This window comes from Excalfactoria chinensis, chromosome 8 (genome assembly GCF_039878825.1).
Source record: "Excalfactoria chinensis isolate bCotChi1 chromosome 8, bCotChi1.hap2, whole genome shotgun sequence".
NCBI lineage: Eukaryota > Metazoa > Chordata > Aves > Galliformes > Phasianidae > Excalfactoria > Excalfactoria chinensis.
In genome coordinates, this window is record NC_092832.1 from 690,334 (window position 1) to 834,512 (window position 144,179).

Sequence of the window (144,179 nt, forward strand, 5' to 3'; positions counted from 1 at the left end):
AGTCATGTCCTACTGGTGGAAGGCTTCTTGTGTAATAGGAAAGATTGGAATAAGCTTCCCAGGATTTGTAATTATAGTCACTATTGTATGTTGGAGGGCTGTCAATCAAATGTGATCTTGCTGGAAGAAAAAAAAACAAAACATATATGTATATGTATTTGGCATATATTAAAATGGAAACTACTAAGTACAAGAAGTCCATCAAGAATTACTAGATGGTTTCCCTGTACAGCCAATGCAGCCATTGCATTCACAAACTCCACACGCATAATCCCATTTAACTTCAGTAACTTATGGCTACTAAATAATAGGAACAAGTCCCAGTTATCAGATGGATCCAGCTACTGAATTTATAACAAATGGGGCAGGTTGCATTAGCAAAATTTGAGTCAGTATCTGAGATGAGGAAAAAAATGCATTTGTCTGAAAGCCTATTTCATACCAAGCATGAATATGCTTAGATCCTAAGTTTCCTTTAGAGTGCTTTTCCCATAACATATTTTAGCTTGCTGTTTTATCAATAAACTAACCAAATAGAGTATTTAAAATCCTACGCGTCGCTCCTGTCAGTTAGAAGTACTGGAAGAGTGAATGTATACTTACACGTCAACACGTATCTCATAATAGCATCTCGTAAGAAGGAAATGTTGTTGATGATGTTCCAGACTCCTTTGAAGTGGGTGAGAATGTAGTGGACAGTATTTGGTGTAGGTTTCAGTGTTAGTTTCAGCCATGTGAAGAATTCCGCTGTGAGCAAAGACAGAAAGTCGCTATTCAGAATAACCTGCAATTCTGTAACTGAGTTCTCAGACTCCATTTCCATGCAGAGCGATCAGAGGTACTTACGTGTCGTACAGTTTTCCCCATAATAGCCTGTCCTTGTGCAGTCACATTCATACTGATCAAATCCTGTTGTCATGCACACACCTCTGTTCTGACACGGGAGGGAGCAGCAAGGGTTGGCTGGAATAAAATCAAAGTCCCAATTAAAAGAGTGCCCTCTCTACTGGATCAGCACTGCCACAGTATTGCATTAGCATCTTAGGTGCATCAGCGCTCACAGAGCGGGCAGCAGAACGAGTTCCACACGCAAGAGGCGCCGGACAGCTCTGGGCAACACCAGTGACACAAGCTGGAAAGAGCACCGTGCGCGGGCTGCAACGAACCGGCTCCGAACGCAGCGGAGGTCCGTCAGCCCTCCTGCTGCACTGACTTCGGAGTCATACGGTGCGTCAAACAGACCTGCGCTCCTGCTGCGAGCATCGCGGCGGGCACAGCCCGCTGTCTTCTGTCTGGGAGCTCCCCGCGCCGCGGCCGTGCGGCACCGCGCGCCTCCGGGACGCAGAGACAGAGCTAACGCCAAAGCTAAAGCCAAAGCATGAGACCCCCGCACCCATCGCGTCCCCCACTCACCTGCGTGGCCGGCAGCCAGAAGAGCGGCCAGCAGTGCACAGGGCAGGAGCATATCCCGGCGAACTTCTCTACGCTTTCCTCGCAGCTACTGAAATCCCAAGGACGCTCGAAATGGCAGAAATCCTACAGCAGGCAGGTACTCACCCTCATTTATACATCCCGCCGTGACTCACCCCTCTCGCCCCCCCCGGCCCGGAAACTAACGAAAGAGGTGGGGGATTTCGCACGCCTTGCCCCGCCCCGGCCCGGCCCGGCCTCCGCTCCCACCTGCTGTGTGCCGCGCTCCGCTCCTCGCCGTTCGGTCTGGACGCGAGGGGGCGCTGGGGAAGAGCGCCGGGCTTGGGGCGGTGCGGTGCGGTGCGGTGCGGTGCGGTGCGCTGAGCGCCGCGCAGCGTGGCGGGGCTGCTGCGGGCTGCCCCTGAGCGCCGTGAGCGAGCGAAGCGGAGTGGGCGGCCTGGACACCGTGTGCGCCGGGCTCCCCCCGCCGCACGCTGCTGACCTGACCCCCCGCTGACCCGGCCTTGGATCGTGGCTCGTTCGCTTTTAATGAGGTCATCCCGGCAGTTTCGTTTGGTGAAGCTCGTTTCCTCACGGGAAGCAGCGTCTGTCGCTGAACGTGGTGCTGCAGATGGATGCTGCGAGATGAGGCGGGTGTTTGGGCGTACTTCGTTCACTTTTTTGCACGTTCGCCATTCCCGTTATTAGATATCTTACCTCGAAACGAGCAGTGCCGTTTTTTTCCCCTTTGCCTTAAAATGCCCCTGCTGCTGAGCATGGCCACACTGTAAACAAATCTTAGCTCATTTCCTCCCAGAAGCACGCAGACGTGATGCTTCTTGTCACAGATTTCTAACCCGCACACGCTACCCCTATTTTTACTCTTTGTTGCGCATGGAAGGTTACGAAACAGCAGGACGGACGCTGCGGAGTTGTGTAAGGGCTGCGCGGTGCTGGGCCCGCTGCTGCCTCCCCCGCCGCCTGCGCGCTCCATGAGCTGAAAGCCATCATCGGGTCTGTAACAACACTGCTCGAGTTCTGAGGTGATGGTGTTTACATTGCAAATCGTTGCCTTGAGAAGGGATTTAGTCCGATTTAAACAAAATCTTATTTTTGACTCTGAAGAAACAGGCTGTGGTTGAGTGAATGATTTGTGCACACCAATAATAGGTCATCCAAGATGTTTTAGAGAGCGGCGCACAAAGGTCTGTCATTGCGTGATTCTTCTGCAATAGCAAAAGGCACATCTGATTTCATGCTCACACACATGGAGATATGTGTAGGTGTCAGTGTCCCTACAAAGCACTGCTTAGCCTCGGCCACACATCTGGAGAACAGTGTGGCTGCTGGGAGCCTGTCCCTGCGTGCACTGCTGCATAGTGTGCCTTTGTGCAGGCTGCTCAGCATGAAACAGGAAGCCTGTCTCCAGTGTTACGAGCCCAACTGACCAGTCGTGAAACACAAGTGGTGTTCAGTGGGACAGGGCATTCCCTAAGCATGGCACCGTGGATCGAGGTCTGGCCTTGCAGGTTTTGCGTTTCCATGTCACACCATTCCTATTCTGTCGCACAGAGTGGTGTTGGATGTTGTTGGGCAGTTCAGACCTCACTGAAAACATCAGACAAGTGAGGTGTTACTTTTTAATAAGATGTGTGGGAATTGGTAAATGCAGAAGGTATTTCTGAAGTGTAGAACCAAAAATGCTAAAGGGAAAACTGAATGAGTTGCACAGTAGGGAATTATCTTTGAAATGATTGAACCTTGCTTGGGTACCTTGTAGATATTGGTAACATACTGAGCAACAGAGCAGAACTTGTCTGCTGAGAGTGAGGGGATGCTGCTTCTGGCACCGTGCTGTACCTGCTCCAGGCAGGGCATGTGGTGAAACACGGACTCTCTTCAGGCTGCTTTATGCTGGGAAAAGGCATTAATGCAGTGAATGGCTGTGCTGGAAACGGAGGCATCCAGCACCTGTTTTGGCAGGTTGAAGCAGGATGATGGAAAATAAGGGAATGGAGTATGGTTGTTTTTCCAAAGGGTGTCCTTCACCCTCATGTGTTGTTTTGGGATTGCTTGTAACCAAGATCTGATCACATTATTGAATGAGATTTTTTCTTATAAATAAACTTCTCTTTTGCTGTGGCAGCATTCAGCACCAGGTTTGTACCCCTGAAGTTAAATTTGCCTCTGCCACTCTGAGAAGTTTCTTAACGACACATGGAAATTAAGGTATTGTTTTATATACAGTGGAATATAAAGTAGAATCATAGAATAGAATCATAGAGTCACCAAGGTTGGAAAAGATCTAAAAGATCATCCAGTCCAACCGTTCACCTATTACCTATAGCTCCCACTAAAACAAGTCCCTCAACACAACATCCAGTCTTTCCTTGAACACCCCCAGGGTCGGTGACTCCACCACATCCTTGGGCAGTCCATTCCAGTGCCTGACCACCCTTTCTGAGAAGTAATACTTCCTAATGTCCAGAAGTAACACAGACTTCCCCCATATTAGTAGTCAGAACCCCACCTGGCCTGTTCATGATGACTCTGCTTATAGAAGCAGAAAGCATCTGAATCACATAATATCCTAGCTTGGAAGGGACCCATAGACATCACTGAGTCCAGCTCTCAGCTCCACACAAGACCACCCAAAATCTGAACCCCATGTCTGAGAATGTTGTCCTAATGCCCCCTGAACTCCAGCAGCTCGGGGCTGTGCCCATTGCCCTGGGCACAGTTGGCTTTCCTGGCTGTCTGGGCGCAATGTTGACTTATGTTCAACTTGCTATTGACCTAGTCCCTTTCAGTGGGGCTGCCGTTCAGTGTCTCACTCCACGGTTTGTATAGCCAGGAAATGCAGGATTCACTGAATGTTACTGCCCCCTTCTGCTGGATGGGTTTTTTCTATTGTATGGCATGATAAATGTCAAGATGTTTTGTGTACTTTTGCCATTTAGACGGCACTTTATTTTCAAGGTGAGTTCTAATAAGTCAGTCATTTACAATGCAGTATTAACATGATAAGCTGTCCGGATGCCAGATGATTTAGACCTCTGCCATGTTCACTTGTGTGGTGGGTTTTCTTGTTGCTTCCAAGATATAATGGGTAGCAGAAAGACTCTTTTCTGTTGGGAATGTTCTGGAGAACTTGTGTTCCCCAGTGAGGTGCTGATGCCGTGTGCTGTTCAGCTCTTTTAATAAACTGCATTTTTGTAAATGAATAACTACACAATGCATGGTGTCAAGTGAAGGCATGTTTCCTTTTGTAATTACAAAGATCCATGTCTGAACATGTAACAGTTTTGTGTCCATCGTGAGCTTCAAGTCTAACATCTGCCACAACTGTTCCAAATTAAGTGTGGTATTCGTGGCACAATCATGGAAACATGAATCAAATATTTTTAGACACTCTAGAGAATGGAATGAAACAAAGTGCATTTTTTTTCCTATCCAGTGTTTGCCTTTATGGGTTTCTAATAAAATAGAAAAACAGTCCGATCAATGAGTTGTGTGGGATGCGTGCATTGCATGGTAAAAACGGTAAAGCCAAAGATTTGTTGCATCAGCTGGTATTGAAATTAGAGGGGCTGCTTGCACTGAAGCTGGCAGTGAATTTATTTTCACTTCTTTTTAAATATGTTTCAGATGTTTTCCTTTGTGATTGTGGGAGTCTCATCATCATGTTTATTAACACAGTTATTTCCTGGCAAATGGACTTGTTTTATTTCTTCAGCCTGTACTTTTCTGCTCTTTTATTGCAAAATGTGCTTGATCTGAAGCTCCCTATCACCATCATGTTTAATATGTTGCAGCAAAAACACTCTGCAGAATTGATGGGTACAAAGATATGATAACAAATCTGCATGTTCTGAAAACATTCTTGAAAAGTGAAAGACATGAGGAGGTCTTTATGCTTCTTTTCCTGCCTTCTGCTCATCAGAGATGTGTTAACAGAAATGCGTGGCTGTGTACTTGCTTTAAACCCTCATGAAAGAGCCAGTTTGTCTGGCCAGGGTTGCCATTTCTCTGTGTCCTCCTGGAGAATTCTGGTCCTTCGGGTCTCTGTTTCACAGGGACCCCTACGTTCTGCAGGCGTTACCTGGTTTCAATCAAAGGAGATTTACTTTTTTTCCAGGTTAAAAATAATAATAATAATGGTAAAAACAATTACTGGAGCTCCTAGACTGCTTCAGGTTTGCTTTTTTTTTTTCATCTGGAATGCACAAGAAATGTGTTCCAGTGAAAGCTGAGTATGAATGGGAAATTTGTGAGCTCCAGGATATGGGCATCTGTGCTCTGAAGCACAGCGCCATGGACAGCACGTGGGCCCTGCCTGCCAGCATAGGTCTGCTTCAGGGAGTGAAGTGGGTTGAGATGAGAGGCCAGTCAGGTGTGGACATTACTTAGGAAAATAGAGCTGTAACTTAAACACAAATCAGTTCTTTTTTTCCAGAATTACCCCAGAAATAAATTGGCAGAACTAGTGGGTAGGTGGGAGAAAAAGCTACTGCTAATTTAGGGAAGAGCTGAGTGATTGTGGTCTCTAATTAATTTTTGTTTTCTGTTTAAGGAAACTTACCTGTGCACTACTGAAAAAGAAACAAATCCACTGCTTGTTTTTCATTTGGAAGCCAGGAGGAGTTTTGGATGATGCTTTCCAATACGGGAAGATTCTGTAGGCAGTTTCTATCATTAATGTCTTCTCAAGTAACTCTTTCCTTGCTTCTGTTTTATTAACGTCTGATTTCTTGTCTTAATCCTCTGAATCATTCTGGACGGATGCAAGAAAGAGTGAAAGGCCAGACTGAAACTAAGTTGAAAAGAATGACTTAATGTCAGATTTAACCAGTGAGATGAGGTCTGAAATGGGACACCTCATTGTGTGGCATCCTGGCCAGGTATTTCCCACTGCTGTTTGCTTGCTTTGTAAATTATTTGCATGTGTTATAACACAGCTGTAGGGAGACTGTGCATTTCTTGGTGCTTGATGAACAGCAGTTTGTCACACAACCAAACAGAAAATAAGAATTCCCAGCTAAAAATTGAGTAATTGCTTTATTCAAAGCGCAAGGGTGAGCTGTCTACTTTGGGAAGAGACTAGATGTGGGATTCACGTTATTTTAAATGAAAGTTAATCCATGATTCTTCTTCAAAAATGGCTTCTGGAACCACATCTCCTGTTTTCCAGATGGAGTGTATTAGCCAGCATTGCTCTTTTCCTCATTTGCAAACTTGGTAGTCACAAATTTAGTCCTGCCCAACTAGTTCCTGAAAAACAAACCCTAAATGACTTAAACTCAGCTGGAAGCACTCTAGGATTAATTTTTTCCAAGGAGTGTAGGCAATGGTGTATGAAACAGAACATTTTTATCCTATGGAGTAGTTTGAGTTTGTGGCAAAGGCTGCCCTGGATATTTCAACCTCACTGCTATCTGTCATGTTTTGTTTAGGTCGCAAGACTCTTATTTTCTTTTTTGGGTGAACTTAAAGAAAAAGGCCATAATTGAAAGCCAGCAGGTTTATTGTCAGCCTAAATGCACCAAATCTTTGCTTTTTATTTATTTATTTATTTATTTACATTGTTGTTAATTTTTCAGGAAGCTTTGTTTGGATGCCCTTGCCTTTGAGATTTTCTTCCTATTTTAACATTGCCTGTGGGAATGAAAAACATTTTTCATTGTTACTTGGACGAAAAGAAATAGATTTTTGTTATTGGCAATCAGCACCCAACTTCTCTGCTGGTGTGATTTTATTTGCGTGTGATTTTGTTTTTTATTTAGTAGTTTCCATTTTTCCTCCATGCAGCCTCAATGTGTTTTCTATTTCCTATGCAGGCACTTGATCTATTGGCCGTGACAGACATGTCATGAGATTTTATAACTTTCTTACACAAAGGAGCATCAGCTGACATTTTGTCTGCTTTGTCATCTCACAAAGCTGTAAATTGTATTAGGGCAATTGATCGTGTTACGCCATTTATAATAAGCATTTTAGATCAAAACAATCAAAAGGTTACCTTTCTGTGGAAAATCCATACATAGAGAGAACGTTTGCAAATGCTGCTCCCTTCCTCATTGCAGATGCTGGAATTTTCTCTTAGCTACTTCCTGCTTAACTTGAGTGAATTCTTGCACGCAATCTCACCCTCTTTTGTTGTGCAGCTGGAAGCTTCTCTGCAGTTGCACAGTGAGTTCTGTATTTTCTAATTTTCCACACACACTGACATTAAACTGCACAAGGGAAGCTATTGTAGGTTTTATTGAGTAGAAAATCACTTCATCATAATGATTTCTTATATAAAACAAGCTTTCGGTAATAAAGTTTGTTTAGTTTTATTCATGAATGCCTTTTCTCATTCCTTTTTGAGGAAGTAAACATTTTGACAAAGATATATTTTTTCCTACAGGAGCATTTAGCAGATCAGTTTGTAGCAATGCAGAAATTCCTTTTCCACCTACTAACTTCTACTGTGCAAAGTTTTGTAAGGGCTTTGGAGACTGAATAAGGTTTTGTAAGGTGAGCTGCCTTGACTCATTCAAAGGAGCTAATGGGTCCTATTGGTACAAAATCTACAGGTGTGTTCATCAAATGCTTCAAAATCAAAGCTAAACACAGAATATGGTACACGTGCTCTTTTTGTCGTGCAGCTGAAAACCAGTCATGTGTTACAGCAGTGAATGTTTTATCTTGGAATTTTCCATCACTAACAAGGGGAAGAAAAGGAGCACTTTGGCATAAACTATGTATAATGGACTGTGATAGGGTTACCTGAATAAAAGATTAAATCTAATTCAGTGTAAAGCATTTATCCATACGCGTATGCTATATAAATACTCCCCATATATAACTAGGAAAAGTAGGAATAATCTGAAATTAACAGAATGGCATAGCAGAGCATTCAAACTCCAATTGTAGCTCAACAAATTTGAGGCTGGCTGGTATGCAGAGCAGCTATGCAGGACTGCAGCACCAGCATCCTAAATGCTCAGTGTATGTGCAGGGATGGACTCACCAACCTAGTGGTTCGCTGCAAGCCTCTGTTCCCGAAAGCAGTGCTTAGTGGATATACTGGGATATTTTATTTTTGCTACCTTAAATGCACAAGTGTAATGTAACTTGCCATTCTCTAATGCATTATAGAATTGCCATTCTCTAATCTAATGCATTATAGAATCATAGAATATCCTGACTTGGAAAGGACCCATGAGGATCATCAGGTTACCACAACAGGCTGTCTGTATGTGAATCTCCAGGGTGAGTAATAACTGGGACACTTGAGGTTTGCAGTGCAGTAAAGTAGGCTTTTGGTTAGGGCTGCAGCATGTTTAATATGGGGCAGGAGCAAAATCTCAGGCGAGTGGTACACTTCCAGTCTGTATAATGACATTCCCACTGTAAGCATTCACACAGAGCCCATGTGAGCAGGTGCCGTCATGGTGCCTTCTCGTTAGATGTGGATTAAGGTGTTGGTGTTAAGATGTAAAGTTCATTACAACTGACTCTTCCCATTGCAGAGGCTGGAGGAGTCACTAGGTGTCAGGCAAAAATGTTCCATGACACAGATCTGGTGGCAGTGCTTTGTGATGGGCAGGGACCATGCAGGCACAAATTGCAGCAGTGTCTCATGAGGTGTCCGGGGAGGTTGTGCTCCAGGCTGGGCTCCCAGCATGGGCTGCCCAAACTCCGTGTATTCTTGCTGGTTATCCCTGCTCCCAGGTTTAAGTCAGCAGAGTTTTCCAGTGTCCCAGTGTCCTTGTAATTGCTTGTTGTTTTGCCTCAGCTCCAACATGTTCTTATGACACACACACACACACAAACATACAAACCAGCAACAACAAAAAACCAACAAACCAAAACAACAAAAAAAGTTAGGAATGAAAAAGGCTGAAAAAGACTCAGACACCAGAGAAAAACTGTTCCATGTGATTGTTTTCCTTTAAGACCTTTGGAAACTCTAGCTAGCTGGGTATCCTGCTATAATTCCTTGCAGTTAGCAATGTGATCTGAAGGCACTGGGGAATATCAAGAGTTACATTGCTTAGGTCAGAACAGGAATTGTAATGCAGGATGATTCTGCCAGCAAAATATGAGGCTCAGGAGAGAAAATCTGGAGAAAGTCCTGCTTTTTTCAAAGTGAGATTAGATGATTGTGCAGGAGACGTCACATCATGTTATGTCTTGCCAGACATATGATCCTAACCAAAGAAAAAGAATTTAGAAATTGTTCAAATGCTTTTATGCTTTAAAAGACGGCCAATTATGTAATGGCACTAGCAACGGACTTGTTCTCTGGGCTGAAAACCAAGACCCTAAGGAAATAAAGTCTCACTGTTTACTCTCTGAAGGTCTTTAATTTCTTTTCCCTAGAATTTTCAATTAAGGGAAGTGTGTAACAATCAAAATTATGTTAAAATGCAAAATAATTAAGGAGATATAAACGTTGCAGGGGCTGTACTAGATCAGACTCACAGCCTGTCTAGTCTAGTATCTGCCAGGGAAAATATCTGTTGTTGCTTGAACTGTGTTAGAGGTTTTAGCCTGCTTACTGCAAAAGGAATGTCGTCTACTTATAATCTCTATTTTAGTTCATTAGTGTACCAAAACATAGCAAATTCCACTGCTGAAACTTTTGCCAGTAGAAACATCCTTTTGCAAAGCAGAAGAAGGCCTGCTTCCTGAGAGGGTATTTTTTCAGGAAAGGGAATGTGCTTCTTTCGTTCGGGTGTAGCAGGATTCCAGGTGCTGAATTATCAGCACACAGTCTGAGGGACTAACTGGGATCTAGCTGATAATTATCATTACCATTAGTAAGTGAAACGCATGTGATCTTGTGATTAGTTCTGATTATTTCACTCCACACCTTATGTCACAAATGTCTATGGTGTTTTCTTGGTGTACCTGAAGCAATTTGTTTGTTTGTCAGTTTGATACTGCTGTGACTCTCACTATTTCTTTGTTTATACAGTGGATACCATTCAAATATTTGTTGGTTTATTTCTCATCCTATGCCTTGAGGAGGAGAAGTGGGCTGAGTGCTATCATTGCTTCTTCTTACAGGCCACTGTAAGATTAAGTAACTGAGGGCTTTCCAGCGTGCTATGGCAATGTGTATTATTTTGGGTCATTGCTTTGTGTGGCAGTTTTCCCAAGGTTGTTTGGAGAGAGCTGCCAGAGACCTCAGGGCTGCCAGCCCTCGGCTTCTCTGGAGGCCAGGTCTGGAAGGAAATGGCAGAGCACCTCATCAGCACGGGGCTTGTCTTGGGAGCTGGCTCTGTGCCGGAGCTGTTGCTTCTCTGGGCCACCACCAGTTCCTCTGAAAGGACTGGTTTCCAGCTATTGCAGAGGCTGTCAGCATCTTGTGATGCAGCTGATGAGTTCCTGGGTCAATGGCTGGTACCAGGGCCACTGCTCCTTTGACTGGGAGAGGGGCAGACTGTATTTAAGGCTTTTAGCTCCTGCTAGGACAGGAAGGGCTGGCTCTTTGCAGCACTTGTCTTTCCTCTGGACTTGATTGTGTGGGGCTGTGGCTGCTGTGCGAACAGCTCTCCCAACACCCTGACTGCAGGACACCCCACAGAGCATGCCAACCTACTCTCTGCCCTTGCTGCCCTCGGGTGGCTCTGGGTGAGGCACACAGGCACCTGAGGGCACTGTGAATGGAGCATGGAGGGGGCAAGCATGGCCTTGTGAACTTCCTTTCAATGTACTCATTAGAGCACTCTTGCCTGTGTCAATTAAGCATCCAAAGTAGTTCTTGAGTGTTATATATTTTAGCTCTTGGGGATTTGAAATGTTTATACACTTTCCAGTGGGAAGGAAAAGGAGAAATATTTATGTGTAGAACACTTTGTCATTTCCCTTGGCTGGTGAGAATGATTCATGCTCTTACTTGAGGCTCCTTGTCCCCTGCTCTAACACAAATTAATGTAAATGACACGGCGGTACTGTACTGTGAGAAGTCATATATTATTGTCACGCTGTGAGCAATACTGAATGGGAAAAAAATCCCCAGCAAATGCAAAGCACTTTGCAGAGCAGGAATTTCTAGGTAGTGTGGGTAACATTCTTTGCTGCACCACGCTGTGCAGCAGTACTGTGGTGTTGGCTGATGGTTATCCGCTCCCCAACAAGTCTGTGCAGCTCCATGGGGATTTACATAGCAATGCTTTGGATACTCTACCAGCACTGTCCTGGGGATGGAATATTTCAGTGTCCCCCTGATTCCTTGAAGCCTTTCTCAATACAAATCAGTGTAAGATTGATGTGAAACAAAGAACTTACGCACATCATCAACATTTGGACAGCTGAACTGTTGTGGCACACAGGAGAAAAAGAAGCTCACATGCAGAAATCTGACTTGAGATCAAATCCGGAAGGTTTCTTGCTGTGTACCCAATAGGTGCATAGAACTTGTGTAACTGTTCAGCTGAGGAACCAGTTCCTATACAAAATCTGTTTCTGTAGGTTTGCTGTCATGAAAAGTAACATTGATTGAGATAGACAGGTTTCATTTTATACCCTGAGCCTGTTTGTATTTTATCCAGATGAAAATCTCAAAATCTCCCCTTCCTGGGGTGTTCTGATTCTAGCTTAACTAGGAAGTCAATTTCAGTTTCTTTTTGCTAAACTATTCTTTGTTGCTCAGATACTCAAATGAGCTTTTAACCTACTTTGGATTAAAACCAGTCCTTGTCACCTGGCATAGCCATGCCCTTGTCTTAAGCAGAATCTCCTCTTTCTCTGGCTTTAAATACAAGGACTGCAAGTGTAACGCCTCCTATTTTAATGATGTTGGCTCATGATGTAGGAGGCAGATGTTGGCGGTTTGGCAGTAGAGGTTGAACCTTCCCACCAAAGTCCCATTGTTGCCATACGACAGATGGCAGTAGAGGGGCACTCTGACAGAATGGTGTCTGACATGGAAGCGTGTATGAAGTAAAGGAGTGTCATTAAATTCCTCAATGGGGAAAAAATGGCACCCACTGACATTCACTGACACCTGCTAAGCATGTATGGGGACCAAACAGTGCATGTGAGCACAGTGAGATGGTCAGTGGTGCATTTAAACAGTGGTGACAGTGATGTGAAATGCAAGCCACATTCTGGAGAGCCATACACAGCTGTCATGCCACAAAATGAAGGGCATCTCGATCAACTCATCTGGACGAATTGGCTAGTAGTGGTGACTGTATTGTGTGTGTTGCTGAGAACTTGCTCTATCAAATAGTGTTATTGCTCTCTGTATCTTTTGTAATTTCCATGGAAATAAATAGGTGGCATTACTTTCAGAGCAACTTATGTGTAGTGATGCTTACTGTATCCATATTCATACCCAGAACTGAAAGGCCACCTTCAGGCTTGCCTCAAACCATGTGTTCCACAGATGCATAATTTTGGCTTAAAATACAGCACCACGTTCTTCACTGGGCGTACACAAAGCATATCCTTATGACAAGAGTAGACTGTTTCAGCCCCATCTGTCCTATGGATGTGTTCCTCTGCTCATCCACTGTGTCTGTCATACATCAGGCTGTGGCTCTCTGGAGTTTTTTGGTTTTTTTTTATTTTATTGGTTTTGGAAGACAGCAGACCACTAGGAAAATGTGACAAGCAGAATTTGGGCAGACAGTTCTGGAAGAAAACTTAACGTTTTTTTTCCCAAAGCATATCTAGAGCAGAATTATCATGGTATAGTTGTACTGCACGGTTTCTTGATATGAGATCAGCCACTGCAGAAGAGCTTCCAAATTGGCTTGCATAGGTTTGTGTAAGTACTCACATAAATAGTATTTCATTGTTTTGCACTGCATGGAGTATTTGAAGCTTTTCTTGGCTGACAAAAGTCATGAAAGAAGAAACTGACAATGTATTTAATGTTCATTTGTGCCCAGTTAATTTTCTGGGTTTCACTGGACAATGACTGACTTATTTCCTGAATTAAATACCACTTCAAAAGAGTATTCGTTCTATGCCTGATAATTTGGGAACATTAGGCATAGTTTTGTTGACTTCTGTACAGAAAGGAATGAATAACCAAAATCTCCTTTTCTCCCTCTTTTTAATTACTGCCCTCATCTTTTTCTAGTGAGAAGACAAAACAAAAACTTTGAGAGCTACTGAATCTTCGGGCTATGGTAGCTAAGCGGAAGACCTGAAAACCCACAGAATTTGCTAACCTCAGAAATAAAATATAATAATTTACAAAAAGGCAAACAACCCTACCAGCAGTAAATGCTCCATTTAGTTCCTATTCTATTCAGTTACTGAATAAAGTACCACTATGCAAATCAGATTGCAAATTTGACTTAAAGTATGAATTATATAGGAAATGCATCTTGAGATATAAATCTAGTGGCAGTGATAGCCACGTTTTTGTTCTCTGAACTCACTCCTCTTTTTGTCCGTATGGCAGGGCATGGCCACGGGGATCTGTTTGCCTTTTCCGGTTATAAGAACTTTCCAGCTCACAGAGGCTGTCAGAAATCCCACTTCTTGAAGAGCTTGGGGTCTGAGATGAGCTGCAAGCTGCACATCACCAGGTTATTCCTGTGTAGCTGGGGAAATGCCTTCAGTTTGGAAACTGGACTTAAAAAATGATGGGAACAGCCAGTTTATTGATTTTTCACCCAGAGAATATGGGAAAAAACTTATTAAGACTGAAAACGATTGTCCATTTGCAGGTTCTCCTCCTCTTTCTGTCTCCCCACTTCCTTTTCAAAAAGGAAAAACCTTGGTTTTCCAACTGAAAATGCACAGCGAGTTGCTCTTGGTTGAATATGTACATGGACAGGATTCAGAGCCCTTTGGGATGAAATTTGTGAGAACATACAGATAACAACAGTAAGCACGAACAGCAACACTAGCATAATGCTCGTTTTTTTTATCTCCTCTCAGGTTCTATGCCCAACATTTTCCTTGCTAGATTTCTAGTTTGTTTGTTTGTTTTATTATTATTATTATTATTGTATGAATTCAGTGAGATAAATATGCTGAAAGGTGATTTTAGTATATCTAAGCATAGCCTATAATTGCAAAAGAAAGAAATAATCACAGAAATAATCTTAAGAAAGTTAATACTTTTGGGAGCAGACTCAAAGTTTATCCTCATAGCTGATAGCCCCCCGAGTCAAATCCCCAAAGGAGTTTGCTTGCTAGGGAACAGAGTTACAGAGAGCTACTTTGAGTAGGATCAAGTTACATGCAGGTCAGGGTTTTGTGAAATAGTTGTTCTTTTTGCGATGTCTCACTACATTTTGAAAACAGGAAATCTGTGTTCCAAATGAGGCCGATCTTGTGGATCCATCTGTATTTCCATACACCAGCTGTAGACATTTAAGTCCTGTCTTTAGCAGTAGAGACAGTTCTTCAGAAGATGTGTGTTCTTAGGAGCAAAAGTATTTCTATCCTCACTGATAGCATAAGAATGAATGTGTGAATCATAGTCACTTTCTCAGGTCTTGGCTTAATCACAGGCTCAGAGCTTCTATCATTTGTGGTCCAGAATCTCATTTATTCCTATAGAACATGGAAAAAAAAGCAATGGGGTTTTATTTCAAAGAAAGCAAAACAATAGGAAGTGAGTATTTTTTGTGTGATCCTGGTTTATTGCACGTTTCTATGCATGCCTTTTTTTGGCAAGGCACTGTCTTATCACATATGAGAAGGAAATCCTGAATAAATGTGACCTGGATAAATGAACCAGTTTGAAATTAAAATAAGGTCATAGGCTTCACATGTAATGTGCTGCTGAGACTTGTTCAGACTCTTGTGCCAGCTCCTAACTGGAGCAGCAGCAGAACTTGTCACCTTTGTCTTGCCTTCTGGGCAGGGACACCCTTCTTTGCTCCTACAAAATGTGATGTCTGGATTGCAGTGCCAGTGGCAGAAATTGCAAATAATCCCCAAAACAAGGAGGACTGAAGGTTTGGGATTTGGGCTTGCAAAGGCTGAATGTAAACATGATTTATGCTCATTAAATTGGACCTCTTTGTGCATTTTAAGTTTTCAGGTTCTTACGCATAGTGAAAAGGGATCTGCAAACATAGTTGTCTCTGGAGAAAAATATTCATGATGTGCTCAAATAGTTTACATTAAAATGTAGCTGAATTTGATGACTTACATGCATTTAACCCTCTGACTGGTACAGGGGTGATTCCATGACTCAGCTTTCTGCCTAACACGAGTATTTTTTTTTCTACCAGCAGCACTGGGTAACACACAAGGCCAGGTCACATTCTTATCTGCTTCCTTGGATCTCCAGTAATAGTGACTGCTCTGAGCCTCTGTGGCTCGTGTGCCATTGCCTGTTTCTGTCGGTTGTGACACCCAAGAGGCTGAAGCTGCTCCTGATGAGAAGTGTGCTACTACAGTGAAATCCTGGTGGTGAACAACACCAGTGGGGACCACAGCTTACCTCCACCACTGAGATGGAAGCTGTTTTCTGGTTCTTTTTATGTGTCCTTAGCTTTAGCTACAGGTTAGCTTAGTACTGTGGCGTACCTGAGAGGAATTGGACTTCAGCATTTCTGTCAAGTCCAGGTTTAGCAAAGACTTTTTTGGCCTTCTTAGCTTTGTGCAGGTGTGTATTTTTGTCTTACACTAGCTAGTCCTGAGAAACTCACAGAGAAACTCTGTAAAATCCCGTCCTCACCCTACCTCAGCACAGAAGAGTGGTGGGCATGCATGCAGCTACCAGAGAGCTCCATGCTTCAGTACTCATGAATAAGGGGAGTGACCTGGTAGTGAAGATCTGCAGGTATTTTGATTACTCAGGTCTGCTGGATCAAAAGCTGCATGTGAAGTTGTAAAGAATTTTTCATTATTTGGAAAAAAGTAGTGTGTAAAATTCAAAGTAAAGCATCCAAGGAGAAACACTCTTGACTGAGCATAATCAGTTGTTCAATGCTAAAGCAGGTCCATGAGGCAGACAATGTGGAGCTCCCATGTTTTGTTTAAATCTTCATAGCCACAGGAAGAATTGAAAATGTTTTTCAGACTGAAGTGAGTTCCTGACACATGAATGTACACTAATTCATATGTCTATGAATGGTTATTTAGGTGTATCGGTGCTTAGGCCCAGCCTGATGATTTTCCAGACACCAATCCATGTGACATCCCTTCTTCTAGGATGCCTCTGCTTATTTGCTCTCCACTGCTTTACATCTTGCTGGCTAACTATGATCTCTGTTACACAGTTCTGGGACATGGCCAGCATATTTCTAACCAAAGTTTGGATAATAATGATATCTATCCATCTGCCTATCAAGCTGTCTCCCTTCCAGCAAATGTTTTAGCTGTGCTTTTTATCCTTTCTAGCTACAGCCAGCACAGTGACATTTATGGCTCGTGTGTTGTGATTTAACCTGTTGAGCAGCTCAACACCATAAAGGGGATTGCAGAGAGAATGGAAAATAAACAACAAAGTAGAACGTGTGGGCTGAGATACGAAGTAAGTTTTACTGAGGCAGAAAAGGAAGAAGAAATATGATAATAGTAATGATAGTAATATTTACAGCTTGCATCCACTGTTTGGTCTTCATAAACATAAGCAAGTGTTGATGAATGTCAAGGGGTGCCATTTATATTTATATATTTATTTAAGACAAGCGATGCAGAAGCAATTGCTCACCACGTGCCAACTGATGCCCACTCAGTCCCCAGGCAGCAGCTGCCTGCCTGGCCAACTCCCCACCCTTTTTGAATTTATTCATTTATTTATTTTGCATGATGCCATATGGGATGGAATATCCCTGTCACCGGTTGAGAGCAGCTGTCCTGGTTCTGTCCCCTTCCAGCTCCTTATGTGTTCCCAGCCCTTCGCTGGCAGGACAGCGAGGTAAGCTGAGATCCAAAACATCCTTGGCTCCGTGCAGCCCTGCTCAGCAACAACTGAAATGTTGGTGTTTTATTGACATCGTTTTTCTCCTAAAGCCTAAACACAGCATCATACCATGCACTATGTAGAAACTCAACTCTTTCCCAGCTGAAACCAGCGCAATGTGCCTGTTGTCATCAGAAAAATCAGATCTTCCCTATCCTTCAGACTACCAAAGAAAGGGGCAGCTTAGCAGGGCCATAGCTAGGAAGTAGTGGTATGGATCATCTGAGAGAAAAGCTAAGAATTAAACCTGATAATATAGTTAAGCCATTTTTCCACATGGTGGGGAACTAGACAGGCTTGCATCCTGTGAAAATACCCAAGATGTGCGCTATTTGGTGAGAATCTGGAATCAGTAGGAGGCACAAAATGATGAGTCAGCTGAAGACAGGGGTTGCTGTTGATGCAGATCAGTATTTGGCTGCCAGAGAAGGATGAGTGGCATTCTTAGAGCATTTTTCTAAACAGCAGTGGATTCACTTCTATGGAGAAAACCCAGCTGGTAAGGATTTCTCTTTTGATTTCTTATAATGCTGCTTGGTTGTTTTTCTCTTTGCTGTTGGTATTACATGCAATGATGCAGATTGCTCACCATACTGATTATACCGTACTGATATATCAATACAAAGGGTATTTCTGTGTGTATGCATGTAGCACGTCTGGCTATGTAGATGTATACTTACAGGGTTTCCTGAGAGCCCAGGGTGAAGCACAATTTGCTGTGCTTAAAACTCTAGACCTAATTTTAATCTGTATCAGAAATCTAAAGTATGTAATTTCTGAGGGGTCTGGCTGAAGATAAAATGTCTTTACATTACTGGTTTGTGGAACTTGGGACCATCTCAGCCTATATGTGCGCTATATATTGTATTATAGGCAAATACTACAGGTGATTGATGTGGATGAAGAGGCTCTGTGGTGCCTGCTGATGTCTTGTGCACCCGGGACTTGTTGCACTCATAAAGGGGAAGAACAGTGTTGGCAGATCAGTTTCCTGGCCTCCCTTCTCATCCTTTCCCCTTGCATTTCTGTGCAATTGCTTTAATCTGTGGCTGAGAAAATGGCACAGGTATTTCTCTAATTTAAGAAGGAAGCTCAATACTATATGTGTGCGCACTATGTGCAGCATAATCTGAGGCATTACATAACTCCAAGAACAGCACACAGAGCTGCTCCAGTGTTGTTAAAGTTGGCATCAAAGAGGAACAGAGTGCTTGGACGAACAAACACTTCCCTATTAAGTAAGATATATTGCAAACACAGAGGTGTGCATGGCATCCTTGTAATTTTGTACAGCTTTTACCACTGTGCTAAATTTAAACTGGAAATGTTGTTTCCATTTAATTATTAGGAAAGGAACAGTTAGGATTTTCATCCTAATCTTTCCTTGCAAATGACCTTCCATGTTCCAAGCAGCTAAGGGTGCTTTTTCTCCGATTAATTACACCCATCTGAAAGATGATTAAAACGTACTTTGTGCGTTATATCTTATAAATCTTCTGATAACAGTTATCCCCAGTGAGAAATAAGGGTGCTGTGTGGACGGTAGGAGCTGCTTACTTCCACTCCAGCTTTTCCTCAGTTTCAGTGAGCATATCAGCAGGAATGAGTTCACTTTTGGCAGCTGGTGTTTTCTGAGAAGAAAAGCAAAGATTGTTAACCTGAGTTTCAAATGTGATAATTTGGAGTGTCGAAGATCTTTGAATCATTGCTTAGTTCTTAGCTACAGTTAAACATCTGGATGTTGTATGCTGAAGGAAGCAAGTGTTAAAAAATTAAGTTTAAGGAAAAAAGAGTCTTAGTCCAAGTTGTCTGTCTTTATTTCTCTGTCTCTATCTCTATAGTGAACCAAATTTTAAACAATTCAGGTGTTGTTTATGCCACTTTAGTCCCAGAAAAAGGAATCCACGTGTGACTGCAGGCCTCCCCCCACCCTTTCCTTCTCTGCCCCTCCAAAATTCCAACATTCCTCCTTAAGGGAGTTTTTCAGTGGCTGAAGAGACAGCAGCTGAGAATGCTTATAGAATGTTGAATGCTGACAAAAGGAATAAAATTGAAGTCCTGCTATCTCAAGTTCAAAATGACTTGGAGTTGCTATAGACTGACAATGGGCTATGCACAGTAGTAAATAAAAGATGATCAATGGCAAAGATTTACTTACAAAAGCAAGCATCCAGTCAGTTTTAATTAAAGAGTTAGTTGATTATCTGTAAGTGAATGCTAATGAAATCTGGGACATTTGCAAAATAAAAGAAGTCATGCTTCAAGGAGGATTACGATTATTTTTAAATGAAGAAACTAATTATTAGTGGTGGCTTCTTTTGGAGAGTGTGTTCTTTTAAATTTGTGGCAATATGGAGAAGTCATAGACTTTAAAGATGTAGTAATACTTCATTGTGTTTTAATTCTTTGCTGTTTTTAAGCTTCAGATAGATGGAGTGTTACAAACGTCTGTGAAATGACATGAAGTGGTAGGAAGTTGTTAGGACAAGAAGGCACTGAAGTAAACATACAGTGAGTAAACAGCTGAAGAAATTGGGGAAAAAAAATACAACAAAATGAAATTCATGGTGGGAACTGCAGGAATGTGCAGCCAAAAGGAAATCATCTGAAAAAAAAAAACCAACAACAAACAAATGAAAAAACAACAAAAAACCCAACCAGAATGAAAGATAGGAATAGGGAAAGAATTATACCGTTGAAATTCTGGTATAACAATTCACAGCAAGTTGGTCAGAATTACCTAGAACAGCCCAGTATGATTTTGTGGTTGGTCCCATCAAGTACCAGAGTGGAACGTAGTGTTGTTAGTGCAGTTATATCCAGATCGTGGCATTCCCTTCTAAGCAGAAGGCACTTGGGTGAAGTTGAGAGGGAACCCAGAAATAAAAAAGATAAGTGGCTGGAAGGTTTGGATTATGAGAGGATGTAAAAAAAGGTAAATATACTGCATAACTTGGCTATGTGACAACTCACTGGACAGCTAACTGTCTGCAGACACTGGAAGGACATATACAGGAGGATGACAGAAAAGTTTCAAGTGTCTTTAAAAATAACAGGCAAAGTAACAGAGGAAACATTTCATCTGGATGAAAGGAGAGGCTCTCTTTAACAGTGATCTCTGGCAGGCCACCATGTCCTCTCTCTGGGAAGCAGTGGAAACAATCTTGAGGATGTTGAACAAGGGATGAGGAGGTGGCAGCAAGAAGTAAAGCAGGCACAAATGAGGGGCAGAAGAGGGGGAAGAAGAGCAATGTCTTGTTCTCTTCTCTGCATAACCATGGCCAGCTGGTCCTCCCACTGCTGTGCTGGAATGGATTTCAGGAGGACAGCTTCCCCCAGCTCTGGCTCCTTGTACAAGAGCCATTCCAGGCCCAGCATGTTTGAAGGATTGATCTCAGTGACCAAGAATTCACTCAGTCCTGCTGAGAACATACATTCCATATGAATGACAGTGGGCTTTTAGTTAGCAGCACACACCTTAATTGACTTTTCTCGAATGACTGGTAGCAAGGATCCAGTAAGATGTGAATAGACCAGAGGGGATGCATGCCCATCCAGAGAAGTCAGAGCAAGAGATGTCTGCAGTGGCACCAACTAATCAAGGAGTAATTTCAGAAATGATAATATTTCATGTCTGCAGCAATGTATTTTATTCCTGATGGGCCAACAGAAGAGAAAACAGAAAGTTCGAGAACAAAACTGGGAAGATGGAGAATGGAGAGATGGCTAATGGCCAGCAGATTTGTTCAGTGACCTTGACCTGACGGTGGTATTAAAATACACTCTAAGGAAATACACCAAGGAAATTGGTTGTTTTAAACAATCAATGGCCTGAAAGAGCAGCTTGCAGCCTAAGGGAAAACTTAAAACCAAAGACGTAGCAAGCTAATCATTAATAGCATTAATGTTTTGTTTTCAACAGTTTATTATAGGAAAAACAGTGTTTTAATGTCATGTCTGAGAATTATTATTCAAGCTTTAGAAATTCCTTCTGGTTAGGCTTAGGATGGTTTGCACATATGGAATACAGAATAAACTTATGCATGAATACAAGAAATAATTCCCCTGAGGGAGAAGCACGACCCCGTAAGATTTTTAATGAAAGCAGAAGTTGGCCATCTATGACCCATTTCAGAGCAGCCTTTATGCATACAATTAAAGTGAAGCGTATGCTTACGTTTCCTTGACGTCAGTGTGCCTTCAGCAGGGCTTAAGAGGTGTCCTGATAAGCAAAGCTTCCATCACCTCCTGCTTCTGCTTATTTTAAAACTGGGCCTTAACAGGAGTCCTTAAAGCCTTGGTGGCATTTCAGGTGGTGGTACTGTTCCACTCTTTCAGCTATACACTCAGTGGAATAAGTATACATTGAGAAGTCATATTCAGAACCAGAGCTATCTGGAGTATTTACTGCAAGTTTTTGTACAGGTTTTGCACCATCTTCTACACAGGGAGTTTGGTTTGTGGGTGTACAGAACACTATTTCTGCATGGGGAGAGGCAGCAGGGAATAATTTTCCATTCATTGAATTAGATGTAGTCCTGCCATGTGAGTAGGGAAAGAAGAGGTAGCCAGCAAGGAAGCACAGTTGAGAGATGAGCATAATGCTGCAACAAGTTCTTTGCTCTTGGCTTCAAATTAGAGGTGGCACTGATGGAAGTGCCCAAGTTGCTGTCAAGTCCAGTTTGCTGTTTAGCAGGAAAAATTCTGCTAGCTAAGATTTGTGCACTGACTGCTTGTTGAAATCTGCCAGTTCATGTCAGAACAAAAGAAGAAAGGTCAGGGTTTGTAAGCGCCAAAGTGAAGTGTGCAACAGTAGTTGAGAGACCTGGTTTCTACCCAGTGGGGTTTTCTCTTGTGCTGCCTTTGCAAGAGCTGCTGTGCAGGGCTCAGCCAGAGACAAGACAAGCTCCACAGGCACCTCATGCATATGTACTGTTCTGCTCTATTTTAATTTCCTCTTCTTTACTATTTCTGATAACTTGCACACTTGTTTTTCTTGTTACCAAAACCACTCTTCATTCCTCATAATAAAGTAGAAATACTGTCTCTCTGTTGTTCTTCACATGCCTTTCATTCAACTGACTCCCTTTCCAAGCACCCTCATACAAGACCATGTCCTTCTGCCAGTAATGGGCTGGTTTGTCTTGAAACATCCCAGTGTCCCATATTAACAAAAATATTGTTTATACATCCATCTTTAATTGTTTATTCTTTAGCTGCTTTACTTGGCAGCTTTGCAAGAGTAAGCCCTGCTTTGCTGATGGTAAATGTGGGGTTATGTCCCTTAAGAGAATTTAATTTGGGAATATGAAGGACTATAAGGAAGCATATTCACTGGAGACTGAGGTGTTTCACCCACTTGGTCGTTAATGAAAGGGATTCTGCCTTGTCTGATAACAATAGTAACATGCTCTACTAATTCCTGTATAAAGTTTGTTATATTTGGCAAATTATGTTAATTCTTTTCCAATAGATAGCAATACTCTGAGGGGCAGGGAGAATAACCACCAAGCTGAAGGGTGTTCCAAAAATTGCATCACTATCCTCTGCTGCATTTAGGCAGTATTTACTAAAACGGGGGTTTACATCCTGTTCTTTTCCAGGCAATCACAGTATCACAGTATCGTGTGAGTTGGAAGGGACCTTAGAGATCATTGAGTCCAACTCCCGGGATTCGAGCCTTCTGTGTAGCAGAGCAGCACTTCTACCACTTGTGCCAAAATAAAGCAGTTATTCTGGTCTTGCTCAAGTTGAGATAATGTCCATAACATTGCATTTAATGGCTAAAAGTGGACATATCCTTCATGCATTTCTCTGATCTCCGGGTCTGTACAGGGTAATAAGATAGCCAATAATCGTAACAACAGAAACAAAGGCTCTTTGGAAGAATAAATATGATCCTATGCAATTTTCAGCTTTATGGCAGTCTGATGTAGCTCCTACTCCATAGGTTCCTTCTTTTGGGATTCTCTATAATCAAAACAAACAACCTGACAGCGTAAAGAATGAGATAAGGGACAGGAAAATTACCTGGAGTGTGTTTGTAGCTGTCTGACAGAGAAAGCAAGTCAGAAGATATTCTTGCTATATTATGATGCCCAGATTTGTCTGCAGAAGCAAAAAAAAAGAAAAAAAAAAAAAAAAAAAAAAGAGAGAGAGAAAAAAAAAAGAGTTTCTGCTGCATTACGTGTTTATTTATCAGCTGCAGCTGTCTGTGTTGATCGCTTCAGATGTATCTGGGTTTTGCTGCCATGTCTCAGCTCCTCCTCGCAAAGCAGACCATCCGCTCATCATTGCTGCTGTGTGTGGTGGTGTTGGTAGCGTTTGTTTGGTCTTAATGTGTTCCAGTCATTTCTGGGAACAGATGTTTTTCATCATTAGAGTGCTTTACTTTGGAAATAAATTAATAAGGGAAGCATTCATAGCAATACATCAAATCAACCCCCTGGATAAATTTCGTAAGTATCAACTGAAGAACTCAGCTTACAAATGCTGAGAGGTCTTCAGGTTTACTCTTACTCTTGAGTGCCTTTATTCCTTTGTAACGTAAAGGATGGCATGGTTTCTCCATGTAAGGTGTGTAAGTCAGTACAATCTCTGTGGCTATCCCCTTCTCTTTTTCTCCTATATTATGGTAAACATTTGAGAACAGAGGGTGACATACTTAACTTCGAGATGATCCATTCCTTAAAGCAAAACAAACAACCCAGAACAAAAATGCAGTTTTCTCATTCTGCAAATCATAGAATCGTAGAATTGCTCAGGTTGGAAAAGACCTGAGTCCAGCCACAGTCTAACCATATTATGTAAATGTAATGTAAAAATGGTTCATTACTTTGTGTATTTGGGAGATGTGACCTTCATTCTTCTGAAGCTTCAGAAACTGTTGGCTGAGAGATTATTCAGTAGGCAACTTATTTTTGACTGCTGGATGTTTGGTACATGGTAGCATTTTTACACACAGGTTCAGCTACTCTGGAATTGTTCTTCAGTTTCAAATTCAGAATACTGAACTGTCTTAGTTTCCTTGTAATGGCTAAAGGACTGAGCCCTTAGCTCTTCTTGGTAGGATGAATCCCCATCGAATTTAGCTTGTTTTACAGGGTGTTTTTTTGTGGTTAGGGGATATTTTATGCGCTTTACTTTTGTCACAGTAATATAGATTCAGGACCCTGGGGGACAAGGTTCCTTGTTACGTAATGGTAGCCGGGAACAATGCTGAATCTCAGACATACAAAACATGCAGTCATTTCTCTTCCTCGAGTAGTTTCTCCTGTGTCCCTTGATGCAGGTATTTTAAGTTTAGCTTAGTTCGTGGACATGAGGCCAAAGAATAAACATTCAGGAGAAGGATGTCGAAGTAACCCAAGGAGACTGAAGTAGACTTTTTCTGTGTGTGCTGTTCTGTCTAAATTCCTGGTTAAAGAGCATTCCCTGGAGAGCTCCCTGCTCAGTGGAAGCAGGAGGAAGTCTTTGGAAATGGCACCTGAGATTTTCACTACATCTGGTTTTCCTGTATAATTCTGATTTGGGCACTGAAACGTTTCTTGTGGTCACAGCAAAGGTCAGATTGATTGTAGTCAAAAGAGAAGCAGAATCAAGATGGTCATTGTGAAAATAATAATAATTATTATTAATAATAAAACAATGCAGAGTAAACTGAAAATCTGATTTATTTTTCAATTATTTAAAAAAAAATCATTTAAAAAAATTTCTAAATTTCCTTTTTTAAAAATTTCCAAAATCTATTTAGAATAACAGAGAGAGCAGGGAAAGCTGAAGGCAGAATGTTCGTTGAAGTTGGGGCAACTGGGAAAATGCTTAACCTTTTTATCACCGTGCATTGCCGCTTTCTTTGCTGCCTGAGCAACGAGTTGCTGTAGGGCAATAGCAGCACTAAACAGAACTGTGGTAATTTGCGTAACAAAGACATTTCTGGTGTATTTTAAATATTTAAATAGACCTCATAGCCACAAAAGATGAAAGATTCTTTTCAATATTTTAAAAGGAAAGCGAATGCAAAAAGTGAGAGGTTGCAGATTTGCTTGTGGTGCTGTGGTACAGAAGTGGAAATGAAACACTGAAAATACATTGCAAAAAATAAAATAAAAAAGTCATTGTAGCAGAAAGGCACTGGTTGAGGAGAGGAAATGGGCAAGTTACTCTTTAACTAAGTGAAGAACTTGAATGAAGTGTGCAGGAAACCAATGACCTACGATGGAAGTAATAGGAGAGGATGGTTATTATGTGGTAATTTTCAAAAGGGCAAACAAGGTTGTTCAAACACTACACTGACCTTCTTAATAGAAGTATTTATCTCTTGAAAAGTGTCTCTCAAATATAAACCATACTTATTATTACTAGATTATGTATATTGTGATATGTGTGTTCATTTCATTTTTCTTGTGATACTCATGTGGGCTCTTCCTAGAAAACTCTGTTTTGTCATCAAACCCTCTCCTGGCATACTAACTTCAGCACAGTGAGTATCTGAGCTGCTCTATACTGTCAAAGTTTGAAAACTATTAACAAAAATACCTTTTTATTTTGCATCGTGCAAAGGTTTTCCATAAGTCTCATTGCACAGAAAACACTTACAAAAACAGAATAACTACCGAGTCCTGCAAATACTTCCACAAGTAGTGCCATTTGATTTATTTGAACAACTTCCATGAATGAAGGAGTGCTGGAGAGAAAATGACTGGTAAGGATGGGACATGATCAAGTCCCCAAATGCCTTACACACATGTTCAGGTTCTTGCTGTGATGAATAGAGCACAGCCCCACTACATGCTCCTCTGCTTTTCACTGATGAGGCCTTCCAAGCTCTTAGATATTTTGCTTTGAGTATTGTGAACCACTTTAATGTAAATTAGTGAGGCTGACTTCTTGTGAATGCCCTTAATTCTTTTTTTTTTTTTTTTTTTTTTTTTTTTTTTCAGATCAGAGTTTTCCTTAGTTGCTGATTCTTAGGTTACATTTCAAACAGAAGTGTATTTCATATGGCTTCCTGCTTACACTGTCCTTTTCTATTTCTGTCAATAAGATGTGACAGGAACACTCAAGAAGGATAGCAAATTGTAGGAAACCTACATAAGTTAATTGCTTCCATCTTTTGTACAGCAAAAGTCAGTGAGATTACCACACTGGTGGTAATCAAGGGGCAGAGTTAGAGGGAAAGCCTCAATAAAAGAATCTCAGGACAGGTTGATAACATAAATATAAGAGCAGCTCAAGCAGAAAAATATTCAGCTGCTGGTTTTGTTGTGTGCAGCCTATCACTTGATTCGATGTCACTGTGAGCCCAGCAGCTGATATACAACTGATTTTTTTTTCAGAGGTGGTTGCAGAGCAGACCCAAGACTTCCAGAGCGATGTTTAACCCTTACCAGGCAATATTAAATTAGAGCTGTAAGTATGCTGTGGTAACATTTCTTTTTCAAGAGGAATTGTGCCTCATAAATCTGCTTAAAAGATGTCTACCTTCATTTAGGTGAGGGTGATCCCATCTGATAAACTGGAATGTTAGAAAAAGAAGGTAAAATATCTCCAGTCCTCTCATGAATTAACAAATGGTAAAAAGAGACTGGGAAGGAAGGGTTGGAATATGTGCTCGGTTTTCATAACTGAGAGCAATAACCAGTGGAATCTCTTGCTGGAAGCAGTGCTATCTTTTATGTGCAGAAATGAACAGGAAAATAGAAGGTTGAATAGTGGAGGAGCCAACTTTATAGCTAGCAGAATTATTCCATCTAGCTGCAACTGCAGAGCATAGGCATAGCCACAGATCCTAAGCTGGCATTACTTTTTAGGAAGGAGAGCTGGTCATCTTGTGGATATCTCAGCAGCACACAAAAGGCAACTAAGTAAAAAACAGGAGAGAAACAGAACGCAAGCAAACCCATTGTTACTTTGTGAACTCACAGCCCATGTTTTGAACAATCTGTGTCATTCTACTCACCCATCTTATGAAGAACATAGAAAACAGAAAATGTAAATGAGAGAAATGGCATGCCTCAAGGAAAAAAAGCTAAATCAACAGAGGTTGGAAAAGAGATGAGTAATAGATATCTGTAAGTAATCGACAGTTTGGGAAGTGTATACAGGAAACTGCAGTTACTTGGAGCACAAAGGTCCAGCTGCAGCCAGTATGATGGGTAGCCTGTGGACAAACAAACAAAAGAATGTAAGTTTTCTGTTGGCTCAAAGTGTGGAATTTGTAGTCACAGGAAGGTGCAGAGATTGAGGGTATTCCTTCAAAATGATTAAGCAGAGACGACAAGTCATGTCCAAAAGCAGTTATTGAAAAGTCATGGTCCTGGTGCTACCCAAAGGAAGGAAGTCCCTGCGTGTTGCTGGTGCCAGAGAGAGGAGCATATTACATGATTGCTGGTTCCAGTGCTTTTTTCATTAGGTTTCTGCTGGTCATTACTGATGGAGACAAGCTATAGGGAGGAGGGAAAGTGAGCAATTACAGCCAGAACAGCAGATCTTTAGAATAATGAACTCCACACCGCTCAGATGTAAACTGCTGATCAAATGATTTTCCTTTTTGCGTTTGGTCTGCTGCTTCTTTTTTATGATTGATTTTTGTTTAGACTTAGGCAGCTTTGTTGACTTCAACAGTATAAATAGTACTTTGGGGCATACTTTAATCCCAACTTCAGTCCAGTATTAATCTCTTTTAAAAACGAATGTTCTTAAGTAGTCCTAGTATAAATATGATCAACTTTAGTTGTATAATTATTGTACTTTGCTGGCGAGTCGTGTGATTTTCCTGTTTTGTTGCAGAGAAACTGCTAATACCACAAAGGATTTTTCATTGATGTAAAACTACCTTGAAGTGTCAGTTGCTGTGAGATTACTTCAGCTGGTCTGGCAGTTCACAAGCCAGCTATCAGAGGTATTGTTTTGGCCCTTCATCTGGCACTAATTTGGAAGAAATCCAAGTGCCACCTTACTTCGTGGCAGATGTGACTGTTTGGCGTCTCAGGGTAGAATGTGAAGCACAGCAGTTGTGCATGCAGGGAGGGGATCAAGGAGACAGAGCCAGTCCCTCCACAGGGCTGGTGCACGGCATGAAAGCCTCAGGTAATGGGCCTGAGCCTATCAGGAAAGGTATGGAGCGGGTATCTGGAGAAGCTAGTTCCCCTGGAGGGCAGGCTGGCAGCAGCAGGGGTGGCCCTGAGATGCTGTGCTCCTTCCATCCTTGGAGGTTTCCAAGTCCTGACTTGATCAAGCCCTGGGAAACCTGCCCCGAACACAGAGCTTCCCCAGCTTTGAGCTGGAGGTTGGACCAAAATCCTCCTGAGATCTCATTCCAGCCTGAGTTATCCTACAATTCTACCATTTTATGAGGTCAGACGTTACAGATATAATAGCAGACAATTACAGAGACTAACTTTGTCCTAAATATGAAGGTTTCACTCGACATGCTGTACTTCAAGTTCTCAGAAGATATTTTGGGATTGCAGCATTGTGTCTCAGACCTGCTGTTATTTCAGCCCTTCATGTTTGTTTCCCTAACTGCCATGGGTGACAGCCACAGCTTGAGCAAACCACCATGTAGGTGGAAGGAGGGACAGAAAGCAGGGCTCTGCCAAAGCACTGGGCACCTGAGCAGAATTCACTCTGAGTGCAAATTTTCCTCATTTGTAGTGGAAAGTACGCCAGAGTTATTATCTTTTAAGTGTAGAGGAGGAATGCTTGCGTGTGGATACGGGGGAGTGAGTGCAGAGCAATGAAGAAATTTCAGTTTTCCACCACAACGATGTGTCTGATAAACTGCCTCAGAGGACCCAACTGGAAACATGGAGTTTCCAGTTTCGTATTCTGCAGAACGTCTGTGATAAGAGGCACTGGGATGGGGGAGGTGGAGCAGGAGGTAGTCCTTCAATTGCTGGAGTTTGGAGACCTAACCAAAGAGTGACTTTTTATTTTCTTTTTTCTTTTTGTTTCTGATGCATTGTGAGGTGTTTGTGACTAAAAGAAAATTCCAGGTTTGTGTTAAGCATCTGACAAAATATCCCTTTTTGTTTCCTTAGATGATTGTCCTGATATGACCAGTCTTGCTTTTCAGTGGTTTTGCCTACAGTTTTGTCTGGGCCTTGACGCTCAAGAGCAGCACACTTAAAATGCCCTCTGTAATTTGTCATAGCTTCAGAAAAGACCTTTGTCTGCTTGGTGCTTCACAATGCCATTCCCACACCCTCTAATTGCCTCACTGCAGCTTATGGCTTGTTTCCACTGCGGGCCACAATAAGAGCTGATTTGCCACCGTCATAGGGAGAAGCTGAGGAGGTGGCTCTGGGTCTGAAGGCTTTGAGCAAACACAGAGACAAGTCAGGCCGGGGAGGGCAGGACCTTGTAGGGCATCCTAGAATGAACGGCAGCATCAGCAGGTAGTTGTTAGTGGGCTGGAGTAGTCTGAAACAACAAAATAAAAACCAACAATACCCTTCACATGAAAGAGAGTGGAAAGAGGTTTCTTAAAGCAGATCGTTCAGACATTGTTTGGCCAGGAACCCACAAAAGATTACAAAGATGTAGTGGGGTGAGTAATGGGCTACCATGTAGGGGGTAGAGCAAAGGAGCAGGGAGGGCATCTGTTCGGCTGGTTTGGCCACAGGAAAAAAAAAAAAAAAAAAAAAAAAAAAAAAAAAAGGGCAAACTCTACCCGTAATTTTCTTGAAGGAATGGGATGAAGACCAAAAATAACTTTCATAATTATAATGAGCAATAACAGGAACAGTCAAAATGTAAATGAAAGCTTTTCATTTCTTCTGTCTGTCAGAAGCAGCAGAGGAATGTTTTCTTCCCTCATTAGTCAGCTCCTTATCAAGAGTCTGTGTTGCTTCCTTGGGCAGGGAAAAATCATTGTTGCTACTGAGAACTAAATGGGGGATTTTCAATGGAAATGCTGGAGTTCCCCCGTTTGTTGTTGATATCCAGAACCATACCCTGGCAGTAACATTTTGCATATGTTTAAAATGTGAGATTGGAGATGAAACGTGGGCTTGGCACAGCTGTGGGACAGCTAATGAAGCCTGTGGGCAGCATGTGACTTCAGAAGCTTGTGCATAAGCAGAGCGGGACCATGCCAGGGTGGAGATGTCGGGGAGCAAGCTGGGGAACAAGACCTTTGAGTCATACCCAACATGGTGGCCACTGATGGTGACCTCTGAGATGAACACAGCTTCTGGGAACGTGGCCTCTCCAGCGCTCTGCAGGATGCAGTACGTTTCTTCAGCAGTTCAAAATAAGAATTTGGGCAAGTAGTTAAGAGGAAAGCTGGTCATACCCTCAGCTTTGCCAGCAGGGAAAAGGGAAGAAAGTAGCGTTTCCTAGGAGCAATCACATTCATGCCATCTGTAATGTCTGTGTGTCTTAAAACTGTTACAGAGATCTAATGACACATTTTGAAGCATCCTTTCCTATCAAAAATGAGTGGAGGGTGATCTTCAGAGAGCAGTTGACTCGGAAGTCAAAAGTACCCAAATAATGACATCATGGTGGTTTTGCTGCCTTTTTCTGGCTAATGTTCCCTCAAATATGCACAATGAAGAAATGGGTGAAGAGACTGTCCACATCAAATAAGTGTTTTCTGAGCTGGCAGTCCTAGGGTTGCTTTCCAAACACAACCTTGCCCACTTTTGTAACAGTGCCCACAGGACAGTACTTTCATGCCATGCCTTTTTTCCTTACAAGATGAGACAGAAAACGAAGTTAAAAGTAATGGTCAGAGTTGCTCACCTCTTGCAGTGCATCATAGAAGACTACTAAGATTATGGAGAAAATGAGGTTCTGGCCAGCAATGCTTTGCAGGGAGGAGCTGCTCATTTTCCCCTAATTGTGGCTACCAGCTTACCACACTACTAGGAACCCTGTTAATGGGATCTGAATGCTGCTCACATACCTCTCACTTGTGGAAGCCTATACCCTTTGGTTTTCTGTGCTTTGAACCATTCAAGGCATTTTTCTCCTTAGTCCAATTTTGTCTTTTGGTACCTAAGGAAGAACCAGCTTTGTGGGGCATGCTGAGGTCGGTGCTGGGTGAGCTGCAGCTGAAGCCCGGCAGGTTCTCCTGCTGACCCACAACAAAGTCCGGAAACCCAAGTAGGACTTTTGTTTTTAATCTCATGATAATGATGCAGTAAATACTTGTTTACAAATGTATGTTAACATGCTTCAAGATATGTCATTTAAAAATCCTTTAAAGAAAAACGACAAATGTGGAAGGGCAATTTAAACACATTTGACATCTTTGCAAAAGTGACTGAATTAATGAAAACCAGTGCATTGCCATTAAAACCAGCCCAAAGCAGCCAGCTGCTTCCATGAGACTCTTCCTTTCTGCACATTCTTCCTCCAGAAAAGACCATTGCACACACCTGAAATGTAGAGATTCGAGCTCGATCTGCACCAGAGGAGGTGTAGTGTGGCTAAAGCATAACTGGGGTGTATTTCAGACTCAAGTCTTTTAATAGTACTTAAGTGTGAGGCGCACCGGTCTGAGGTGCAATAGCATGAGAGACATGTGCGTGAGCTGCTTCGTCCTTGTGAGCTTCGGGCTGTGTGCAGTGAAACTCGGGCTCCACGTCCCGAGCTGGAGCCCGGGGATTTCAGGGCGCTCCGCCACGCAGGGCCTCGCAGCCAGCAGGCCCGGACGCAGCCCGGCACGGAGCCGCGCGGCACGGACCGCAGCCCGGCGTGGCCGCCCCGACTTCTGGTGGCGGTCCGCGCGGCCACACCGCACCGGAATCGCCGCGGTCCCCGGCCCCGCGCGGCGCGCTGCCCCGGCGCTCGGCTCGCCTCCTTAAGAGCGGCGGTCAGCTGACGGCAGGCGCCTCCCCCGCCGCTCGGCTGCGAAGTGCCGAATGCCCGCAACGCGGAGCGCGACGGCAGCGGGACCGGCGGCGACGACCGAGCGCGCGGGACCTCGCGCAGCCGTAAGCGCCTCGGGCCGGGCGGGGGGGAGAGCGGGGCTCGGGCTGCCGTGAATCGCCGGTGAGGAGACCCCCCTCCCGGGGCGGCGTCCAACGCTTTCGCCGCTCGCCTCGGGGGGCGGCGCGGAGCCGAGCGGGGCGAGCTGTGCCCGGCGCGGGGAGAGCGGCGGCACGACGGAGCGCAGGCGGGGGACCCCGCGCTGTGCACGCGCACGTGGGAGGAGGGAGCCGCGTCAGGCGCGTTGCTCACGCGGCCCCGGGGCGCTGGGTGGGCGCGCAGAGATCCCGGCGCTGCCCGCGGCGGAGGCTGCAGCGGGCGCTGACGGCGAGTAGCGGCTCCCGCCGCACCGAGGCGTCGCCGCCGGCCTGCCGAGCCGCCACACCCCCTGTGGCCGGCCCGGGGCCGTGCGCTGGGCTCGGCCCCCCGTTATGGGACGGGGCTGTATGTGTGTGTGTGTGTGCGCGGCGTGGGGCGCTCGTCTGCCATGTCCGTGTACGGCCGTCTTGGCGCGGTCGTGTTTGAAGACACGTAGCAGGAGGGACGTGGAAACGCTCACTCACACCTGAATCACGCAACTCCATCTCCTGGCGGCGGTGCTGCCCGTGGCCTGTTGAAACAGACATAAGGGGAAAGAATGCCGATGTTATTGCTTCACTGAGACGGCATACTTCGTTTCTAATGAACTTGAATGGTTTTGTTTTTTTTCTATTTTTTTTCTGCTTTTTCCTTAACACAGTTATCCTGAGATACCCCTCCTGTATTTTCTTAGTCCCGTAGGCAGCTCTGCCCTCTGCCCTGAAACTGCCACACTGAGGTTCTTTGGCCCAGCTGTTTGCCTTAGGACACGTCAGTCTGGAGCACTGTGCCGGTCCTGAGCTCTGCCTGCAGCCTGGGGCTGTGAGCCCTGCCGGCTCCCTTTGGGGCCTTCTCAGTCAGCCCTGCACGGCCATGCCTGCCAGGCACGTGCTTCTCGGGGATCATGGAGATGGCTTTGTGTGAAGGCAGGGGTTGTTGTATGGGCCAGCTGGATACAGTCTTTGCCGTGGGGCTGGAGCTGCTCTTGGTGATCAGGGACTGAGTCCACACTGAGAGCAGGTTGCTGCCTGGCGCAGGCTGGAAAGCATCAGGGGCAGGCTTGTGTAGCAGCCAGAGAAGGATGCGCATCCTGTCCTTCACATGTCCAGGCAGGCATAGGAAATCTGTCCACGCATACAGAAGGTACTCAGCTTGCTCCTAGCCCACAGATCTGGAGCCCAGCTGCTGCTTCATGGCTGTGGTGATTTGCTGCCAGGCTGCTGACCCTTAGCATGGGTTGGGGCTGAGCCCACAGCCAGCACTCATGCGCAGACCTGAGAGATGGGAGAGTGTGTTTGTGTTTTACTTCTTACCTGCTACAAAACATGGTGGATCAGTCTCTTCATCCTTCAGGACGGTGTCTGAAGAACAGAGGTGACCTTGGGGGGAACAGAAACGAAGTTGTGTCTAAGCACTCGCTTCGTACTGATGGGAAAGCCACATTTCAGTGGTTATTCTGAAGACCGATAAACGTCAAAAAACACAGGCGCGTTTTCCTACAGTTCTGGTTACACTGGCAGAGAGCCAGGGAGGGGACTGATCACTAGACATGCTTTTAGACTGGGTTTTTGTTATTTTATTCTCCTCTTTCTAACTAAGAGCTCCTTGTCATCTTTGGAAGGAATTCTGTCAACTTTCCTCGTCCATGGCAGCATTGCTGCAAGGCAATGAACTCTGTCCGTGTGCTTCCTATCACTTGGTGATACAACTCCATCTCTCCAGGCTGAAAAACAAGTTTTAGAACATGCTTTAGTAATGGAAATGAGCTCATCTGGGTTATGATAATGTGATGTAATAACAGAATGCTTTGAAAATAACTCTTTATTTTATATTTTTTTCCTTAAAACAGTTATTCAGACTTTCCTGAGGGCTTTCCTTTGCTTCTTACCTCAGAGAAAGGATAGGAATTTCCTGTCTGTGTGGACTTCCAGTAGCCTGTGTGTCAATGTCTGGAGCAGAATTACTCAGCCCATGGTGCAGGGGTGGGAGGTGGGCTCGAAGTCATGGACAGTGCTCTGCAAGGCAGGGGCAAACAGCAGCAAGGAGCTGTATGTCACACATGGCCAACCCACTGCTCTTATGTTTTTGTTGCCCTTTCTTTAATGTTTCAATAAAAATACGAAAAACAAAAAACAAGTTTTATTACATATTTAGCTATATTGTGTATTTTATACATGGCCCAAAACAATTCATCCTTACTCAGCTGTGGGGAAAGTTGAAGTAATTAAGCGACATTTAAGCTTCAGCTTGAGTTGTATGAATGAAAAGGATTGTGGTGATGCTGCAGAAGTGCTGCTTGACTTTGCTTAGAAAGATAGTGAGTCATTCATCTTATGGGTACTGCATTCCATGAGATGTTTTCTATAAAAATAAGGCTCTGGTGTTGGTAAGAGGAAAGCACTGGTAATGATGGAGCTGTCCTGTATGGGCTGTGTGCACATGCCATACGTTTCCTGCTGGACCCCAGCAGCTGTCAGCAGTGGGAGCCCGTCTGCCCATGCTGGCATGCATTGCTATGAAGGCAAACAGATGTGGGAGCTGATGTTTGAGTGAGATGTCTGGGCTCTCCAGGTAATCCCTGGGGGAAGTAAATGCAATCCCAGGGTAAAATTAGTGTAATCCTAAAGCAGTTATCCACACAAGTTATGTGCCATGAGTACCTGCTTCTCCCTGTGGGCCGAAGACATGAACACCTGTGCATGGCAGGTGTTTGGAGTTAGGCGAGGGGAGTCCCGTGCAGTCTGCACAGTGCTGCAGGAAAGCCCTTGTTTCTCAGTTTTGATGTACTAGCTCCTTGGAATGGATGGTAGTGTTGCCACTGCTGCATGCTGTGACTGAGAGCAAAGGAGCAAAGAATGTCATGCTTCTTTGTCTCTTGGGTAACAAAACTAGTTGGGCAGACATTTTTAGGCTTAATTACTAAATTAAATGCTGCTTATTGTTATTTTTCACCATCTTGTGATGGTGAAAGCACATTTTTTCCCTCTCTTCTATAACTGCTGTAGCTTCCATTCCTAAAAGTACAGATTAATGAAGGAGAAACTCAGCTTCCACGTATGGAAGTTCAGAGCTGTACCGACTCTGAACGACTGTCGTATTTGTGTGTTTCCATGGTTAACTGATAAGGGACCCATCAAATTCAAGCTGATATTTATCTCATATTCTCGTTAAATGATCTCAGCATAAATGCTGAAACTTTTGTTTTCTTATGAGTGATATCTAACTGTGCTTGTATCCTCAGCTACAATTTGAGTAGACTATCCTTATATATAAACACGATTTATTAACTTTTAAATGTGTTTGCATATATATAAATTAATCCTTGCATACACAACTTTCCGATCGTTGTGTGTGTACATATTTATATGCAAGTTAAGGCTTTGGCCTTAACTTTGGTGGGAAAGCAAACAACACTCCTGTGTGATTTCTGCCAGACATGGAGAAACTCTTGCCATGGCCTGAGCCATTGCTTTGCATGCTCTGTGAGAGACATTGTGCTGCTGGCCTCGACATGCAAAAGTGTATGCAGAATCAGCAGCTGCTGTGTAATGCTGCCATCCTGCTGGAGAAAACACATGGAACCTAAGGTAATTCTGGGGGAAGGTGTCTCTATGGACCCTTGGGATGCTACTAATTAGAACGCATCTGGTTGGTACTCCTGTGTGCCATCCCTTAACAACAGACCACAATGGAGAATTTGTGAAGTGATGGCTTTTGGCACACTTCTGTTCTTAAAAGACTCATGGGTATGGATGCCTGTATAAGTGAACATCTGGAATAACGATGGTATCTTGACCTAGAAAATTGCCCTATAATATGAAGCCAGTCATTCTCATTCTGTTTTGTTTGGATCCTTTCTCCTCGTAATCAAAGCAAATTGATGAGTGTCTAACCATTAGGCTACAAGCACTGCCCCTTTGTCTTTTGATAAAGGCCATCTTGATATGTGAAGAAATGTTTCTTCCTCACATAAGCAAACACCTGTGGATCAAGTGGTGGAAAACTTGGAGATAAATGAGAATAGCTTGTACAGCATCTAAAAAGAGGATTCAAGAAAGCAAACCCTCACTTGACTCACACCTGGTTTATTTCTATGGGTTTGTGCAGTGTGTTCACTGAGGATACTTGCAGTCTTGTGTTGTTTTTGCCAGGCAGTGCAGGGTTCCTGTGGGCTGGTGTGGTGTGTGTGCTGGCAGGACTGAAAGGAGAGCTGGGAAGTTATTTTCTAATGGCAGACATCTGCCCATCCCTTGCATTTCTGGCATTTTCCACTTTGAAATGCACATGCTCATACAAACCTTGGTAACTGACCAATTGGACTCGGCTGGGACATACTGCCAGTAATTTTGTTTTTCATACTTGGATTCCTTTTGGTCCAAGGATTCTAGATTTATGAGCTTAATGAGATCTTCAACTCTCCTGTGGCCGAGTGAGCATAGATTTCACTTTTATAAGGAAATTTTTCTAATACAAAAACAGTAACTTCATCCTGGTTAAAGTCAAGTTTGGGTCCGTACTGTTATACCGATGTGTGGCTTTCTCTTTTTGTTGTTTTTTGTTCTGAGTGTTACTGAGATTCTCTTGTGACTTAGAAACTGAAATATTGGAAAGCATGAAAATGATGTTTGATATGACTGAAGGAAAGGAAAGCAGGTTTTGTTGCTTGCAAAACTTAGTTCACATTTACTAGTGTGGGAAAAAAAGGAGGCTGAGCTGAACCAAGTTTGGCTTTTCCCTATGGTGCGCAGGTGTGTCTGTGGTCAGCTGTGGCACAGAGAGGTGCTTCTGAAGGAAGCTGAGGAGAACTGTTGGCTGCCAGCTTGGTGTGGGGGGATGAGGGCAGCACCCAGGCTCTTTGCCAAAAGGTTCTGCTGAAAAACTTGTCCCAGGAGTTCCTGTATGTGGTTTGGTTGGCTGTGCCACCATCAATTCTTGGCACTGTTCCATGTCCATAACTGATGGCTTCAGGGAGACTTACATGTGGTGCTCTCTTGCCAAAAAGAGTGTTGCCAAAAAGAGCGTTACCAAAACCGATCTGGTAATGATAGCTTTTTGCTTTGGCAAGTTGACATTTTTTAACCAAAAACTGCTTTGCTGACCAAAGTGCTTGAACATCTTTGCTGTGTTCATGCCCCTGTTGTGTACTTTGTAGCAATCATCTCAGTACAATGTAGGCACAACAGACAGCTTTGATATGCGGAGAGTTGAGTTAGTGAGGGAGGTTCTAAGTCTCTGGTGTCTTAAGAAAACAGTGAATGAGTCCTTTAGGCAAATTTGTAAGAGCGTAGTCATAGTTCATGCAAAACTGTTCTGAACTTTCTCTGACTGACCGATCTTGATGCATCAGAGGAAAAACAAGAAAGTCCCTCTCATGTCCCTGATTTTGCAAAACAGTTTTAACAAGAGGATATGTAACTTTGCTGTTCTTCTTAAGTTTGATTGCCCGTGATTATTTTTTTTTTAGTCATCATCTGTGGCTCCTCAGTGAATTAGGCTACTCTGCATTGCTGTAGGCCAGCCCCATTTAAGATCTGGGTACCTATCAGTTAGTGCTCCTTTGGTAGTTCCATATTTCTGTTTTGAAACCACTGGCATTGCTAACCTCTTAGTAGTGGTAGAATCAAATTGCAATAAGGCCTGGAATATCTCATGACGGCTTGTGATAAATAGGAAACTTTCCAGTATCTGTATGAAATCAAAATGCTATTTTTAGTTCTGACCTGTATGCAGAGCCCTGTTTGATGATGGTGTGCACACGTTCAGTATGGTTTACAACCTCCTCAGGAAGATTTGGCTGCATTGTTAGTGACAGTATTTGTGATGGTTGTCTAAAAGTGAAGCAAACATAGTCCAGTACAAAACTTTCTTCTTAAATCAGCATTCTTAGTGTTGTTCCTCTGAGCTTGGTGGAAGTGGTGGAGCAAAAAATGCAAGCAGTTCTGCAGCTGCTAGAGCCCTGGGAGAGAGATGGAAGAGAAGGTGGTAAATGACTAGGGAACGGAAGGAGCCTCAGAGCCCTGAGAGACATGGAGCAGAAAGAGGAAGCTGAGGAAGGGTGGAAGGACGTACCGCTTCTTTGCACAGCTGCCCAGGAGGAAGATGTGTGTGCAGCTTCTCAGCTGAGCAGTCAAGCGGGGCTGCGGGGCAGGCTCCTTTCAGTGTGCATGGAAAAGCAAAACCTTGGGGTAAATAGTTTCTTTGGTTAAGAGGAGTGTCAGGGAAGACCTTATCACTCTCTACTGCTCCCTGAAAGGAGGTTGTCTTGAGGTGTGGGTCAGCCTCTTCTCACACATAACAGCATTAGGATGAGAGGTAATGGCTTTAAGTTCTTCCAGGGGATGTTCACTTGGATACTGGGAAAAGCTTATTCTGAAGAGAAGTGGCAATTCACTGGAACAGGCTGCCTGGAGAGGTGACAGTGCTGCCATTCTTGGAAGTGTTAGAGAAATGTGGAGATGTAGCATGTAAGGACAGGGTTTAGTGGGCATGGTGGTGGTGGGTTGATGGTTGGACTAGATGATCTTTGCGGTCTTTTCCAGGATGAGAGATTTCATGATTTTGCATTGCTGATGTAACTCTGGCTTCAGACCAGCTGGTAAGTCGGGTGTTCCTTTGGTAACTGCCCACATTTTGAGCTGCATGGGGTCAGGCATGCTTTGACTTGTGTTGTTTGGTTTTGTGTGACAGCCATGTGCCAGATGCAGATCAGTAACATGGATGTTGGTACATTTTCTGTTTCAGTTGTTTACTGGTAAAACTACTGAAAAGAGCCAGAAATCTTTCACAGTACAAATTCACCTACCACCTTGCCTGTTTCTTTAAGACTACAGCTTATGCAGCGGGGATGCCTCAGTCTATTTGTTCATGTGCAAGACCTGCAATATTCAGACTCCAGCTTGGCAAAAATCATAAGACATTTCCATATAGATTTTACTCACGTAGTTTAAAAACCACTGAGAAATCTCGTCATCAGAAGTTTATTCATAAGTACTTTTACTAGAAAGTCCTGACCAATTTCCGTGAGGGCACACCCATTGGGCCCCAGCTACTTTTAACGTGATGACCATGCAGACCAGAGGAAATGCCACACAGTTGTCCCCTTTATTGCAGACTGTGGCCAGAGCTCGTGTTTTTAATAAATGGTCCAAAGCCATGACAGAGTTACAACATGACAGTTGTAACTTTGAGTCATGTACAGCCGTGCTGAGTGGTGCTGACGAAGTGCACCTTGCCTCTGCTCCAGCCACGCCGTGCCAGTGGGGCACCAGCCTGCCTTGTGAGCTGCACTGCAGTTTGTTACACACTCCAGTGCCAGGAAATCGATGGGGAAAAAAAGCCAGCAGTTTGGAAGACTTCTCTGGATGCAAAAAGGAGTTTAAAAGGAAGTGTTTGCCTGACTTTCAGCTGTATTTGTTTTGTTGCTGACGTTTGACCATGACAGAAGCCAGCTGTTAATTTCACTAGCAATTTGCATTTTTAGCTATTATTGCAGTTGTTCTTTTGTGTGTAACTGATGCATATCTGTAGTGCAGAGGCACTTTCCTTTGCAATTGAAACCTGAGAGGATTGGAGTGCTTGGCCTGCAGTGCAGCAGACAACCTCTTCCCCAATTTAAACTGTAAAAACTTACGGAGAACATGAGAATAGTGTTTTAAAATTGAACTTGAACCATCTCTGTTTTACAGCAGGGGAGGGAAATGAAGGTGTAGAGAGATTAAAGATATTACAGAATCACAGGTGTGCCCCCAGTGGCGCAGTGGTTTAAGCTGCTGCCTGCGGCACCGGAGGGCCCGGGTTCGAATCCCCCCTGTGGCGCAGGGGTAGAAGTGCCACTTCGCTACACAGAGGGCTCGAAACCCGGGAGTTGGACTCGATGATCTCTAAGGTCCCTTCCAACTCGCACGATACTATGATACTATGATACTATGATGATACAGAATGACAGAATTGTAGGGGTTGGAAGGGACCTCTAGAGATCATCGAGTCCAACCCCCCTGCCAAAGCAGGTTCTCTACACCAGGTCGCACAGGTAGGCATCCAAGCAGGTCTTGAATATCTCCAGAGAAGGAGACTACACAACCCCCCTGGGCAGCCTGTTTCAGTGCTCCATCACCCTCACTGTAAAGAAGTTCTTGTGCATGCTTGTGTGGAACTTCCTATGTTCCAGCTTATGTCCATTTCCCCTTGTCCTGTCTCCACATACCACTGAAAAGAATGTAAGAACCAAACTGTAATTCATCATTGTAGTTCATTATTCTAATGAATTTTTTAAGAGGCATTTAGATGTAGAATGACATCACTGTCGTCACCAAGGCTGAGTGAAGGACTTGGGTTGATATACCTGGAGTCTAAATCTAGTGCTCCACCTGTAAAATGTTCAGAAGTAGTAATTGCTGCAGCACTTCTTACAGACAGGTCCTGGGCATTCTGGCAAACGACAGCTCCTCTCAGCAAGGGAAAATAGGGAGAAATAGAAAATTTTCTTGAATCGTGTTTTGTTGTTTTTTCTTTTCTTCCCATGTGAGTTTTAATAGGATATAGTCAACGAAACTACTCAGTCCAGGTTTTCCAGTATTGCAATTGAGTTATATAACAGTTAATTTTAAATCTTACTTCCTTACTTCCAACTGAAATGCACACATAACAAATAGTCTGCATAGATGATCCCCTTGAAATGGGTTAAGCAATTTGTGACTTGGCTATCTGCAGGAAAAGACAGGGATTTCTCTTTCCTTGGCTTCCATCAGCTGAAATTAGTTATATTCAGGGCTGAGTTCTGTTTTTTGTTCGTTATTTGTAGTACAGTTTCACTGGAACTAAAATATTTAGCACTGGAGAAAAGTTGTGTAAAGGTATTAAGATGGTCTTTCATTCTCAGATCTGAATTCATTCTGAAAGTTCTTCTAGGAAGATCCAGTTCTGTTCCATTTTCTGACTTCTCAGTGAGTTGGATGTATAGTAAAATCACATATGACGACATGGCTCTTTTTGTAACCTCTTGTGAACCGTTGCAGTGTGTGTTTCTTGTTAACCCTTCCTTGCGTAAGTGGTATAATTGTAGGATAAATCAGAATGCACTGAATCAGTCACCTCTTCCTCTCAGGCCTGTAGTTAGTGACCATGGTGAAAATGCAATATTTGGCTAGAGAGGAAATGTACTGGGAACTCCTACGACTACTGTGTAATGTGTGTCAGGTATTTAGGCAGAAGTGTTTCCAGCCTAGTGAGTATTTGTTCGTTAGGTATTTATTTGCTGAACATAGCGAGTTTTTCAGCTGGGTTAAGCCCAGCCCAATTAAGTTGGTTACGGGAGCGTGTCTACTTCCCCCTGACTCACTGTTCCTGTCTCCTGTTACAGGAGGTTGCTGTAGCTTGGAGACCTCCGGGAGATGTTGGGCAGCTTGTACCTAGAGAACTGGCCTGACAGTGGTTCAGCCATCCTCACTCAAGTCTTCTCAAGTAGCCTCCAGCACTAGATAAGGTGTAGATTTACCTCACTGAAGTCTGTGGAGATGTTTCTGGAGTTTCAGCCCTTCTGGTGTGCTTGGTATCTCTCTTCCACTGAGAGGAACTCTTGCTCTCGGTGCTACCTGTAGCGTCAGTAATTGCTTGCAGGCCACCAGGTCATCTTTCAAAAAGAGATTCACAGTTCTTTCATCTCTGTCCTCTCTAGCAGGAAGTCAGATGTGTTTCCCAATCTTAAAATCTCCTCTTCAGTCAACTTCCTTTCCAAACTTCGCCCCACGGCATTCTCCAAAAATGTGGCACAGAGGTCAAGCTTTTCGCTTTTCTGCTCAGGATCTTTCCTTCCACCCATGTTCTCAGCAAGGCATGGGAAGAATGCTCGTTAAATGTTGAAGCATATAATTTTTTACTTGTGATGAAAACTGAGTGATGAGTGCCCTGCAGAGAGTAAATGGTAATCCTTTCTTGTGTGGGAAGGCCTAAATTAAGAAATAACGTTTCAGTGATTTTCCAGGATGCTTGACTAAATCATGTAGAAACAGATTATTTATTTCTACTGTACAATCACAAGATCAATCTGTAACCAAATAAAATTCTGCCGTCTGATCTGATAAAAGTGGATGGTGACATTCATACCAAAACCCTGAGACAGTACTGAGGTTTTTCTGGTACCTTTATCATATCATTAATGAGCATTAATGACTGTATTAGCGAGTCACACTTATTCACTGTTTTATACTTGTGTTTTTGATTTTTAAAGAGAATTGGTCAACTTGATATAAATAGCGTCCCTTTGTGATTGTCTTTGAATCTTGAAGACTTACTGTGGTGGTGGTATTTATACTGTGTTACACTTTACTCGTTTATGGTGGTTTTTTCTTCTCAGCGGGTCTGTCTGTGCAGTAACGCAACACTCAGCATGGAGTAAGAAAACCTCATTATTCTTTGTGTGTTTCATCCTGCACAACTGTGAGGTAGCGGTAAGCAGTGTTACTGGATCAACACTGAGAAGTAAAGCACTTCCAGTAATAATCTATGTGTGTGCCAACGTCTTTTGGGGGAAGGGCTCTGTTTATTGTTGATCTTCATTGTTGCTTCCCTTTATCCTTTTCACTTTGTTACCTCATGTGAAAATGGGCTAGGTTCAAGAAAGTCTTGTTTTAAACAGGACAGCACCTGTCCTGTAGTAGTACCTTGTTACCGTCAATGTCGGAAACTGTGCTGAACAATTGCTCTTGGGCCGACAAGATAGTTAATTTTTGAGTGCAAGTGAGACTTGGGAGCTGAACAGAAGGCCGTCTCTTTTATATGGTCATGCTAAGCGGTGGTCTGTTCAAGATGCTGTGTTTGTTTTTCCACTTGTGTATTGCGTCAGACTCTGCTTGCTCACGGCTGTTTTTTCTCATTTTTTAAAGATCAATTTATTTTTTTTTCCTGAGCTCAAGTCTTGTGTGTCTGTGTTTTTGATAGAGCTGCTAATTACGTGATTGCATATTTGTCTGTTTGCATGATCCTTGCCTCATTCAACATGGAGGACAGATGACACTTGGGGAGTCATTGTTGCGCGGTACTCAAAGAGGCTGTTGTTTGTAGGATCCCAAACATGTTTCCTGCAGATGTTGAAATAAATGAGGCAGGGGGTTGTAGGAGCAGCAAGGATGATCTCATGTCTAAGGCAGATGAACAGCAGAGTAATGATCTAGGGAGCTGGATCCCTGCCTTCAGGACAAGCCTTTCAACTTGCTGGCAGCAGCCACCTCCAGTGCCTGGTGGATCCTCCCAAAATGAGAGTGGTAACCTGCTGGAGGTTTCACTGTGCGCTTGGGGAAAAGGCACGTGTTCTGTTTTATTGACTTACAGATTCTTTCAGCATCACGGCGACTGGGTATTCCTCACTGTTCCTTTTTCCTGATTCCTGTGCAACTGATACAGCATGGCTTGTTTATCAAGATCCTTCTTTAACTAGGATGTCAGCCAGAGTAAACTCAACTGTGGCAAATCAACTGCATGATATGTTTGCAAACACTTTTCTCCCATCTGCCTGCTTTTAGCATTGCTGAACTTGGCTGAAATAATTTTAATAAAAAACAGTCCTTGCAGTTGTGATCACAGTAGGGCAAAACTGTGTTGCAGAAGAGTATTTTTGTGTTAGGGAGCTTCCTTTAAGTCTGAGGTGCTGTTTTGCTCCATGTAACGAAGGTGACTTGTTCCTCGTACCCTGACACCGAGCTGCTTTGGATGAAAACTGTGAGTTAGAGGCACAGTGAAGTTTTTATTCAGACTCAGACTGCGATTAGTAAGTTAAGTTAATAAAGTTGGGGCTATTTCTTCCTGTTGGAGCTGGAAGGATCAAAGAATGGATGCCATATATTCTAATTACTACAGGTTTTATGGAAAATCATGCACACAGTTGCTTGAGAGTGACTTTTCTGGGAATTACGTCAGTCATTGTTCTTCAGGGCTTATCCTGTCCTTTAGAAGTGGAAGTGGCAACTTTTCCTTGAGACATGTCCTCCCAGGTAGTGCTTTGTTCCTTCTCATTCCCATTGCCCACCTGTGTATCTTTTCAGGCTGCTGGCTGCTCAGGGCTGAGCCACTGCTCTGCTGGAACCGCCTCTGTAGCTGTACAGAGGGCACTGCTGCTGCTGCTTTATCACTTAGTGAAAGCAGCTTGATAAGCCGTCCTGGGCTGGTAGCACCCAGAGCTGTGTGAGGCAGGATGCTGCCTGCCATGCCTGAGCCTTTCGGTCCAAGTTTCACAGCTTGGTGAGTGCAGGTCATAGCCTTGTGCATCATGGTGTGAGAGGAGGGAACACAAAGAGGAGCTGCTTCATCTTTGTGTGCCCTGACTGTGTGAGCGCATTTGTGTGCAGGTAAACTACAGGAACCCAGAAAGGATCATTACAATAAAAAGGCAATTAACGAAACAGCGATTTTTGTTACTTCCTTGCATTGTAGTGCATGAAGCTTAAACTGTTGTTTTATTCTTTTGTTTATCTGTAGATCTGACAGAAGCACTTGGATGTCTGGAATTCAAGATACTTTTTTTGTGCTCTTACGCTGAAGTAGAACAAATAAGTGCAAGAAATTTCTCTAGTTCAGGCAAGTAGGTACACCTCTATGGCATGTATGCAGTTAAGATTTTGCTTAACTAATGAACTGTGGGAACCTTTTTTAAAATGAAGGAACTCATTTGTTCTGTTGCAACACACAATTTAAAAGGAACATAAGGAGTCTGATATTTGACTTTCATTTTCTATTGTTTAATAATTAAAGGTCATACTGAATCCTGCTTTGGATGACTGAAAAGCCTCTTTGGTGTGGAATTGCATGAGACGTTTGGCAGTTGTCTTGAATAAAAGTTGAGACAGAAATGTCCTTCATAGATCCTTATCAACACATTGTGGTAAGTAGTTCTGAATCTTCTATATATGATTTCTTGTGTACTGTCTTGTATTCTGTAATAAGTTATTCTGAAGATGCACATTGTATTATAAGTACCTTAAATTTGTTTAAGTAATGTTAAGTGTGACTAGAGCAAATTTGTGAAGAAACTTGTTTGAATGAAATATGAAAGACGGTCAGCTTCTCTAAAGCAGGCAGTGCCTTGGAGAGTGATTTCAGTATAAGTTGCAGCAGAGTACAGGGTCCTACCTTAACTAATGGGTGTGGTGTCATGGTGGTGTTGTTCTGACGGAACTGCCTGTTTGATGTGTTTCATCAAAATGCTTGTATTTGGCTGGTTTCTCATAACTGATGGTCAGTCAGAACTGTATCCTATAGAAGTAACACCCTGCGTTACTATCTTTTTCCTTTCCAATACAGTTTTTCTGTACTATTCTATATACCGACTAACATTTTCCCCTTCCCATGAAAGTGAGTAGAGAGGTGAATTGGCAATTTTGGATGCACAGGTCCTAAAAAAGTATCTGTCAGTGATGATTGTTCAGAGACTAAGTATACAGCCTGTAGGCTCCAGGTAAAGATCGGTGAGATGACCTGTGCCACTCAACAACACATTGATAATTGATAATGTTGTTGCTGTGCTCCATTCTCCCCATAGCCTCCCAGTGTTCTCCCTGCACCCTCCATTGCAGCTCAGAAGCACAGCTAGTCCTGACCTTGATGAACTGGGAGGAGACTAGTTCAGTGCGAAAGCTCAGTTGTGTGTTGTCAGAGCTGGCCCAAGGGAAGTGCAGAACCATGTGAGCACAGGCTGTGTCAGTGGAGAAGTAGGGGCTAGGGGGTGAAATGAGAAATGGGAGCAGCACTGCCTGCTGTGTGGTGAAAGGCAGCAGAATGGCTCAGCAGATGACTGGACATGGGCTTCTGGCTGTTGTGCGTGCTCTCATGTGTCTCTGTTAGAACGACTTTCCAGATTAAATATCACCATTCCTGTCCCAGCCAAAATCTTGGAACAGGCAAGTCTATTCTTATCAGTCCTTTTTTGTAACAATCTCGTGGCAGGAAACGAGATACATACTCAAAGATACATACTCATACCATACACTTGTCATAAAGTCGAACTTTTTACATTACTAAAAATGTAATGTGTGCTTCCTTGAAATGATCTCTTATCAGTTTTGTGGTTTCCACCCTACACAGTTACATTCTTTATATGAGTTAGCAGCCTACAGATGTGAAACTCATGTTGTACTTGATCTGTAGCTCTGTGAAGACCACTGTACAGACAAGCTTCAGGGTCATTGATGCCTGTATTTAACAAAGTTCAAAACAATACCTGAACTTATTCCTTTCCGTCTCAGTGCCCTCTCCTGGGTGGAATGTTTGCTCTGCTCTGCACCTCTATGGAAGCACTTAAAAGATCTGTTATGACGCCGTAGTGAGGAGGACACAGCTTTAGAAGCATAAGTAATTTTAATCCTCTATCCTTAGTGCTGAATTCTAATTATGGAATGTTGTTACAGGAACACTGTTAATGCAAGAGGCTTTCTTCTTTTGTCTTTTCGTATGAATTTAAATTGCAAGGAAAGTTGCACTAAAATTGGAACGCTCAGGGCAGCAGGCAAAAACAATGTGTTTTTAATAACATAAAAAGACTCAGAAGTCATCATTTTCCAAAGTCCTGCTAAATACTGTGTGTTTTCTCCTCTCTTTATCTTTTCCCTTCTCTGCTTTATGAAAGCTGAGAGAATGAAAGCAGGCATTCACAAAGTCACTGCAGGTATGGGTAGATCTGACTGCACCAAAGATACCGTCAGATGAATAAATAGCTGTGACTTAATGCACCTTGTTAAATTGTTCTTGGGGTTAAATGTTAAGATAATGAATAAAGTTATTTCAAGATTTGCGCGCAGAACTGTCTGCTTTAATTTGTGACATCTGTGTAAAAGCAGAGTGTGATCTTCATGGAAATCCGTTATTTAAGAAAATAGGCCAACATTTTCCTTTGTCCGACCCAGCTGTCAGCATTGAAGTCGAGGAAGTTAGCGAGCAGTAAGCCCTTATTACACAATGTATAACAGACCTTCCTGGTTTGTGTTTTGTGTGTTTCTCCAGATTGAGTTACATTTTGTGACTCAGCATTCTGGAGGATGAAAAATGCTGTATTCAGTGCATGCAAATTCCTTGCTTTCTTTGTAAGTGTGGGAAGTTCATAGGCAAAACCCATCTGTCTTACAGCAGATTTTTAGAGCATCGTCTGTGATGGGAAAGTAATGGCTTTATGCAAATATGAGTGCAACAATAGGTGAAAAATAAAGGGACTTAGATAACAAGGGAAATTTTATGGGGAGGATAGAACAGCTAAAGGTGGAAGAGGAAGGAAGAAGGCAGAAGTGGGTTTTAACCAAACAGATTGAGAGTTGTGTGAGGGCAGGAGATACTGAACAGTGGATGTTCAGCATAGCTGGAAAACCTTGTGCTTGTATCTCAGAGGGGGAGATCAAACAAGGAAATGAGGAGAGAGCAAGTACTGACCACGGGAGTGTCCTTCATTCAGAAAACCCGTCTTTGGAGGAGGCAAATTGAAGGTCATTTGTATTTTAATTTCTTCCTTCTCCCTATTTATAGAGAAGGAGTAAATAAAGTGAAACAAATACTTATAGCCAGGCCTCAACAGGAGAGGGTATTTAGGCTTTTGAGTTTTGGGAGCTTCTGAAATTTTAACCCAACCTGTGTTTCTAAAGGTACACAGATGTTGCTCCACTCGGTGTTGCAATGTTTAAGTGATTCATATGCAGTCTTGTTTTTTTCAGACGTAATTGAGAAGTTGACAATGTACAGATTTTTATCAAGACTTAAGATGAACATAAATCACTTGAAAATGAAGCTTTGTCATCTGAATTATTAAGGGCTGGATTTACAAAGGTATTCAGAGTCAATATGCTGTATTTTCAGGGCTTCTCACTCCTAGAGGTTAGCCTTTCCAAAAGCCAACAAAGGAATGATCCCCAAAGATGTGCTATCTGTTGAAGTGGATATTTATTACTCTTAGAAACAGGATCCGAAGTGGAAAAATGTCTTAATTTCCGATTGCACTGAGTTGCATCGAAAACATTTATTTTGAGATAAGAAAAGAACTGGACTTTCGAGCTTCCTGTGTTTCCCTGTGTACATTTTTTCTAGGAGGGAGATAGTTTATTTTAGTACTGTGCTGTTGCAAAATTCTCCTAAGCATGTGATTATAGCCAGGTATTAATAACTCTATAATTATAAACCTCACTGTGTTATTTTGGGTGAGGTGTGGGGAATGAAGATTATGTTTTTATGTTGTTTTGCCATTGTTATGTGTACATTCATTTTGGAGGGTACCAAACGTTATGCTTCAGTTAACAGTTTGCAGCCTGATCTGGTGGAGGCAGCCAGCCCATGGCAAGGGCTGGGGCTGAAAGGCCCTTTCCAACCCGGTCATTCTGTGATTTAACAGTGGGCAATTTATTGATGTATACAAGTTTGATGAGTAGGACCAAGGTGCAGGCGGGCTGCCTTCCAGAGGTGCTGTCTCTAAGGGAGAACCTTTACAGCACTGTGGGGCACCAGGACTGCACTTGAGTTGCACACAGCAGCCGAGAACTAAATCCAGCACTCAGATGTCCTGTACTTGTAATTTAATGACAGTTTGATCCTCCTCTTTGTTGCTAAATGCTCAGTGCTTAATGCTGGTTCAGAGTCTCAAGTGAGGACAGGATCTTACCTAACAGAACAAGGGGAAGGGCAATGTGTTTGCACTTGGACATTTCTTTTTAATCATAAGGTTGTGTACAACAAAGCAACGACACCAGTTTGTGTGAGCAAACACTGGGCCAACACTGTGTTGTGAAACCTTCAGCAGTCTGACATGCATGTGGACGTGGCACACACCAATAAAACAGTCCTGAGCACTCGTAAAGTGAACGGGAAATGGGATGATGAGGGAAGCTGTTTTCTGGAGATTGAGAGCATCTGAAAATTCACAAAACCACATAAATGACAGAGCTGGGGAAGCTCCACATAGCTCACAGCAGTCCCAACTACCCACCAACCCCCTTCTCTGCTCTTGTGGAAAGTGTGTTCAGGGAGGGGTTCCATCCTCTTTACCATTCATGCAGCTTATGCAAGTTGCAGTGCATCATGTGGATGTTATGAAGTTACTGGGCTGTCTGCATGTAAGTATGTAAGTTTTCTGTGGTACTTTTTTTTTTTTTTTTTTTTTTTTTGACTCCTTGGCTTATTCCTTTAAAAAAGATGTGTTATTTATTTATTTTAATGTGTCCAGAAGAAAACATAGCAGGAAAGCACCAGACACAGCCTGAATGGGCACGTCAGACCCTTGTCAGAGGTACTGTCTGTCGTTTTAAACAAGCTTCAAGGAATTTCCTGATATCCATAGTTCCTCTTTTAATTCTGATTGGAAACCCTTGCAAGATAATCTGGTTAGCTGCTCTGGTTTTAATGATTCATAAGCAGTGTTTATCTGAATATATTTCATAAAGCTGGTGGATGCTGAAAGCAAGAATACCCCAGGTAGAGACCTGGGGCACAGGTGTGTCAGTGTGGATGGCAGGGGAGCACCTGGGACCCCGGGAGTTGTGCAGGCCCATGTGCAGTCTTCGTGCCTGGGGCTGCAGAGCCCAGCAGCTGGGACATGGTGCTCTCTGCATGGAAGAGCTCAGGGCTGAGGAGGTGCCTGGATTTCTTGCCAGGAGATCGAGTTTGTACTGGGTGTGTAGGCAGCCAGACAGCCCAGGTAAGGCTAGGCACCAAGCAGGCAGTGTAGGTGTAGTGCTGGGAACAGTTGGTATGCCCTGCTCCTGGCTGCAGGCTGCTTGTAGCTTGCCTGCATGCCCTTGAGCCCTTCGCGTGGAAGGAAAGCCATGGCACCTGGTGGCACTGGGATGGTGCTCAGTGGCATTCAGTGGGTTGGTCAAACTTGTGACTACATAGATAAAGTAGATGGAAGCTCTTCCCATCCACGTTTTTACTTTTGTTTCTTAATTTTACATCCCCTTCTACTTCCCTATTTCATTTGGGACATATGTTCAGGCTGCTCTTACAAAGGCAGCTCCTGCTGTTGCTTGATCTTTGCAGGAAACAGGAAGCTCCAAAAACTGTGCAGTTTGCTTATGGGCATTGTAACAGCTTGCTTTCCACGTTTACTCCACTGTGCTGGGGACACTTGTACTTTGAGTGTTGTTGTGTAGTAAAAGGTATACTATGTTTTACTGATTTAATTACTTTGTTTTTTAATCCTTTTTGTTTTTCTTTTTTTTTTTTCCACTGGTTTTTACTGGAGGGAAGTAATTATAAACGTGAGCACATGGTAAAATAGTACCCCCCACTGTTTTTTTTCTTATCAAACCGGGTTGTCCTTGACTGACTAAATGCCTTAAAGCAGATTCTGTAGAGGAGGAGTATTATTCACTGAGATCAGTAGGTGTGGCTGCAGGAAAATCTAGCAACCCCAGTATAAGGTCTGACCTTTCAGTAAAGCTACGGGGTGCAGTTCAGCTTTATAATGCTCTATCCAGTATGTATTCTTCTTTTTCTTTTACATTTTGATGTAGGAATTTCTTTCTTTCAGTTCTCAGATGAAGTGAAAGGCAATTTTAATAGCTGCTTTTTGGTTCTGGAGTTTAATCATGTTTAACTCTCTGACTTCTAGGTGGAACACCAGTACTCACACATATTCACTGTGACAGTAAGGAAAGCCACAAATGTCACAAAAGGAGCCATTGGTGACATGCGTGAGTATCTCTTTCTGTTTTGCTTCTTTTTTCTAGGAGACTATTCTGTAGGCAGAGGGGCGGGGGATGCCACAACATGTTTGTCATGCAATAAAAGATTGGTTGAGTTTTGTCTTTTCTGTCTGTCTTGTTAAAGTGAGAGCAATGTACCCATTATGCTGCTTGCTCATTTCAAATTAGAATTCAGATTTGCCGCTCCTTCTTTCCACTGATCCAGAGAAGATGAGTGTGTTGTAAACAATTTGCCCATGAGCAAACACACCTACGTTTAGTTTTTGGCTTAATCAGAAGTGCTGTTCTGAGGATAGTGAATGTGGCTCTTGTATCTTCAAAAAGTGAAAAGAAATAGGCCTAGAGCTCTGCTGAGTCAACACAATAGAAAAAGAAAGCGGGGGGGGGGGGGGGGGGGGAAGAGTAAGCAGATCTCACGATGGAGTGCTACATAAGACACCACTGCTTCTTCCCCTTTTGGTTAGACTTCTGAGTCTCCAGACTTAGCAGCTGAACAGGAAGCCACTGGGAAGGACTCATGAAAACTCTTGCCTGTTCTTAAGGAGGAAAGGAGATAATAATATACTGGCTCAGTCTGTGAGAAGACTATTCCTGCTTCCTTTATTATGAGTGTTTGGCTCTCAGGTTGTCATCATTTTTCTCTGGCACTTCTTCCCTTACTTAGCCTGGAATGGCATCTGAGGAGGAGGAGCATGGTGGTACCTTGCTTTTGCTCTATGGTCGGGCTTGTTTGAGAGGCAGTCATTTCTCTCCCAGTGCATTCTTGGAAGCTGGTTTCAGGTCAGACTACAGCAGCTGCTCTCATACACAGATTTGCTTGGGCAAGTGAATGGTTCTTCTATACTTAGTTGCCAGCATTGATACTAAACATGGCAGGTAGGTGGGGAGAGATGTCAGGGAGCCCTGGCAGGGGAGGACTTGGGAATCTGTTTGCTATCTGCTGTGGAGTGAAGGAAAGGAGCATATACAGAAGATGCTGTAAGAGGTTATCCTGGTGATCTCTGAAAGGGTCTTCACTCAAAACAAAAAACTTGGGAGAAGTGCTGTAAAAACTAGAACAAGGGCCTCATAAATTTATGTGTAGGAGAAGATGGGTTCAGTGGAAGGACACAGGATCCTGGCACAGGAGAGTGGGGAGATGGGAAGGTAAGAAAGGATGGGGAGCTTGAAGTATAGGTAGTATAAAAGAGAGGTATATAAACATCGGAGGCTCAGGTTCGAATCCCCCCTGTGGCACAAGTGGTAGAAGTGCTGCTCTGCTACATAGAAGGCTCAAATCCCGGCAGTTGGACTTGATGATCTCTAAGGTCCTTTCCAACTCGCACGATACTGTGATACTGTGATACAGTTGGTTGTGGCAGCCAGTATTTTTTGTTTTTTTTTCATTGAATTTGTCAAAAATAACTCGTTAAAAGAATTTCTGAATCTGAATTAGGTTTCTGACCTCAAATGTAGGATTTGATACCAGAGAGAATGTCTGTGATTTGTAACATGAGGTAAGTCTGTATAAATTAAGAGAGTTAACTTGTAATGGTGAATGGAGGTTCTGGGGAAGATCAAGTGGTATACTTTTGTTCCTTTTTCCATGTCCCAAGTGAATGTCTCAGATGCTTAGAGTCTCCTGCTAGAAAATTCTCAATTCAATTATATTTCTGTTTCTCGGGGTGTAATCTGGAACTCTCTCTTCTTCAGAAAGAGCTTCTCAAATGCTGGTAACTTCAGGATGCCAAGTGCTGGGTTCTGAAGGGTTCTAATCCCCTGGCTTAGAGGGCATGGGTGGCCAACAGCTTTTCATCACTCTGTATTTTGAAACACTGCTGTTCTTTGCAGCCACGTGATTAATTTTACATCTTTGCCATCTTTTATGAGACTGATAGCTTTCGGGAACAGTGATGAAGGATCTGGGTAGATCTAAGTTCATTGTGGAAGAACTTATTATTTTGCTGTACTCCCACTATAAGGATCTGAGGTCAGCCTCTACCCAGGAAACCTTGTGTCTGGTGTATATGGGGTTCTGACTGTCCTTGGGCATTAAGAGCATATGGCATATTATCCACTCCTCTATCCTCCCATGCCTAGGATGGAGAGATATGCGGACTTTTGAGCAGACTTTTCAAGATGTCCTGTACACTTCATTAATGAAGACGACAAATGGATGTGTCATCCTTAAAACTCAATAATGGATATATACTGCAACTTCCACAGACTATGTTTTCTTATGTGAACAGTTCATACACAGCACTGCTGACTCAAGATGTATGCTTTGTTTCCTGGCTGACTGGAGCAACAGAGAAAATTGGAGCTAGGATTGCTTCAGGCCCTCTATTTTTTCTCACTGAGATTTCCCGTTGTATCTGTAAGCTTTAAAATCTCTGTAGAGTGATCTGACAAATATTGGCAGCCAGATCTGAATCTGGGTCACACCAGCATCTGACTAGCTAAGGTACAGTAACTCGTTTTTTGGCTGCTCTTTCAGCCTGGAGGTGTTCCATCCCATGGATCGTTTTTGTGGCCCTTCTCTGGATGCTCTCCAATAGCTCCATGTCTCTCCTGTACTGAGGACTCCTCATGTGGATACAGTGTTCCAGGTGAGGTCTCACAGCAGAGAGGCAGATCCCATCCTTCTACTTGCTGGTCACTCTGCTTTTGATGCAGTCCAGGGTACAGTTGCCTTTCTGTGAGGGCATTTTGCTGGCTCACATTCAGCTGCCATCCAGCAGTATCCCCAGGACCTTTTTGTCAGGGCTGTGCTCAATCATTATATCCCCTAACTTGTGCTGGTAGTGGGGTTTGCCACCACTAACCTGCTGTACCTTGCACTTGACTTCTTTGAATCTCATGAGGTTCTCCTGCACTCACTGCTTGGGCCGTCTCTTTGGATGGCATCCTGTCCCTTGGGTATGTATCATCTTGCACCCCATGGCTTGGTGTCATCTTGCTGAGAGTGCACTCAATCCCACTGTTCATGTCACCAATGAAGATTTTGAAGGACATTGATCCCAGTATTGATTCCAAACATGTTGCCTGGTGAAACATTGTAGTAGCTCTTGGGATGCACCCACAGAGCTGAAGACACCACTCTTTCTACATTTTGAGTCTTTCTTTTTTAGGAATGGGTCTCTCTCCTTTTCTTGTTTGTCCTCTGTAGAAAGTTTGATTTCTTCCTTATTTCTTCTCCCTCTCATCCTCCTTACCCCACAAGGCTTTGAAATTTTGCCTGGTCTGTCATGGTTTTATGACATGGTCCCAAGAGAGAACCAGAAGGAACATCATAGCTGGATTCTGTGTGAAAACAAGAACAAGTTAAGCATGTGATACTTAGCTCTGATCCTCTCCAAGGACTCTGCTGTTTCCAGTAAGGACCTCCCTGTTCTGGATGTGCTTTTAGTGAAATTAGTAGCCTTCACAAAGTTTCTCTTGCAGAAACATCACTGGTTTTCCTTAAAGTCTTCTCATCCTCAGCTCCTCTGAAAAGGATTTCTGCAGGATACCATCTACTGTGAAAAATCACTTCTCTGATTTGTTCTGCAACTGTGTTTTGGAAGGGAAATGTGAAGTTTCCCCTGATTACTCTCTTGCATGTGTTGTTTGTTAACTTTCCCACATACCAGTCTGAACTGAAGAAGTGCTAATTTGTTGAAGTACTAGGAAGGAACGCCTGTTTAGTCAGTGCTAGGTTGTGCCATGCTTAGCTGGACAGACAAACTCATATGTCTGTGAACCTGTGATGTTAGTGTATCTGTGATGTTGCTGTTCTGACTCAGCACATCCACTCATCGGTACCATAAGTGAATTGCCTGTGATCTGCAGAATCTGTTCACAGGTGTCACTTGATTTTAAAATTTCCTGCAACTGCTTGCAGTTGCAATGATTGAGGTTTTACTGAAGCATGAAGTTTGTGTAACCAAACAACCTCAGCCTGCACTCGTCTGTGGTCCTGTCAGGTCTGGGCAGCTCCAGGCTTTTGAAGTCCCACTGACGGCAGTTGTCAGAATCAGAAAGCCAGAGGAAGAGCATCTCCCACTCAGAGGTTCTGAGGCTGTGCTTTGGTATCACAGTGTGTAGAGCTCTGTAGCCACTGGTAAAAGACAAAGCCTCTAAAACCCCACGATACCTAGCACAGATCCAGTATAAACTTGTTCTGCGGATTCATAAATTGCTGACAGTTTCAGTTAGCATTAGCAGACTTTATGCCAGGCTAGAACTAAGCTATACTCATCAACACGTAGAATTTACACAGTGCGCTTTGAGTAATTTACCAGGAATGTAATGATATATCTAAGCCTACACCAGCCCCAGTTATCGCTGCCCAGGCCTGGCATCAGCACGGACCCACAGCTGCATGGGGCATCTGCCAGTGACAGAGGGAAAGGGTCTATAGATGTGCCACTAACAGTACTCATGAGAGCTAAGCATTTCAATTGAAGAAGGAAAAAACAACACCTTGGATTCTACTGTACCACCAGAAAAATAATTTTTTATCCAGACCATTATAAGCTGATGTTTTAGTTGCTTTTTGCTGCTGTCTCTCTACAAAAGCAGCTGGAGAGAGAACCTAGAGAAGGGAATTTTTTCTCTTGACGGTTTGATGAATCTGTTGTGAACCTATTAAAGGGTTCAGGTGGAAGTTTTTATTTTACTTTTTTTGTCAAGGCTGCATCAGGAAAACTGGTGGTGGTGTCCCTTCTGCCAGTGAAGTAGTTAGTAATGCCTCCCTGAGCTGGAAGCACGGTCCTTTCCTTCACCTGAAGTGTGCCGGAGCCGAAAAGAATTGTAATGCAAGGCATTAATAATCTCTAATGAATCAGTTACTCAATGACAGGATTTCTCAGAGCACAGCTGCTGTTTTGGGAGCAGCCTTACCTCACTTGCAGTCACCTTCCACAAATGGAATCCAGTCCTGCATCATCTTCTTTGCAACATCTCTGTCTGATTAGGCCAGAAACCTTGGCAGTCCTTATTGTACCTGGAATACATGCAGCAAATGACTTCATGCCTCCTGTTTGTGGCCCCTTGCTGACAGACCGTTAATTTGTTTAAAGGCTCTCAAAAGCAACTGCTCCAAATTAATGGGAAGACTGAATTTAAATGTAGTAACCAAATAGCATTAGTACCTATTGTGAATACTCTTTGAGGATTAGCATCACTGAAGTTAAATTGATTTATGAGAGGGCCTACATAGGGATTTAATTAAACTTAGCTAATATGCTTCGCAGGTTAATTGTATTTATTTTGTTAGTTCAAATCAGCCAATTTAAAAAAGCTAAAATAGTGGAAATAGTCTCATCTAAAGTATGAGTGACACAGGGGGTTGTAGGCCACCACTGTTAGCCTGGGAGGAGTGCACTGAGCCACAGTCCTCTTGAAAAATGGGGAATTCAGAACAATCTTGAGAAGACAGATCATGTCCTTGTTGCTTTTCAGATTCTGCTATTGGCTGCTGGAGATTTTAATGTAAGATTACTCAGTAGAGTCATAAGATGCTTTTTGGTGTTGCAGCCTGATATAGCCAGTTCTGCTACATTGTGTGCCTGGCACCACTTCCCCAAGTGGGAGAAGAACTGTTTGGTTTCCAGAGTTGCACCTCCAGTCCATGTGAATCCAATGGGGTTCCACAAGGCCAAGTGCAAGGTGTTGAGTTGGGACAATTCCAGAGTACAGAGTGGGGGAAGAACTCATGGAATGGCCCTGCTGAGAAGGACTTGGTGGTCCTGCAGAACAGAATGCTGGACACAAGCCAGCAGTGTGTGCTTGCAGCCCAGAAGGCCAGTGGTACCCTGGGCTGCATTAAAAAAGGGGTGGCAGCAGGGAGAGGGAAGTCATTGCCTCCTCTCTCTGCTAAGGCTCCAGCTGGAGTACTGCATCCAGGCCCGGGGCTCCCTGCACAAGAAGGATGTGGAGTTGTTGGAGTTCGTCTGGTGGAGCGCCACAAAGATGTTCTCCAGCCTTTCAATCCTTTTTTATGAAGAAAGGTTGAAAGAGTTAGGCTTGTTTGCCTTGGGGAAGCGAAGGCTCCTAGGAGCCACACTGCAGCCTACCAATACTTGATGGTAGTTTATAAACAGTAGACTGACTTTCTACATTGTCTGATAGTGATAGGACAAGGGGGAGTGGCTTTAAACTAAAAGAGAAGAGATGTAGGTTAGATGTTAGGAAGAAATTCTTCACTCAGAGGGTGGTGATGCACTGGCACAGGCTGCCCAGAGATGCTATGGGTGCCCCATCCCTGGAGGCACTGAATGGCAGGTTGGATGGGGCCCTGGGCAGCCTGATCTAGTGGGTGGCACCCAGCCCATGGCAGGGGATTGGATCTAGCTGATCTTTGAGGTCCCTTCTAACCCAAGCCATTCTATGATTCTGTGTTTCTATGATTTTGTGAATGACAGTGCATGCTTAATTGTTGCCTGCTGCAGGCATCCAAGTGATGTTGTATCCATAGCATCAGGCAACCCAGTCATGCTGCTCACTGCCCCTGCTCACGTGCCCAGTTAGCACTGCTGGAACTCTGTGTGGGACCTGGCAGCTCTGACATTTCCATTCCTTCCTGTCTACTTGCAAGTAAGTAGTTAGTGGTGCCTCTGTTCTCCTGGACACATACTGTCAGGCCTTGTGTTAACCTATTCTCTCATTAATTTCAGCAGAGCGAGGGCATGACAAATCTAGTGACAGAAATACTTGTTAGTACTTTGTTTGGGGGACATTCGTTATTTGTCAGTTACTCATGATGGACAGTTGTTAATAAACACCCTTTTTACTCATGAAAATGGCAAAAGGCATTTTCACTTGACTGCGATAGGGATAACAAATCATATTTCCATGCCACTATGAAACATGTTGTGAAGTGAACCCAATAAAATTCACCGCTGAAATAAAAATGTGGCGATCATTTTTAAACATACATCAAAACTATGCTTCTGGCCTGCAAAGAGATTCACACAGCTTGCATGATGCATGCTCTGCTCCCTTCCACAGGCAGAGCTGCTCTCTCCTAAGGCATAGCTGCTATTTCCTTCCACTGGGAGGAGAGGGGAGACAGCAGACTAGGTGTCAGGGGGATATTTTTTAACTGGTTGTATTGAGGTGCTGGAACAGGCTGCCGAAGATGTTGTGGTTGCCTTGTCTGTGGAGGTGTTCAAGGACAGATTGGATGAGGCCTTGGGAAAGCTCATCTAGTATTTGATCCAGTGTTTGGCAACCCTGCCAGTGACAGGGAGGTTGGAACTTAATGATCCTTGAGGTCCTTTCCAGCTCATGACATTCTGTGATCCTACCAATGGCCACGCTTAGGTTTCCCTTAAATTTGTGCCATTACTCCACCACCTCTCTGAGCAGCCTGTTCTGGTGTTCTGGCACCCGTACTGTAAAGTTCTTCCTCCTGTTAGTACAGAACTTCCTGTGTTCAAGGTTTAGGCCATTAGTCCTTGTCCTATCAATGTGCACCACCAAGAAGAGCCTGGCCTCATCCATTTGCCTCCCACCTCCCTGTAGATGTTTATTAATGTCCACCTGATCCACCCCCAATCATCTTTCCCCCATGCTGGTCCCCTGGTCTCTCAGAGTTTTTTCACACAGGGGATGTTCCAGGCCCTTCATCATCTTTGGGGTCCTCCACTGGATTCCTTCTAGGAGATCCCTGTCTATTTTGAACATGGGATCCCAGAACTGGATGCTGTAGTCTAAATGTGGCCTCACCAGTTTTATTTAATAATCTATTAATAGTTTGTATAATAATCTAAGATTAGTATCCAATGATAACAAATGTTTATAAGCTTATGATAAGTGGGATAAAGAAGACAGATTCTTTTGTAACAAACTGGATTTTTTAATGCTTCAAAGGCTTTGCATTTCCTTCAAGCTTTGATGGACCAATTAGATAAATTTTAATGTATAACAGAGATGGCTTTATCCATTCTGATTTAGTTTTAACAAGTTTTCTATATATTCTGAGTTTCTTATAGTATTGAAATAATTGAAATTGGAATGATTGAAATATATCTTGTTAGTTATATTAATATCCTGCCAAATGGATAGTGCAATATAAAATGGTTTCCAGTCATTGTAGAGAATTATACAGTTTTCTGTAATGTATTGCTTTAAGCATTATTCATTTTTCATGTGAGAGCGATTGGCTGTAATTAGTGCCCATTGCGTGTCTTGCTTTATGATTCCTGGTGCTGTTTAGCGGTAGTATTCTATAGGATTTATATGTTTGAAGATAGAAGAGAATTTGTTAAAACCTTACTTCCTACCTCTTGGCCATTTGTTTAAAACAAAATAAGATCAACAGCACCTTCACATGCTGACTGTGCTTTTGATACTGGATCTCTCCACAACCCTCAGGAAACTGGCAGATGCTATAACTCTGTAAATGTTGTTAACTATCTTTGTAATTCATCCCACTCTAAGTTAATAAATGTAGGACTCATTGAAATCAGTGCTGAAACTAATTTTAGTACTTCATGTGAAGGTGGATTATTTTGGCTACATTTGTATGTCAGTTCATATTCGTTTATTCTCTGATTGATACTCCTGGTGTCTGGTGCCTCTGTTCTGTAGCACATCTGTGCCACTGTGTGTGCAGCTCTTAGTCGCTGCCTTGTGTTAGCTGCCTGCAGATACTGAGGCTCTTACTGTAGAGTCACAGTGCCAGGAAGGGAGGGATATGAAGTCATATACTGCAGTCACTGTCTGACAATAGTTCATGTGTCCATAGGTCTGTCATTTGCAACCCTTGCAAGCATTTAAGCTGCATGAAAAAATAGAGATGCGGAGCAGATTGCTAGCCAACAAATAACAAAGGAGAGATGCAGGAAGCTGTGTCTGGGAACAGCCTGGAGTCAGTTGGAGCTGCATAAAACTGCTGCTTTCTGCAGAAGAGCCCTGAGAAAGTAGTATGAATACTTAGACAGCCTCTCCTGGGAAGTCTTCAAAGTTGGCTGTGTTTCTTTCCAGCTTTGCCTCACTTCAGTCAAGGAAAAAATTCTCTAACAGTGTTGCCCCTGTGTATGCAAACTTAGTTCTTTTACAATGATTACAGTTTTAAAGCAACAGCTTTTGCCCCACAAACCATTTCATTAAGGTGCTTTTTTTTGAACATCAAAATACAGATAACAGCAGTGATCAAGCTGTTTTTCATTGGTGTTTTGAGATTCATTTTTTTCTTAAAACATACCTGGGAAATCAACTGTCAAAAACATGTACAGAAATAAACAGATCTGTGCAAGAGGATGCACACACCATCTATTTTACCTGCACATTAAATACGTTAAGCAACTTTGTGTTACTTGCTGGTAGCTATTTTGTGAGTGCCATCCCCAAGTGATAAAAAGGAGTACAGTTTTTATTTATATAGGATGGCTTGTAGCAATATCTTAGTCAGAGCATGCAGTCTTCCAGTATTTTTCCTCTTCAGCTGGAGAAGAAAGTTTGAAAAGAATAGATTTTCATTTTCTTAATTGAAAATAGCACAAAATAAACTTTCAAACATGAAAGGGCGAAAGATTAACTCCTAGCCTCGGGTTAAGAAACATAATAAAGGCAGGGATTGAGGGGGAGGCTTGGCATTGCTCAGTTACCAAGGTATTTCTTTTATTTATTTTAGTTGCTAATTTTCTAAGTTTAGCTGCTCCCTGCCTTGGTTGAGTTTCTGTTTCAGCGCTCACTTGGATTCTCTCTGGTGGGGAGTCAGTAATGGGAGCTGGCTTCCAGCTGTGCTGAGGCCTGAGTTTCCCACATGCTTTGGGGTTTGGAATGCAGATGGGGAGCCACTGGCTTTTTGTGTTTAATACAAAAGTCAAAGTTTTGTAACTTCCAATTAGAGCCAACCCCATAGTCACGTAAAAATTGAACAGAAGGAGATGCATCAAAGTTGTGTTCAGAATGTTGCTTACTGTTGGTATTTTTATTAAAAACCAAACTTCTGGGGGTATGTTCAGTCTCCTTGCATTGTGCATCTCTAGGACTTGTTGCCTAAGTATTGCTTGATGTTCAGACTTACAGATGAGATCTTGTCACTGCTCACTGCAGTAGGTGTTTTGCTATGCAGACTCATGGGGCTTTGAATTCCCTGCCTTCAGGCACAGATTTGGGTTGTAATTCAAGAGAGGTAATGCAGCCAGTAGAAGCTGACAATTAGTTACATGCATCAGTGGAAAATGAAAGAAGATGTAAAAGACACCTGGGGTTTGATCCCATCTCTTCCCCTGACTTCAGCTAAGAGACAAGTTAGGACAAAAATTATCAGGAGCTAATGAAGAATGCTATTTAAAGGCTTGCCACACCATTCCCCAGCTTTAAATAGCTGCTCATTAATTAACGGGTAACAGTGTGACCTGCCAAGTTGTAGCAATTAGCTGAGACCTACAGGTACAGAGCACGACATGCAAATCTGTCTGAGTCATGCATGTTGTTCTGCTCCTTCACAGAGGTTTTAAGTACTTCTTTGTGCGGGTTTGGTGCTTTCTCTGTTGGTAGTGACAGAAAGCACATTGGCTCCAGCTGATGTTCCTAAGTAGCAGTGGCAGGAGGCCAGAACGTTTTGACTCCATTCTGCCTTGGTACACAAAACCGCCTTTGTGTTTTCCAAAAGAAGATTGACTCCTGGAAGTACTGATATATACTTTCTTGTTTACTCTCTCCCCTGGCTGTAGTGACCCTGTGGCTCTTGGCTTCAGCACTCTCTGATAATGTTTCATTGAAATCAGGAACCTCTGAACACATTTGGCTTTGTTGAAAAAAGTATCTTTAGACTAGAAGTTTATACAAGGAGGAATGTTCAGACCTGTTTGACCTAGTGATGGATTTTAATCTCTTTTCCTAAAGACATCTTTAATAAAAGGATTCTTGTTTATAGTGAGCAGAGCATTTCATTGAAAGCATTTGGAACAACCTTTGCAGTGAGGCTGGGAAGATGTATGTGTTTTACCATGTTACAGCTGGTGGCTTTGTATGGTAAGGTCAACATCAGCATGTTTCTTGTATTTGTAGGACAAGAAATTGTAAAAAATACTTTTTCTAAAACCTTGATTGACAATGGTGAGATGAAGGGAAATCCATACTACCACTGGATATATGTTTGAAGCAAACAAACTGATATGGAGTTAGAAAAAAATAAGTCAGAAGGAGGGAGTGCAGCTCTGATGCTGACAGTGTGTGTACTTGTAATCTTACCTGTGCTTTCTGTAACAGCTTGGCTGAATTTCTTCTGTTGATACAACACACTGATGATGTTCTGTTTCCACAGTGCTCTTTTTTAAGAGCTGGACTTAAATGTGAAAACATGATAGAATCTTTTCTGCAGATACGATGCAACACTATTCAAGGATCATGCCAGCTGAAATTTCTCATTTTGGAATGAACTGTCATTCATAATAGAGATGCTGACACTGGTGATGGTGAATGTCAGACAGAAAATAATCTCCTTTGCAAGAAAAATCTTATTTGTCAGAAGAAAATTACTGGCTTTAATGGATTGGAAATGTGGGATTTGTTGGGCTGCCAGCAGTTCATTCTTTGCTTTCAGGAGGGAATGGCTTTTATCGAACGTCAGGTGAATTTTTTCAAGGTGTACTTTTTCTCCCACTAGCAATTCTGATTAGATAAAGTTGTCATATGTTACTGTATTTTCTGTCAGGGTTCTGCAGTTGTTTTTCAAATATAACATGCTAGTAAGGTCTTGGTTCTGTGCTGACCTCTGTGAAGTCGAACAGAGGATCCAAAGCTAGATGCCCCATTGCTTGTTTTCATTTCTAATTGAAGACCATTTTTGTGGAATGTTCTTATGTCACTGCTGTAACACTTGGACAAGGAAGGGGTAAGAGCTTTTAAAAATAAATACACTGCTAGGTAGAAGTAGACATATTTCCAATAAACAGGAATCTTTCCCAGTGCCCTTCTGTTTGTTCAAGGCTCTCTCCACCTAACAGGATAACTTCTGTTTCCTTCTGAAATACTGGTAATATTGTTTTATCACTTTTTTCATTATATTCATAGAACTTGTGTAGTTAAATTTAAACATATTTCCGCCGTAGATCATGAGATAATCAGTGGTTTTACGTAACTGTTACAACTCAGATTTGATTTACATGGAATCCTGCATTGTTTTGCTCTTTAGTTGACACTCCAGACCCCTATGTGGAGCTGTTCATCCCCTCTGCTCCCGACTGCAGGAAGAGAACTAAACATTTCAATAATGATGTGAATCCTGTGTGGAATGAGACCTTTGAGTTCATTCTGGACCCCAACCAGGAGAATGTTCTTGAGGTAAATAAAGTGACTGAGCTGCCTGTGTGGAAATGGAAGTCAAAAAAATGTCTGGAAGTTACTTTGTTCTTCTGTTGTGGTAAGATTTTGGAGGGTTGTTTTTGTTGTTTTGTTTTGATTTTTTTTTTTAACATTAAAGGCTGGATTTTGCCTTTAGTTATGGTGCTAGGCTAGAGGTGAATAAATGAATAAATAGCCTTGAGAGTCATTGTAAGATATGCCTCTGTGTTATCCTTCAGACTGCTCATGGAGGCTAGTACCTTACTGTTCTTCACATCAGCCATTTTCTCGTTGCTTCCTTCACTGATTCTACTATTACAGACAGTGAATACGTGGGAATATAAAGTCAGGTCTCTGCCCATTCCCTGCTTGTCCCTCAGCAGTCCAAAAGCAGAAGTGTGGTTTTGCTTTATCCTCAGAGCACACGCAGTGATGATTTGAAACTCTTAGTCTATGTCCAGGCTTGCTGTCTGAGCCATTGTCTTATATCACTATGTTAAGCCTTCCTGGGTTGTATACAGAAGGTAAGTATTATGTATAATTATTTTACCAATCCATATAGTAAGAATGTAAGTTCTTCTGCGGTGCTTGGTTCTTCAAAGGACATGGCCCTAACATGTAAACTGCTCTGACGCAAGCATACAGGTTTTCAGTCTAAATTAAATGGACAGCAAGGGCAGAAGCTAAAGCCTGGGAAGCTATTTGTTGAGCTAGTAACCATAACCTCTTGAGTCTAAGATCCTAAAATTGCATTGTGCTTCCAACAATGCTCTCTGTGCTACTGGTGTGAGGACCAGATTTGCCGTTCAAGGAATAAGAATGGTGTGGTCAGCCCACCGGATCATAAAGAACCTTCGTGTCCATCCTGCCCGTGTGACAACAACATAGGGAAGTCAGAGTAACTTCACAATTGTTTTGCAGAAAAGAGATTATGCAAAACAGCTTCCGATATTTTATCTTGTGCAGCACTCACCTGAGTTGATTCTCAGTAATGTTTTGGTATTAGGCACACAGCCTGGCCAAGTGGCACCTGTGAAAAGGTTGGAATATCTAACAGTAGTTATTTTTTTCATGAAAACATAGGTAATTAGTAATCGGGACTTAGAATGGGGAATGGAATGATCATTTGTGGAAACAGGAAGAAGAAAATAAGAATTTGGGTTCATCGACCTGCCTTTGTTGCTGTGTATATTTTATGAGGGCTGCTCAAAATGTAACACCTCAGATTTTATTATTTTGGCCTACAACTTTAGAGGTGAGTGTGGCTGGGTTAGCAGTAGAGGCTGAACTTTCCTGCCTACATTCCGTAACGTGCTGTTGCAGTGGGACAGATGGAAGCAGTGGGGCACTCTGACAGAATGATGCAGAAATGCATGTGAAGCAGAGGTGTGGAACTGAGTACCGCCATGCAGAAAAAAATTACTCCCATTGACATTCATCAGTGTATGCTGAATGTTCATGGAGACCAAACAGTGGATGTGAGCACAGTGAGGGGTAGGTGGGTGGTGCATTTCTGCAGTGGTGGCAGTGACAATGGATGACCTTTACTGGTGCAGATTTTTACCAGCATGGTATGCAGGCTCTTGTTCATTGCTGGTGAAAGTGCATAACTAATAATGGTGACTTTAATGAGAATTAGGATTTTGTAGCTGAGAATCTGTTTTATCAAATAGTGGTTTTGCACTTTTTGTATGTGTTGTGGTTTCCATGGAAATAAATAGGAGGCATTACTTTTGGAGAGACTTATGCCCAAGACATCTCATTTTCATGCAGTGTGGCTCAGGCAAGCCAAAAGGACACTCCTGTTGTGAGAGAGAATGCAGCAGATTTCATTAGAAGTAGAATTTGGAAATGTATCTTTACAGTAACTAAAGATCACTGCTGTTTTACGAGGCAAGTTCAATAATATGTCATGGAAATGGCCTGCAAAGAGACAGAAATGCCATGTAATAATGGTGAATTTTTGACCTGTTTGATTTATATCTGCATAAACATATTTATGCTGTTTGTGGTAAACCTTCTGTTCCCCGTGAAAAACATGTTCTTTAGATTAAGGCTGGTATTTTTGTTCTGCCATTGTGGTACACGCAGTGTCCATAGCAGAGCCTTTGGATTTTGTGTGGAGGATGGCATCAGAATTCAAATCAAAACCCACCTAAAGCTTATTTTGTGAATTCCCAGGCTCATGCAGATATCACAAGCCCTTCTACTCCTCTGGTTGTTTAAATTTATAACACTGTCTCAAGTGCAGTTTTTACTTTGAAGTATAAGAAGCTCTCCAAAATCCTGCTATGAAGTTCTTACTGTTGCTGCTGGTTTCAGAAGTCAGCCCTCAGAGGTTATGAGCATCAAGTTCTGTGAAGAACACAGATGATGTTAGAATACTGATGTCACTAAAATACAGTTCATTCCAAAGAGTCAGTAGGGACATAGGATGAGACAAATTCTCCACAGCTGAGAAAAGGGTGAACTCAGATATAAGAAATAGTCATGCAAGTGTCTGTGTCTTGATTGCATTTGTTTTACACAAAATACATGCACAAACATGGTACTTCAGAAGAAACTAATCCACAAAGCCAGATGAGTTTGGAGAGCTCATTTACTAGAAACCACGGAAACAGTATTTTGAAACTCTTTGTGAACGTCTTACTTGAGAACTGAAAGGCTGCCTCTGAGAAAAAAGACAGCTAGATAGGAGTGTTAGAGCAAATGCGTGGAACAGTGTTCTCTGCTATCTGTATCAGTGCTTGGATGGTATTCCATTTGAAAAGGTATAGGCTCTAATATGGAAGATGAGAAGAGACTTGAAGGTCTGGTTTGATACAGAGAAAAGCTTTGTGCCATTTAGAATACTGTGCTTTTTTCCATATCATTGCTATGAAATTCTTGGTCTGTGAATGGAAGATTAGGACATATGGATTCCGTCTTAGCTGAAAACTTGCTTTATGTTTTTTTGGCATATGATGTTTAAAACACTATTGTCTTCTCCACAGAGAAGGTTTACTAGCTATAAATTGAAATAATTACATATATAATGCATATAACCTAAAGTAATTACATCTGTTTACAAATATGATGAGATTTACTGACAGTAAAAGTGATCAAATGAAAAATGTTTTGTGAATGATACTGTCATACTCACTCCATTGACTGACTTTAAAAAGCCACCTACGCTGTATGCTAGCTTATCTTGCTTAAAGAGGATATCCTTGGGTGTTGACTAGGTTGGGTTAGTTACATTCTTTTCCATATCCCTTTTTAAGTTACTTTAGGCATAATCTATATGGACCTAAAAAGGGATTTATCAGTGTTGAATTGAATGCCGTTTATCTTTTTAGGTTACTCTGATGGATGCCAACTATGTTATGGATGAGACTCTTGGTATGGCTGCATTTCCTATATCCTCCCTGAAACTAGGAGAGAAGAAGGAGGTCCAGTTAACTTTCAACAATGTGAGTTGCTACATTTGTGGCTTTGCGTTTGCTATGTGACCGTAAATGTGTTGGGAAGTTTGTAATCAGTATCTGAACTGAGAGCACCTAAACCACTATGTAGATCTGGATATACCTGGTTAGATACGGTTGGACTGGATGATCTTTTAGGTCTTTTCCAACCTTGGTGATTCTATGATTCTACAATACAGCTTCTTCACAAATCATGTAGAAGTTGGTGTTTAGGAAGCCTGAGAGATGTTTCTTAAGGAATCTCACTGAGTCTGATGTTACTCAGTTTACCCTTAGTCGCTTCATAAGAAAAACATTTAGCCTCCACTTGCAACCCAGATGAAAAATCCAAGGCTTCTTCATTGCTATTTATGGCTATGTTTTATGAACATAGTTTTGAACTAAAAATGCAGAATGAGGTATTATATCCCTCATTGAGTAATGGCAGCCTGTCGGTCAGGAAATAGCTACATCTTCGGGGGCTTTGGGCACAGGGGAGATCTCAGCTGAGGGTTGCATGCCTGGTCCTGAAGTGGGTTTCCTGAGCATTGGCTGTTGGCCGTGGTTAAACACTGGGCTGCCTATTGTCACTGTGTGTATCTCCTTTGCACTCCTGCTGAGAGGAGAATGAAGAAGCTGAGTAGCACTGAATGCTTTTCTTTTTGTGAACAGACAAGGAGACAATCCTCTTCACAAGCCTAGTATCAAACTTTTGTACTCCAAACTGGTTTCCGCAACACTTGTTTCAATTTAGTTTAATGGTCTTTGTTATATGGATTTTATTGTGTATTATCTCTACTACTAGAAGCTTGTGGACTCCAGGAAGCTAAAAGAAATTCCTTTATTAGTATGCATTGTAGTTGTAATGTATGGCTTGTTGTAACACAGCCCTAGTTAACATTAATGATGCATTACTGCATGCAGTGCCGAACAAATAAATAAATAAATAAAAATACAAGTTCTAGTTTGATTACTTTCTTTAAACTTGTATACAAAACAGATGGTGTCAGTTTAACAAGATTTGCCTGTCTGCACAGTAACTCCTGGAAATCCTTGTTAAATCTGTTAATAATTTAATTTGTTCTACACGTATGAAAGCATCGCAGTATTGGAGGCCATTCTGAATCCCTCATGACATCCTTCATGTCTGCTCATCTACCATGTGCATATATTATATGTATTATCAATACTTTATGCATTTCTGCTCAGGGCTGTGACCTATTATGTGGTCAGAGCTCCTGATTTGTAACTGCTCTGCTATTTTCAGTGTGATACAACTTTAAAAGTAGGTTTAGTTGCAGCCAATAATTGATTAAAGTCCGTTTGTTGGGAAGCAGGAAACTGCATGCATGAGCCTTAGCATTTAACTAGGGGTTGCCAAGTCAGGCTGAGTCCTGTGCAGACAGTTTGCTTGCACAGCGCATATCCCTGAGATTTCCTGGGCTGTCTGTGTAAGGTAAAAAAGGCACGCTCTTTCCCTGCTGGAACATTTCCCTTCAAGGGTTTATTTAGTACAGTGTGCATACATTTCTTCAACCACTGAATCACTGCATGTTTTATGAAGTGCTTTCTAAATTAATAATGTCAGGTGCTGGAATAACGTAATTGCTGCTCTGCCTTTGGTGTGTTTCCATAAATGACTCTGCACCATTCCTTCATGATCACTCTCTGCCTTTCCTTTCTCCAGCCCTGCTGCCGTGCCTCCCTCCCTGCATGCAGCGGTGATGGTGCAGGCAGCAGGGTGTGCCCCATCCCCACCTGCTGTGCACTCGGTAGGGGCTGTTCATCTGCTTCTAGCCCTGTGCTCTGATCACATACTGCAGCCGTGGAGGAGAATCTGTATACAGCCAGAGGCAGAGTGAGAGAAAACAGTGTATATTACATGTCTGCAGGGCTGTACTGATGTCAGTGACTTTCCTGTGAGAGCTTGGGAAGATGAACATGCTTATCTATCCTTCGTCTGGCAACCTTGTACTCTCGGACTGAGCCAAACAAGTGTGATCAGTGCTTTAACCATCTTTTTGTAAACTTTTGCTTGCAGGGAACCCCTTTAAGTGCTGTATGAAGGAGGCAGAGAGAACCAAGCTATAGCTATGGCCAGGTAGATCCTTGTAGCCTGCAGGAGTGCTGTGAGAGTATCCTTCGGTGTGCGAATAGTATCTTCTGCATGTGCAGTTGATCAGCTAACTATTTCCAGGGCTGTTACGCTTGCTAAAAATCAGTTGAATTGTTCCTTTTGATACTGACAGTGAACCAGCATTTTGTCACACTGGTTATTCTAAAGAGATGGGAGAAATCTTTGGTCTTCTTTGGTTTGGTCATCTCAGTGTATTCCATAGCTGGAATTTAATGGAAGTGAAAACATGATGTAGTGATGCTCATTAAATGACTTGCATCTTACAGGTGTTTATAGGCAGTCACTCCTCCTGACTGATAATTTAAGCATATTTATTTACCTGTAGAAAGCACTGGGTGGTTCGTGTGGATCACAGGTTTCAAATGAAAGCTGAGTGTGAAATTTGCCCAGGAAACTGGGTAGCACATAGTGGGTGGACTGCAGCTACATCTTCAGTGTATGAAGACAGTCAGATCCCTTTATGCCAAACAGGAGTGACTGTCAAAAAGTGATTGTCAGTGAAAGAACAGAAGATAATGGCATCTAACCAGTGAAGGCCAGCACCCAGCTGCACCTAGCAGCTTTTTCTTGTGGTTTTGGTGCTGTGCCAAAAGTAAATTCACTGACACATTTTAGGAGCTTCTTCTTTTTTCAATGAAGTGATCTAAAAAAGCCCATAACACTGCTGATTTCATATTCCACATGCCTGTGTGCTTTTTGTGTTTTTTTTTTTTTTTTTTTTTTTTTCTGCTGAAAGTGTTATAATTTGATTTAAATCTCTCTTGTGTAGGTTACAGAAATGACTTTGGAGCTCTCTCTTGAGGTGTGGTAAGTATCTCCTATTGAAACCCGGAGCTAAACAAATACAAGGAAAATACACTGGCAACAAAGACCTTTTTAAAATTTGATTCCATTTGTTATCATTTTCTTTCAAGGAAAGAAAGATGCCGTGTGGAATACAAAACTTCTTAATGTTGAAATACCAGGGTCCGAAAAATCAAAGACTTGAAAATTAAAGGTTATTTTTGAACAGCAGTTGTTTCATCAACATGAACAGCATGACTTTTCTGAATAGTTTTTCCTTTTCCAGATGCTTGCAGGATCAAGGCTATTGTACATGGCCTTCTCGTCTTGGCTTGTGTTAGTACTTTCCTTTTCAAGGGCTCTCCCTAATGAACTCTTAGACATCAGCTTCAGCTTGTTATTTTACCTTCTGTAGTGACTTTGCATCTCGTGGTAGCTTTCGTTGTGTGTGTGTGTGCTCATTACAAAGCTGTAATGCCCCGAAGTGTACCTTGGCATAGTATAGAAGTGAAAATGGAATATCTCATTCTGACCAGGATTTCCCATGAAGCTGAGAAGATACTTGCTCCTTTGTTTTGTTTTAATCTTCTTTCTTTCAATGTCTTTCTCCCTCTTTCTCAGCCCATCCAGGTGAAAGACAAAAATCACCTTGAGCCGTAATCAGAAAAATGTCTTTTAAGTCTAGAAATGATTTCTGAGAACAAGGCGTTTAAAGGCATGTGGAGCTCCATGTAATGACTCTGGAGGCTGACAGAAAGCCCCCAGGGATCATTTCTGTTTATCATTTGATGCTAGTAGAGGTGAATATGCGGTTGATTCTTGGAGACCACCCCTAAAACGTCTGGAGCTCTTAATTATGAGTGTTTCATATCTCAGGCTTTAAATGAATGTAAGATGCTTGACTGTGTCTGGCTGTTGCATTAGCAGTAGATGCTGAAGTAGTAAAGCAGAAGAATCCTGTTGTGTTCTACTCTGCTATGCACTGATGGCCGCACGGATTTTGGGTTCTGTGGGGCTCTCCAGTTCATGGTGCCATGTACTTTCATGGGATGTAGTTTGTAACAGTCTTTTTTTCCAAAATATGGGACTTTCACTGAGGCAGTTACAAGGACGAATCTGTCTGCCTCTCCTCACTGCTTCCTGGCAGAGACAGTGCTGCAGCAGGTCGCACCTGTGCAAGTGTCTGTCAGTCACCTGTGTGCCCATGTATGAGAGGGACCCTGCTGAGCTCACTGATGCACATTTGGAAAATGGGCCTTAAGCAGGAGGTGACTTCTGGGCTGGCAGTAGTGAGACTTTTTCTGAAGACTGTTTTGTAAAGGGAGAAAAGGTCTGTCAGGCTCTGAAAAGTGGCAGTGCTGTAGTTTAGACCCATGGGGTGACACGCTGACTCAGTTCCTGCCTTCTTATCTGAAATGAGAAGTGGGAGCTGAAGCTGTGGCTGTTATTCAGATAGGGGACTGAGGTCTTTATGCAGCCCTTTGCATGCTTCTGATCATATGGGGTAGGAAGACAGCTGGAAAAGAGGTTTTGTTTTTTCTGTCTCCAGTCAGTACAATCTCTATTGAGATCCATACAGCTTTTGATAGTAAGACTGAATGGATATGGTGTCAGAGTTGCCTTCTCCTCCCCTTAAGAGCACATGTGTATCTTTTTCCATTGTGGTTGGTTTTTCTTTTTTTTTTTTTTTTTTTTTGGTGCATAAATAGAGAATTCAAACTTCTAGGCTAAAATTTTGCAGTTGCTTCATCACTCATATATATTAACTTAATGTTAATGTTTAAGACTAGGTAATACACCACTAGAAGCTGCTTATTTTGTGCCTTTTACTCTAGGATGCAAACAGTGAAGTTGCTATATGAAATACATATCCCAGTGACACAGCGTGTCATTGTTTTGTGCTTCCTTCACTGCATCAAGTCACATTACGCAGTTGTTGCATGAGTATATGTTTATTTTATTCTGTTTATTTTATTTTGATCTCATAGATGGTCTTTAAAATTCCGTTTTGAATAGAGCCTTTTGCTAATTCCTGTCTGTTTTGAAAAACAGCTCTTCAACTGACCTCCGGTTCAGCATGGCCCTATGTGATGAGGAGAAGAAATTCCGGCAGCAGCGGAAGGATAATATCATGCAGAGTATGAAGTCATTCCTAGGAGAGGAAAACAGCAAGAACTTGACCACTTCCCGTGATGTAAGTTTGGAGAATCCACATAAAAATAAATATCCCTTGGGGAGTTTGTGTCTCAGCTGAAGGAGTGAGACGAATTGGGTAGAATGGTCCAATGTAGTGACAGATGACAAAAGCAGAACAATTGTTTTCCTTCTGTGCTTAGGATGAGGAGTGATTTTTCTCATGCCCTAAGTTTATAGATAAAAGTTTAAGGGTACAAAATCCTGTGCCAAAGTGAATCTGCACTTAAATAAAATGTGTCCATGGAATGCAAAAGGGCAGGACTGCAGAAATGCTGTTATAGGGTAGAAAACATGGCTTTTTATCTGTGCTGGCACCTTAAAAAAACCAACAGTGTGAGTTTTAACCTGGTTCTTGGTTTTAATTTTTGAAAGCAGTGTCTGGGTTAGAATTGGGCAATGGAGGAGATGTATCGGTGCATTCCATTTCACTCTCTTAAGATGGTCTTGGCCGTATGGCCTTTGTGTCTAAAGGACTGGGTGGAAAAAGAGCAGTTTTAATGTTAGAGTCAGTTTATAAATGGTATCTTTCTTTTACTGTAGTCTGTTCTGTGGAGCTGAGCTTATGGAGTTTAATTCTTACTGAGTATCTGAAGCTGCTTCTTTCATCAGCTCACTATTGCTCTGTGCTAGTGTGCCCAGTAGAAAAGTGAGCCGGGCAGAGCTAAATGGATTGATGATGGTTTGTGACACATGGAAGATATAAAGTGTGCTGAACCTTACCACTCCTTACTGTGATTCTGTGTAGCAGTGCTTTATTTTGAGTTAATGAAGGATACATACAGTACACATTCAGTTACTTGTATTGTTCTGACTTATCCATACTCTTCATTCTTCCCTGCTTGTTCCCTATTGTGTTTTACTCCCAGGCTTGCAATAGCAATGAACAAAACTGGTAAATTTATCTGGCTTTAAAATATTGATTCCATTTGTGCTGCTTAGCATGAGCAGAATGTGACAGTATTTTGCAGAAACCAGAACCAACACAGAAGAATTTCCTTCTAAATTTCTGTGGAGTTTTGAGTAGGGAGTGACTGTGTTATGGGTGTACAGCTTTGAACTTGTTCCTTCTTAGTAAAATGTGCTTGCGTGATTTTACTAAGATGAAAATATGAATGTGTTGTGCACATTTTATTTGTAGTGATATATATCACACCCTTTGTATAGGAATATTTTTTTATATAGGACCTTTTTTTTTTCTTTTATTTTTTTAATGTGGTGTAGTTATTTTACTGTTCACACATACCAGTGTAGATACCTGTGGATGATGCTGGTCTGGTCTTCTCTAGCAGGCATATATTTGTCAGAAAAGATGCAAAGATGTTCTGCCAAGTTCCAGGTAAAATTGGAGTGAAGCTTAGTGCCTGAAGTATCAGTTCTATGCAGGTGGCATATGTGCATAAGTTAATCTAATTACTGAAAAAACTAGGTAAGCTTTCATATTATTTTTATCGTCATCTTCCCTTGGTATCCCTCACTGTCTTAAAGTTCATTAGTTAAGCTGCATCTACCACGACCAAAGAGTATTTGTAGGTTTATCAGCCCTAGAAGGACTGAGGTAATGCCGTCACCCCCTTTTTCATTTGCCAAGTATATATTTCTGAGCTGACATGTCAGATCTTTTAGATGCTTCCATCAATGAAAAATCCTTTTTGCTCAAATTAAAGTACAGTTGTGTCCTTATAGCTTGTCATTTCTCTTTTTATTGCTAGAAATGTGAGATAACAGGAGGATTTATAGTATGTTTGAAGTCACATTAATGTGGCTTCAGGAATCAAGAGACATGAATATTCTTAGCTGCCTATGGTTTTAAACCAGTCACCCGCTTAGAGTTCATGTGAGCTTCTTCATCTGTCAGTGACAGCATGTGCTTTGCAAGGATGCTAGGAGGCTTGAATTCCTGTGAAATAGAAGTAGGTGTTCAAAATTAGGTTGGATGGGGCCTGGGCAGCCTGATCTGGTGCGTGACAGCCCTGCTCATGACAGGGGAGTTGGAACACTGGTGATCTTCCTTCCACTCAAGCCGTTCTGTGATTGTAAGTAGGTATGACAGTATGGCCAGAGATCAGAGCAATGGGCGTTTTTTAAAGAAGACTTTTGAATTCAGCTCACAATGTTGCCACTGACTCACTACATGTCATCCTTGTGAGTACCTTGCCTTTTTGGTCTAGGTTGCTAATCTGCTTGAATAGAGTTCCTCAAAAGAAAAGAGTGCTTAGCAGCAGTCCCTGTGCATGGAAGTGTCTGCATGCCTTGTTCTCCTCTGTTCTTTCTCAGTGCTAAGGCGGCATCTTCTTTTCCCTTTGTCCTCTGTCTGCAGCTACTTTGACCCTGCTTCTGCCCTATTTATCCTGGAACAGAACTTGCAGGATGGCTGTGTGTGATTTCAGATTTTGCCATTTCTTACTCTTAAACCTGCTAGAAATTGAAATGTGGCTGAAGTGCTGCTTTAACAAATCTACTTACTTGGTAGTAGTAAAAAGGCTCTTTGCATTCTTCTGCACAGCAGGAAAGGACTCACACTTTCATCACCTTGCTTATGTCTCCATGTCGATTAGTATTAAATTGATCAAAATAAATGGAAGTAGTTATGCAGTAGATGCTTCTCTCCAGTTATTTTTTCAGTATTTAAAGAAGTTGTTTACTGTGGGAAGCCTGCTTCAGCTACTGCCCTCTGCTCTAGAGCTCTTCCAGTGCATTTCCAGAAATAAAGTAGTAAATTCAATTCTTCATGTTTTTCTTTGATTTCACTAGTGAAAATTGAGATTCCCATACATACACATTCCTCTTTGCGCATCCCTCCTTCCCCAGCATAGGAATATCTGATTCTCAGGATGTCTGTGGATTAAGTATACGTAAACATTTGCATTTGGGTGATAGTGACTCTTCTTGACATCCTTTGTTGATCCTACTTGCAGACTTCTCTGCGTTCTGAAGGAAGCTCAAATTTTCCCTTGTGCTCTTGCCACTTTACTGATGAATAGATTTGTTGAATAGTGGTGCTTTGGAAGTATTCTCACATACTTTTTTCCAACCTTGCACCTGCAAACCACCCTCTTCATCCTGTCGGGATTTGTCTATGTAGGTTAATTAGGTAGTGTTTGTAAAGAGCTTTCAAAGCCTAACTTACGTTATTAAATTTCTGATTAGTAATATGGCTCTTCCGTTCAAAGCTACTGCTCCGTTATTGAGGTGTTGGCTTAACAAAACAAGGCATGTCCTAAATCTTTACCTTTGCTTTGTCATTTTTGGGTAGATAGTTATCTCTGGATGTGCCTGATGAATGCTGATGCCAGTAAATACCTGTGGTTTATATTACTAAAGCTTAACACTTATAAAGAAGATGATTGAATAATCTAGTTACATCAAGAATAAGTAGTTTTGCAGAATGTAAGCCTCAGGAAATGTCTCAACTTACTGGTCACTATGCATGATCATTTCCATGGGGCTGTACAGTTTTGTTCTGCATGGGAGTTTCACTACTTGGAATATGGAGTCTACAGAAAGAAACCAAACTCCATTGTCACGTGGTTCCGTTTCTTATAACTCATCCCATCCATTGTCAGCTTGAGTTTCAGTGACATTTTTGACTGATTACCAGTTAGATCAGATACAGACTTTCTACACAGCTGTGTGAGTTTTTTACACCTAGTAACAGCCAAGAATTTGTCTAATCATATTGAACAGTGGAAAATTCTAGATTTCTGAAATTGGGAGCCAGGTGGGACTCTTGCTTAGTCTCAGATTCTTGATACTGGTAGCAATTGTGCTTGTGTTATATTCTTTCTTCTTTCCAGATACTGTGGGAAGCTATGCAGTAGAAAGGAGTGAATGATTTTCATGTCAGGACTGGGAAAGCAGGAAGGAAGGAAGTATAACATAAGACTCCTGTGGATACAGTTTGAATATGGCATCACTTGTAACTGAGTCTTCTTTTGCTGGGTTTGCTATCTCCTAGTAGCTAATTAGGTAAACAGTTGTCTATAAATTCTCCTCATCTCACCAGTAGCTTTTGTAAGGTTGATGTAAATTTGAGATGGGCTTCATGCCCGTCATTCAATATCTTTTTATTTTATTTTATTTTATTTTATTTTATTTTATTTTATTTTATTTTATTTTATTTTATTTTATTTTATTTTATTTTATTTTATTTTATTTTTTAATTATTATTATCAAACGTGGTTTTAATCTCCTAACCAAAATATTATTTTGTTTGTCTTCTGGTTTTTATTAGTAACTCTTCCTGCCTTTGGCTCTGTCACTTAGATGTCATTTGGATTAGTGCTGGTCTTTGTATTGCTTCAAAAATTTCCGTGGCTTTGTGACTAAGAAGTTACCGAATAACTGAATTTTATGTCTTTTCTATTTTGTTTATTTCCTGGCTTATACAAAATCAGAACCAACAGTCTAAAGAAATTTGGAGTATGTTTTTATTAAGATGTCTTGCTACAACTGGAGTCTTCTTCAAATAAATTCTGATTATTAAGATATTGGGCAATTAGTGTTCTAAGTTACAGGATATTGCGGGTCCAGTGGCTTACTGTTACCAAGACCTACCTTGGTTTATTCAGGCAGTCTGTAGATGTACTGATGGTATTTTGAGTCTGCATTAGTGAAGTGAACTGAAAGTTCTACACATTATTTCAATTGGCAGGAAGCAAAGGAGGGTCATAACAAACAGTAGTATTTGACTTCCATTATGTATACATATTTTACTGCTTGACCGGAGGAATCAGAAAAGTCAGGCACTTTGTGTGCCAGTGAAGAACCTAAAATTAAGAATTCCTCAGGGTGATAATATTGTGCTCCGTCAGCAAGTAGTGAATAAGAATTAAGATATAACAACTATAGAGTTATTGTTTGGACTGAACCCCTAAAGGTCAGCTAGTTAAGTTGTGCCTGGAAGGAGTACATTGTCAACACTCAGTTAACTGTCAGCAGAGAAAATCAGAGGCATTCTGCATCATGAGTCCCAGGAAAATCTAGAGTTCAGTATGCTGCAGAGTCCTACCTCTGCAGCCTTGGCCTGGTTCTCAGCTCAGTCACCTCACCTGCAGCCCAAGCAGCTCCCAGTGGCCATCTTTGCCCCTGGTGCTGTACTCTGAGCAGTAGCTGCAGTACAGAACTACCAGTCTGTCCCTCTAGCATTTGCAGTCGGTCATTGCCACCAGCAAAGTCTACAGACTTCTTTGTTGTTTTGCACGGTGTTACCCTTGGTTCTCTGTAAGGATCACAGCCAGATTAGGAGACTTCTGCTGTTTTTTTAGAGAAAACCATACCCCTTGGGGGTTCACCAGTCCCAATCAGACTGCCCCAACATCTCTCATCTTGACCCAGAGGCTCCCCACATGTAAGTCTTTGGTTTCGTCTTGATGAAATTTGTTCAGGAAGATATTCCTTGCTCTGTTGGTGAAGAGGACTACTTGTTTTCCCAGTGGACCATTTTCTTCATCAGGGCTTCACAAAATGGCGACAACAAGAGTGTCCTGGTGATACCACTTGTGCGTGACAAGATCAGCCTGAGTTATTCCTCTTCCAGACTGAAAAGATCAAGTACACAGGCTGCAGGCTTGGGGTCTTGTGTCCCTTATTCCTCCTTAGAGAGGAGTCAAAGCCCTTCTCATCTTCATCTATATCAGTAATGCCACGTGGGTGAGTGGTGAGGAAGTGGAAGGCCAAATGGGACTCGGCCTTCTCTGTGTGATGTCCTGGATCCTGAGGCTGAACAAGCAGCCTCATATAGGATATATTCTCATATAGGATATATTCTGAGCAAATGATATACAGAAGCTGTACATCACTTCTGGGCCCGGTAATGCTAAGATGGACAGTTAGCCTCATGGTGCATTCATGGTATTGTTCTTACTTAGATGTCATATCTCAGAGCACTTCATTGAAGTTATTTTCCATTCCCATACACATGTGCCACTAAGAAACTGCAAAATACCTTCTGTTTTTCTTTTTAGAACTTGTCATGCATGGAAAAGTGTAGGTCTTGTGTCTGCTGTGAGGCTCACTATGTGGTGACATATTGCAGAAAGTTGCTATGTGATTAGTGAATAATATTTGTTTACTACTTCAGACTGTAACAGAGCTGATGTGATGACAGACTATTCTTTAATCTCTGCAGGTACCAGTGATAGCAGTTTTGGGTTCAGGAGGTGGATTTCGTGCCATGGTTGGGTTTGCTGGAGTCATGAAAGCACTTTATGAATCAGGAGTGTTAGACTGTGCAACTTACATCGCTGGTCTTTCTGGATCCACATGGTAAAGGATTTTTATTTTTCTTTTTTCCTGAGGAAGTTTGAGAATAAATTTTCACGAGAGTGAACTGTCGTACAGTGCAGTGTGTCAGTAGAGCAGATCTGCTAGTGGAGGTGTTCCAGAGTGCCTGGAAGGGTAAAGACAGCTTCGTCTCCAGGTGGTGTTCCTGGGAGCCTTGCTAGCAGGAACAGATGAAAAGAGATGCTACACATGTACACCCGCATTTCTGTATCTGTGGTCAGTGCTCAGAGCTGTGTAACTGATTTTTTCATCTTGATGGGTGAACAAAAAAAGAATTCATGTCATTAATATAAACCCAGGTATTTTATTTTGATTTCTTTTTTCTGATTAAATGAAAAAAAAAAAATTAATCTTCAGTTTGAAGATGAAGACTCAGCTCCAAGTGGATAACATCCTTTTGGGGCACTTCTGAGTGATTCTTGAAATCATTGGAAGGTCTTCTGCTCCATTTTTAGACTCACTACTCTCCTTAATAGTGGTTACTCGTGATGTCCAGGGCCTAATTGGGAATCATTTCTTAGCATTAGGAAATTGGAGTAGGTGTATTTCAGCTTTTAGGAAAGAATACAGTTCGCCATGCTGCAGGTGATACTGATTGAATTGTATCAAAAAAGGGTTGGCTTTTTGTTTTGTTTTGGTTTGGTTTGGTTTTTTAAGAAATATGTCAGTCAGATGGGACAAAAGATCTTCCAGGATGTCTCAACTTGAGAATGCCCTCATCAGGTAGCTGTGATGTCCTCACTGATGTGACTCAGTGAAACTGACTTCATGCCAGTAAAAGGAGAAAATCAGATTGACAACACTATGAAAGGCACTCTCTGGGTGTTACAGGCTCAGGGCTTTGTAGGCCGCTGAATAATTTGAACCCTGGTGTTACATCTGCTTTGATCAGTTTTCTGAAGAAGAGGGTTGCTATTCTCCCTGACCAGTGTTATGGATTTGCAGCCTTTTGTCTTCTTGGTTTTTATAAAAGTTATCCCAAATTACACTTACTACAAATGTTGAAACTATTTGTTTTCACATTTCTTAAATGAAATGATGTAACATTTTAAAAGGCTGTGTAATTTGCATCAGCCAAAGACATTTGGCAAATACAAGCCAAGGTTCTTAACTGTTTGACATTCTTAGACATTTTCTTTGTTAAGTGAAAACTGTGTTTTTTTATTGTCTAACTAAAACTCAGTTTTAACGTCGGTTGGTCACTTTGCAGTAGAGGATGTTGCGTCTTAAGAAAATGTTGAACTTTTCAAGGAAGTATCCCAGATGTCACAATAAATTATTTTAACATAACTGTTTCTTTCTGTATGTTCCACTTTGAATGCTAGAACTGAATCTGGTCAGTTTAGGGTTACCTGATACAAGAAGGATGCCCACAGATTGAATGAATTCCATCAGAGTCCCACTTAGGAAATAAGAGGAGTGGAGTTCTTGGAAGGCTGAGGTGGATGGGTTTTTTCAACCTTGGGGAGGGAAGGCAAAGGTAGTGGTATGGGGAGGTCTTGCTGCTGTCTTCAGCAACCTAATGAGTAAAGGAAACAGGATCTTTGGAGGTATACAAAGAAGGGACAAGGAGTAATGTCTGTAAGCTATAGGAAGAGGAATTTGGTTAGCTACTATGAAAATTGTTTTGGAGTGAGAATGGTCAAGCGCTGGAATGAATTGCTCTATCGTTACTTGACGGGGCTGGGTAGGATGTCTGACTCAGCTTGCTGTGGAAGCAGAACCTGACTGAACAAAGCCCTGAGCAACTTGATCTGACTTATTAGCTGGCTCTGCATTGAGCAGAAGCTTGGACTAGAGGCCTTAAGGTTCCTTCCTCCCAGTCTAAATAACAGGATTATATGAATGTCTAGTTTCTATAAGACTAAACGAAAATGGCTCTTTTTGGAAAAGTGAAATATCCATGAGTGGGAGAGATTAGTTTTATCCACTGGTCTAAGCAAGTACATGAATTTTGGTTACACGTTCTAAGGAAACACTCTTAAAGTTGCTATTTGAAATAGATAATGATCTGTTCTTTTCCTTGTTATTGTTTTCAATTATTTTCTGCTTTGGGGTGAAGCTTTATCTCACTCCCATACTATACAGGAAGTTTCTGAATCTTTTGAAATGCCAGAACAGTTTCTGAACTAAAAATAAGAATATGTGATTCAGATTTAACTGTAGGAGGTTGGCACCCAGGAACGTGTTTCTGCTGGATTTTCTGGTTGGTGTGGCGGATTACCGTTCTGTTAAGTGATGTGGATTTACCTTTTCCTATCTTCAGCAAAAGGGGAAGGTCTTTGACTGAATGACGAGCAGTTGAATTGTGTGGCATACTGTGAAGGCTTGTCTGTGTTTCTGGGCAGTGATATGTAGTCCATGTTCTGAAAAAATGGCAGCTGGGCATGTGGTCCTTTCTTTATAAAGCCTAGGTGTGAATACAAAGGTCACCCAATGTAAACCTATAGAATGTATATTAAAATAGCAGGATTATCTGAACTGATTCAGTCAGAACCATATTTGAAAACAATTTGAAAACAATTGTATTTAAACAAATTTGCTTCTGCTGTCTTTACGATGTCACCTATTCAGAATTTCCTTGCTTGATGAATAAATAAATGGACACTTTGGCACTCTTTCCATTCTTTATTTTCCCCACGCATTCTGGTAGTTTGGAATAATGTTCTTTTCTTTCTGTATTTTTTGAAGGGTGGAGTATCCCTTTCCTGGAGGGAGTGTCAGGTTTTCGCTTGTTTACTCAGATGCGTGCCGAACCTTGGAGCAATGCATTTACCTACTTGACTGTTTCATCTGTCTTCTTGCTTCAACCTTGTGCTGAATTCTTCATCCTGTGTTTTCCTTTCTCTGCTCGGATGGAAGCTTGCTGCTGTATTTGTTCCACCCACGGGCTGACGTGCATGTTGAGCTTTAGAGACTGCACAAGGGCTTAGTGAATCAAGTTCTTACATCTTGCATGTGACGAAGTTCATCATGCTGTCAACTAAATTGCAGAGTAGTGACCTCAGGGCCAAGATTACACAGTGTGTGTGAAACTACTATGCAGAATTATGCGTGAAGCATGGTATGTATACATTAGCCATCTAATCGAATAAATAATAGTGAAAGGAGCCTCTGCTAAGTTTGGATGTCATATCTAGAGTTTTCAACAATAGTTTTACTTGAGTCAGCCAAGCAAAAACCACAGTTGTCTACATCTCAATCTAAACTTTGTTTTGAGTAAACAAAACCTCAGTTTCCAGAGTTACTCAATGACAAAATTACAATTTGCCCAATAGGCCTTTACTAAATCCCCAGTTAAATCCCTGCACAGGTTGTAGTTATTACGCTTCCTCCTATTGTGAAAACATCTGCATCCTGGAAAATATGCTAGTACAGTGGTGTATCTTAGGGTATTTTGAATCTGTGCATGCTCATAGAATATCCAGTCCTCGTGTTTTTCAGCCTTCCACAATTCTGTCCAGTATCCTTTAAACAAGTAAATGATAAACACATTAGAATTTTACATCTTAAATATTATGGAAGTGTTTGTTGAGTACTTTCTTGTATGTTTCCACTTATAACAAATTATGTAGCTTTGAGGGGAAAAGATTTACAGTGAGTAAAGTAATCAGCAAATGAACAAGGCTTTGGCTCTTACAGAGCCTGTTCTCCATTGCAGGTACATGTCAACTTTATATTCACACCCAGATTTTCCAGAAAAAGGACCAAAGGAGATTAATCAAGAATTGATGAATTCCGTCAGTCACAACCCACTTCTGCTGCTCACTCCTCAGAAGGTGAAACGCTACATTGAAGCTCTGTGGAATAAAAAAAGCTCAGGGCAGCCAGTCACCTTCACTGATATCTTTGGAATGCTAATAGGTGAAACGCTTATTCATAACGTGAGTGTATTTTTTTAATGAATATTAAAGCTGTGAAACTATTGATAGTTTGGTCTGCTGCTGTTTTCTTATTTGTTTGTTTGTTTAAAATGGCCTTGGTAACATTTTGCAAAGCATATTTATCAATAGGAATATTTGAAGTGATAGTTGAGCAGAGCAGATACTGGGTAAGAAGCTTGTAAAATGCCATCCATGCTTTGGGGTATGTTTTGGAACGGTTCTCATTTTATTAAGAGCTACGAAAACATACATTCATGTGCAACGGAAATGAACTCAACTGCTGAATAATTGCAGCATGATCTTAGCATATCATCCACAGAAGTTGCTGTTAAGCATTTTCACAAGTTACGCAATGTTGCAACATTTTTACATACATTCTGCTATGAGAGAAGCAGCAGATACTTAACAAAATATTCTTTTCAATGTGAAAGACCAGGTCCACATTTCTAATACTAATTATTTTTTTAGAGAAATGAGACAATAGCAATGTTTCATACTGTTGTATTTTATTATTGACAAATCTTATTTGACTGAATCAGGCACAGACTTCAAGTTGAAATGAGTCAAGTAAGCAGAATTGGAATTTGATCTTATCATAAGATTGAAATGTGTTAATAGATTCGCAGACTTTTTTATGCACATGTTCATTTCATAAGCTTTTCATTTTCATAAGCATTTCAATGTTAGTTTTAAACATAAAATACTGAAAAACAGGCAACACAACAAAGGAATGTTGATGATCCTGTGAGGCTGGCTGGAAGTCCCTGTATGTTAAGGAGTTAAGCAAATGCTCAGATATTCAGCTGAATTTTGAACCTGACAATGTCAGTGAGTAAAGAATATAAAGCTCTTGGGTTTTGTGCAGGTAACAAGTCCTAGTCCTATTGTGCCGTAACTATTTTCATTTTTTTCTTGATCTCAGTGTCCAGAATACTGTCCGAGGGAGTTGCAGGCTCTTAGTTAGTCTCTTAATATTCTGTTTGCTTTTCCTAGCTTTTTCTGAGCTTCTAGGAACAGCACAGACTGAAAAACATTACATGATTGTTAATGGCTGTTTTGAATGAGAGAAGGTTTTTCGTTTAGTGGTTTGCAATAGCAGAGGGGAAGAACCTGCATTGACCAATAGTACTGTTTCCTTTGTGGTTAAGTTGTGTTGGATTCTAGGCAGACTGCAGTGAAAGTGAAGCCTATTTATTTCCATGGATTCTACAACAGATACAAAGAGCATAATAACACCATTTGACAGAGCAAATTCTCAGCTACAATGCACTCTTTTTGCACTTCACCTCTATTAGCTGTGCATTTTCATCAGTGATGAAATGATGCCTGTGTGCTGCAATGGTAAAAATCTGCATGGCTGTTTTGAAAATGGCTTGTCTTTCACATCTCTGTCACCACCACCTCACTGTGCTCACATCCACTTTTTGGTCTCCATAAACATTTACAAGAGCCAGTGAATGTCAGTGGGTGCCATTTTTTCTGCGTGGAGGAGTTCAGTTCCACTCCTTTGCTTTCTACATACGTCCATGTCAGGCACCATTTTGTCAGACTGACCCTCTGCTGCCATCTATCACCCAGCAACAACATGTAATGGGATACTGGTGAAAAGGTTCAACCTCTACTGCCATCCCACCAACATCTGCATTTGATCTCATGGACCAACATCATAACATAGGAGGCATTACTTTTAGAGCAGCCCTCATGTAACTCATGCTCGTATCATCTTTCTATCAACTCTTTGCCCATTCCTTCCCTCCTGAGTTGTGCAGATAAAAGGCACTGAAACAAATTCTTTCCTTTTACAAGTTCTTTCTGTTTTGTTGGAATAATTTTGTCCATTTTTGAGAGAAACTTTTAGTCTCCAAAGTATCAGCAGGTTGTGACAGGATCTCATTGGATATAACTTCTTTCTTTTCACACAGAGGATGGACACCACTCTGAGTGACATGAAGGAGAAAGTCAATGAAGCACAGTGTGCTCTTCCACTCTTTACATGTCTCCATGTCAAACCAGATGTCTCAGAGCTTATGTTTGCAGGTATGTTTTCAATCTGTCTGAAGAATCATTTGCAAAAAGGAATGAGGAGTGCATGATTAAAAAAAGAAAAAGCTTGTTTTTTTGTTTTTTCTTCCTTTTTTTTTCTAACCTCTGAGAATAATTGTGTTGTGTAACTTGACTGCACTTCATTTTCCTTCTGGCAAGGACTAGGTAAGAACCTGGCATTTTATTAAATGTTCTTTTGAGTTTAACAAATTCACAATGCTGTGAACCAACTACAGGGAGCTCTCATTTAAAACAAGAATAGAAACCTGTGATAAAGAAGGTACTTAAGCAAAACATCATAACAATTCTAACTGTTTTGAAAGGTGATTGGAAAATAGATGTGTTTGTGCTCAGTGTCTGCTGGGAATCCTACAGTAGAATCTGCTAACAAGACATTTCAGGGATCAGCAAGCACTTGGTTGGCTGGGGCAGAATGTAGGCACAGTCTATCAGAGCAAAGCAGCTTCAAAGAAGAGATGTTGAATATTCCTATTCCTCATGGCATATCCTAGAGCTGAACTTTTGCTTGTCTTTTAAGGTGCATTTTTTCCTGTCCCCATTACCAAGTAAAACAAATAGAGTGTATTTTAGATCAACTGCTATTTTTCTTTTTTTCTTGGAAATTAATCCTACCACTGTTTCAGGCGTCTGTGGAATGATACTTTCTGTTCTCTATCTAAAGGCAGAGGTAAACATTTGCAGTCAGGCAGGGTTATTCCAATAGATGTACTCCTTTTTATTTCTTGCACTGTGTATAGTACTGTTGGTGACTTAAAATAGGCTTTTTCTTTTATTTATAGCTTTTAGTCTCATCTGGTAACCTGATTAGAGTGAGGGTCTGCTGGCACTAGCTGCTGTACAATCAAAGGGATCTCTGTGCCTAGGTAATAATGTGACTGAGAAAGGAAGCACTGAGTGGCTTGGCAGAGGTTAAGAAGTCAAATTACATCCAGATTTCCCAAAAAGCATTTGGAAAAGTCACAGTCAAAGATTTGTTCATAATAGAAAATTAGGTAGAAAGTGACAGCCTGTGGCTTGGACAGGTACACTCTTGGATGGGTAAGGAACTGGTTGGAGGGCTGAGCTCAGACAGTGGTGGTGAATAGAGCTAAATCCAACTGGCGACTGGTCACAAGTGGCATTCCCCAGCGATCGGTGCTGGGACCTGACCTCTTCAATATCTTTATTGATGACCTGGATGAGGGCATTGAGTTCACCCTCAGTAAGTTTGTAGATGACACCAAGTTGGCTGGAAGTGTTGATCTGCTGGGCTGAAGCCATTGGGATGAAGTTCAACAGACCAAATGCCGGGTCCTGCACTTTGGCCACAGCAAACCAGGCAGCACTACTGGCTTGGAGCAAAGTGGCTGGAAGGCTGTGTAGAGGAAATGGATGTAGGGGTATTGATTGATGCTTGGCAGAATATGAGCCATCAGTGTGCCCAGGTGGCCAAGAAGGCCAATGGCATCCTGGCTTGCATCAGAAACAGTATTGCCAGAAGGAGCAGAGAGGTGATTGTCCCCCTGGACTCGGCAATGGTGAGGCCGCACCTCAAGTACTGTGTCCAGTTTTGGGCCCCTCACTGCAAGAAAGACATTGAGGCCCTGGAACGTGTTCAAAGAAGGGCTACAAAGCTGGTGAGAGGTCTGGAGCACAAGCCTTATGAGGAGCTGGGATTGTTCAGTCTAGCGAAGAGGAGGCTCAGGGGAGACCTTATTGCTCTCTATAACTACCTGAAGGGAGGTTGAGTGAGCTGGGGGTTGGCTTCTTCTCTCGTGTAACTCATGATAGGACCAGAGGGAATGGCTTCAGGCTGAGCCAGGGGAGGTTCAGGCTGGACGTTAGGAAATGCTGCTTCTGTGAAAGAGTGTTCAGGCAGTGGAATGGGCTGCCCAGGGAGGTGGTGGAGTCACCAACCCTGGAAGTGTTCAAGGAACATTTGAGTGTTGTGTTGAGGGACGTGGTTTAGTGGGAACTGTTGGTGATGGGTGGATGGTTGGACTGGATGATCGTTTAGTCTTTTCCAACCTTGGTGATTCTGTGATCCTGTTGTAAGTTTACAGTTTTCATAGGAGAATTTCTGCTTTTCTCCTCAAAAGTCAGTAAGCTCATTGGCTTAACGTACAAGTTTTCTGATGACTTTCTGTTTTACAAGGAATATTGTTTTGGTTCCTTCTTTACTATTTCTAAAAATAAAATGATCTGTCATTAAGAGCAGCCTTCTCAAAGGAAGCCCAGAAACAGCTGAAGGCTGGTTGATTTCTCCAGCCTTACTAACTAGGTTAGAAAACATATTACCTCCGTCAATGGATCTTGTTTTTCCTTTTTTGAGACTATCACCTTTGTCATCGTAGAGGATGATCTTGATTGTTTCTATTGTAAGATTCCTTTCTCCTTTTAGAACTGAGCAGGCTTTGAACTAAAATATTTACACTTTCTTGTTACTAGATTCTAGACAACTTTCATGTTGTTTCAGAGTTACTTTGAGGAACAATGGTGCACGATTTCCTGCAGCTGCTAATTTCTCTCATGCCCCAGACTCTGCATGCTTTCCCAGTACTCCTGACCCTGGCTACACTTGCTGCACCCAGAACTGTAGTAATCATTGTAACTAAACAGGATTATGATGATCCAGTTGAAGACAGCTTCTTAAATTAATTGTTATTGCTATTTTTTTATTAAGATATCTTTCTAAATGACCAAAAGATACTGATATCCAGAGGAGAGTGGAGAGAATTCCGACAACCATACATTTTGGAATAAGCCACTAAAAGGAATTAACCCTCTTGACTGGGATAGAAACTCCTAGAAACGCTTCAGTGTTTCTCGTGGAATAAGATTCCAGTCTCGCTCTCTGTCCTTCATTGTGAGAGCTGTCTCTTGGGACACTGATTTGAATGGCTGCTGTCTCAGGGAGCTTCAGGAATGGCAGAAGCTAAGGCAGAAGGCCTTTCTTTTTAAGACAGATGCTTTGTTTCTGTGAACAGGGTATGTTTTCAGAAATCATCATCGTTAGTGCAAATAGAAAAATGAAAGCTGGCAATCACAGATTTAAGTTAATTCTAATTCTAAATTGTTTCACTATCAGCGTGATTCTAAAATAGATACTTGCCAAAGCCCATAAAAGGCAAATAGCTTTAAGTTCCTGAACTGGATCTGTAAAAGAATTTCCTTCTGTTCTAATAACCGAAAATTTATTTGTGGACAGTTAATTTGGAAAGTAGGATGTTGTATTTGACTCATGTAGTTAAGCATTGCCCCACAAAACGAAACTCATAGTAGTCATGATTAAATCTTTCCATTTTGGGACAGATGGTTAACTTTCCTCTTACTGTTTCAATAGAAACTCTGCATACCTGCAGGAGTGGATAGCATCCTGTGACCTGTGGGGATTTCTGAAAGCTCTTTCTTTTGACCTGCTTCAGGGTTATTTCTAGTCTGTAGTTACAGAAGCAGCCAAATTGATCACTACTAAAAGTATGGAAGATAAAGCAGATGAACAAAGTAGTGAAAATGTAGGGTACTTTTTTTCACTTTTGCTCAAAGATGAAGCAAATTCTCTTAATAGAAGCAGTTCCACTTGTAGAAAAACAATAGTTCAAAATCAACTGAAATGCATTTTCTAAAGGCATAAGCTGTAGAATGTAAATCACTCCTGGCATTTTCTTCTGAGGTCAGAAAATGCATTGGAATGTTGTTCTTCATGTTTGAATGAATTCTGTGTTTGTCAATCTGGTGTGTGTGTTAAAAAATGTATTAACATGGTTTGGAGAGGCATGGAGAGGCACTTTCTCAGGTGCCTCTCAGCTTTGATTTGTATTGTTGCATTTCTCAGGAAACATTAGTGGTGTAACCTTAATGCCTCTGCTATAATCTTTCACAACATCACAATATTTCTTGCCATGTTAGATAATTTTTCTGCTGCCTTTGTCACTGTCATCCACAATTTGGATAGCATATATATGGTAGGATCACAGTGAAGGAAAAGAAACCTGGAACTAAGACCCATATTGGTGCTTTATAATAATGAATCATATAGGACCATGAGATGAAAACGAGGTGTCATTTTGTTTTTCTTGTCTGTGATTGCTGGTTTTTTTTACTTTTGTTCTTCCACCCTTACTTTCCTCCTCCAAATGTTGTGATAAGAGGGAATGGAAATGGCAGTTCCTCCTTTGCTGTAAACAAATTCTTCAGTTCTGCACAATGTGAGAGACATTACTGTGGGTTCAGTACCTGTTTAATTCATATTTGTTTCCTTGAATGGGAGCCTCAGCCATTACATCCTCTGTTTCTAATCAGATTAACACTGTGATGCAAATTCCTTATTTTGCAGACTGGGTGGAATTCAGTCCATATGAGATTGGTATGGCAAAGTACGGCACTTTTATGTCACCGGATTTGTTTGGAAGCAAATTTTTTATGGGAACAGTGGTGAAGAAGTACAGTGAAAATCCTTTGCATTTCTTAATGGGTAAGTATGTGATGGATGGAAACGTGAAACTAATTTTAATAGTTCACTCACAGGTGCTCATAAAGGCAAGCACAAATACGGGAAGCAAGAAGTATCGTTTTAGTTGGTGGGAAGACATACATTTGGAAGATTTTACAGACATGGATTGTCAGTTCCTACCTTTGAGATTCTGCTAAATCTGAGTTTGACATAATGTGTTCCATAATCACAAGTCTGTTTAGTATGAAAGCAATGACTGAAATATTGTGGTATGTGTTTGTTTTTTGTTTTTATTATTTCTTTTTTTCACCTTCTAGCAGCTTCCATTCATTTTTTGTTTTCACTTTGCAGGTGTCTGGGGCAGTGCATTTTCTATATTATTTAACAGAGTGCTCGGCGTCTCCAATTCTCAAAATAAAGGTCCCACCATGGAAGAAGAACTAGGTAACTTTAGTAAATAATTACACTACTAAGCAGAACAATTCCTAACAAGATTCCATGGACTGTTTGTAGAAAAATGGCACTTTGTTGGTTGGTAGTGACTGTAAGAATGTGTAATGCAAGCAAGTTGACCTGCTGACATTGCTAGATCCTAGTGAGGACAGTGAAAGAAAACTAGAACTTTTTCTTTCTTAAACTTTTTCTTCTGATCACATCACATGCATATATCGACCTCATACTTTTATAGAGGTGTAAGAATCTACCACTCTTTCATATGCTAGTTTTTACAGACTGAAAGATGACAAATACTTTATAGTTACTTTTATAATCTCTTAACACAGTGCTGCATTATCCTAGAAATTAGTCAAGTAAACATAAATTTGATTACTTCTGAATTTTTAGGTTAATTATTTCTAATTACAATTCAGCTGCTGGTATGTGATCCTTCACTTAATAATTTGGTGATTTTGTTTCCATTCCTAATGTACAAATGGCAAACTAACTGTAACAAAAGGGTTGTAGTTTGCTTGGGTTAGACTGCTGTGTTTTATTTGAGAATGTTGTTGATAAGGAAACAGCTTTTTAACACTTTTTTTCCTGTTAAGAAGGCATTACAGGGAAATTTATCTAAAGCAATAGATGAGTTTTTTTAGAATGCAGATGAAGATGATTAAAAACCAAATCCCTAAACCTCTGTATCTCTGTTCCAATAGTTGTTACTCATCTGTTTGATACTGTACTTCTTTATGAAAGAAAATGGGACCTGTGCCTTCAGGTTCATATACCTAATACACCTCAGGAGTGTTAACACCTGTGGAGGGTATCTGTTAATGAATTTGTTAGTGGAAGGGTCTACGTAATTGCTTGTGATGTTGAGACATATTTTTATCTCCTACCCCCAGCAAATGTCTGTATTTATTTCACATGTAATTTGAAAAGTGTACTCTAAGATTTTAAAATACTGATTAGAGGAGAACCATCACAGAGCTGCAGTTGTCCCAGTAAAATCTCAGTTCTACTAGAGTGTATGGCAAAATACCAGCAGGCATCAGAGGAGCCACGGTTGTACAGATAGTCTATTAGTCATACTTAGCAGCAGTGAACAAGCAGTTTTTCTTAGGGTTTGCTTTAAAGAGATGATGTGATGTCCTAAAATTAGATTTGTTCCTTTTGTTATCTTCCTTTTTTTGTCACTGATGTTAATTTTCACTTGTTTTCTATGGCATGGCTTTAGAATTTGTACATGTTTGTCTTTGGTATGTGTGTGCATGTTATTGGCGTTTTTTAGATAGTGATTGAGGATCCCTGAGTATTAAAATGTGTTTAAGGAAAAATCCATGATGATGAGAGCTCTTTTGTTTTGTTATGTGATATTATATAGCTATAGTGGGCATAACCGTCTTCAGAAGAAAGCAACAGTGGTAGTCATCTGTATTTGTTATTCTTTACAGAGGTTAATAAAGCTGTATTTTTTTTACAGTTGGCATTACAGTAAATTTCTATCCTTTCAGTCTACACTAGTTATAGAAAATAGATTCTAACCTTGAGCTAAAGTAACAGAGTGAAATTGACATTTCTTTAATATGGCATATGAAGGAAATGACAACCTAAAAGATGAGTGTACCATCATAGAATATGATGATGGAATATTCCAAGTTGGAAGGGACACCCGTGGGTGACAGAGTCCAACCATTGGCTCCACACAGGATCACCCAAAACCCAAATCCTGCGTCTGAGAGCAGTGTCCCATCTCTCCTTGAGTGGCGGTGGTGTTCCTCTGTTTGAATATTAGCAGTGGATTAGAAGATCTCCTATTGTCTTCCTAGTTTGCTAGGAGTTACTGACACAATAGAGGCTATACATCTGAATTTTACTTCAGGTAAATGAGGTGTGTCAAATGTGATGCAGTAGCAGGTAGTGTGTACTGCTTTAGGTTTTCCTTTTGTGGTTAATCTGCTTATTGCAAGCTAACACCAACGTATTCTGATCAGATTCTGAATGTAGAGATGTTCACAACAGATAAAATCTCTTAGCTGTATTTTCTATTATGAAAAATGTCACAGTTTTATGCCTCAAATTGGTAGGAAATTCTTAGCTATTCTGTAGTAGTTCCAAGTAATTTTGTATTTCTTTTAACAGAAAATATTAGGCTAAAGCACCTTGTAAGTAATGACAGCTCAGACAGTGAAGATGAATCACAGCATCCAAAAGGTAAGGAAATTGACACATTTTATTTCATACTTTACTTTCTTCATCAGCTTTCTCGTAATGTGTTCAAACTGACCAGATGTTATCAAATCCCATTTTCCTCAGTCTTATCAGTCCTTTGCAATTGATAACAGTGGCAAAACTTAACTATTTAGCAACAAGGGTTTTAAAGGAGCCAGTGGCTCAGGAAAACAGAGATATCTTGATCAAAAGGCTTTGGCTTGACCTTGTGTCTCCTGCTCAAGTCAGTGAGTAAATGACTCTCTTGTATGCCATTAGTCTTAGCATCCACCCAGCAAGGCTTCACGGTGATCTCCACTTTCACGTACATTTCATTTACATCCAAAAATCAGACTTTCTGAGCCAGTGATCTGAAGTTCAGCAAGCTACTGAGCTCAGAGGCATGCTTGAATTGTCAGCATAGCAAACGAGCACTACCCATTGTTATGAAGTGTTCCTTATCAAATATTTACTTGGGAATGTTTTACTTTGTCTTTCCAGTATTCACAGATATCTTCCAGCACCTGTACAAACAATATCTGGTACAGGAAATTCCTAGTGGTTGGCGTAGTGCTTTAAGCAGTGCCCAAATCTAGTTTCCCAGAACAGGCACAACCACATGTGGTAAAAAAGATCCTACTGAAAATTTCAGGAACCTGAACCACCTGCAGATGTCCGAGATTTTAGTCCGGGTACTGGTCTCATCATAATAACATTTTCTGTACATGAAAACACTTTTAGGGATAATAGTGATTTTCATCTGAAAAATTGAATTATTTTTTAACAACTTAAGCAAGGATGGGAATGTGGCTCTCTGTGCTCATTTGTAGTTTTAAAGTCTGCAGGAAGAAAAGAAAATCTTGTAAAATGAGCCTTTGATTGGGTCACTAGCTGAGCTGAATGATTGCTTCTTCATTTCCCCTTTTGTGTAAAATAACAGGGAGTGTGTAATACCACTTTTAATACTACAGATTTCCTGTTTAAGTACTAGAAGCTCTGTTTAAGCCAGCAAGAAACACTACATTTATTTCATAGTTTGTAGCCAAAGTGGAGGACAACCTACAGATCTGTTCTGTGTGTGCCTGGTTATCTTCTATAGGATATTTGTTGATGGATATTGGACCGCAGAACTCTGTGGTGTTTGATGTTTGTTTTCTTTCTACTTGTATAAAGAGCCTGAGCCTGAGTTATCTCCATGTATAAAGCAATCGAAAAGGTGAGTTATGGCAGGTTATAAATGTCAGGTCACACCAGTCCAAGTCATTTTAGCGTTTATAACGTCTAGATGTAGATATCAGAGTTTAGACAAAGTTTGTACTACTTAATTAAAATTAAATATTGGTTATTGAGTTTAGTTTAGTGAAGTTATATTTTCAGATTTTTTAGAACTTCTGTGTGATAGCATTCTCATTTATGCAGATATCACAGAATTTTTATTTAATGTCTACAGTTTTATGCATACTCCCATATCCACTGACATCTAAGTCTGTGATTGTCTGCAGTAAAAGTAAAACCGAAATTACTTCTTTTTGAGCAGAGGCCACGCAAAGCCATCATAAATATTGTATCTCTACCCGAGAGTGTTATTTTCCAAGGACACAGTAAAGGGATGTGCTAAAGAGAACCATACAAGGATTTTACGAAGATTCAGAGGCCCAGATTTGTTTGCTTACAGAAAGCTGGATTTCTGGCAGTGAGCAAAGGGTGAAGGAGGGTGTCAATATACATCCAAACCAATCAGATACTGGTGACTCAGGTTTGTCACCTGAGTCCAGGACAGGTAAAGTCATATTTTCAATTGCTTTTGCCATCCAAACTAGCTAAAATACAGCTCAGGTCATCTAACATAGTCCCAGCATGTTTTCCTGTTGGATATATTCACACTGCTGTAGTGCAAATGAGAACATTTGCTGGCTTGTGAAGGTGAGAGGGTGATTTCTATCCATTCTCTCCATAAAATTGTTGCAGCAGAGCTCCTTCATTCAATCCATGGCTCTTTGAAAGAAGGCAATGGCCTAGTTCTATTTAATCGGTCCTTTATTTTAAAAGATGCAGAAATTTTGGTTTAGTACTTCACGCATTAATTATCTCACCACTGATTTCTTTTCTTTGTCCTTTACAGGCACTGAAAATTCAGAGGCAAATGAAGAGTATCAGAACAGCAGCCAAGAAAGCTGGGTGCAGCGAATGCTGATGGCGTTGGTGGGTGATAGTGCCCTTTTCAATACCAGGGAAGGGCGTGCTGGGAAAGTGCACAACTTCATGCTGGGATTGAACCTCAACAGCTGTTACCCACTGTCTCCTCTGGCAGATCTTCTGACTCAGGAATCTGTGGAGGAAGATGAACTAGATGCAGCTGTGGCAGGTTAGTTTGCAGAAAGCCTGTGTTACTGCATATTCATTGGTTAAACTGTGATTTCCTCCGTGTGGTAACATTTACTCAAACTGCAAGGCTTACAGCTGCCCTCAAACAAAGGTGAGACAACATTTCTCTATAAGCAGTCATGAGTACCGACCAGTGCTGAAGGTTGTCAGATGACAGGGTGTCACAAACATCACTTCACAATGATTTCTGCATGCCGCCTACTTCCTTAATCCCCTGACAAGCTCTACAGCACAACTGCTAGCATTTCAGCTCTTTGTTTTCAGGGAGATGCTGACAGAGTTGATCAAGCTGCTTTTGTGTCTGGCACCCTTCATTAAGGCTGCTTCTCACTCACATGGGCTGCTGTAATGGATGATCTATGTTCTTTTCATTGGCTAAGCCTTCAGATAGAAGTAAGACCTTTCCTTATCTTTCTACAGTGCTTTTCTATAGCTTCTCTGACACCTTTGTCTTCCTCTGACAATCCTGTGGAGGCAGTGCACTTCTTATTTCTACATCCTTGCTTTCCTGACTCCACGTTCCTCCCAGTATGACTGATTTGTCATACGCATCTGCATTTCAAAGAACAACAGAGATTGGAAGGGACCCCAAGAGATCACTGAGTCCAAGCCGCTTGCTAAAGCAGGCACCCTACAATAGGTAGAACAGGTCAGCATCCAGATTGGGCTTTAATATCTTCATGGAAGGACTCCACTACCTCTCTGAGCAGCCTGTTTCAGTGCTCCATCACTGCAAAGTAGCTTGTCTGCATGTTTGTGCAGAACTTTCAAGTTCAATGTTTAAGCCATTACTCCTTGTCCTATAACTACACACCACTGAGAAGAGCCTAGCCTCATCCATTTGCTTCCCACCTCCCTTTAGGTATTTATTAACGTTCATCTGATCCACCCCCAATCTTCTTTTCCCCATGCTAATCACTCAGAATTTCCTCACACAGGAGATGCTCCAGGCCATTCATCATCTTTGTGGTCCTCCACTGGAGTCCTTCTAGGAGATCCCTGTCTATCTAGAACATAGGAGCCCAGAACTGGATGCAGTAGTCTAAATATGGCATTATTGGGACAGAGCAGACTGGGAGTATTACCTCCCTCAACCTGCTGGCCACACTCTTTTTAATACACTGCAGGATACCATTGGCCTACTTCGCCAGCAGGGCACACTGCTGGCTCATGGGCCAACCTTTTGTCCACTAGAACACCCAGGCCTTTCTCCACAGAGCTCCTTTCCAGCAGGTCAGCCCCCATCCTGTATTGATGTATGTGGTTATTCCTCCCCTGGTGCAAGACTCTACACTTGCTCTTGTTAAACCTCATGAGTGTCCTCCCTGCCCAGTTGCATCTTGTCATAAGCAGGAAGCAAGCATGCTGGTGGCAAACAAGAATGTAAGAAAAAATTGATTTGCAGAAGTTGTTTAGCATCTTTCCCTACTCCCCTGCATGAAATACATGGTGCATAGGACAGTAGGTGCAGAGAATTAGGTATCACATTTGATTAGCATTTTGAAGACTTCCTATAGGCAGAGTTAATTACACTCTACACAGTGAAAACCTCTGAATTTCTGAGTATTCTTTAGTCTCTGGTGCACTTTTTTTCTTCCTTAGTAGACAGCAGAGCACTGCATTATGCATGTGGTTTTCCCTATAGAAAAGTCAAGTCATAGTCAAGATACAGTGTGGAGTTTCTGTGGTACAAACTGCATAGCACTGTCAAACAACCCACATTATAACAGTCACTTCAGCCCGTTTTCTATCTAGAGGAAATAGATTGTCCCAGTCAGTCATTAAGCAATAGTAAATACCAGATGTCGTTTAAAAGCTTAAGGAGCAGGCGCTGCCTAATGTGTATTTGTTAGTGTAACAAATCCCTTTGAGTGGTTGCACAGTAATTTCCATCTGTGCTCTGCTTTCTAAATATTTTTACCATCTCAGAGGTGTTTACAACTGGGTAATCTTAATATTTATAGTGGTAGTAAAGGAGGCAGGAAAGCGGGTAGTAAATTTATGTTTGGAAAAAGTGACAGTTGATGAGAATTTTGCATAATTAAGACACGTGGATAATCTTCAACATCAACTATCAGCTTCCTGTATTTTAGTGTCAGTTGAAGTAAAATGCAGGTTTGTCAGAATTAGTCTGTTCCTCCGAGACAGTTACTTGACTGTCTGTCACCTGAAAATCCTCAGGCTAAAATGTATGGTGGAAGTTTGCTATAGCTGCAAGTTTTTTGTGTTTCTGGGAGCCCACACTCATAAACCTGAATTAACAACTAAAATCTAACAGCTGTGAATGGTCCCAGTTTAGCCAGGAGTAGTAAAAAGCAAAAGCAAAACACAAAATGTCAGTAGTTAATCTAAAAATTAATCACTCAGTAGTTCAGAGCATGTCCACGTTTTAATGCTGTTGGTGAATTTTGCTAATAGATGTAAGAACCTGGGAATTCAGAGGAATAGATAGAAAGGAACCTTACAAATAAATTTAGAATGCCGTGTATTACCATGGCACTGGATGCATTTAAGCACTGCATATTTATTCTTATCAGCAAGAATTTACCTAGCAGCTTCAGTACAGAGAGAAGTCTGGATTGCTTAGACTTTGTTTATATTAACAGACCCCAAACGCAAAGGTAAATGAATCAAAATTGATACAAGTAATGTTTTACATCTCCAATAGTCTCAAGCCTTTCACAGGCACAAATCATGCTCTGGGAGTTCAGCATGTGTGTGCAGTCTGCTTAGAAAGAAACACTCCTACAGACCAGATGCTGTTTTTCTGACAATCAGTGCGATTACTGCTGCCTAAGTCAGTGGGTCAGCAGCTCCTTAAGCGCTGGAGCAGAGAGTGTACATGAGAAAACTGTTTGTGCAGTGGGCTCCGTTAAGAGTTTTAAATTGGTGAAAATTTAATTTTAATTAATAATTCACCACCTGTATTTGAACTGCATTGTGTTTTTGTTGTCTTTTTTATCTGTGTGCTGTAGTTTGGGAGTTCTTTCTCTTTGGTGTTTACATTCCCAGCTTTTGTAATGAAAATACTTGGCATCATTTTGCTGTGGATTCCATTTGTGCTGAGAGTTTTCTTAACTGACTTCAAATATGCTTTAAAAGTTTACGCCTCTTGAGTAGTTTCACTGTGAGCTCAGATCTGTTTTATTTCTGTGCCCTAATGTTACAACATACTAAAATTCCTTGAGAAAATGCCATATGAATTACAATAGGGAAAAAAACCCACAACCAAAAAAACCACAACCAATTTACAATCTCCACTTCCTTACTTATAATCTCCACTTCCTTGCTTCATTATTTATGGAAACTCTGCTATAGTAGATGCACGTCAATAGCAAACGCCCTTTTAATTCCCCTTACTTTCATTGAAGCTGCCATCTGTGACAAAGTTTGGTCTCTAGAGCACAGTCTTCTTTATTTCCAAGCAGTTCTTGTTTATTTCTAAGCTGGCTGTGTATCCAATTGCTACAGGCCAGGCAAGCATCTCATGCTTCTCTCTGTTGGCTGTTCCATAAGTTGAAAGCTTCTCTTCATACAGATACATCTTTCAGAAGAGCAGTCTGCCTGATCTGAAAATTCACGTCCCAGGCTCTCAAAGCATAAATATTCCTTTCACCCTTCACTCTGGTGTGTAATGGTGGACTGAAATATTGGGGCTGCTGGAGTATGTAGTGTGACTGTCCTGGGAGCATGTGTTGTAAAATATAAAAAGAATAAAAGTGCTTCTTTCAGCATGGTTCAGTCTTATCTCAGTGGTGCTGGAGCTGGCCTCTGTCTCCATACCTTGTGTAAATCCAACCAAACTACGTGCTAAGTCTCCCTTTAAGTTCAGGACATTAAAATAAGTAACTAACTACTGGATAATCTTCACTGCGTTCTTAATTCTGGACACACAGCATGGATGTGGGTTATGTTTTGGAACTATTCTTTGCAGTTCAAAAACCAAATGTACTTCTAAAAGGTACTGTGATAAAAAGAAAAACGGAATTTCTCCTGTAATTACAGGAGTCCGTGAATAATGAAACCAATCCATGTGATCATTATAAATTCAGTGATGATATTACAGTGTTTTATCCTATTAAATATCTCAACAATTATGCTAATTTGGGAGATAGAATCATGAACGCTGTCACCATAGAGCTGTCTTATTTTTGACAGGAGATGCAGTAGCATAAAAAATACAGGAAGTGGCACAAGTTTTATTTCAAAGATCTCTGTTGACTTGATTTTGGCTTCAAATTCAAGTTTTATAAAGAAATCTAATACAAAACTTGACCAACATACATTTTTGCAAGTTTTGGGAATTCTATCGAGAACAAAAGATTAAAATAAATTATAAATTGTTTGAAATACAGTCTTCAAAAAAGGAGGGGGAGATCAGAACTGTTTTAATTGTGCTAGTAGTGTGTGTAGTATATTTTTAATGGCAGATTTTGGAGTGTAAGGAATTCGATAATAATATATTTTCATTTATTTATGCTAATTAATGAGTATGAAATAGACCTATTTTTAAAATAAGTCTCTTATTTAGCTTTTTAGCAACAAGCAGTACTTTGAAGATGTTTCTTATGGAAGTTGGAGCAAATATTAGGAAACTGGTGGATCCAATTTTATCCAAATGCCCTTCAGTGAATAGCAATAACAGAAATAAAAAGTCAAAATATACGATCAGAGATGTTTTACTGCTCATAACAATACATTTTTGTCATGGATCCTGAAGTGAAGGAAGAAGTTTGTTCTTTCAGACTGGAATTTGAATCAGTTTCATCTTTTTTCTTCCACATTAAAATATCTTTCTTTCAGATAATTTCTACCACTAATAGGTAGACGATGATAGTAAATTTAATTATACAAGAAATAGCTACAGTGTTCTACTCAGCATTGCTTAGATTACACTGCCCTCTATAGATATTTTCATTAGTTTTTAGTCAAAAAGCTAAACCATGAATCAGAAATATTTTTAAAATCAAGAGCTAGAAATGGCTTAGGAGCAAATTTTTAACTACTTGCAGGGGTGGTTTAACCGTATCCAGAGAATTGGATAAGCACAAAAACACCCTCCAAAACTCATTTGATTTTTCCTGAGTTGCACCCAGGGAATACTGGGATTGAAAAGGAAAATATTATCTTCCTCAGCCCTCAGTTTGAACGTTCATGAATGACTTAATTCAGAAGAAATCTTAAATTGGACTGTCTAGTTTGAAAACTTTAGGCATGGGAACTATTTTATAATGTCAGTAAGGATCTAATTCTGCCCACTGCTTAAATATCAGATATGAATATGGGTTACAGTAATGAGGTGATGAGGTTTGGAGTGGGTTGAAAAGTGAGTTGTTTGACTTGTTAGTCCTTAATAGTCAGAAACAGACATAGACAAGCAGTGCCCCAGAGTAGATCTACTTCAAAGCTCTGTGGGTGAATTCCAGTTAGTCGGGTGAAGAGGAGCTGGGAAGAACAAAAAGTTTAGGTGAGAAACTTGGAGAGAAGATTAGGCAGGGATTATAGGGCACTGGATATGTGTTAGGATTCTATCTTAGCATCCCATAAGCACTTTCCTTTGTGTCTCGTCTTGTTGGGTGAAGGGATAAAGCTGGTAAGGCCAGGGTTAGAGCTGAGCCTCTGTCCTCATCAGTTATACCTTGAGCCACCTCTGCTTCTGCCTTGAGGCAGGGTGTTGCTGTTCATGACCTTCTGAGCCCACCCCAGCTCTGTTTCCTTTTTTCCTTCTCTAGTTGTTAAGATGAGATTTAAGGTTATATATATGTTCTTTTAATGGTTAGCTGGAATACTGAGCATTTTAAAGTCTGTAGATTCTTCATTACTTAGGGAAACATTAAAAACACAATCAGATTTGCAGTTTTTAATTGGTGTGTTCCTGTTCTGTTTTGTTTTCATTTTTTCTGTGTAGATCCTGATGAATTTGAGAGGATATATGAGCCACTAGACGTGAAGAGCAAGAAGATTCACATTGTGGACAGTGGTCTTACATTTAACCTTCCATATCCACTTATCCTAAGACCTCAAAGAGGAGTTGATCTCATCATCTCTTTTGATTTTTCAGCAAGGCCAAGTGACTCCAGTCCTCCTTTCAAAGTGAGTAAAATAGGCCATTCTTTCATTTGTGTTAATAAATTTAAGTTAAATTTTATTTTTCCAGTTGGGATTGTTGCATGCTTAATGATTACATCTGGCCATTCTGTCTGTCTACAACATGAAAGGAACTTGTTTCCACATCAAGGCAGAATATTCCACTCTGCCTCAGTTCCTGTTTACATGACTCATGCAAGACAAGTGACACAAAGTAGAAAAATGTAATTTGCATCTCTGTAACCACTGTTTGGAGTAGTAGCTATGTTGCTTTTTATGAAAGTCTTGCTGTCATGCTGAATTGCAGATTTTATATCAGTAGTTAACAATTAAGTTTATGGTGTTGCTAGTGCTCTAGCTCTGTACAGCTGTTCTCTAATGTTTTTCTGTCATTGCCTGGTAGAAAAGGGTTTTCATTCAGCTACTCGTGTATTCCTAAATATATAATGTTTTGAAAATGAAAGTAACGGTTCTGTTCATTTTCGTCTCTCTAGGATAATCCCTATCCTGTTTTAAGTAGTATTCCTAAATGTGTTTGTGCCAGACCAAAACCACAGAAAAATACAGTTTAAATGACCTGCTTGCTTTCTGCAGCAGGTGCAGAAAGCAGAGCTGTCAGGCTGCACAGTCTGTACACGTTCTGTATCCAGACAGCTCCAGCTGATCAGAAAAGGTTAATGTTGATTGATTTGGTAGCTGATAAAGAAACAGCAGTACTTAAGAGTCTATTGTGAGGGTCTTAAAGAAGAGGCAATGTTTATTGGAAACCTGAGTGAATTTTAATAAATAATTTTTAAGGAAACCAAGAAAGCATGCTAATTGAGAAACACCCGGTGTTCTTTGTTGGTTTATAGGCAAATTTCAGTTAGAACAAAGAAAGAGCTTTTTTTCCCCTTCTGACTATCAAGGAACAAAACCTCAGAACAGCATTAAAAAATAACATCTGTAGCAAAATGAACTACAGATCACTGTTCTCAAATGCAAAGAAAAGAAGAGGACTAGAAAAGAATAACTTCCATAGTCTCCAGGTCTGTTGGGGGCTGCTGGGAAGTAGAACTATGAGAGGAACTAATCCCAGAGTCTTTCCTACTCTAAGTTTTTATTCATTTCAAAATTTCTTTCCTTATTTGTCATTACTACCTTCCGTATCAGCTGGATTTACTGATGCAATTCTGTCACCTCCTCTGAAACATTTATTACGCACTCTCTTATGTTCTGAAAATGGCGTCTATCTAGAAGGCTATATGTAGTTGTTTCTATTACACTTCCTAAGCATTAAGCTTTTCATCTCAATCCATTGCAGTTTTCTGTGCCATTTTGGTGAACATACCTGGATGGCATCCTGGAAGTTTTTCTATAAACTATAGGTTTTAAAAGGCAAACTCATTTTACACAAGAAAAGATGGTATGAAAATTAAATAATGTCTTGGATTTCTGTAAAGATGCTGTCAAAGGGAATGGTTCATTTGTTCTTGAAGCACAAATATATTTATAATAAAAATAGTGATGTACCTCTAGCTAATGCACATAGCTCACAGGCAGAGGTTGTATGATAATGGCCTAAGGGACAGAAACCAATTTTGTTTACTGGCTGTGTAACCCCAATGGCTCTGCTTGCATTACCAAGAATAGATGTCAGTTCAACAGTTGGGCTTGTTCTATCTATGGTAGCACTCTAATGTACTTTTAGTACTCTAACACATAGGAAAATCAGTCAGCTGAAGTCAGTGGCTCCACACTTATTTTATTTTATTCTCATTTTCTCATTTTATATCCACTATCTCTTAATCTCTTGTGTATTAAAAACATTTGCTCCAAGAAGGGTCCTATTTTATTCAAAACCAAGACTGAACATGTTGACCTTCCTTCCCCTCCCTTTCACACACCTTCATTAAATGCTTTTGAGTCATTATTTACAAATTATTTTGTTTACTGACTTGTTACAAGGAAAAAAAGACTGGTTTCTAGACTCTTTTGCTTAGCATGCTTTCAAATGCTCCAGTGTTGTGATGTGACTGGGAACATAACAGTGCGTGGACTTGTGTTTATTTCTCATTGGTTTCCATAGTGCTGATACTCAGTTTGAAAGTAGAATTAGAAATGTTTTTTTTTCTACCTGTCAACTTTGTAAATTCACCCGAAGATTTATTTGACAGACCAATTCTTTCCTTCCTGTGAATCATCCCAGGTGATGAAGATTGGGAAGGCTGAATTAGTTGCTCATTTTGCCATACTGGGTCTTCTGTGCAAAGATCAACTTGATCAGTTCTTCTGCTGTAAATAAGTATGAGTTAATAAAATCACTTCTAGTACTCACACCTGGTTGAACTGTATTGAACTAAAGAAAAATACTGCTTTTCAATGAGTGCTTATACGCATCTTCTTTCTCTTCAGGAAATTTTACTTGCTGAAAAATGGGCCAAAATGAACAAGCTTCCTTTCCCAAAAATAGATCCAAATGTATTTGATCGAGAGGGCCTGAAGGAGTGCTATGTTTTTAAACCAAAGGATACCTCTTCAGAGAAGGATTGCCCAACCATAATCCATTTTGTACTGGCAAACATCAACTTCCGGAAGTACAAAGCTCCAGGTGAGCGAATAGTTTGGGATGCTGTATCTAGATGTTCCTTTAAAAATGTTTAGTGACAAAGTGATGATAGCCCAGAAGTTTTTTGTCTTTGAAAAGTCTCCTAAGTCTGTTATGATTAGGAATTTTGAGAGAACCCTTAAAAAGTAAGATGGTAAGTCTTAGATTGTGCTTGTTTTGCTTTTGTATGCAGGTGTTCCAAGAGAGACAAAGGAAGACAAGGATTTTGCTGACTTTGACATTTTTGATGATCCAAACACACCATTCTCCACCTTCAACTTCCAGTATCCCAATGAGGCTTTCAAGAGGCTTCATGATTTAATGGAGTTCAACACCCTCAATAACTTAGATGTATGTATGCCAGAGTTGAAGGGTCTTAAGGAATCTAGACTGTTAAAAGAGGGGAATAGATGATCTGAGTACCACCCTATGTCAGCCATACTGAAGGTAGAGAGGTCTTATTTCAGTATTTATCTCATAATTTTGACGTACAAAGTGCTTCCTCTATTTAGTTGTTATTCACAAAATTGAGGATGGATCAAAGCTTGTTATGATCAGTGGGGTTGGAGTAAACTCAAGTAAACTTCATAGAATCATAGAATTACCCAGGTTGGAAAAGACCTTGAAGATCATCAAGTCCAACCGCAGCCTAACCAGTAGCCCATCTCTAAAACACCTCTGCTAAATCATATCCCTGAGTACCACATCCAAACGGCTCTTAAACACATCCAGGGATGGCGATTCAACCACCTCCCTGGGGAGCCTATTCTAGTACCTAACTACCCTTTCTGTAAAGAAGTTCTTCCTAATATCCAACCTAAACTTGCCCTGGCGCAACTTGAGGCCATTTCCCCTTGTCCTGTCACTTGTCACTAGTGAGAAGAGACCTGCCCCACTCTCACTGTAAGAATCTTTCAGGTACTGGAAGAGAGCGATAAGGTCTCCCCTCAGCCTCCTTTTCCCCAGAGAGCATTGTTTTGATTTACCCTTCAGTGTTGTTGTGGTGCTTGCTTCAGATGGTTTATGTTCCAGAGTGACTTTAACATTGGTGGTATCCCATCATACATTTATCTGTTCGTTACATTTCCATCTATGTGTTATGCAATAAAGAAATTGAACTCATAGTGATACTCAGCAATCACTTTGTTGAATTTTGGAGCTGAGATTAAATTAGGAGAAGCATGTATTAAGATCTGAAAGAATCTTTTCTATGAATTTTATCAATTAATAAATCATTAAAACTTAGTTTTTTTCCTGAATGACATATTGTTAAATGTTTTACAGGTGATCAAGCAGGCTATGATGGAAAGCATTGAATACAGAAAGGAAAATCCATCTCGCTGTTCTGTGTCACTTAGCAGTGTTGAAGCAAGGAGATTCTTTAACAAGAACAATCTTAACAACAACCACACGTAGAGAATGTGTCACAGGTCTGCTGCTTCAAGAAACTGATTCCATCTTTATAACTGGATTCACAGAGACAGTCTGAAAGCAACACTGCTCTTGAAAAATAGGGCTGTGCACAACTCCGGAAAACATTTTCCTGTGAATTTTCATATTATTTTGTATCTCCTTTTTTTTTTTTTTAAACATTCGAAACATTTCAGTATGTTGATATCCTTATTTTAAAAGCTATGTACTTAGGTTGCTATGACTACAAAGTCACTGAGTTCATTGTCTTTATTTTTTATCTTAGGAAAGTGTAAACACTGGTCTCTTAGTCGAACAGTTGTCTCGTTTTTAATTGATGTAAACTGGCATCTCCTGAAATGTGAGATGGAATTAGAAACACAATAGAATAAAAGTTTGCTAGCAGAGATAATACAGATGCATTCCTTACCATGGGCCCTGATTCCATTCAGCTTGCATCAGTGAGATTTCTTCAGCTTTGCTTTGAAATACCATTAATTGCTACTGCTGTTCAATGCATTTCTCTTGAATGTAAGTCACTTGGCTGTTTGTTGTTGCTGTTAAGATTGGTTTCTTTTACTGGAAGGGATTTTGCTTTCCCATAACCATTGGCTGTATTGGCCTAACCAAGACTCCGTCATCAATCTGTGTTTCATGTGTTGCTTGTCTTGACTGAGTGGTAAACAACAAACATTTGGTAACAAATGCCTATCAAAAAATGAGATTTATACAACTTTGAGGTTACAAGTAGGGTCTTCAGCTGGTTATTAATGTCAGGAGAAGTTTTGTAACTGTTATTAAAAAGGATCTACTCTTGAATCTTTGAGTTGCAAATGTGTTCACAAAAAGTCTGCTTTACTGACATTTAAGAATGTTATGAATCCATCAAGCAAAAAAACCCAAAACAAACAAGCAAAAGCAACAAAAAAATCCCTACCTTTTTACATTTCCTTTTTCGCTTTTTTTCCACAAAATTACATTGCTTCATTGCTTGAGGTTTTTTTTAGCTGGTAGCACCTGTGTGTTAAGTAGTTGTTGGTTTGCATATTTCTACACAAAATGTTTCCAGATAAATTAAAAATGATTTTGCATTTGGTCATGATTAAAAACATAACATTTCATCAAGGGAACAGTGGCAGTGTTTACTAGGGATAAATAAAATGTTCCTTGGTAAGAATGTGAAGTAGTTAATCTGCTAAGGGCTGTGTTTTCAAGTCTATTTTTAGTACTTTCAGTAATAAAAGACTGCAAGTTAGACATAGGTTATTTTAATACTGTCAGAATAAGTGATGGAATTCATAGTAATTGTATAGAGAAAAATACACTCACACTTTGAACCCTTCCAGCCTCCTTTGAAATAATGCAATCAGCTTGTATGTGACATAGAAAAGAGCAGAAGGAGCTGACAGCGGCACTGGGTGGCACATATGGGAGCAAGGTGTGAGAGCTGAACATTTGAGGAGTGCTTGGCTGGCTTCTCTTCATATTTCTTTAATTTTGTGGGATTAAAGCTCAGCTGTACCTGGCAGTCCCAGCGATTGTTTGTCATCTGTTCTCTCGTGGAGTTTGGAGAAGGTGGCGGGGACTGAACAGTGTAGTTAAAGGTGGACCTACTGTCTGTGAGAGCCAGTGCAGAACATAAAAAGATATTTGTAGAGATTTGAACAAAAACCATTCTCAGCTATGCTGTGAATTGCTTGATCAGCAGCAGATGGAGAAGGAAAACACTTTTTAGGAATTTCACTGTAGTGAAAACAAGGCATGTAATTAAAATTGTTTGCAGGAATGTGGTCAGAAGGCACAAGTGTTTCCTTGCAAAAGCTGTAAGGGAGATTTTGGTCTCAAGATTTCTGTTGATACTAACAGACACTCTTATCATTCTGAGAGGGCCTTCAGTATCCTAGCAGACACAGAGGCAGTGGTCACGAGGAATAGTATCACTTCAAGTAAAGACTATTTGAAGCAGGTCTGACCTTGTTTGGTAGTTTTCTGTCAAAACAAATTTAACAGTAACAGCTCATTTATCAAAGCTCGTGCTAATTCAGTGACTGCTCATTTTATTGAGAATAACAGTATTTTTTTAATTGCTAAAGTCTCTAAGCCTGTAGGAAGGGAGGTAATTATGTGTAATAGATACTGCATCATCCCTCCTTAAATCTGCATGCAATGCTTGGTGATTAATAACATTTTCTGCATTGATTAAGGTTTTGTTTCTGTTTGAGTTAATGCATGTTTAAAATCAAGAACAAGAATAAAAGTAACTTGTCATAGTGCTGCATAATTTAAACATTTTTTCCAATAAATTTTGCAGTACGGGAAGAAAATGGTACCATGATTTTATTGTTATATTTCCTTTGTATTTTTTCCTTCCGTTAACATGATAATTTTTATATTTGGTATTTTATAGTATGTACTTTCTCTATTTTATGGCAGAGTTTTATCATGCGTTATACAGTTTATGTTATTGCAGTGTTATCAGACAAAAAGTAACACTTCTGGCGCCTGCTGTTTTGACTTTGATCATTTATGTGGTGTTTTCACTTTATTTTTTGGTGAAGGTTGTGGAACAGCTCTGTATCTGGAAGCTTTAGGGATAGCTCACGTGCAAGAAATTCAAGGCTTTGCTTGTGAAGTCCTTCTTTTTGGTTAAAATGTTAAAAATTCAACTTCCTCAAGCAGTCACATGTGTGACAGCTGCATTTCAATCTTTTTCTTCTTCTACTCTTGTGTTCTGCTACCACCAGAATACTGGATACTTTGTGCTGTTATGTGCACATCTGATGGCAGCCTGGGTTTGGGTGCTGCACTTCTGTTGTCTTTAATCTCGGATTCCTTAAGAAGCGGGCAAAAGGTAATGTGTTTATTCTTCCAAGCCTGTTCAGATCAAATAGCTGCTGGTTTGTTGCGTCTGTTTTCTGAAAGCTGAACCCGAAGTCATCAGAACAAAACCTTGTTCCAGCATTTTCAAACATTTGAAATGTCTTTGACTTCCCAGAAGCTCATTGCCAAGTTCATAATTGTAATTTCACAGCAGTCTCAATAAAACCTCTTTGAATTTTATGCCCATAAACTTCTAGTAGACAAATCCACTGTGGTATGATGAGCAGTTTGCAGATTGAAACCTATTTCTGGTCAGCTGTAACAGCAGACAGATCAGACTTAGTCTTACCCAGTACATTAAAAATTATGTCAAGGGGGAATAGAAAAAATAAACCATACAAAACCCTTCCACTTCTGACAAGTGGTGTGAAACCAATAACATACACAACATTTTGCTTAGCCTAAAAATGTAGTTGTTACCACTTCCCCTTCCTTCTCCTAACCCTTCTTGATCTGTTCTAGCCCTGTGGTACTTGGAAGGGATCTTTAAAGGTTGTCTCATCAACTCCCCTGCAATGAACATGCTATGGAGCATCCACAGCACCATCAGGTGCTCAGAATGTGGTCTAACCTGGCCCTGAAAGTCTCTGGGTATGGGGTTCCCACCACATCTCTGGGCAACCTGTGTCAGTGCCTTACCACCATCACTGTAAAAGACTTTTTCCTTATATCCAGTCTCTCCTCTTTAAGCTTAAAGCCATTTCCCCTTGTCCGATCACCACAGACCCTGCTAAAGATTCTGTTCCCTTATTTCCTGTAGCTCCCCTTTGGATACTGACAGGCCGCTCTCAGGTCTCCCTGGAACCTTCCCTTCTCCAGGCAGAGCAGCTCCAGCTCTCTCAGCCTGTCCTCATAGATGAGGTGTTCCATCCCGTGGATCACTTTTGTGGCCTTCTTCTAGCTGCACTCCAACAGGTCCACATTGCTCCTGTACTCGTGACTCCACGTCTGGATGCAATGCTCCAGGTGAGGTCTCTCCAGCACAGAGCAGAGGGGCAGGATCACTTCCCTCGCCCTGCTGGACATGCTGCTTTTGATGCAGCACAGGATACAGTTGGCTTTCTGGACTGTGAGGATGCATTGCTGGTTCATGTCCAGATGACTTCCACCAGTCAGAAAGGACTCAGTTCTTTCATCCCCCAACTTGTACTGATAGTAGGTGTTGCAGATAGTAGGTGCAAGACCTTGCACTTGGATTTGCTGAAGCTCATAATGTTCTCCTTGGCCCACTGGTCAGCCCATCTAGGTCTCTCTGGATGGCATCCCATCTCTCAGGTACGTTGACTGCACCCCATAACTTGGTGTCATCTGCAAACGTTCTGAAGGTGCACTTAACCCCACTGTTAATGTCACTGAAAAAGATATTAGAGTATCTGTCCCAGCACTGACCCCTGGGGGACACCACTTACCACTGATCTCCACCCAAACATGGAGTTACTGACCACCAGTCTCTGGACTCGATCCTGCAGCCAGTTCTTCATTTATTCAATAGTTCGCCCATCAAATATGTATCTTTTCCATTTGGAGAGAAGGATGTTGTCAAAGGTACTGTGTCAGAGGCCTTACTGCAGTCCATTTAGATGACATCAGCAGCTCTTTTCTTGTCCACTGATGCAGTTGCACTATTATAGAAGACCACTCAGCTGGCTCTCCTGTTTCTCCTCCCTGCCTTCCATGTGTCAGCATAGCTTCCAGGAGGATCTCTTCCTCTGTCACAGAGGTGAGACTGACATGTCGGTAGTTCCCAGTGTCATCCTTTTTACCCTTCTTAAAAATGGGTGTGATGTTGCCTTGTTCCCAGTCACCAGGGACTTCACCTGATTGCCTTGACTTTTCAGATATCATTGAGAGTGGCTTGATGACTACATCAGCCAGTTCCCTCAGGCCTCTGGGATGCGTCTCATCAGGACCCATAGACTGGTGTGTGTTCAGGTTCCTCTGGTGGTCGTGAACCTGATCCTGCTCACAGTGAGAGGGCTCTTTTGAGGGCTGTGCAGTGAGCAGTTACTAGAGAAGACTGAGGCAAAAAAAGTTGCTGAGTACCTCAGCCTTCTCCTTGTCTATTATTACCAGCTTGCCTGTGTCATTCATTGGGGGATGCGCCTTCCTGAACTTTCCTTTTCTGGTTGAGGTACTTGTAGAAGCCTTTCTTGTTCGTTTTGGCACTTCTGTCTGTATATGTTTGAAGGAGGTTCTTCTCAAATGTATGTATGTTATGTAGGCAGATTCTCTCAAAATAGATGGAGGCAGATTCTCTCAAAATCTACTGAGAAGACAGTAGATGTTGGATTGTAGGAAGAAGACAAATAACTTCCACAGGCTGAGAGAGTTGGGGTTGTTCATCCTGGAGAAGGCCCCAGGGGGACATTTTAGTGGCCTACCAGTACCTGATGGAAAGCTGGAGAGGGACTTCTTATAAGGATAGGCAGTGACAGGACAAGGGGAAATGGCTTTAAACAGGAAGAGGGTAGATTTAGACTATAAGTTATTAAGATATTCCTTACTGTGAGGATGGTGAGACATTAGCACAGGTTGCCCAGTGAGGTTGTAGATGCACCCTCCCAGGAAGCAGTAAAGGCCAGTCTGGATGGGACTGTGAGTAGCCTGGTCTGGTGAAAGGTGTCCATACCTACAGCAGGGAGTTAGAACTGGGTGATCTCTAAGGTCCCTTCCAACACAATCCATTCTGTGGTTCTGTGATTTTGAGGGATGGTACTGGAAACTTGTTTTTTAATTTTCTTTCAGCACTGGAAGTGAATCCTCAGAAAAAAATCCTATTAACCTGGAAAGCATGGGGGGGCAAAGATACTGACCTCAAGACTGTTTCCATCAGCAAAGGGAAATTTAGTTTTGGTAGGGAACTGGGCCACAGCAAATGTTCTTTCTGTTTTGACCCAGCCTATTTTGTCAATAGGCTACAACTTGAGAAGTGTAAACAGGCTCTGGGATTCTCTAGCAGGCTGGATCACCCACATATCTCAGCTTTTGGAGCACCAGCAGGCTTGTTACTGAGGTTCAACTGTTCTGCACAAACAAATGGATATGTTTTTAGCAGCATGGAGAAGCAGGTTGTGCAACCAGCCACTTACATACCACGTGTTTGCTGATACTCACTCAGACCAAAAGCATGTAGACATTTCCCGAAGCTGTAAATTCTCCCATCACTCTTAGTGCTTTTCACTTCACATGCGGGTTAGATTTGTGTATTAATCTGACTCACCCAATTAAGTTGTTACACACGGGTCCTTCTCACGCTAGGTAAAAGGTCATCATAGCAAAGAATTCCCCATGACAACAAAAACACAAGACTGCTTGCATGCAAAGAAAAGGCAGTGAAAAGATACAGTTGGAAGAGTGACCCATTTGCCTTCTGGCTAAGCAAAAAAATGCCAGTTTTCAGTACAACAGAATTAGCAATTTCTCATGTGATTGTTTAATCCCTGAGTGCCGCGCAAATTTTCATGCAGAAATTAGGGATGGAAACCTGTGCCAAAAGACTCCTGCTCCCTGTAGGGCTTGTTAAAAGAGATGTTGGAACAGAAGAGGAGATGGAAAGAGCTGCATCAAGCTGTTATGCCTTTGTTTTTCTTCCATTTTCTTGGGGAATGGGAGGCTGACACAACATGCTGCTTAAAAGCCTGCCACCCTGTGTCAGAGCAGTTCTCCTTTGGTGCCTTGTCCTTGAAGCTTGTGGCTGAGCTAGAAACAGAAATACAAGTGCTTTCAGGTGATTTTGGGCCTTTCTGTTCCTCTCATTCCTAACTGTATATATATATATATATATTAGGTGATTGAGCAGTGAAAAATAGGAGGTAATGTTTTTATTCAGAATGAAACAATAATTTCTGCTGTTGCAGAATACAGAAGTTATGCCGTTTCCTTCTTCCCATTTTCTACTTTATCTGTTCTACTATATCTGTTGCTAACCTGATGTTTGCTGGGACCAGTTGCTGGGGCAGTGCCTGCTCCACAGCAATGCAAGCAGTTGTCCCTACAGCACAGCAGGTCGGTAAGCATTAGGGATGATGAGGTAACATCAGAGGCATGTTCCCCATCACACACTCAAACATTCATATGCCAATGCGTTGTTTATGGTGTGCTATGGAAAGCAGGAAAAGGAAATAACATGATGACATTAAAAGAAATTGAGGCAAGCGTTCTACCAGTGTGGTTGGGAACTAGAAACATGGATGCTTTGCAGTTGCTCAGATTTAATACAAGTGCTTTCTTCTGGTCCAGTTTTGCCAAATCCCAGGGATTTACTGCAGGACGTTTATGCCTTATGGACAAACACGGTTTATGACACGAACTAACTGATGTTAGATGACAGTAGAAATTGATTAAGCCTGAATGGTTAAGATAGTACCTCTGTTTTGGCTGATACAGACATGGATGTCCAGCTGTTTGGCAACATGCTGCCATTGGCAGCCCCAGGGGAGCAAGCAAAATGTGTCTGAGCCCCATCCAACCCCTGCCACCAGCATGCCATCGTGCCAGAGCCACTGCCTGCCTTCTAGTGAGCAGCATGTGCTGGACTTAGCATGTGAAACACAGGTCAAGCTCCAAAAGAGCAGCAATGCAGAGCGTTATGCAGAGTACATTCAGAAAAAGAGCACAGAGCTCCGGTGCCAAAGTAAAGGACAAGAAGGAAATGGCTGATACAGGTGTGCTCAGAACAGCGGCCATCAAATGATTATCTGAGAGGCATTTGGGAGCCCCTCATCACCTGAATGAAGAAACCACAGAATGGGCACACAGTACGTAAGTGAAAGCGGTCTCTGATGCAGTGGTTATTGAAACCTGCTTGAGAACTGCCAGTGTGAGGTGCACGGGCACTGCTGGCTCCTTGCTCCACGGGGTTGGATGGGGGTCAGACACATTTTGCTTGCCAGGGCTATGCTCAGCAAGACACAGAGGATGCTCCAGAGTGTTGGGTGGTCTTTGTTCCCTGAGGATAAATTTGTACTCTTTCTACCTCACTACTTTTGTAGGTGCTTTTGAGATTAGATACAGAAGTGACACCTAGATTGGTGAGATTTGTGTAATTAGTAGGATTTTGTTAACTCACCAATGGACAACATTTTCATCCAGGTGTAAAAGAAAAAGCAGAAACTGTGATTCGTATCAGCAAGTATATATATAGAAGAGAGTAAATAACTGAGGGCAAGACAGCTGGATTTTTTTTAAATCCTACTTCTTCCCAACTTGCTTTTTTCTTTTAAGCCATGTCAGAATAATAGAAAAATTCCCTTTATATTCAGCTGCAATGAAGCAAGAAGATATTCCAAACAGGCTTCCACCATCTGGTCAAGAAATGCAGTCTTCTAGATGAAGAAAGCAGATGCGTATTTGTACAGATAAACGTACAGGTTTAGAATTTATATCCAACTTACTGAACTGCTGTTGATCAGAAACAAACAAAGCTCACTTCTCATTCCTATGGAGCACAGCGTGTTTCAGCTAAAAGTAACGTTAAAAATAAAAATGAACATTGCTCCATTGGTGCGTTCATGCAGGCAACAGTGATGAGGTCAAGGTCTGGCTTTTTGCTTGTGTATCAACAGTAGTGAAAAGAGCAGCAAAGCACGATAATTGTGCTTTAGTGTGAATAAAGTGAGTAAAACTGCAGTGATGTAAAAAGCAAGTAAATTGGATATACTGATTTTCCTTATGTTGATTTCAAGGCAGAAAGCATCTCGAAGCATCATCTTCATACAGCATATGCTGCTAACTTAGCTGTTTTCCTTATGGGCAACAGTAAATGGCTGCCTATCCAAATTTCTTTCAATTTGAATGACAACTCAAAGCACAGGGTTTAGTCTATGGATCTTCAGTCTGGGTTTTGACACGTGCATGAGAGCATGTAATGCTTGATGGAAAGGTCCATACCTTTAATCGACCAATCAGCACAATTTGGTCATCAGAGAATGTATGTCATCTAAATTTTTGGCAGGCATTGTTTTATTTCCTTAACAAGTGTTAACACAATGGAGTGAATGAAAAACAAGCAAAGGAACAAAAAAGAAACCCAAAACAAAACAAAATGACAAACAAAAAACACCCAAAACCAAAACAAAAAAACACACAGAAGAGAATAAAACAAAACAAACAACAAAAAGATAAAAACGTATCAGTTCATTCCATGTGTGGAAAGGGGGGAAATTGTTATAGCAAAAATATATGACTGCTAAGTAGGAAAAATATGAGAACTATGCACAAAAAGCTTCTAACTTGATCCTTGCACATAGAGCTAAAAGGGGATTTGCTGTTTTAGATTTGGTTTTCTCTCAGATCAGAATGAGAATTCAGATTCCAGGAGCTGAACTACTGAGTCACTCCCTTTGGTAAAGTTTTAACATTGCACTCAAATGTGAAATTTCAACATTCATGTGTTACACAGTATGATGAAGGCCAGCTTTTCCACTATGTTGTGTAATTGAATAGATGTCAAAGTGAAAAATTCAACTTCACTAGAATGTCTTTGTATAATTGCCTGTGATGCTGTAAGATGCGCTTAGAAAAATGTGTTGACTTAACGGATGCAATTGAATCACCACTTTCTGATGGCAAACCACAGTGAAAAATATCCCTTGCTAATAATTTCCATGTTCTCTGTGTGTTAGGACAGTGAGGAAAGTTCTTTTGAAATACAAACCTTTGTCTCAAAAGGCCACAGGTAGTGCCCGAATGACAGCCTGCTAGATAATGTTGTTTAGGAAAAAGAAAGTAATAGAAATCTAGCCTTCAGCTCCCAGCAGAAGGAGGAAACAGTGCTCGAGTGCCTTTGCAAGTCCATCTTTGAGTCCCTCATTGTTTGTATTGCTACAGTGTCCTCTCCTCATAGCTGTGGCCTGAAGGTTTTAGCAGAACAATACCGCTCAGCACAATGAGGCCATCCTGGAAGTGACACAGTGAGGCCATCCCAGCAGTGATGCGCTACTCTCTAGTGGGCCTGGGCAAGGGCAAGGCTCATGCCTCCCAGAGAGGTGGTGAACCCTTCCCCAGGCAGGGAGACAAAGGCAGAATTAGGTGTTGTCATTTATTAGCTCAGTAAATGGAGATTTAATTTCTCCTTGATGCACAAACACACTTTTGCAGGATATTAATGCTGACTGCCTCCAAGTGATCTGTTCACTTCAGGTATGAGGGACATAACCTGCTGTACCAAAGTGGCCCCTTCTCGTGACTCCAGGACAGGCTGCCACACAGCCAGTCCATGAAGCTGGGAAAAATTACTCTGGGAATAGAAATGATTTCAGAGGAAAGAGTGAACAGCTTTCCATCTTTCTATGGCAGGGCATGTCTGCCAATTTGTCTCAAAATCTTGTCCCCTCAAATGTTGTGCTTCTTCATGGTATCACAATAATTGTAAGTTCAGTTATTTGTATGGCTGGTTATTATATGGTTAAGACATTCCTGAGTAAATTATTGGGTTTTTCCTTAATTCTAATTGTGCTTATGGAGGAGATACTCACAGTGCCTCCACGAGCTGAGCCTCTGAGCTTAGCCATGTTCTACTGCCTGTAAAACTGCTGGAGATAGTTTAGTCAGTTACTTATAGTTATTCGCCAAGTAATTTACACTTCAGTCCAATTGCTTCATTAGTTGCCAGTAGCTACAAAAAATGTCATCCTACAACTCACGGAAAACTGCATGTAAAGAAAAAAAGAAAGAAAAACCCCGATAAGCCTCTGCCTACAAACGTAGAAAAATTCAGATTTTTTTACAGCAACATTTTACAGCACTGACAAATCAAGGAGAACTGTGAGCTGTTTTTCTTCTCTAGGATGAGTTGGTATCCACGTGACAGCATGGCCTTGGCTGTGCTGTTGATAACTGCAGCCTGTGGCAGTCACGTGTTTTTTCCCCAGGGACAGTCACTGTACATGTGTCTGAGGTTTTTGCCATATCTGTGCGTAGGCTATTGAAGGACAGTTGTATCATGTGGGGTTTGTGCTTGTGTTTTAGGTCTATTAAATTCTTGGGCCACTGCCACTGTCATGTTATAGTAGTTTAGGGTGAACTTAAGCCATAAGCAACAAAATAAAGAAAATGTAGGGCATCCGTACATCAAATAAATCAACCACTATGATTAGTCCCCAATGAGGATTGTATCTTAAAAGTTATGAATGGGGGACAAGTCCATGCAGAATAGGATTTCCTTCACAGGCATGCTACTGTTCTGCTTTGTGTCCTATCACTTCTATCACTTTTCTTGCTTTTTTTTTTTTTTTTTTTTTTTTTTTTCCCTAAATCTAATAATGATGTAAGTCATACACATGCAAGACTGGAGGAAAAGTTGTAACAAAGCATTTCAACCAAGCAAAGGAGAGTAGATTTCAGATAAAATTCAGTAGCTTTGAGAAACAAAACTATTCAGATCCTACATTGCTGTTACTGAATGCTTTAAGGATTGTCCACTATTATGGACTGTTGCCAGATCACCTGTTCATAAAGACCGCCTACCAGTGTTGCATTTCCTTATCATCGTGTATGTCAAGAATAGTTGCCATGGCACTGGCCATGGTAAGGTGAGCAGGCAGCAGGACTGCCATGGATTTCATCACTGTGTTGCAGCACACACGGTTGGGAAGCAAAGTGTTGGCCAAATGACCAAGGCTTTGCTGTAAGCCTGTTGGCACATCATGAGAGGGATATGGATCACACTGTCATAAACAAGAGTAAATGAACTTAGAAAACGTTGCCTTCGATCAGAGCTGATTTCTGCTTAGTTTCAGACTGGATTTGGATGCTGTGGCTCTCCTTAACTCCCTTTACAAGGCAGAGGTATCTTCAGCAGCAAACCTAACTCAATGCTGTTCAGACCCTATGTGCACACTTCACTGAGTGCATGTATGCATACAGGTATGTGTTTGGATATTCACTGATCTGTGTACCTACCTCAGTATCTACAGTATCTGGACATCCATCAAAAGACTAAAGAAAGTAATCCTGCTATATTTTTCTGGTTGCTACCTAGTAACACTTTCAAAATCACCTACTCCTCAGCCAAGCAAAAATACTAATTTGCCATCAAGTTATTTCCAGGTGTGTATAGCATTGTTTTGAGTCTCCAACCCAGAACCAAACAAACTTTCAGTTCCTTCTTAGTTAATATTTACCTGTGCAAATAAGTCATTGATTATTTCCCAGGGTGTCTTGTAATAGTATCCTGTTTATATTTTCTCTTCCTGACAATGAATTACAAAATCCTGAGGCTTCAAGACAATAAAATATCTATCAAACCATAGCTCATTTTCATCTGGATTTCTGTTTAAGGATAGTCATGCTGGGATCTGTATTTGTATGCAAAACAGTTTGTCACTGGTTACTAGCTTGATTTGTCTTGGAATACACTGAATAAGATCATCTGAAAACTTGAAGGTGAACAGGTCCATCAGACCCAATGTGATCCATCCACAGGTTTTGAGGGAACTGGTGAATGAGGAAGAACTTTTTCATTGTCTGAGTGACAGAGCATTGGAACAGGCTACCCAGGGAGGTTGTGGAGTCTCCTTCTGTGGAGATATTCAGGGCTGATCTGGGTACTTTCCTGCACAACCGTGTGCAGGGAGTCTGAAGGGAATTTGGACTCAGTGATCTCTGGAGATGCCTTCCAGCCCCTACCACTCTGTGATCCTGTGGTTAGCAAAGAAGTCAGCATGCTCCTGTAAGTGTTGTTTATCATTTTTGTTGAGGATGGAGCAAGAGATCAGAGGGGTTAGATCCATGGTGAATCTGGGGCCATGCCCTATGTCTCATAAGACAAGAACTGCTGCTGTATCACCGATTGGAGCCCCAGATCTTTTCCCTCTTTTGGACTGCGTGGGGGGAAACTGGTGCTATTCCAACAACTACTCATGCTGTTTGTAGCTCCACTTCAAGTACTTAATCACCATGGAAATAAAGATCTATCCAAACGTCCAACTTTTTCACTCTCTTTCCTTTGTAAGCTCTGTCAGATCCTGTTTGCAGCAATTTGTCCATTTTGCTTCTTTTCCTCTTAAATGAAACAATTCAGTCATACTATGTAGCTCCAAAATCCATCCCGTTGACCTTTCCACAAGTGTTCTGCTCTCCACTGTATGTTGTCATCTAAATCAGTGTAATAGGAAAAACAGGGCAAACCCTGAAATACAGAAGGGGGCAGTTGTGTAGGGTGAAGCACCAGCAGTCAAGCCTCTCTAAAGACTCTTTATCTTGGTAGGTGAAGCATTTAAATTCAAATGTCATTTTTGCAAGTACTTTGAAGAAATTTGTTTATCTGCTGCACTGCTTGGCACTCACAGTAAATGGTGTAAATAAATACAGAACATGCACTATGTTGTATGAGAGGCTAATTTTCCTGTGCTTGAAATCTCATAGTGAAGATGGAAAGTGCTCTTCTGAAGTAATTTATGCTTAGGAGTAAAACATAGAAGGCACAAAAAACAACAGAATTTTCCACTCTTATTTGCTTACCAGTAAGAAGATCAAGCAAGTTACAAAAGCAACTTGAGGTGACTTTAGACATAAGCCAAAAAGTATGCTATAAAGAATGGAAGAATAGAAAAGTTTTAACTGTATTAATATATGTGTTGAAGACTCTCTATTTTAAGCTAGACAACTCAACTGTATTTTTCAGCTTAATGGGAAGAATGAATGTATTCTTCAGCTTGTGGAGTTTCTAGTTGAATCAGCAACTTGCTGGTAAAGCAGCTACTTATATCTGTGTTGGTTTTTACCATAATCACAAGAAGACTGATTTGCTAATGGCTTTTGACTCTCTAGCCATCCTGCTGTTAAGTAGGGAGCAAAAGAAAGGGAAAAGGAAGGAAGAAAATGTGTGTCATGTTGACAGAGAAAAAAATTATGCTGGGGGTTGTAAAGAAACTATATACATTGTATGAATTATCTGAAAAGCAAGAAGACAGTGAAGCAGTATTTGGCTTACTATTATACCATGAAAAATGCTTAATTAAAGCTCTTGCAGCACTCCAGATGGAACACAGCTTTAAAGCAGGTCTATATACTGTGAAGCCTCCAGGGCTCTTTTTCTTTCTTCAAGAGAAGATGGTCCACTGGGCTCTGTAAAGGGTGAAATTTCAGAGATTAGCTCAGAAGCATATTTAAACACAGGGAACCCCCCTTTGCTCATTTATTTCAGCATGAGACAGCAATCAGAAAGACTGCTATGAATTTGGACAGAAACAGCTTAATAAAGTTATTAAAAATTGTTTCAGACTAAGCTCCTTTCCCTTGATGAAATCACGGGGTGGGTTTACAGGATGTTTTCTATGCTGCTAATTGGGGTTAATCTTGCTGCATCCTTCATCTGTGCTCAGAAAAACTCTGATACAAACACCTGTGGAAGAATCAAAACTGTGAAAACACCATCATGGTACGAGTTTGAATGTTTCTATGATGGCCTGTGAGCCCCTGGTGGCATGTGGAGAGAATGCGAAGCAGATGGAGGTGTGTTTCCCATGGGGTCCCGTGATGACATTTGGATGAAAATCACATTTGTTAGTTCCTTATTGTGGAGTGTTTGAGTGGTTCTCGTGGCATTATATGAGGCTCTGCAAATGAAGGAATTCTCCACGATTACAGCAGGGTGGAAGATATGCCATAAAAAATTATTTTAGTTTTATAAGACCCTGCATCCAAGCTGTCACAGGATGCGAGCCATTGAGTTTCTCATCAAACAGTTTCACCTCCACATTCTAAAAAGTAACACACTCCTTACTAATTAAGGGACCTGTGCCTTTAGACCATTTTCCTCCATTGAAGGGGGCAGCAGCAGGAGCTGCAGCACTGTCAGTGGTGATAATTTGGTAAATAACATTGCAGCCTTGAAAGAGCAACAGAAATTGAAGGAGTTAACTGTTGCTGCTTTTTACAGCAGGGATTTGTGCTGCAGAGCTCTAGAAATGACTTGTTGACTTATGGGCTGCCTCTGTATGCAAGTTTTACGATGCCACCCAGGAATAACTGATTTTGCCATTAAAAGAAGATAAAATGATAAAAATAAAAAGCAGTCCATAAATTGCAGTAACAAGGGGTGCCAACGTTGTATTTTGTTACAAATAGGACTTTGACATTTTAATATTCCTCTTTCTTTGCAGTTTGGCTCTAGCTGTGGGGGACAATATTAATTGTCAGGAGGTAGAGAGAGAACAACTTGACTAACAACTACATGAGTCTATAGGACAGTGGGCTGGTTTAGAGAAGCATGCGGATATGCCTTCACATCAGACTTTTTTAACCAAACTTCAAAAGAAGCAAGAGTAGCCTCTAAATGCCTGGAGCAAGACCTACACATTTTTGAAGGGTAGGTTGGAAAGTACAGGCAATGAAGTCCAAGCAAAACAAACAAACAAACAACAGGATTAAGCAGTATTCACCAGTGAAATTCTAGTTTAAAGGTTCCCCGTCCTCATATAGTTGTAATTCTCAGGTATGGCCTGAGCATCCATCACACCTGAGAATGGGACAGGATGTTACAGCAACAGCCTACCATTTACATACATAGTTTGCAGTGGCAGCAATTCCTTTTGGGGTATTTCTCTTTCAGAATGCACTTAGCAGAACTCATCTCAATGTATGCCTAGAGAGCACAGTCACTGAAAAGGAAAGAAATCAGAAATCAGTACTAGTGTTAGAGAATTTTACTTCCACAGCTGTACTATCAGTCAGGCCTAAGTTTTCATGAAGTACCTGGGACTGCCTCCAAGATCAGATAAAGCTTTATGACTTTCCCAGTGGATGGAGCTGTAGAGAAATTCCCAAAAGGAACTCATTTAGTTTCAATTTCCTTGGCTAACACGCTGCAGCACATGATTTTTCTGTGGAAACAAAGACTGTGCTGACTCTTCTGGGCGCCTCTCACTGCAGGTAGCCTTAGTGCTGTTCCTGATCCCTTTTTTTGGTAGCTCAGTCCTCAGGAGCTTGCCAGGCCTGGAGCATTTGTGTTGCTAGACACACGGGGACCAAATATTTTACAGTGGGATGACAGCAGGATTTTCCCTAAAGGCCTGCTTGCTGACAAAGATGATTGCTATTTCTGATCACCACTTCCTGTTTATCCCAATGGTAAAATGCTTGTGGCCAACTTAATGAGGTTTTTCTTCCTGTTTAATATATTTGAATGAAGGGCAGGGAGAGAGCAAAGGGAAAGGGATGGTACCTAACATGTTATTTATGTAGAAAACACCAGAGTGAAGATATGAAAAACTATCTAAAATGTTGATAATGGGTTCACTGTGTCACAGAAAGGAAAGGTAGAGGCAAAAAAAAACCCACCACCACCACCAAAAAAAAAAAAAAAAAAAAAAACAGCAACAAAAAAATTGATGAAATTTCCCTACTCCAGAAGAAAAGTCTGATTCTGGGGTTGTTTAGCTACAAGCCAGGTAAATGGGGGGAGTCTTCAATCTCACTGCTTTCAATTCAAGCAAAATGGAAGAGAGAAAAATACCCACTGATTAAAACCATTCAAAATAGCTCATCAGACCTCAGACTGCTATTGCAAGAAGAGAACAAGTTAAGGATATGGTGGCATGTCCTTTGTTGGCTTTCTAGACAGTCCACTTGCCTAGAAGGCTTGTAGGGGAAACTAGACTGTGGAGGTCTAACCTCTCCAATAAGAAACTACCAATAGGTAACGCATCCCAACTACAAACTGACCCCTGACAAAATCAGCTGACAATTGTAGCTGTATTTAAGAATTGGAACAAGCAAATATAAATGGGATCCAGTTTTCAATAGAAAGGCTTAGAAGTTGGTAATCTTGTTAAAATGTATGGAACAAACGCAAATCCTTCTGGATGCTTCTTTTAGCAGTGCCAGAAACTTTGGAATTTAGAAGGAGACAGAGCAAAACTTAAATTAGGCAATAATGAATATGCTGGAAGATGAACATATGAACCTAAATCTTATGATCCTACAGAAGTTTTCTTGAAGAAAGCAACTTGAGTTATTCAGATTTGTTTCTTTGGATCTTTAAAATTTCCAATAGCCATAAACAAGGGTTAGTTGAATGATCTGGGGAATGATCTGGATTGAATAGAGATGAAGTCTTAATTTGCCAGAAGACTGAAGATCCTAATCATAGGGTGTGTTTGTGGTAATTTATAGATGTTGGATTTAATGTGTAAGCGAGAGAAATCATCATAGTATCATAGTATTGTGCGAGTTGGAAGGGACCTTAGAGATCATCGAGTCCAACTCCCGGGATTCGAGCCCTCTGTGTAGCAGAGCGGCACTTCTACCCCCTGCTCCACAGGGGGGATTCGAACCCGGGCCCCCTGGTGTTGCAAACGGGAATTCTACCGCTGCGCCACCGGGGCACACAAATGTAATATTTCCTCTAAGGCTTGTGGCGTTCAGTGGCCTTTCTAATAGATCACTATTTTAATCATAGAATCATAGAATCACAGCATGGCCTGGGTTGCAAAGGACTACAATGATCATTTGGTTCCAACCCCCTGCTGTGTTCAGGGTTGCCAACCAGCAGCCCAGGCTGCCTAGAGCCACATCCAGCCTGGCCTTGAATGCCTGCAGGGATGGGGCATCCACAGCCTCCTTGGGCAACATGTTCCAGTGCGTCACCACCTTCTGGGTGAAAAATGAGATGAGCAAGACTGTATATATGTGGCTTGTGCTACGAAAACTAATTAGATGTGGAAAAAGGAAAAAAAAAAAAAAAAAAAAAAAAAAAGGAGGCTTCAGCAGAGGGCCCCCAAAATGCAAGCAGAAGGCTTGCACAAAGGCCTTGAGAGTGAGGAGCACAGGATGATAAGTAGTTATAAACATGTTATCATCATATGTTGCCAGTTATAAACGTGCCATAAGAGGTCATAACTGTTCGCTAAATGTTGTAACCACAAATATGGGGTAAAGCTGATTTTAGGTATAGTAAAGAACAAGTTTCCCATGTAAGGTATCTCTGCCATCTCTTGTTATAACATGGGATTTATGTGCCAGTGTGCTTTATGTGATTCCTCTTGAGAAAACCATGCTATGCATGACATAAAAATAAACAGATTCAAGAGTGAAGAGGAAGAAATCTCATTATCATCTTTCTAATTGTACTGGTGAGAGGAGCATGGAACGTTCATGCAAATTTAACAGCATTTGGTAGGCATAGCATCAGGGAAGGCGATGGCTATCTGAGAGCTTTGTGTGTATCAGTTTTAATCATATCATTATTGTAAAAGAGCCATTATAATTGGATTTTTTTGACCATAAAGGTTCATATCCTTGTAATTGTGCTAATAATCAATCTTAGATTAGACTGTCAAGACTTTAATTAGACAATCAATAAATTCTTGGCCCTGCCTATCAAGCGCATTCCTTTGGCTCACACAGATGAAGTGTTCACCTGGTTTCTTAAAAACTGTTATAAATTCTGGATGCAGCAAAATGTACGGTTGAGAACTGGCACAAAGAGGACCTGAGGAAATGGACACAAGTTAGACATAAGGAAAAACTTTTTCTCTTGAAGAGTGGAATGGCTGCCCAGGGAGGTGGTGTTCAAGAATCTTCTGGACGAGGTGCTACAAGATATGCTTTAGTATCTTAGTGGTGGTGATGTTGATAGGAGGATGCTTGGACTAGATGATCTTGTATGTCCTTTCCAACCTCGTGATTCTGTGATTCTATAAAGGGTGATCTGTGATCTTTCAAAATAAACAAATGGTGATACAAAGAGGTTATTAAAGGTAGATAGATATGTCACTACTAATGAAATAGTCATTCTTGAGAATGTTAATATTTGTGACCCATTCCTCTAAAACAGGAAGATCCTGAGGCTAGCCAGGGCAAAGCTTCTAAAAGAATATAGTGAAGCTTGTTGTGCAGGCCAGCAAACACAAAGCTGCTTTGGAATTACTTTGTTGTAAAGAACAACTCGAAGACAGAAGAAAAACATCAACAGATTTTGTGAAAATTCGGGATGCCGGACAGCTGTAATGAGTGGTCATCTCTGGGACATGGCCTAAGACTACTGAAAGGCTTGAAGATTCTAATGCCTTCAGACCTGATTTGAGTTGTGCAGGTCCTCCCTGCTCCAACCAGTGTGCTTATTGCCTTTTTTAAGAGAGCAGTCTTTCTCTCTTACTGTAGGGTCAGAGCAACTCAGAGCAAGGCTGAGTGATTCTGCTTACCTTGCTGTGTGTTGTGGCAGCTATGATCTTGTTTTGCAATGCTTAGTACAAGTAGTAAATGAACTGATTTTAGTATCTCTTTTGTGCTCTCTTGTCCTGCAGCATATAGGTCATCTCCCTAGATGCTGTAGGGTTTGCATTTTGTTTTGAGGTGTATGTAGGTAATTTATTTCCATCACCAGCAGAAATGCCAGTTTGCCTTTGGTAAATCTGCAGAGAGAATTGACTTGTATTGTTTCAGAAGATATGTATATGTATATATATGTGTATATGTATATGTACATATGCACTTGTTGTACATATGACATGTAGCTAAGCATCATGCAATCATTTGCACACTCCCGCACTCCCAGTGGGGTGGGGAGATAGTTGAGAAGAAACAAACAAACAGAAAAAAACCAACAAAACCGAAATAGAATAAAAAGAGATTTAGAGAATTTAGAGATTCAGAGATTAAAAAAATATTTACCAAGGAAGAAAAAGAAAGAGGAAAAGGATTATAAATAGACATATATATATATGTACATATATGTGTGTATGTATACAAAACAATTGATACACAAGAAGTTGGTCACCACATGTCACCACACCCAAGTAGTAGCTGCCTGCACTGGCCAACTCCCCCCATCATTTTCAAGCTTTTTTTTGCATGATGCCATATGGAATGGAATATTCCTTTGGACAGCTTAGGTCAGCCATCCTGGTTCTGGCCCCTCACTTCCAGGGTAGTAGGGGAAGCTGAGAGAACTGAGATGTGTCTATGCAGCACTGCTCAGCAACAACTAGAAACATCAGTGTGTTACCAATATTGTTTTTCTCCTAGAGGAAAAATCATCACTATACCAGCTGAAACCAGGATAATACCCACCCTTTATCCCATGTCTATTACACTGTGCTCAGATTCCATAATGTCCTGTACAATCCTATTAATTATCATCACCTATCTATTTTGATATACACATACAGATACATTCTCCATAGTCTATGAGCCATCCCTCTAAATTGTCCATGGAGTTCATACAGTCCATGACTTTGAGCTCTATCTGTCATATCTGTCCTTCAGGGCTGGATGGATGATTGCTGGATTGTTGCATGCTGAATAAAATTCTGCGTCAGAAATCATTCTTTAATCTGAGTGATTCTTAATTTAATACTTTTAATAAAGCATTTAGCAATTGCAGTTGTGATGATATGCTGTATTATTAATGCAAAGAAGAACTTTACTTTGTTACAGGGTGACAGAGAACAGGAACAGGGTGCCAAGAGAGGCTGTAGAGTCTTCTCTGGAAATATTCAAGATCTGTCTGGATGCTTGTGTGCCCTGTAGAAGGGAGCACAGGGGTTGGATTTGATCTCTCGACATCCCTTCCAAACCCTACACTTCCGTTATTCTGTGATTATAGAGGAACAAATATCATACAGTTCAAACCTGTTTGTTTTCTCCCAGCATTAAATCCCCTTTAGGTACACAATGGACAATCCCATCTTCCATTGTTTTCCACCAAGTGAACTAAGGTCTCTGAGCAAAAGCAATCCCAAGGATAGTTTTGCCTTTCCCTGGAACAGGAATAACCCAGACTGTCAGATAATGGCATTCATAATCTATGGATTATGGATTATGGATGCAAAGGCATCCATAATCAAGTCCACCCCTTAATCCTGAGCCCCTCTATAGGTTGCACCCATTCCTTGACAGTCTGACATATCATGGGCCCACTGAGCCAGACATAATTCACCCTTATATCACCAGTCTAGATCTACCTGAGTGACTCTAATCTTGTCAGCACAATCCACTTGTTGTTTGTTTTTTATGTTCCCCAGTGGTCCAACTCTTGGCCCAAGTGCCTAGCTTTACTGCCCACTATATCCAAGCTACCGGACAGCTGTCCCACCATCTCAGCAGCCAGCTGACAGCGTGCTTGCCTGGATGACTGCTGAGGACTTGTTACATTTTGCAGCTTCCCATGGTTAGCTGTCAGACAGTTTCTGTCTTCTTTCTGAATTCTGCCTCTCCTTCCTTCTATTCTTGTGATGCTCCTACCTCATCTATTTTGTCTTCATCGTTTTCTTCCATCTTAGTAGAAGTTTGTTTCTAAGTAAACTGAATTTTGCAGCTATTTTCCCCCTCTTTTATATAGGAGCAAGTACTACTGGCACTGGTTGGTTCTCTGTCTGAACTGTGGGACTTGACTTGTCACGGAGACTGAAGTGCCTACAGAGCCTGTTTCAAGGGTTTGAGGAAACACCCGTCCTGTCAGAAGGTTTAGAGCAACAACAGGGTCCATCAAAAAGATTGGAGCACCTGCGGGGCCCATTCACAGTGCTTGGGGCAGTCACAGGGCCTGTTGCAGGGATTAGAGCAAATGCAGGGGCTTGTCACAGGATCTGTCATTGCCTATTTTTCGTACAGTATTTGAATCATAGAATCATAGAATTACCCATGTTGGAAAAGACCTTGAAGATCATCAAGTCCAGGTGCTACAGTGTTTGCAGGAGAAGGAAGGAAAAAGAAAAGAAAAAAGAATAGAAAAAGGAAAAGAAAAAGGAAAACTGGGCAAGGGCATAGCCTGAGCTTCTTCTTAAATCTTTTTCCATTCCTAATGGTGAGAGCAGAGCTGCAATTTTCTGCTGGGGAATTTTCCCCCACATCCACTAGATGCTACTGTTGCTCTGTGAAAGCACATTACATAAGTTACTGAATTCCTGAGCAACCTCTGTAACTGTATGTGAGTAGCTTTTTCTGTACCAAACCTTTACCCATCACCTACAACCTCTTCCCCATCCATAATTTACTTTTCCAATTGTTACTGTCACATCTAGAATTTACAAAATTGTCACTTCAGAGTAGAAAGTGACAATTTCCTTCTAAATCTCCTACTTGTGGAGACCCTTTTTGCCCTTTTTCTAAGCACATTAAATGCATCCAGTACATGGCAACACTTTAAGGAGCAAAACAACAAAGACTAAATATATCTTTTTTAACTCTTCTGTGGCTTCAATCCTACAAAGGATTACTAAAAATCACTAAACTCTCTGTTGTCAGTACAGGGTTTAGGGAAATAAATTGCAAAATTTGTCAGTATTTTTGACTTTGGTTGTCACGTTTTAAACTATTTGTTTTTGTTTGTTTGTTTGTTTGTTTTTATTGGTTTTATTTTGCTGTGTTAGCACTTAGGAAAAATGGTTTTATTAAAATTATTGTGCCATTTTATCTCTTCTTCAGTGCTTATTCTTCTTTTCTCTCCTCATGTAAGAATATGGCCACATGAGTAGGGCTAGTGCAAGCTTATCCACTTACTGCAGTGCAGATATGCTTCAATACTCCATCAGATTCAATACTTCACTCATGCTGTCGTTAGTAATAAATAATAATAATAATAATAATAATAATAATAATAATAATAATAATAATAATAATAATAAACAAACACCAAAAACAACCCTGATAAAAAAATACTCTGCAGATCTAAAAAAATAAAATAAAAATCCAATCTTTCTGCAGAAGAAGTGAAACTGGTTGTGAGACACTCAGAGGTGGGGGACATAATTCCAACTCCTACCTCCTGTGGGATTTTGTCCTCCCCTGGCCTTTGAGAAATGCCAATACTTGGGAACAGCAGGAAGGAGATACAGGAGCAAGGTGGAAGCAGTCGCTTCCTGTACAGCTCAGCCATCTCACCTTAATTCCTGAGTTTTATATCACAAACTTTACTTCCTACCTAAGTAATCTGGTCAGGAGGTATTCGGTAAAACATGCTGACACATTCTTGCTACCGCAGTTGTGTGTTAGGAAGGACTGTCTCTCCATCTAGTCAGTTTAATGGCCCAGAGGTGGGTTCTGGCTCTCTGCAAACTCAGGAATGTGACCTTGCACAGCCCGTATTTGCATCACAAAGCCGTGGTTTGCTCAGTAACCAAAGATCTAAGGCACAGCGGGGGCTTCTCAGCTTGTTCCAGGCATTGATATGCAGGGAGATGCTGGCCTCTATCTGACTGCTTACAGCCTGCATTGCACTCCTGTGTCAATCAGTGACCTGATAGGTGACCTCAGGCTTGCCCAAACTCACTTGCTAATCACCGTGCCAGCCTGTCCCTGTCATTATCACCAGGGAAACGGTCTTATGTGTTCAACTGAGCACGGTACAAACGTTAATTATTGATAGACAACCTGTGTTGTGCGGAAGCTGGTTCTGCACAAATTTGAATGTTCTTTTCAAAGGCCAGAAAAGGCATGTACAACAAAACCTTCGTTCAGGTCCTCGGGGAATGGTGGTTGTTTCAGAGCTCCTTCAGAGCAACGTAGAACAAAAGCCACAAAAACTCCCTGAGTAGCCATGACATATATGTGGCACAAAGCCTGGGGTCCCTCATATATACTTTCCGCAGAAAACTATTTATCTCTCACAAAAAATCCTAGAGACTTTTGCTCCCATTCCTAGTTATTTTTTTCATTGTGCCTTATTTTAAGATGTCTATAAATACTGTAATTACTCCAAAGCTGTTCATAAGTTTTCACTGTCTGTACTAACAGTCCAATTAATTGCCTTCACTGAGTCAACTGTATCTTTACCAGAAACTACAGAACATCTGGTAACATTGGAGCAGGGTAACTGGCAGATAGTTTGGCAGGTTGGTCTTGGTAGAAGGCAAGTAGAGCATCTAGGGAACACTTAGGCTGTGCTGGGCAGAGAAGGGTCACAGCAGCACCATAACTTTAAACAGTCTTTGACTATGAGGGATCTCTTTCTTGTAAAACTCATCCAATGTAAAAATGTGTCAGGATTCATGCTCCTCTGGTGTGCAGAGTGTAGAGCATCTTCTTCTGTTTGAAATGTTTTCAGCTCATGCTTCCAAGAACAGTGCCTACACCGGTACATCGTCTCTCTCTTTTATTGGAAGCTGAAAATGAATATTACTCTAATGCTCAGAGATTTTATAGGCATTTAAGTTCTTGAATTCTTTTTAATGCATCAGAAAAAATGCACATGCATGTGGCTTACTAGCCCTAAATATTTAATATTTACTTGGATGAAAGAAGCACTGAGTGTGACCCTGCTGGTTAGAGACCTTCTCGATTTTAGCCCCGTAGAGAAACATTGAACAACATGCAGAAACTCAGATTCATGTTGTAACATCTTTCCTTTCACAGTACCATAAGTCTATAAGCAAGAACCAAGAGTGTGAACAAGTTTCCTTGCTTATACTTTATGTTTAAAGTACCACCCTGTGGTATGCCTTGTTAAAATAAGAAATGTGTTGAAAGCCCTTCAATTTCTTCTTTCCTAAGACAATCATTCCTGTTTTGCCAGCTGGCTGAGAACTCAGTTCCTTTCTGAATGCTCCCAGGAAAAATCTATGCAAAGCTTCTGGATCTCATTCCCATCATCAGCAGTCATGTACTTCCTCCAGAAAAGCATGGAAGAAAATAGAGGAGAACAATTCAGAAATGCTCTTTTATATGAGAATTGTTTTTGGTCTTGTCCTCCAACTATTTGTCTCACAGTTGCCGATGTGACCAACAAATCCAGAATAGCTCCCAAAGGTAAAAAAGAAATACTTTAGAGACAGTGCCTTGGGAATGCAGAACAGGGAGACTGTTCTTCTGCTGCTTTAATGGAGGATTTTACTGCAAGTGGCTGTTCCAAACCATCCCAGAGGGCATTGTATTCAGGGTAAATAGAAGATCTGATGAATAATATTCTTGTTTATGAGAAAGGACTTTGACATTTTGGAGTTGTGTGCTGTCATCTAGCTGTTTTACAAATCTAATATTCCTTTGGTTTGGTTTGTGTTAGGAGTTGGAATTGGATGAAAATTTCATCTCTGCAGATGGTGCCTTGACTGAAAATTTTGTTCTAGAATAAATGGAACAGAAATTTCAAATTATTCCCACAGGCTTAGAGGAGAATCCAAATAAGTGATAAAGCAGGTGTTGGCCATTTGTAATTTCTGTTCCCTCATTCAGGCAATATTGAGCATGCTGTCGGTTCTGGGATTTGTGTACATTTGGCTTCCATGTGTCAGTGTCAGAAATAACTTTTATATCCTCTGAAAGGTAATATCTCTGTGTATGAATTAACCAGGGTTCAATCTGAATGTCAGTCAAGGTGTTATTATATTTTCTTTCCCCTTCCTTTTATAACAACTTACTTTCCGCCTGAAATGAGCACTTTAGGCTTTACTGACACCTCTACTTGAGATCATCCCAAGAAGTTAAAACCTTTGACTGCAAACTTCAGCAACTCTTGGTTCTGTATTTAGAACACTTTTGAAATATCTTGATGGTCTCATATAGCTTGCTATGCCTCCTCATACTTTATAGGGAAAATTTAATTATACTTATATTTAAAATATTTTAGATGGTGACAGTAGTAGTTTTGCAACCTACAGGTTGGATATGCCACATTTTTTATAGGAAAGAATGGCATTTCTTATGAGTTTCACCTTGTAAAGTCATTCTTTGTCTGTAACTGTTCTTCAGTGATTTCTCACATTCCTATTCTTTATTTCTTCTGAAAATGCTTGTAGTGGTTTGATGTAAGGACTTCTCATCATACTACTGGTGAATCTAATCACTACCACTATTGAAAAACATGAACACTGAGAATTCATCCTTGTGGGATTCTTCTGAAAAAATTCCTGCTCAATTCTGTGTCCTTCCCCCTTTAAAGGCACATTTCCAGGGCTGCCGGGCAGTGATATAGCAGCTGCCATGGTGTTTTTTGTGTATTACAAGTTACTTTATAAAGCCATACATGATACTCAATCAAAACTTTCTGATAATATGTGGATACTTCAGTTACAACTGCATCTTCCAGCACTCCTATGGAGTGCATAAATATTGCCAGCTGAGACTCTGAGACTCAGATAAGAGGAAGCTGAAGATAAGATGTCTGAGTGCATGGAAATCTGTGCGCAGGTGGGAAAAAAATATAAAAATAATCTTCCTACCTAATACCCTCACAGTTCAATATTTCCATTCTTTGTTTTCCTTCTTCTTCTGCTTAACTTTAGATCCTGTTTCTGTGCTTCCATACTCTCTGATATATAATTAGTGGAATAAGAGCTGATCAGCCTGGATTAGTGGCCACACCTTCCTCTAACCTGGTGGACATACACAAAGACTGTCTTTAGAAAACAAGGAGTCCACCACCCCCCAAAACCTCCAGAGCAACAATACTTCCTATAGTTTTGAGGCATGACACAAGCTTTAGTTTGCAATGATATTTTCTATGTCAATACTAGAGATTCAGGATGATATCCTGTTCTGGCTTACTCGCATCTATGAAGGATGTGCTGTAGACTTAAGACTGTGTTTCAGTCTTTATGCAAAGATTTAGTGGAGGGTGTGTATGTGTAACAGTTGTCTAAGTGATTTTTATCTGCGTTGCTTCATTAGCTGTAATTAGTACAGCTAAATTGGCTCTGGGTTATGCTATGTGGTTGCAGCTGTGAGGTTCTAACTGTTGAGACCCAAATCTGTATTTGACCTGAAATATGTTCCTGAAATCTGATTCTCCATGATATAAGCCCAGCATTGCAAAACAGCATTTCCTCTGGCAGTGTGCTATGAGGGAGCACATCCCACAAGCCCTGCAGAGATCAGGCAGGCTCCTCTTGTACAAGAAGCGTCCATGTGCATTGTGCAGAACTGGAGGCTGGGAATGAACTGAAGCTGCAACTAAAATAAAGTGCTGTGCAATTTGCTTTTCTTGCATTCTTATTTTGCATGGCCTCAAAGGCAACTAGTTTGGAAGAGAGGCAACTATAAAATGTCAACTATCCTAAAGGCAGTTCTTTTCCCTCCAAAATAAAGTTAGGTTTTCTGTCTCTGCCATGGTTTCTTATTGTTTTTCTCTGACACCAAAATTGGAGCCAGAGGGAAACTCACTTTTCTGTGAAGATTTTTTTTTTTTTTCTTAATTGAAGGACTGAATAGATTACTTCCTTGATGTAAGTAATCAAAAAGCTGTCCCAGAAAGCCAGTTGGCAAAAATGAGAATTGGCTAAATAGTTATTGTTTCCAAATATGGATAGATTTGCCAGAATGCTCTCATTTCACACTCTGGATGCATGCATTCTCATCAGATGGATGGCATCTCTTCCATGTGTCCTCCAGAGGTCACTGGCTAAGTTGGACAGAATTTCTTCTTTGGGCATTTATTGCTGCTTGGAAATGGAACGGTATTGGGCATTTGTAAAAGAACTGTCAAACCTGGTGTGAAAACCAAGGCACAGAGAATGGAAAGACGTTTTCCAAGACAAAGACAAGTAGTGGGGATAAGAAAGGAATAAATCATTATATATAAGCATTAAATTAGAAGCAAAATATCACTCAAGGTTTCTGAAGGAGAAGAATCAAGAAAGTATCCCGAAACTGGCATAGGAAACTGTAGTACCAATGGTGTGTCTGTGCAGACAAGGAATTTACTCTTTGATTCTTACTCGCTGTGTCTGTTATTTATTATTCAGAAAAGAACATGCAAATGGTTGGCATTAGCATTTTAACACATAGCCATGTTGAACTACTTGAAAAGAATACACAGAAGCCTATGAATGCATAAAAGAGTTTTCCTCATCATTTACCTCTCTACTCCTTGTACCTGGTATTTGCAGATTATTTTGGACAAAGGTGGGGAAGACAAAATGTCTAATATTAGAAGTTGTCATGATGGAGCTGTTTTTTTCTCAGCCTGTGCTTCTGAAGGTGTTTGTTTATCATGAAATGCTTGAAGTGCCATTGAAATATGAGTCAAAAGTATCAGTGGGCACTTATGAAATGTTCACCTCATAACACACATGAACATACAGCGATGTATGCTATGAACTGACAGTTTCATCCACAGTCTTGGTTGAGAGTTCAAAGCATCACCTGAACAGAAAAAATATCTTCCTATGGCTTTTCAATATCTCTATGAATTTTAGTAGAGCATACAAATTAGTAAACCATACAAATTCCAGTCCTATAGTGATGTGGTGAATAATGGCCACATACAGGCAACTTGGAATAATTATGTTTTACTTCTTACATGAGTTTAATAGAAGGCCTGCCCAAGGTACAGAAGGTGCAAGCAATTCGAGAAAAATTGAAAATTCCAGCATTGCTTGAGCTGTATTACATGTATGTGGTCCATGTATGCAGTTTTTCTACACGTATATTTAGAATTTATCTAACGTTTAGGTCTAATACCATGTCTTCATTCATGTTAAAACAAATACAGGAATAATGCAGGGAGTGGACAAATGTAATGAAGCTACATAGGTCTTACTTGTGGTCTTTCAAGTCATGATGTTCTTGCTTTCTGCAGTCTGAACAAATTTCTTATTCATATCTATTTCTATGTTTTTGTTAACTCAAATCATATGCTTTTGAGCTGCGTAGGGAGTAGCATTCTCTTGAAAAATCGAGTCTTTAATGTGCTATCTGGTGGTCAGCATCTTGCCATTGAAAGACAGAAACGCACTTTCAAAAACAAAAGCAGGGCCCTCCTGAAAATCTGTGAGTGTCTCAAATGCTAAAAGCTGTAATTCCTAATATGAGGGGTGGGACTGGCAAGCAGACATGTGGAAAACGCTGTTCAAAGAGACTGCTCTGTCATGGTTTCAGATATGACTCAATAAAGGACAGAAAATCAAGCTGACCTACATCATCTTTAAGTACTCTGACAAGTAGTTTAGATAAATGAGGATAAAAGTTCTTTAATCTATTAGAATGTTATTTGATTGATGTCTTAAGAAGATTCTTTCCGCTTTCCACTGGCTGTTAAAAGCAAGTTGCCTAGGTAACACAGAAAAAGAAAACTATTATGATGCATTTGTGGTGCTCCATGTAACTCAGTGCTCTGACAAACAAATATGGTTCAAGAAAAGATAGTCTTCTATTGTGTGGTTAGATTTATTTTCTGAGTGCTGAGGCCTATGAAGCAGCAAGATACTTTAACTCAGTGTAGGCATTATGGTCTTTACAGCTGTCATGGTTTTGTAATTTTTGCTATTGGTATTCCACATCATAACATCATCTGGAGCACAGAGAAGAACTACATGTCCCAGAGGACCTCACAGTCACAGAGGGAAATATGTCACGGAAGTGATGCTGGCTCACTCTCTCACTGCCCGGCAGCAAGTGTGGGTGTGCTTCCAAGCTGTGGCACCTTCAGTTTCAAAGTAGGCTTCATAAAATTCTCTCTCTCTTATTTTACTTGATTTATTAGCCTCAGTTTCAATTAGTCTGTATTATAGTGTGTTATCTTGCATCTCGATATCATAGTTAGTAAAATAAGTTTTCCTCCTTAGATCATTGCTGCTGCTCTGTTTTGTTTCCTTGAGCCCAGCTCCCATCTCCCTACCCCTTCCCCTTTTCCCTTCTCATTTTTGGGGGCTGGGGGTCCCACGGGCCTACTGCCCCCCTGTCATGGATACAGGCTGATCTAGATAACTCCGTGACAACAGCCATTATAAGCACTTTTCTACTGTTAATCTCTTTTCAATTGCTTAACAGTTGATTAACTTTTTTCTTTTTTCTTTTTTTTTTTTTTTAATATAATATATTGCAGAGAATCAGTTGAAAAAAACCTGAAGGCTCAAATTCAATCTTAGTTTTGGAAAACCTTAAAAAGATGATAAATGAGGCTATAGGCTAAGGCTGAAATCCACCCCATCCTTGTAATGCTTTATTTTTAGAAGCTCCTGTTCTGGGCTTTGCAGTTCATAGCTAAGATCTGATCTAATTGTACAAGACAAAGAACTATTTGACTGTCTCTCAGAGGGATAATCCCTTATGCCGAGGAAATCTTTAGACTTAATTAAGACAGTTTTATCATTCCTGTGAACTTCTAGAGTGGCACAAAAAGGCCCTGTTAATGCTCAGAAACTCTCACTATTCTAATCCAGTGATATTGAGAGGTTTATTTCAATGAAGGTAATGACCCTCTCCAGGTGGACCTTGTTTTTCACAGAGTGGTAGATTATTTCTTTATCTCCTCTAGAGCTGCAACTCCAAACTTACTGTGCAAATAAATATTTACACATATCGAGAGTGGCACTAAATTCCAGAGCATGACTGAGATTCCATTCTGAAAGTATAAGTATCCACTGAGTTTACACCTTTAATTTTTTCTTTATTTTTTTTTATAACTGTTTAACGAGAAATGTAAAGATATGTATCTGATCAAAGAAAGCCCCCTGATGTTTTAGGCAACGTGTCTTCCTTTGAGTAGGACAAAAAATAGATCTGAGAGTCCTTTAAAGTCTAATCTGTTGAAAGCAGAACAGTACTTTACAGCATGCATCAGATCTCAATTGTTTGAAGTGACAGGTTTTTCTCATCTGGCTTGACATTGTTTTATTTCATTGTTCGTGTATTTAAGATAAAAGGAAGTCATTACTATTTTTAAGCTAACACAAAGAAAGTAGTCATGATTGACACCAGAGGTTTCCAATACCTTGTCTTTAAGTTTTTTGAATGCTCTTTTTAAGTGTCACTGTAGATACCTCTTATTTACATTTGTATATTTATGTTAAATTACTAATATGCTACATTATTGTACTAACGAGTTGGAGGACAATCCTTTGTAAACATCCCAAACTCTTTTTTGCCTTCTCTTGGCAAATGTGGGCTCTGACTCCTGCAAAAAGAGGCTTTCTGAAGATTACAACTATTTTCTGCTTTTTAATGCAAATATACTATTTGGACAAGAAGCCTTGGGCAGCAGTGAGAAGCCATGGACTTCAGAAACTTCCTTCTGGATTGAGATGCTCTGAATGATCCCAGTTTTGCAATGCTTGATCAGTTACCAGGGTCTTTTTTACTTCTTCTCAAGAATGGGAACTTGGATGCCTTTGTTTCAGCAGGGAGCATCCATTCACTGATAGAAAAGCTGAGACATTTTCTGTGTGTTCTGAATTCCCAAATTCCCAGGAGTCCCACTTTCTGAAAAGCAAGATTTAACAAGCAGAGAGTTTATTTTCAGTCTTATATCTAACACCTGCCATAGTCCTACTGCTTTTCTCTCTCCCAGTGACCTACAGCTGCAGCTTCTGTTTCCTTTCAGTACCTTCCGACTTGTTCTAGTGGCACATCACACAACTAGAAGCTCCTGTATACCTTCCAGGTGGACCATTAGTCCTGGATGTTTGACCCTGTGTCTCACTCTGAATAAGAGAACTAAAAGCATCCATCTTGATATCCAGCAGCTCAAGTGCTGGATTTTCAGCCCTGGGCTGTATTGGACAACAGGCACAGAAATTTGCTGCTGCTAAATCCCATGGGGTTGCATTTTGGAGAGTTGCAAGAGGGTAGCTGAAGACATCTGTCCATGTCCCCTTTTATGCTGTCCTGCCTTGGACACTGGAGGAGCAGTTGTGTGTCATCTGTAAGGCAGAGTGCTACATTTCTTGCTTTTCATGTTTCATATGTCTTATAGTTTGGAGTCATGATAAAAACTAGATACAGTGCTGCTGGGGGGTTTGTCCTTCATCTTCTTCATTTTCTCTATCGGTCCTCCATTTCAATCAGTCATTTCACCAAAGCAAATTCTTTGGAACTTAAACCTTGCAATGAAGGTGATCTCAAATTGTTTGCAGTGAAATAATACATTTTGCAAGAGAACAAAAAACAAACAAAAACAAACAAAGAAACAAAAAACACAAAAATGCCTGATTTTCTTCAACCTGGATTTGCTCCTTTGTCCATAGTAGTAGCTTTCAATCACAGGATGTTGTCTTACTGAACAGTCAGTAGGCTCTATGTGTGGAACACAGGGACACTCTCGTTTTCTTACAATAATTTCCTTTGTGGACGATGACCTGTTCAACTTCGAGTCATTCCAACCTGGTTGTTGCTGATGTCATCAGAAAGAGATACTTTTGGTGCTGTTGAACCAGTTGAATAGTCCGCTGTATTGGTCAGTCCTAGTGTATTAGGACTTTCTCTTCAGCCTCAATCCATAGCTGTTGTAGCTTTGTTGCAAGTTTTTGCTAAATGTCACAGGCTGAAGAGGGAACACAGAGATGTGTCAGGGGGCAGAAGTGTCTCCACTTGCAGTTTAAATACAAATCTGCTGCCTGGACACGGTCCTAGGCACTGCTCCAGGTGTCCGTGCTTGGTGGGTGGGTGAACCAGATGACCTCTGAGGGGTTCCTTCCAACTTCAACCATTATATGATGCTTGAAAAAAAGAGCATGTAAAGAGCAGTTAAGCTTCTTTCCCTGCAGCTTTTCTAGGAAAGCAAGCCCTAGTTGTTCTCTGTCATTTCTATTCTGATCTACTCTACCTGCTATTACAAAGGGCTTTTAACATGGGAATTCTTCCCAATGAGGAAGTAATTAGAATCACAGACTGAAACATTTAATGGAACAACAATCACATTTTTATATATATTTTTATTACAAACATATGTTTCTCTCTTGAGTTTTGAAAGATGTTGCTGCAACCTCTTCAATAACAGAGAGGAATGAGCCATGACTTTTTTTTTTTTTTTTTTTTTTTTTTTTTTCTTAATGAAAATGCTGATCTGCTCTTTATCTTCACAAAGCTAAATGAAAAGTTTCAAAGACTGACTTGGTTGAATACATTTACTGTTTAAGCGTGTGAAATGCAGAGCTGTGAGCAGTTTGATATCTTTCTTCGTGTTTAGTTTGATTTTTAAAAGCAGGGGAGAACTCATCAGCTCATCCCACTTACTATTTCATCTTTTCCTTGGTCTTCACTGAACTGTGTTAGATGCTTTTATATGGTAAGAAAACCGGTGTTCAGCAGTGAAACATGTCTGCTACGGATGTTTGTAAGGACCCTTTTTATTTATTTATTTTTTTGCCTGAAGGGGAAGCAGTGATTCCTGTGAGTTGGTTTGTTTGTTTGTTTGTTTTTTAAGGTTTTCCGGTCCTTTTATTTTATTATTTTATTTTATTTTATTTTATTTTATTTTATTTTATTTTATTTTATTTTATTTTATTTTATTTTATTTTATTTTATTTTATTTCATTTTATTTCATTTTATTTCATTTTATTTTATTTTATTTTTTTAATGGAAGAGGATGTAGGAGAAGGACAAGCCCTTCTTCCAGCTCATGAAAAATGTGGTTATTCTGTCTTGTCCAGAAAGATAAGTTCCCTCTCCCACCTTTCTCTCTTGCTGAATGAATCTGGGAAGGATGGTGGTGAGCAGAGGATGAAGTCAGTTCTCTGTATCAGTGCCCCTCTCAGCTGAAGGCTGTGTGCTTTTTGAGAACTGTGGCACCTCAAGTCACAGACTTTGCTTTGTGTCTCCCCCAGGCCGTGCCTCTCCATGAAAAGGAGACAGTGGCAATGACACATCATCTCAACAGTACTAGTGACATTGAAGTTTTCAGACAGGACAGCTCCTGCTAGATGCTCATAGCTGGTTTAAGAATACTTAACTGTTTGGCAATAGCAAATATTCTGCTGCTCGCAATTATCTAGTTGAATACATTAGTGCAATAGCAAATGCTCGGGGACCAATGTAAAGAGTGCTATTTAATTCCTAATATTAGTAGGCTTACTTGTTCTCAGAGAGTGGGTTTTCAATAAACAAAACATTTACCATGATAATGATACAGCTGACACACTGTGCCAAATGACTGTTAAAAATAGTTTGCTGTTGGCATTGGAAAATTGCCATTACTAAGTTGCAAAACAATACTGCTTCTTCTTTTTTTTTTTTTTTTTTTCCTGATACTCAAAGTACTTGAGATTGTCTGGATTCTGTTCAAATATGTTTTCATAGCCAATTATCAAATATTAACTGGGAAGGTGAAAAAGGGTTCTGTTTTGTACCTTCAAAGCTTACACACAAAAATTAACAGGGATGAGCTACAGATAGCCTCACAAAAGTAACCAGTAAAGTCAGTGTAACACAGGAAAGAAATCCCTCTTGTAATTTCAAAGTATTTCTCCTCTTTGTGCCAGTGTATTTCTATTTAGAACCTTTTTTTTTCTTTTATGTAGTAAAGCTGTTTCTAAATCAGTAAAGCTGTTTAAGTTATTTATGACAACTTGTGATACCTTTAAACATGTATGTTTTAATATCTCTTTTTATCTCCCAAAATCTCTCCTTAAACATTTCAGTGTAAATAAGACTTTGCTTTACACTATGCTGTTTTACCTCTCAACTGCCAGATGCCACTCCACTCAATTTTAAGGAGACCTCCCAAGTGGTTTCACCACTGTATCGTGAAAAATTTATAGGCTTGCAAAATTCACAGAAAAACCTGATTTTTCACTTTTAGCAGCTTTATCTCACCTTAAGTGATTCCAAGTCTTGCCTCTATGTTGACCATACAATGATAAACATTTTTCTTCACTTTTGTTCTTCTCTAACATAAAATTTTGCAGTAGTGGGTTTTATTATTTGTGTATGTTTTCAGGGCAGATTTTCTGTTAGATGCGGTTGGAAGAAACCAGAACGAGATTCAGCTAGTTTGGGTCCCCTGGTAACCATTTTATTTTGAGTCAATGATGCAAAGTTACAGTATGCTGACTCTTTAATAGGCAAGCAGAAAGCTACTTGTCTGATGAAGGTTTTTTTCCTTTAATTGAAAACAAAAGCAATATAAGCATATGTACAGTGTAACCACTCTTCACTGTTATTTAGTGAATAATGGAAGATCAAAACTCCTCCACCTTTATGATTTCAAGTTAAACTCTTTTAGTGCTCTTAATCCCCAGTAATGGCATTTTACAATTCCCAAGGAATTGAACAGTTTCTTGTAGCACCCAGATCTAATGGCCTCATCTAACGGTCAGGCAACCAGACCATGCAAGAAGGTCCTGTTCATGGGTACACTCTTATTTCAGGTCTCCCAGACTTCCTAGGCCATGAAAAAGAAATAGTGCAACAGGTGAAAGACTGTCTTCTGGTATAAATACGTTTTACTTTATAGTGTACCACATAGTGTACCACATAGAGTTATTATACATAGAATACCTTTCTTATACTTGTTATCCATACATTAGCAGACAGTTGGTGGTGGCAACATTATCAGTAGTTATTAAATCTCCTTACTGAAATTCATTTGACTTCCTTTGGAGTACAGTATGCTTGTCTAGGCTTTCTGACTATTTTGTTGTGCTTGGTTACAACAGCTGTCTCCAAGCACAAGTATAAAACTACCAAAGGAGTAAAGGAGATTATCAAGTTGCATGGATTTACACAGGGTTTATAATTTCCCAAATTAGTTACAGTTTTTCTTGTAGTATTTTCTCTAAGTAACTCTAAAGGAAAACTTGAAGAAGGTAAAGAACCTTTAGATTGGACGCCTTCAGACAGTTTTATGTAAAATGGCTCTTCACTGTGAACATAGCCATGTTGCAGACTGGGGCAAAGCTGCCCAGGCAATCAGACTATGCTGTGACTCACAGTTAGTAATGTACAAAGAATAATTTCATTGCAATGATTCAGCATAAAAAGTCTTGTTTAGTCTACCTTAGTTGTGTGTTAAGGCAATAATCCAAAGTAGTACTGCTGCCAGAATCTGAACTTGATGCTGGTAAGTATATATACTTAATAGGGCCATACTAAATATATAAGTAGCATGTTTTTCTCTCAGAGTGCTATTACTCCTATTTTAAGTTTTGCACTGGTATTTCTACTGTCATGCACTAAATTGTCTTTCTGCTATAAATTAACAAAGCTGCAATACTCAATGCCATGGGCAAATTGTGATGTATCTACACTCACAGATCAGCATGGCAATGAATGATGACTGCTTTGCAAAGCAGAATGCCAAATTGATTACATATTGCAGTAGTTGGAATAAAAATCATCATACTAAAAAGACATAACAGTTAATGTTGTTTTGCCCTGGGAGAATATTGTTTTTGCAAGTGAGGTAAAGGGGATTCTGATGGCATAAATGGCTCTGCAGATGATATGAACTCAGCAGAACACGAAGCCAAATTCTATCCTTGTCTATCCAGAAATCAACTGTTTGCAGTTTATAGCCTTTGCCTTGTTCTAAAATTGCACTTCCTTCCATACAAAAAGCTGTACATTCAGTTGAGTATATGTGGTGATATGCTGTGATGAATAAGGGACTCTTTCCATATGTATAGAGAGAACAGAATCCTTAAAGCCTAATCAAGCAGCTAAGGACCTTAATTATACTTGCATTTTGCAGGTTCAGATCAGCCCACATTTTTTCATGCTGAGGAAACTCCTGATAACACATCAAAATCAGAAGCTACATCTCACTTTGATGATATACTAGGATTGCACTGGGATGGCTCTCCGCCTTCATGACAGCAAGGAGATTTTGCATTTTATGATGATTTTTGTGCTTTTCAGCTTTTATTACACAAGTTCTAAGTTTTGAAGCTGGGAAAATACAAGTTGTTCAGACTCACCCCAGGTATGAAAGAGGAAAAACTGTTTTAAAAATAGTCATTTATTTTATCTCTTTCGGAATATTCTTAAAAACCTAGCAAATTCCATCAGTTCCACATGTACCTCAGAGTCCTGAAATCATGCATTATCAATTAGGCATCCATTCTGTTGTGTGATGCAGTTGAGAGATCCATCAGTGAGATATGACGCAATACAGGTCATTTTCATAATGCGATATCAGTTGAGAAAAGGATGATATTGATATAAGAATGAAATTTTCCATTGAAATAGGAAATGTTTTCATTTCCCCTTTTAACTGATTTTGATAAACAGTTTTTCTTAACAGTAGAAAAAAATATGGAAGGAAAACTAGTTTTTATGAGTATTTGTACTAGTTAATAGGAAATGCAAAGTACATATGAATGGCAAATTAACAGCAGATCACAAGAGTAGGTCCACATTATGTGGTTTATGAAAATTATGTGATGCAAGGAAGGATCTGTATCTGATTAAGCAGACCTGATTTCCATTTATACAAAAATTCTCCTTTACACAATTCTAGATTGCTCCCCAGTGACATTTGGTGGAGTGCTTTGAGATGGTCAGTGCCACAGAGAGCAGCTCCACCATTCGTTTTGGCTCTTTTCCATACAAAAGATGATGTCTGTGGAAATATCAGAGATGGCAGTATGGTGAATAGCTGTTCACACATCAGTCCTCGTTTCATGGCCCAGGTTAAATCTTCCATTTGGGGAGATAATATGGACCTTTGCTTCCAAAGTTTTCCTTAACTCTTGCTAAATGCTTGTGGCAGCAACATGAATTTGTATGCAGACACCTACTCATGCCCCATACAAAAACCCTAATTGTAAGACATTTTGTTATAAATAGATATAAATGTAGGCCTGGATACAGTTTAACCAAAAGATGGTGCTGATGTATCTACAGCACTGGTTAGGCAAAGCTGAGGAGGAAAAACATAAAATTTGCAGCAATGTAAATACGCTGTAAAGAGACATACATTTTAAATAATGAATATTTATATTTACTTTATGACATAGTGACTGTAAATAATTTAATTTTTACAGACAACATTCAGCTTCTATAAATGGATTATTAGCAGCTTTGTGGTATCCTTCAAAGTTCAACTGGATAAATGAAAATACACTTGCATGGTAGCCTTTAAATTCCACGATTATATTACCATTCCGATGGCTGGCTTCTCGTCTCATAAAACAGTAATTGAAACAGCGCAGAAAATGCCAGAAACATGTAAGCAGGATAAAGAGACAAACAGTACCTTTGCCCAAACATATTTGCAAATTTACTTCAATTTATTTTATATTAGATTTAGTCTCTAAAGTCTTGAATTTTTTTCTCAGTTAACTGTCTATGATTAAAAGTTGGCAGATGTATTTTGTTGGTGATACCCATGAAAGTTTGGCTAGGCAATGACAGCAACAGAAAGCAGGCAATGAAAACACGAGGGTTTCTAGTTTATTAATAAAGAAATCCAAATGAATTATTTCTGCGGGTAAAGTAACTATATTTCTCCAGGCCATTCAGTGGTGGGGTTATTTCCTTGTTTGCTTTCTCAGCATATTTATGCCGTAATATTTGAACATGCAAAACTGGTGAGGTGGGAATATGTGTGTTGAGTGCTGAGCCCAAGGAAAGGGAGAGGAAGGGCTGCACTTTCTAACCAAGGAGGTTTTTATTGTGAAAATGCTATAGCCCATGGGTATCTCACTTCGTCCTTGGCTTTAGGTGTAACAAAGCCTTTGAAATCCTACTAAGCTACAGATTTCTACAAACTAAAAGTTTACCCACAATATTAAAGTATGTAACTGTTGCTTCTTGGCGGAGACTTGCAGGCTTTCAAAATTACTATGGATTTGAGTTTTTCCTGTGTCCTCTAAGAATTCTACTGTCAAAAATGAGTAAAGAAAGTGTCGGAATAACTTTTTCACTTCAGTGGTTTTTCATCTCCCCTCTCCAAATAGCTGAGCTATACCTGTCAAAGAGCAGATCCCTCAAGCTCATGAAATACTTCTCCAACCGTACATTTTGCTTTTTAATTTTAGCCCAGTGCATTAAAAGTAAAGCAATTTAAAGAATAATCTTAGAAAAATACTCTCCCCCTTTGATGTACTGCAGTGAAGTTCCTTATTTCTCTCCCCACTCTTTTAGATGATCAGAATGTAGGGTAGAGTCTCAGTGCTTACAAAAACAAACAAACAAACAGGCAGATCATCTATGAATATTTTTCCAGATTCTTTTATCTACCAGCATTTTAGGGAGCAGTTCTTCTTCCTGACTGCATGGGCAGTACCTTCCATACCTGTAGGCTATCACAAATTGTGCCATACGTCATTTGATTTTGATGTTGATTTTCAAGTTAATGGCTTAAACAGGAGGAGGTGACTTTTTGACCTTGTTCTCAATGTGGGATCATCTATAGTGCAGCTCTCCATTGTGAGAAGTCTGTGTGTTGAAGATATTGTTCTCCACCTGCAGGAGGTTGGGATGGGGAGAGCAAAAGGTGGTAACCTCACTGGCACAGCTGGGTCTGGCAGGGGCTACATTTTTAAGGATGTGTTGAGATTGGGTTGTGTTATTTTATTTTTTTCCATGCAATGCTGAGTTGAGAGATGAGAATACTCCTTGCAGCTTTTTAACACGGAAAGATGATTTTTAAACATTTTTTTTTTTTTTATAAGACTGATGTTTAATTTTGATAGTCTATTTCTTCCAAAGGGCAAATAAAGAAAATCCAGCTGTGTTTTTCATGTTGTTGGGTTTTTTTTCTTCTTTTTTTAAAATTTTATTATATATATAGAGAGAGATATGTATATAATATCACACTGCTTGCTAAATAGTGTCAGCAGCTTCTTGGATTTAGTTGCTGTACTTTCATTTAAAAAGAGGGAGAATAGGCTTTATATAGTCAGTTCCAGGCACTCCTGGCCTGTCACTCTCAGCAGGCAGCTAACCCCTGAACTTGGTCACAGACAAACTAGAATAAGGAATTAGGAGCATTTGAACATTTTGGCAGTATGACTCTGTTTTATTGATGGTCAGAAGAGATTTTGTTCTTTCTTACTTCTACTCACACAAAGCTTTAATTAATTGTTGCACTCGTGAAAGGAAAGAGCGAAGGGAAGTAAAATAGCTTTGAATTCTTTTAACTTTTAAGGTTGTAAAATGGTCAAATAACACGGAATGAACTGTTTTGTGACAATACCTTGCAACTTTTCCAGACTCCTGACCTTCAGTAACAGCAGGCGTGCTATGGATTTAGCAAAAGAGCTAACTGCTAAACTTGACCTAAATTCAAGTTCATATCCTGTACCCACGCTTTTATACAAATCTGTGTGTTTCTGCCATGCTGACTAAATGCTTTCCCTTTTAGTCCAGCAGGCAAGAGCTTTTCACCATCCTTCTCACTTTCTATTGGCAGGAGTGACCATGGCTGTTATTTCTTTATCTACATTGCAAACCTGTTGATCCTTTAATGTAAGGTACAGCAGTAAATATACATGAGAATGTTTCCAAGTTTTCACATCAGTTTTTTGTTGTTGAATGCACAGAAGCTGAGTTCAGTATTTATACAATCATCAGCGTTACTAAGGAGGAAATATTTTGTCTGGAACATGTTTGCCTTTCCTCATGATCCCTGATGGGAATTCTTGTTGCAAATGGACAATAGAAGAGATATTAACCATTGGAAAAGAAAATGTGACTTTGGGGAGGAGTCTGTCAGAGGCCGAGGGCAGAGCACTCCTGTGGAAGCTGACAAAAGCTGAGAACTTACAGAGCTTCCCAAGAGATGTTCATGCAGGAAAGGATTCTCCTGTCCAGGACAGCTCATTTCTCCTAACCCAAGCTTCCCTAAGGGTGAGGTCGCTGCAGGCTGCATGTAAAACAGTTCATTAGAACTGCACGTGTCACCTGCAATTCAGTTCCTTTTGTATGGAAGAGGTATTTGAATCTTATCTATCTTATGGTCTAAAAGTACTCAGAAAGATATTTTCCTGCCCATAAAGGATTGAAAATTTTCCATCTGGCTTTTCATAGACCAAGTCAAATGCTTCTAACAGAAAATGAGCATAAATTCTTAGACAGTTTTGAAATTGAAAGTACTGCTTTTTTTATATCTCTGGTAATGCCTTGGGATAAGGTAACTATAAACCATAAACACGTACAGCTAGAAATGGCATGTAGTATTTTGGTTTG

The 144,179-nt window shown here is 40.9% G+C and overlaps 2 protein-coding genes across 6 annotated transcripts in view; one reads left to right on the forward strand and one right to left on the reverse strand.

Moving 5' to 3' along the window:
* Positions 1-1,807, reverse strand: part of PTGS2 (prostaglandin-endoperoxide synthase 2) — a 5,904-nt gene extending 4,097 nt beyond the window's left edge. Inside the window, exons 1-5 of one of the 2 annotated variants that reach the window (XM_072343237.1) lie at positions 1,681-1,720; positions 1,414-1,536; positions 847-963; positions 604-747; positions 1-120 (exon numbers count right to left, since the gene is read on the reverse strand). The exon at positions 1-120 is cut by the window's left edge and continues 24 nt beyond it. In XM_072343237.1, coding sequence (XP_072199338.1) covers positions 1-120; positions 604-747; positions 847-963; positions 1,414-1,465 — 433 coding nt within the window. In that variant the 5' untranslated portion in view covers positions 1,466-1,536; positions 1,681-1,720. Of the gene's footprint in view, positions 121-603; positions 748-846; positions 964-1,413; positions 1,537-1,680 lie in introns of both variants that reach the window. The other variant, XM_072343238.1, reaches the window with a different exon arrangement.
* Positions 1,808-32,129: 30,322 nt separating this feature from the next.
* Positions 32,130-106,641, forward strand: PLA2G4A (phospholipase A2 group IVA). 4 transcript variants are annotated; one of them, XM_072343688.1, is made up of 20 exons: positions 32,130-32,241; positions 44,783-44,885; positions 45,056-45,185; positions 50,883-50,964; positions 53,453-53,564; positions 63,089-63,237; positions 66,576-66,689; positions 69,587-69,624; positions 71,653-71,794; positions 77,924-78,060; positions 81,740-81,962; positions 83,885-83,999; positions 88,342-88,479; positions 88,810-88,902; positions 91,039-91,110; positions 93,230-93,472; positions 99,401-99,585; positions 101,974-102,169; positions 102,360-102,517; positions 103,451-106,635. In XM_072343688.1, exons 4-20 carry the CDS (start codon positions 50,935-50,937, stop codon positions 103,580-103,582), a joined length of 2,277 nt encoding a protein of 758 aa, XP_072199789.1. In that variant the 5' UTR covers positions 32,130-32,241; positions 44,783-44,885; positions 45,056-45,185; positions 50,883-50,934; the 3' UTR covers positions 103,583-106,635. The 4 variants fall into 4 exon arrangements, with proteins under 4 accessions (XP_072199789.1, XP_072199790.1, XP_072199791.1 ...); XM_072343689.1 differs by having other exon boundaries at positions 44,783-44,881; XM_072343690.1 differs by lacking the exon at positions 53,453-53,564 and having other exon boundaries at positions 44,783-44,881; positions 103,451-106,641.
* Positions 106,642-144,179: the final 37,538 nt, after the last annotated feature.

Coding starts and splice junctions, on each gene's coding strand:
- PLA2G4A (XM_072343688.1), top strand. CDS start 50,935: ATGTCACAAAAGGAGCCATTGGTGACATGC. Junction 71,795..77,923: donor ACTTGACCACTTCCCGTGAT/GTAAGTTTGGAG, acceptor TAATCTCTGCAG/GTACCAGTGATAGCAGTTTT. Junction 78,061..81,739: donor GGTCTTTCTGGATCCACATG/GTAAAGGATTTT, acceptor TCTCCATTGCAG/GTACATGTCAACTTTATATT.